The 120,133-nt window shown below is 40.4% G+C and overlaps 9 protein-coding genes across 12 annotated transcripts in view; 1 reads left to right on the top strand and 8 right to left on the bottom strand.

Annotated features, from left to right (window-relative positions):
- The window catches only part of sfpq (splicing factor proline/glutamine-rich), an 18,607-nt gene extending 8,989 nt beyond the window's left edge, over positions 1–9,618 (bottom strand). The window contains exons 1-10 of one of the 2 annotated variants that reach the window (XM_006794430.3): positions 8,717–9,618; positions 7,940–8,131; positions 7,547–7,848; positions 7,312–7,407; positions 6,578–6,774; positions 6,383–6,467; positions 6,167–6,278; positions 6,031–6,079; positions 4,910–5,013; positions 795–1,739 (exon numbers count right to left, since the gene is read on the bottom strand). In XM_006794430.3, coding sequence (XP_006794493.2) covers positions 1,629–1,739; positions 4,910–5,013; positions 6,031–6,079; positions 6,167–6,278; positions 6,383–6,467; positions 6,578–6,774; positions 7,312–7,407; positions 7,547–7,848; positions 7,940–8,131; positions 8,717–9,490 — 2,022 coding nt within the window. In that variant the 5' untranslated portion in view covers positions 9,491–9,618 and the 3' untranslated portion in view covers positions 795–1,628. Of the gene's footprint in view, positions 1–794; positions 1,740–4,909; positions 5,014–6,030; positions 6,080–6,166; positions 6,279–6,382; positions 6,468–6,577; positions 6,775–7,311; positions 7,408–7,546; positions 7,849–7,939; positions 8,132–8,716 lie in introns of those variants that run through there. The other variant, XR_015717114.1, reaches the window with a different exon arrangement.
- Positions 9,619–12,119: 2,501 nt separating this feature from the next.
- lypla2 (lysophospholipase 2) lies at positions 12,120–31,799 on the bottom strand. Its single transcript, XM_006794429.2, has 10 exons — positions 31,717–31,799; positions 22,762–22,854; positions 21,172–21,203; positions 17,522–17,587; positions 17,221–17,268; positions 17,000–17,070; positions 15,581–15,654; positions 15,361–15,462; positions 15,022–15,192; positions 12,120–14,009 (listed from the first exon to the last, which is right to left on the bottom strand). Exons 2-10 carry the CDS (start codon positions 22,837–22,839, stop codon positions 13,959–13,961), a joined length of 693 nt encoding a protein of 230 aa, XP_006794492.1. The 5' UTR covers positions 22,840–22,854; positions 31,717–31,799; the 3' UTR covers positions 12,120–13,958.
- Positions 31,800–33,298: 1,499 nt separating this feature from the next.
- Positions 33,299–42,357, bottom strand: pithd1 (PITH (C-terminal proteasome-interacting domain of thioredoxin-like) domain containing 1). Its single transcript, XM_006794428.3, has 6 exons — positions 42,041–42,357; positions 40,240–40,283; positions 38,045–38,122; positions 37,727–37,831; positions 35,786–35,894; positions 33,299–33,660 (listed from the first exon to the last, which is right to left on the bottom strand). The coding sequence occupies exons 1-6, from the start codon at positions 42,230–42,232 to the stop codon at positions 33,559–33,561; spliced, it is 630 nt and encodes a 209-aa protein (XP_006794491.2). The 5' UTR covers positions 42,233–42,357; the 3' UTR covers positions 33,299–33,558.
- Positions 42,358–44,723: 2,366 nt separating this feature from the next.
- On the bottom strand, positions 44,724–61,765 carry eloa (elongin A). The gene is made up of 12 exons (XM_087835221.1): positions 61,659–61,765; positions 55,738–55,794; positions 55,443–55,555; positions 54,714–55,249; positions 51,657–51,991; positions 49,177–49,288; positions 48,517–48,669; positions 47,681–47,778; positions 46,727–46,907; positions 46,456–46,585; positions 46,128–46,270; positions 44,724–46,026 (listed from the first exon to the last, which is right to left on the bottom strand). Exons 1-12 carry the CDS (start codon positions 61,728–61,730, stop codon positions 45,965–45,967), a joined length of 1,992 nt encoding a protein of 663 aa, XP_087691347.1. The 5' UTR covers positions 61,731–61,765; the 3' UTR covers positions 44,724–45,964.
- A 1,424-nt stretch (positions 61,766–63,189) lies between these two features.
- Positions 63,190–78,596, top strand: klhl43 (kelch-like family member 43). 2 transcript variants are annotated; one of them, XM_087834769.1, is made up of 8 exons: positions 63,190–63,377; positions 71,106–71,232; positions 71,307–71,627; positions 72,948–73,096; positions 73,550–73,896; positions 74,630–74,929; positions 75,148–75,323; positions 75,632–78,596. In XM_087834769.1, the coding sequence occupies exons 3-8, from the start codon at positions 71,314–71,316 to the stop codon at positions 76,425–76,427; spliced, it is 2,082 nt and encodes a 693-aa protein (XP_087690895.1). In that variant the 5' UTR covers positions 63,190–63,377; positions 71,106–71,232; positions 71,307–71,313; the 3' UTR covers positions 76,428–78,596. The 2 variants fall into 2 exon arrangements, with proteins under 2 accessions (XP_087690895.1, XP_087690896.1); XM_087834770.1 differs by lacking the exon at positions 63,190–63,377 and adding an exon at positions 63,734–63,785.
- Positions 78,597–80,199: 1,603 nt separating this feature from the next.
- rpl11 (ribosomal protein L11) lies at positions 80,200–84,676 on the bottom strand. Its single transcript, XM_087835160.1, has 6 exons — positions 84,580–84,676; positions 83,817–83,967; positions 82,833–82,939; positions 82,403–82,534; positions 80,951–81,061; positions 80,200–80,281 (listed from the first exon to the last, which is right to left on the bottom strand). Exons 1-6 carry the CDS (start codon positions 84,583–84,585, stop codon positions 80,252–80,254), a joined length of 537 nt encoding a protein of 178 aa, XP_087691286.1. The 5' UTR covers positions 84,586–84,676; the 3' UTR covers positions 80,200–80,251.
- A 1,266-nt stretch (positions 84,677–85,942) lies between these two features.
- On the bottom strand, positions 85,943–96,058 carry LOC102796075 (cyclic GMP-AMP synthase). 2 transcript variants are annotated; one of them, XM_087835047.1, is made up of 9 exons: positions 95,955–96,058; positions 93,379–93,501; positions 93,066–93,286; positions 92,515–92,743; positions 91,401–91,531; positions 90,296–90,440; positions 88,916–89,015; positions 88,388–88,510; positions 85,943–86,613 (listed from the first exon to the last, which is right to left on the bottom strand). In XM_087835047.1, the coding sequence occupies exons 2-9, from the start codon at positions 93,482–93,484 to the stop codon at positions 86,223–86,225; spliced, it is 1,446 nt and encodes a 481-aa protein (XP_087691173.1). In that variant the 5' UTR covers positions 93,485–93,501; positions 95,955–96,058; the 3' UTR covers positions 85,943–86,222. The 2 variants fall into 2 exon arrangements, with proteins under 2 accessions (XP_087691173.1, XP_087691175.1); XM_087835049.1 differs by lacking the exon at positions 95,955–96,058 and having other exon boundaries at positions 93,379–93,503.
- A 1,961-nt stretch (positions 96,059–98,019) lies between these two features.
- LOC102793843 (elongation factor 1-alpha) lies at positions 98,020–108,537 on the bottom strand. Its single transcript, XM_087835393.1, has 8 exons — positions 108,393–108,537; positions 107,203–107,355; positions 105,516–105,695; positions 105,123–105,419; positions 104,890–105,040; positions 103,143–103,399; positions 101,471–101,705; positions 98,020–98,396 (listed from the first exon to the last, which is right to left on the bottom strand). The coding sequence occupies exons 2-8, from the start codon at positions 107,344–107,346 to the stop codon at positions 98,272–98,274; spliced, it is 1,389 nt and encodes a 462-aa protein (XP_087691519.1). The 5' UTR covers positions 107,347–107,355; positions 108,393–108,537; the 3' UTR covers positions 98,020–98,271.
- A 155-nt stretch (positions 108,538–108,692) lies between these two features.
- Positions 108,693–112,320, bottom strand: LOC102795774 (elongation factor 1-alpha). Its single transcript, XM_087835392.1, has 8 exons — positions 112,179–112,320; positions 111,183–111,337; positions 110,523–110,702; positions 110,130–110,426; positions 109,895–110,045; positions 109,555–109,811; positions 109,239–109,473; positions 108,693–109,149 (listed from the first exon to the last, which is right to left on the bottom strand). Exons 2-8 carry the CDS (start codon positions 111,324–111,326, stop codon positions 109,025–109,027), a joined length of 1,389 nt encoding a protein of 462 aa, XP_087691518.1. The 5' UTR covers positions 111,327–111,337; positions 112,179–112,320; the 3' UTR covers positions 108,693–109,024.
- Positions 112,321–120,133: the final 7,813 nt, after the last annotated feature.

The following is a 120,133-nucleotide window of genomic DNA, read 5'->3' on the forward strand; positions in this document are numbered from 1 at the left end:
TAGACCTATAATATGCCTCAAGTCCGTCCATAACCATTATTGACTACATTTACATACAATTGTATTACTTCAACTGATGCAGAAACGTGGTGCTGTTTGAACTACTACCACTTAAGGTTAACCTAAACACCTTAAAGAACCTATAGGAGTCCAGAATCACATCAGTGCACACTTATCGAAACCTTCATTGTTATCAAAATTAATCCTTTACATAACGATACTGAAACCGCTACAATTTCATCCCAATTTAACAACATCATCCATTTTTATAGATGGTGGCATTTGCTTTGTGCATTTTTTATGACAGTTATCCTTCTGAAAGAAGGCCTCACAAATGCTAGTAATAACAGAATGAACTGCATGTAAATGTAGTCAATAACTCCAGCTTCCAAACATGCACACAAGGACACACACTTGAGTGGATTTTGCCTGTCTAAGACAGACTGTGCGGTTTCAGCACTATGTTTCTGTAAGACCACTGTTAGTCACACAGTATTACACAGGTTTTCTCAAAGGTTCCATGTGTGATATTTCTTCTGTCCTGAGCCAAGACTGTAAAAGCAGAGTTACTCATTGAACGCAACATAACTCAGAAAAGGCCTCTCCTAAAAACCAAGAAAAAGCCTAAAAGTTCCCCTTTTTCAAAAAATAAAAGGAAACATACTTGTTTGAAAACAGGGTTATAATATCAGAGCCACCCTGCATTATTAAAAATAAATGAAGTTCTTTAAAACGAGACTGTGACCATTTTAATAACAGATTTCTAAAAATGAATCTTAACAACTTTTTCTTAAAAAAAAAACAAAAAACAAAAAAACGCAAATGCTATCGCTAATTTACAGGAAACGTAAAAATATTAAAATGTGTTAAATCTTGTTTTAATTAACTTTGCAATGATCTGGAGAACCCTGTTCAACACTGCTTCCCAGTCTAGAGTCTTTTTAAGCAGGTGTTAAATATATGATTATTCCTTTGAAATATATTGTAAAAATATTTATTCATCAATGTGGGAATTTGCTGATTAAAGCTATGTTGTACTTGCAGCTAATTTCTGTCATACCACGAGTTAATTATTTTCAGACTGTGTACGCATCACTGAACTAAAGCGGACAGGACTTGAGAAAATAACACATAGAATCTTTAAGAGCTAATGTGGCAGAGTAACCACATTATTCAACTTCTGCAAACAGCCCATTGCTACTTTCTGAACGTACTACACGTTTCATTTTTAAGAATAAAAGGTTAAAGGTTTTTCCTGATTGAACCAATGTCTCTTTATTATAGTACATGCGTTGACTCCAAATGCATGGCACAAAACACAGCCATAGGAAGTTCAGAAAAAATGTTACAGTTATCACTTCACGACGACTCACAGAGCATAACACATCTTTAAAAAAAAAAAAAAATTATACATGGTCAAAAAAGAACAACTGGATCACCTAAGAGTAACTTCTCTTTTCAGACTAGAGACAAAGTAAAAAATGAAAATATTGACTTTCAATAACTGAGTAAATTGGCTAAAATGTTGTAACAATTTAAACTTAAATACAAGAAATTCGAATCAACATTTTTGTTTTTAGAGAAAAACTGTACAAATGGTGCTGCCGGAAGCATCAAAAGAGCAGCGTTTAAAAACGGGGTTTCTTAGCAGGACCATCAAACTCCTCGCGGACCCTGCCATACCCAGGGTTACCAGGACCCATTCCCCTCGCACCACCCGGAGTGAAGCGCTCATTGCGCTGTTGGGTGTCAATGTGCCAAGGAGGCAGACAGGAGGGTGGTAATAAGGTATGGGAAGGGTCAGTGCATAAGCACACAGTTCATGTCCATATGGAGATGTGTAAAAAAGGTATGGCACAGGTGTGATTTGTTTTATATTGTGAGTGGTTTACAAAAGAACCAGCAGGAGACACATCCGGAGAAACCGTTCGTTCCAATATGAAGGTCCACAGGTGCCACAGGTAACATACGGAAAAGGAAGAGAGGGTAATGCTTTCGTTAGTCAGTGCCTACCTAGTGTGGTCTCTTCTCCAGTGCATGCCAAGATTAGGCCGGGCATTAACGACAGCTGGCCGTATCTACTAGTTAATGGCAACAGATACATGCCTAAACTTCTGAGAGGCGGCATGAAAATAGGACGCTAAAAATATATTTCTGACATGAGGTTTAACCTCATAATTCTAGTCATTTGTTACAGCCAGAATCCAGATTTCCTTAGAAAATGTTGCATATACACACAATTTGGTGGCATCATGACTAATATTGTAAACTGTATGACTTGTGTGATCTTAAACATATCTATAAATCTGCTGCCCAGGTATCACAAAAGGGTATGGTAACTTTTAGACGGTCCCAAATGTGACTACAAAGTATAGGAACTACCAGAAATGTGTGGTCTCTCAGACAGAATGAGTATATTCGTAGTGTAAGACATTTTTCCAATAAGTAAGCAGTTCATTAATATTTACATCAATGCTAATTCAGACAACTTCTGTGAAACTAAAAGTGTCATTCTAGAAATCCAGCAGAATAGCTGAAATTTTCATTTGCAAAATGAGGCTAACAAAGAACAACTAAGGTAAGGAGAATAAAGTGAGGTAGTCAGATTGCAGAATATAAATATTATCTTGAAGTAAATGAACCTTCTGCTCATTTTACTAAACTGAAATTCAGACTGTCAGGATCACTTCCAACAGGCTTAAAACTCAAACTAATGGTCTTTAAAAGACCATTCATTTGAACTATTCAAAAGCAAATTGTGCTCTAAATTTTAAAGAAGTAAATGCTTTTCTAGATGAGTAATAAATGAAATACAGGTTCATGTTTTCAAGTCAAAATTAAGATGTCTTTAAGGACAAAGAATTTATTTTAGAACTAATTTCACAACTATGAGCAAAAAAGTATCAAGGTTATGAAGGTTTATCAAAGAATAAAGTCTGATAGAGTTTTGATTTTTGTGCTTTTTGTCGTTAATAACACAAATTAAGGAAATTCACAGGAACAGTATCTTTCCCACCCCACAAAAAAGAAACTGGTTTTTTTTTGTTTTGTTTTTTTGCTGTTAACCAGAATCAGACAGCAATAAAGCAAAAATAAAATAAAATGGAAAATTTGGCTCTCTGAGCACAAGCCAAGTGTTTAGTTCTATTGCAGAAGAGAAGCCAGTTGTTCATCTCCAAAACTAGGCAACTCACAAATGCAAGAAAGTTGAGATGGCCAGAGCACACTACGGGCCAGGGAAAAAATGCATGTGTTGGACTTTGGGGCGAACTGTCCCCCCTTTAATTCCTACTACTGTGAGCTTCAGATGTTTTTTTGGGGGGGAAATAAACCAAACACATTCTAATATTACAGCTTAAGCAGAGCCCACTCTCCAGGTGTGCTGACTTGTTCTTAAAAAGTGGCTAACCAATTTCTGTTTAGGTAAAAGCCATTAGATTCCCAACTTCACATGCTCTAGCACTGACAGTCTTCCTTTGATATGACCATTTCAACTATTTAGTGCAGGATGGGTCATGTCATTTTTAAATGGCAGCTTTACACATTTCTAATTTCCCATCAGACCAATACCCAACCCTCTGACCGTGTACCTACCCAAGTTAGGTGGGTTTGCTGCAAACAAAGGTGCATAACTTTATAAAAGTAAAATGAACTCCATGAAGCAAGCAATTCCTAAAGTGTATTTAAAATGCCTTAAGGCAGGTATGTCAAACTCATTTTATACCGTGGGCCACATAACCCACTTTGAAGTGGGCCTAACCAAGAGACTCTTATTTCCGTCAGTCTAAGTTAGCTTAATTACACATGAGCTACCCATTATAAAAAACAAATGTCAATAGGCCTCATGTTTGACACCCCTGCATTAAGATCTAAATTAATGGACTGTTATTCAGACTTTTTTTGGTAACAAGTCTTAATAATACAGAAACCCTATTTTTAAGTTCAAGCATTACTTTTTATTCAGGACTATAGAACCTTTTTATCCGTCAACTGTGATACAGAAACGAATGACTTCAGGTCTAAATTCTGCCAGAAACAAAAATCCCAGGCTCGGTCCAGTTTTCAGCGACATCATCTGAACAAAGTCACAAGGCTACGCCAGCCCCCATCAGTTATGCTGTAATCTTTGTCAAACTCAAAGCTTTACACCGTCATCAGGCACTAAAAGTGTTACAAGGTTTCAAAGCTCAATTACAAAAAGAGATACTGATGAGAAGGTAAAGGTTGCTGGTCCAGAAGTTTTCCACCACACTTCAACACCCCCCCCCCTCAAAAAATATAATTAAATACATTTAAGGGTGGAAAAAAGGAAGCCTGTTCACACACAACTTCAGTTCTCCTGATAGACAAATGAGGCATGAAATTGGTAGTAGAAAAATGGGAAAATTTAAAAAAAAATAAAAATAAAAAAAATAATACTGGATACCAATGCTCTCCTCAGTCAAGAAAACGTGCCTGTCCAGCTCACATAAGACAGGGCTTGCAATAGCAGTCCACTACACAAACAGCATGATAGGAGTGAGCAGAGTCAGCAAAGTTTTTCTACAGCTGTTTGAAACACACTGAGATGATCATTTAGTGCAAGCTGACGGTTTTATAGCTTAAAAGCAGTAATGGCTTGTGGGACTATTAACTGAGGGGGCTCGGCTTGCTACTGAAAAAGGAAAACAAACAAACCCAATAAAAGCAGTGAGCATGTGTCACATTCAACAACCAGAAAGCCATCCAGTGATAGCTGAGAACACAAATCACTCATTCTGCCATCCTGCTTAGACAACTGGACATCGTGTTAACACGAAGAAAGGAAGAAAAAAAACAAAACAAAAACACGGCTGGGAGTCTCCAACCAAAGGGAAAGCCAAACAAAACTATATTAACTACTGAAATTCCCACAAGTGGGATACATTACCATTTCGTTGCCCATCAGGCCTCCTGGTCCTCCCATTCCCTGCTGACTCTCAAAACCAAGCCCGCTCATTGAGAATTTCTGTGAGGATCCACCAAAGGACATATCTAAAGAGCAAACAGGAAAACATGTTAGGTAGTCATACAGCACATGAATTAAAAATACCAACGCTACCCCTCAGCCTCCTACTACACACCCCTATTTATCCATTTCAAAAATTGTACGTCTCCAACTTAGGATTTGACTCCATGCCGCCTGCCCATCTGTGTGACTACAATACCCCACCAGTCTTTACGCCTGAGGAGTAAAACCTCAGGTACATCCTGCTGATGGTAAAGCTGCCTCAACAGAATTTCAAGAGCTATAACACTCGCATAGATACTGGTCTGAATACTGATACTGATCTAATATTTGACTCAGCTATCAGCAGCTTTACAAGCTACAAGCCTTACAAGCTAACATAGCCAGCTGTCATTTAGTTGCTAGGGGGAAATGTAATGTAACACGAATGAAGTTGACACCAAAGCAAGTACCAGTTTAGAAACGTTTAACACCTGCTACCCCCAACAGCTTCTATTTGCATGCTTGCAGAAGTTGTTTTTTTGTTTGTTTGTTTTTAAATACACTACTGACAAGCCTACACATAGAGCACTGACGTTGTTTGTACATTTCCTACCAAATCTGGTCTAACAAAATCAAGTCTTCCCTTCCCTTCCTGCATTTATTTATTTATTTATTTATTTATTTTTTTTACACAGACCTACTTTATGAGCTTCCTTCATACTTTACATTTAGATTTTATTGTTTTAGCTCTTTTTTTAATTTTACTTTTTCTTCTTATGGAATTATTCTACCTTTGTGTCATTTTTAAAATCATACTGGTCTATTTTGTCCATTTTATTTCACTAAACTCTACTTCTACTTAAAAAAATAAGCTAATTTATTACAGAATGTTTAATACTTCAGTTGCTGTAAAGAAGGAATAGGCTGGAATTGTCTTTTTGCAACTTATGCAACACTGTGCATTTCTTCATCTAATGCCTAAAATGTTTGGGTCAACTTTATAGCCACTGTGGTGTCTGGATTTCTGTCATGATTTCTTAATTTAAACAAAAGACACTTACCACCCATGCCCAAAGCTCCACCAGCATGCATTCTCATTTCTCTGTCCCTCTGTAAAACAAAGAAATTAAGATTAATGTAGGCAGTAACTGGTTGTTGAACTGACTGTTTTTGACTCCCAAGTTAAGTTTAACTTACATCCATAAAGCTGCCCATCCTGTAGTTCTCCTCACGCTGACGGCGCATCTGTTCTTCCAACTCTCTCTTCCGAAGCATCTCCTCCTCCTGCCTGCGTCGCTCTTCCTCTTGTCTGTTTAAAAATGCCAGATAATTAGTCAAATGTAGTCCATGTTTTAAAAGAACTCAACACCTGTTCCAAACAACAACCAGCTGCAATTTAATGACATAAAATACCTGAGCTGCATTTCCTTTCTCTTTTGCATCTCCTGATTGTGCATCTCCTCCATACGTCTCAGTTCTTCCTGTCGCCTCAACAGATCTAAATGAAAACACAATGCATTACATTTACAACAGTAGGATAACCCACATCTAATGAGTGACATATATAACAAATTATGAGAATTGCAGGTCTTCCATATCTAAACTTGCCTTGACGGAGCAGATTGGCCTGGTGCTCGTGGTAAGCATCCTCCATCTCGCTCTCGAGTTTCTCACGGGCCTCACGCATGTTCTTCTCCACCTGTTGTCTTTGCTGCTTTTCCATTTCATCAAGGGATTTCCAGCGCTTTGCATACTCAAACTCAAAAGTGCCTGGACGGGCAAAGCGAGGAGGCTCCTCACGCTCTCTAAAGACACAAAGACCATAACGTAGAGTACATTAGATTAACAGGAACATGTCAGCATTCACCTGAGTTACTAAAAAATGGCATTGAAAAATCTTCTAAAATAAAACAAATGCAAAGTGAAACTTTAGTTTTACTACACCATACTTCCTCGTTTCAATGATTCAATAGTCGTCAATTTTATACTATATGCAATGGTTTAGTTTTCTGTTGTTTGCCAATGTGGGATTTTACTCAGATTAACATCTGCAGAGCCTCAGAGAAGGTTGACCTTTAATAGTTGAATCCACCACCCCCACCTTCCCCATCCCACCATCTGCTACTCGCAAATAAATGACCTAATGACCCGAAGAAAGTAATTTGCATGATAAAGATGATTGCGTCAAGAGACCAAAATGCACCTGCTTCAAGACCTACTCATAGTTCATTCCACTGGCTATTTTATGGTGGTGTTAATATGATTAGTACAACTTAAGGAAAAAATAAGATTTCCCTGCCATCTCCACAATGTTGCACCAAGAAGAACAAACCAGTACTCACGTTTTATATTTGGGGTTCTTCTGTGCCAACTTCTCTGGAAGACCATCTTCACTATCGTACTGCTCCAGAGGCTCGACAACAACAGGCCGAGGAGAACTGCAGAAGGTGAAATACATTTTTTTTTTTTTAAAAAAAAGAAAGAAAAAGAGCAAGGGCTTCAAGAATCTTTTACAAATCTCTTCCACCTCAAATACCCCCCCTCCCCCCTCTACTCAACTAATATAATTTGACTTACGTAGTGAGCAGAAAGACCCCCTCGTTGCACCTCTCTAAAGCCTTTCTGGCAGCAGGTCTGGAGGCAAATTCAACGATTCCTCTGCCCGTGGAGCGTCCACGGTCATCTACAACCACGATGGCCCTCTCTACCATTCCGAACTGTGAGAAAGCTTCCTCTAGGAGTTCATTGGAAACAAATGGTGACAGATTCTTTACAGACAGCGCTGCAGAGTGTGTAGCAAATCGGACACGCAAGGGTCTGCCCTTCATCGGTGTGTCATCCAGCTCAGCTTTTGCTATCTCTGCAAGTGCCCGAGATTCCTAGATAAAAGAAAAATGTTATTTAAAAGAGTCCCTTTACTTATTACAGTATTACAGAAACCTGTTTCAATTCAAGTGTGTGACCCCTTACCAGTCGGATGAAACCAAAGCCTTTCCCCTTGTTGATAAAGACCTCAGTGGGCTCCCCATATTTTGCAAACATCTTCCTGAAATCGTCCTCTGTGATGTCGTTGGGCAGGTTACCGACAAACAAGCGGCACCGCTGTGTGTAGGACTTTTCACCTGGCTTCAGCAACATGGACAGCGTCGCCTTGAACTCAGCCTAAGAAAAACAAGACCGAAATTTTTAATTCGTATACATATATAGAAAACAGAAAAATATACAAATTATTTGACGCCCAATAGATCATCATTTTCAGATGACTTTTATGTTATGACTTGTGCTCGCGTCCGTATTTGGATGTCCGTTCGCCCATCCCCCTCACTCCCTTTGTGAAGTAAAAGAAAAAAATCCAACTCGGAAAATAATATGAAATACCACTGTCGACAATTTTGGGTGAACTAGCCAAAATTGTTCAGGTTAACAGATGAAACCCATCACTGAAAATATATTTTTCCTTTTAAAAGCGTTAAAATAGAACTAATTTCTATACTTGAACAAGATGGCCGCTAGCTAAAAGCAATAACGTTGCGGGATGTATTCTTTAAGCACCGCGACTGCCCGCCGGAGCGAGCGCCCGACTGCTTCCCTAATAACTAAGGATAACACAAACAACTCCGCCCGACAGGGCTGTTTAAAGTGTCATATCGAGCACCACGCGGCTGCTTTGGCTAGTGTTAGCAGATAGCGACTGCCGACGCCACTTGGGCGTTTATAAAAATTAAGATAAAACTAAATAAAGCAAACCTTAGATTGGCTCTCTTCTGACTGACTTGCGTCAGTGTGCATGGTCTCTCGTGACTGTTGACTGACTTTCATGGCCGGTGGCCCTGTATTTTGGCCTTGTTGAAGTCCTGGTCTCTGGCCTTGTTGAGGTCCTGGCTTCTGGCCTTGCTGGGGTCCCGGTTTCTGGCCCTGCTGGGGTCCCGGTTTCTGGCCCTGCTGGGGTCCTGGCTTTTGGCCCTGCTGGGGTCCTGGCTTCTGGCTTTGCTGAGGGCTTGGTTTCTGACCTTGCTGCGGCCCAGCTGCTTTCGGGCTTGGGTGTGGAGTCGGCTTCTGCTGCTGACCGTTAGCATTTGCCACGGGTGACTTCAGCTGCTGGTTCAGGTTCTTGTTTGCCTGGTTTGGCTGAGGGGAGGTCACGTTAGGTGTGGGTGGTGGTGACTGAACTTTCGGCTGGGGCGCAGGGGTAGTGGATTTCTGCTGCTCTTGTGCCGGTTTCTGCTGCTGTTGCTGCTTAATCGGGCCTTCCATCGTGAGAGCCGGGCCTGGAGTCGGCGGAGGGATGATGGGTAGCGACTGGTTCTGTTGCGGCTTCTGGGGAGTGTTCTGCGATCCTTGTTGTGTTGGTCTGTTGAAGTTGTGCCCCCTCCGGTTTTGATTTTGATTCTGGAAAGGATTATGCCTAAAATTTGGGTTTCCCATAAGCCCACCTCGCATGGGGCCGCCGGGCCCACCTCCTCTGCGCGGCTGGAAATGATTCATTCCAAAGCCGCCACGATTATTGTTGAATCGAGACATTGGTCCTAATATATAGGCAAAAATTATTTTTAAAATACCAAAAGAATTAAAGGTCTACTGCTCAACAACCACCTCCAAAGGCTGTTCGCAGATTCTCAAAATGGCGACCAATAGTTAACGAATTTTCTTTCTTTCTCCAGTACGCAGACGTCTGGCTCCGCCCAGTCCCATTGATTGGTCCGTTGCCCAGGAGGCGGAGTAAGAGTTTTTCGAAGGAGCCAGTCCTGAAATCACCAATTCTGCTCTCATATGTATGTAAAGAGGCGGCCATTGCTCGAATGAAAGAGCTGTTAAACAACACTCCATCATTGCTCAAAGAAATCTGAAACAATTCGTTGTCACATAGCTATCTGGTTGGTGTTGTAGCCTGCACAGTGGAACAGCCCCACAGTGACTATTGCTGACTTTATGACCCAGATTATGCATAAGAAGGGTATCCTTTTTATATGCATTTCACTTTAAGTTAAAGCACATGAATACACTTTATATATCTGGCCCTTGATGTGATTTTCACTTCAATGTGTGGCTGCTAGTGGAACTGACACACTCCTGCTCCAAATAAAGTCACGGAAACAATCAAACATGGATTAAACGGGTTAACAGTGAGCACTGTCCAATGAAAGTAAGAAAAGGTTTTTCCTCTACAGAGAAGAAGCTCATAAAAGTCATCAGGCTTATAAATTTACAGTTACCAGCACCTCAGACTAAGCTTTCAGACCCATTTGAACAACAGCTGTTTGTAGAGGTTTGTGTTAATCAGTCCTTGCTTAAAAAACATTAGTGAGAAAACTATTGAGAAAGAAAATCCTTAAGGACTTGTTTAGAATTTAGTAGGTTGATTTTTTAGATTTATTAGTAAATATGTGGCTTAACGATTTAAAAAGAATTCAAGGTAACTCTTAACTGGGCGTTCATATCACACTGCAGTGACACTGGGGTTTGCCTTAGTGGGAAATGATTTTGCTTTTAGCATTTCTCTAGCCCACGTAACAAAAACTATCACAAGAGAGAGACATGGCAGTCAACAAATCCTGGACTGAATTTTATGGGAGAGTTGTGCAACAGCAAACATGGTGGTAGAAGTAGAATGTCCAGGAAGAAAAAACACATGTTAAAACCTTACTAAAAAACTAAAAAGACCTCTGCTCAGTTATTCGATCACCTGAATGTTGAAATGTCTGTGGGCAAGACACTAAACCTCATGTTTCCCCTGATGTATCCAATGTGCCTGTTGATTAAAAGTGCTCAGGCATGAAAAAAGCACTTGAATAATGTGGGTGAGTGAGGCTTGTAGTTAGAGAGTGCTCAAATTAAAAAGAAAAGTGCCATAGAAGTACTGCACCACTTCAGTCCCTTGGCTATTAGATCACACATCTCTGGCAGATGTCATTTAGACAATTTATGTTATTGCCATTTGTCTATTCACCTCAATGTTTGTTGATTTGTAACTTGACATGTAACAGTGTTTGTAATGAATGTTTCAGGTTTGTAGGTTATGCAGGTTAGCTGCAAATGATTTTTTTCCTGGGATCAATAAAGTGATCTGAATCTATACAAACTCACATGTGAATCCAGTGTTTACTATGAGCTACAGTCACCCAGTCTGAGTCCTAAAGCACTTAATTTAGTGTCTTTAAGCTTCTTTCCATCACGCATGGCTACCTCCTGAGTCACAGCCACCCTTAACCTAACTGGCAAGGCATGTGAAGGAAAAGCCGACACATGCTCCAAGTATGTGGGAACTCCTTCAAAACTGGCTTCAGTGGGCAAAGCTTTTCTTCAGAGCAAAAGGAGACACCTTTGACGGACTGACAAGACTTAAAACATCCTCAAAGACCAACTTTTACCAAGGATCAAGGTGTAATTTCTCTCCATTTTTCACCATGATGGAGTAAAAAAAAAAAAAACTTTGTAACTAAGTGGCTGCAGAATCATCAAATTCAGATTTTGAATCCAAGGCTACATTCCTCAGATGTTAATCGGATTGCAAATCCATGGTTAATCCTTAAAAAGCAAGTGGACGAAGAAGCCCACAAACTATGATCAAGTTCAAGCTCCGATAGGGCAGGAATGGATCACCATCAATCAATATTCGACCCAGAAGCTGATGTGCTGCATGTCAGCAAAGGTTAATGCTGACTCTGCGTAGATGTGACTTATTTATCAATGAAAGTCTTTGATCTGTCTACGTCATATCATAGAAACATTCAAAATAATCAAGTGTTTGAAACGCTGCCCATGACCGTTAAAGTATTATTTTAGAAGGTAGAAGAGAGTAAAAATATGGAAACCCCATGAGTGTGTATGAATCTGCAGATACACATTTAAAAAATGAGTGACGCTCAACTCAGATGGACTTTTTTCTTTTTTTTTTATTACGCATACAGGTGTTTTGGAAACAAACAAAAAAAAAGGAGAGACCACCTCAGCCTCACCTGAACACGTTTCCTTAATGCTCATCATTATAAACCAACACAAAAAAGGATGAGATGACAACAGTGACAAAACACAACGTTAAAAAAAAAACAAACCACAACAATACAACCCAGGAGAAAAGACACGAGACGAGAGGAACAAGTGGAATGATGAAAGAAAAAATGGCAAACACATCAAAGAGAAGATAACGGACCGCATTAGAGCAAAAAAATAAGAAAAATACACAAGGAGTCGAGGAGATGAGAGACACATTCATCGAGTTGTGAACAACAATCAAAACAGATGCCTTTCGTCCTTCTCTACTGGTTTTTTGTTTTAAAATCAGGTTGGGAACAGCGATACAGCAGAACAGGAAATTAAGAAGAGAGCAAAATCAATATTCACAAAGGAAAAACTGTAAAACACCTGATATATATATATGTTTAAGCACACACACGACTCCTCAGAGTTACACTCCTATGTCCAAAGATCACAAGTTGTTCAAAGATTAACCTTAATTTTTTTTTCACCCTTCAATTATGTTGGACCATTTTCTTGCCAAAGTGCTCCCTTTGTATAGCCATTATTTTCTAAAGTGGAATATAATAGTGTTGCTGACCTTTCCATGTTTTATTAGTGGGGACCCAAAGGAGGGAGCGAGACTGTGTTGGTGTTATGGAAGAAAATGTAGAGGAAGTGTGTTTTACCAGAGGTTTAAAGCAAATAAATAGTGGAAATCAACAGGAATTCATGAGGAGGAGGAGGCGGCGGCTGTTAGTGGGGTGAACTGCTGCTGAAACCAGTCATGGTGTGCAGTCTGTGCAGGTTTGCAGCCATCATCAGTCATTCGCCTTTAGGCCTAAAGGAACAAACTGAGGTACTTTCACATACAGATACATAGAAAGCAGATCAACCTGCAGGTGTGCACGCTTTGAAAGAAACAGCACAGGGTAGCACAAGTATCCACTGATTAGCTTTATTTCTGTTGGACTCTGATCATATACTTCCATGATGTTTGATCACATTTATTTAAAAAAAAGAAGAAGAAAGAAGCAGCATGGCAGCCTTGTGTGCAAGATTCAGTAAAAAGAGCCATTGCTGTTAACGATGCAAGACCTGGACAGGCCGCAGTCATGATTGGAAAGGATGGGTTGGCGCTCACTATCCCCGAGTCAAACTCTGTTGGGTACCCAACACTGGAGTGAAGCTGCAGTCAGACCAGATAACAGAAGGGTTCAGGAGACAGGGCGGGTAGGATTGCAAGCATAAACAAATGGGCAATTACATGGCAGGCCTCTACAAGCTTGTAGATTATGCTGCATTTTATTTGTGTTTCTACTGCTTATGTTCATGCACCCAACCTTTAGGCTGTAGTCATAAAGCAAGAATGAATAAGAAGCCAAATCCACCTTTTTCCCCCTCAAACTCATGCACCTTGAGAGCGATCACATATTAAAGTTTCACGCGACTCCACCTGTGAAGCTAAGAAGGCACGTCAAACTGCAGGAAAAAGAATTAGGATGGATAATCTGGTCTGACTGCACCTTTAAACAGCAGTGTGTTTGCAGGCGAGTGCTAACCTGCTTATTTGCTCTGTGTTAATCTTGATTTACAAAGTCACACAGCAATGCCAGAAGGATAAGTGTAGCAATGAGTGAGAAGCTAAATGATGTAAAAATGAGGGGAAATGAGAATGAGGCAACAGACAGAAGTTGAAAAACGGAAGCCAAACAGGAATTTAATGTTTGAGTTTTCAGTGTTTCTCCCTCTGAAGGATAAGACGTGTGAATGCAAGCACTTCAAATCAGTGTGTTTGACAAATCTGTTAACAGTATGAGTGTTGCTGGACCGCAGGAGAAGCATTTGGTTGGTTTAGCAGTGTGGGTCAAATCATCGTTATCATCGTTACTAAATATGTGCGTGTTCGTGTATGTTTGCCGTCTCGTGGATGTGTGTGGGAGGGGGTGCTCATGGCTGTTTCCTGTGGGAGAATGGCAGAAAAGGGGTGAAAGGTCAGTGTCTCAAAGGGGGTCACAGTGGGGATGAGGTGAGGTCAGATCCGGGGCAAAAGCTTCTCGATAAATTCCTTTACAGCTGCCATCTCCTGCAAGAGAGCAGACCAAATATTGGTACAGTGGAGAAGCTGAACAGATGATTCAGGACTCATCTCAGCTGAAAAACAGGCTGGACTGGAAATGTAACGCTGAAGCTGTTCACACGAATGGAGAGAGCAGACTCTACTTCATCAAGAAGCTTAGGGTTTTCCAAGAAAAATGTGTGCAGCAAAATGTTGCACTTTTTCTGTTGCTAGTACAGTTTTCTTTCTAGCCATCTGCTGGGCTGACAACATCAAAGCCCGTGACACTAGGAAGCTTAACTAGCTGTGCTGGAGACTCGTATATAGCCCACAGACTTCATTATTGAGAGAAGGACGTTCTGTAAACTCCTACAACCCTGTTTTTCTACATATATATGTGTATAAACGTTTCATTTGCAAACCTTCTTTAAGACTTTTCCTTTGATTCAAGTGTCAAACTGTTAAAATCACAGCGTTTTAGAGACATCTACATTTGAAAGAACAGCTTTAGAAGCAAATCTGAAACATTAAAAATCACGGGTAGTAAAAATTGTACCAGAGACCCAAGCGGTTCTGTTTTGTTCTACCTACAAAGTTTGAGCTGGAAGAATGCATCATGGATAAAAAACAACAACCCTTGTTTAGAGTTTATCCTCTAAATCAGGGGTGGGGGAACTCGAGGTCTCAAGGGCTGGTGTCCTGCAGGTTTTAGATGCATCCTTGATCTAATACAGCTGATTTAAATGGCTAAATTACATCCTCAAACTATCTTGAAGTTCTCCAGAGGCCTGGTAATTGTCTTCAAGATTTTTCTCTTGAAATAAAAATTTCCTTATCTTTATTTCAAGAGAAAAACCTTGATTTAAAGGTTTAATTAACATTGCCTAATTCACCCAGGTGGATGATGCAATGCTTTTGTTTTGGTGAAAGTAATCAGGATGTCAGAAAAATGTAAATTAGCTAAATATTTGATTCAACCTTGAAAGAAGTAACAAGCTTTTTAGAAGAAGTTATCAGTGTGATTTGTGAACAACAGTACCTGAGGACAGGAGCTGTGAGGGAGCCCTGGGAAGGTTTTAAAGGTAATCATTTGAGGGTTGACTATGGATTTGAGTTTTTCTGCCGTCATGGCACCAAACTGCACAGGGATCATGGCGTCCATCTCACCGTGGCACTGCAGGATTGGGAGGTTCTTATTGCCGCTTGACGCCTGTGGGACAGACATAGAAGTAGAATTTAGCTTTGAGCGTAGCTTTCTCACTAAAACCGTCTGGCAGTGTGACATGTTAAAAATCATATGAAGGTATCAGCATTGTGTTGAAAAGAGGAGCAGGCAGGAGAAGGAGGTTTCTCCTCTGTAGTGAAACTGTGACTGTACCGATGGGAAACTCCTGTGAAGTGGAAGCCAGCAGCTGAGGGCCACAACACCAGCCAACTGGTGCTGGCAGGTCAAGGCGGTATACAAGGACAAGGCCCCACCCTGAGGAGCAACACAGGAAGCAGACAACCTTTAATAGATGCATTTACAATATTGATCTTGTATATATAATAATGTAAATGCAATTCACAACATGTAGCACCAAGACAAAAAAACCCACCTGAGAGAAACCGCCAAGTATTATACGGTTTGGAGGGATCCCATTTCTGGCCTCGTGCTCGATTATGGCCTTGACTGTGAGAAGCAAGAATAACCCGTTAGTGAAGCCAAACAAAGGGGTGGGTAGCGTAGAAGAAGGAATAAATAAGTCTGATGTGGCAAATTTCCAACAAAAATGTTCCACTTGACTTCCTGTCAACTTTGCAGCTGGCTTAAAAAAATGTAATCCATACTTGGCATGTGGATATTCAAAGAAAAAGGTTTTTATAGCTGCTCTGAAGAGGGTGAAGACAGTCTTCATACACAGCAGTGACATTTTATAACAGTCTAAATAAGAGGATAACAGCACACACTTTTAGAGATTTTCTCTTTTAAGTTTTTTTTTTGTTTCGTTTTTTACAGACAAGTACATACGCAAAGACTGTGAACATTTTTCACAAACTAACTAATCACAGTGTCAAGAACATCCCTTTTAAATCGCCTACATAACATTAATCTTACTATTAAGTATAATCAAGCCTCTCATAGTCTTACAGTTGAATTATATTTTTTAAATTTTATTTACACAGCACCAATTCACAACTACAGTTGACTCAAAGTGCTGTATTCTTAAATGTTCATTAAATAATTAGACAAATTGCGGGTGTGTGTTAAACCTTAAATTTTTAGCAGAGTTTTTGATCTATTTAACAGCAGGGGGATTTATGATGTAAGCATTTAAAGCATTTCTAAAGATTCTCAAGTCTCAAATCTGGAGGCTGGGAGGAGACCCAAATCTCTGGTGGGACAATTTGTGTCTATGAACAAGAACAATCATCCATTAAACATTTTGCCCTGAAGTTGCACTAAAAATTCTCAGATTCACAGACTTATTTTCGAAGCTTGGCTGTTAATAATATCATAAAGAGGGGATAATTTATAGGGTCATCTTAGGCATGCAGCTCTAGCTGTGCCTACAGAGCCGCTGCCTTCCTGATGCTCAAACATTCTGCTTGTGAGGGGCAGCCAATCAGAAGAAAGCTGTCTTAAAGGTGGAGGAGCTAAAACAGCTTGTTTCAGAGTGATCTAAAAGGCTGCACCAAGGCCCAGTATCACATAAAAAGGGATTATATTGAGCTATTAGTGACAGAAATGTATTGCAGTAGAGCTGGAAAGCAAAATAATAGGTGCACTTTAAGTATTTCACATTTATATATTTAATGGTGTAAGCACCCTCTTTAGCTTAAGCCATTATTCAAGGAGTTAAGGTGCATACAAGAGAAGATACTAACCACTAAATAGAGGGATGTAAAACCAGACTGAAGCTGCAGGAGTCTGGAAGCTTTCCAATCACCGTTTAATGACAGCGTATTAGTGCTTCCCTGCTATTATCAACCCACACACGTGGCCCTTGTTCGATATTTAAACACATTAAACTCACTGTTTTCTGCTGCCTTCTTGATTCCAGATTCGTCCTCTGGAGAGTCGGGGCTGAGACCCATGAGGTCAAACCTGCACACAAGTAAAGCCCAGCGTAAGGAAAATGAATGGATACAATTGCAGTATTGTCAATGGCAATATGGGAGGCTATTGTGGTTTCCAGGGAAACAATGGCATCCAGTGTTGAGCTAAAAGGCCGCCTCTTTCATCACGCCAACTCACCACGCGGGCATCATCGACTTCATGTTGAGTGTAACGGGAATGGGGGGCCTGCAGCGGAGGAGAGGCAATGAAAACATGACGAGAAAACAGCAGCCAGGAGCTACGTTACAGTAACACATTATTAACTCCAAATGACTTGAATGACTGGCAAAAATTTGGCTTAAAATGCACCAAATAAACATTACAGAGCATTTATTTGCCTACAAGTCTTTTTTTTTTTTTAAATCAATCCACATAAGTCCCAACAAACAAAATTCTTAGAGGCATAAATCAAATCGTGACATGAGAAAAAAAGACTTACGCGTGGGGGCAGATAAACTTGACGTGAGGCAGCCGGATCCCAGTCAAAGTATCCGCCCACCCATGCCTGACAGAAAACAGAGAGAGCAGCTCTTTGTTCCTAATCAAGCAACAGTAAAACCACTAATATGCAGCACATCCACCCCAAAAGCATTACAACCAAGTCCATGAAAGTCACTTCTTCGCTGAAGTAACGCGTGTAGAAAATGATTTCTCTTGATGTATAACGATCAGCATGCGTGAAATGATTTTTCATCTCCATTACAGAGGAGCACTAAAACTGTACTGAGGACAAGCTGTCATCATGTACTGATTTAAGTAGTTTTTTAAATTAGACATTCATAATGTCATAAATGCTGCTTTATGAAATTCAACCACATGAATGTTGGCACCAATTACACATGACTAAAGGCCACTAAATGCATGTTATTAAAGTCAAGTGCAAAAGCAGCAAGAGCCAAATGCAGGATTTTAAAATTAATTATTGTCATTAACTCTGCATCACCACCCTCTGCTACTGTGCTGTGTATGTAATGATTTGTACATGTAGGAATGTTTCTCCTGTAAATTTTCTGCTCACATTCAGCCCAATGAAACAAACATTTAAACAAAAAAAGGGAAAGACAACTCAAATTATGTGAACTATAATTACAAAGGAAAAAAAAATCAATTAGGTTTTGGGCAGCTTTTAAGAATCAGTTCATCTTCTCTTCTATCTCTGGCCTGCTTTCAGCCTGGCTCCCATTTTTAGATCACTCCCTGGAAATCCTGTTTTGACCACTTCATCACAGACCTCAGCTTCTCTTTCAAAGTGACATGGTTTGTGTGTGATGATGATGATAACCTATATTAACACACATATCTGCGTACAGTGTTGGGGAGTAACGGAATACATGTACCGCCGTTACGTATTTAAAATACAAAATATGAGTAACTGTATTCCGTTACAGTTACGTTTAAAAAGGTGGTATTTAGAATACAGTTACTTTGTTGAAATAAATCGATTACACGGCGGTACTTCCCTGTTTCATATTGTGGCGGGTCAGGACTGTTTGGGTTTTGTTTGACAGCTACGTTCTGTAGTTCCAGGTGGCAGTGTTACGGTTGCCATGGTTACAGGGTGACGCTCTCTCTCTGCGTGTTTCCTGGGTGAGAGAGCGCCTGTTGTTGTTGTTGTGCTAAGCTAATAGGCAGAATGCTACAGGTATAGCGCTAAAGAATGTAGCATCATGGGCAGTGTAGTCCGTGCTGCAGGGAGAATGGACCGCCATACACGTTATGTGTCTGTGAGCGCGAGGAGGGAGAAAAATGAGAGTGGAAAAGTACGAGTTATCGTTGAGCAGAAACGGGAGCTGGAAGCATGTAAATATAATAATAACCACTGCAGCCAAGAAGAGTGCCTGACGAGCCCAGTTGTAAGTAAGCTATTAAGACTCGACTGTACACCATGTTCGTGTTTTCCTCCGAAACAATAAGTTCCGCCTCTCTCTGTCTCTCGCAAGCAAAGTTGACCCAGACAACAAAGTAAAGCTAGTTTTCGGCTACGAGCCCGAAACAGAACCCACCATATTAGCCAGAGGTCCCTTTACTACGGTTCGGAGCCGCGGACCTTCAGTAACAGTAATAAATCACAGCAATAGTACATTCATGTAGTTGTAAACAGCATGATAATATATTAAGTAATCCAAAGTATTCAGAATACGTTACTCTCATTGAGTAACGTAACGGAATACGTTACAGAATACATTTTGGGGCATGTATTCTGTATTCTGTAATGGAATACATTTTAAAAGTAACCTTCCCAACACTGTCTGCGTATACATATACACAGATATATGTGTGCATACAAAATCAACAAAATCTATGTGACATGAAATACCAACTCAATCATAATGTCCGACTTGGAGTAGGAAGGAGCAGGTACATAAATATTAATCCCTACCCCATGCTCAACACTCTTAACATAAATATATATATATACTATCAGGCATCGTTTTCAAATTTCTCCAAAAGCAGGTTTTGGAAATTCTTTGAACTGAATAATGCTTGAACCTTGTTGCAGGTCCACTGGAAAACTGTTCCAGTTATACTCCATAAATGGAAATGCAAAACGTTTTAACTATTATCCACATATCAAGAGTCTTGGTGATGAGCTGAACCACAACACAGCAGGTTTCAGCTGAAGAGCCTGCAGTGCCCAGTCGCCCAGGAGGAATCCTGGTCAGATACCCAAACCACCTCAACTGGCTCTTACTGTGAGCCCTTCTTGAAAAGTGGAGCTCTTCATCCTACCTCTAAGAGAGAGTCCAGACAGCCTTTTGGAGAAAAGTACTTGTATCTGCAATTCGATTCTTTTTGCTTGACTCAGTTTGTGTCCACAGGTGAGAGCAGGAATGCAGGGTGACCAGTAAATCCTACAGAGCTCACAGTGTCCGTGCCTGAACAGGCGTCCACAGAGAAAGCAATTCACTTGCAAATTGGTTTGCAGCTGACAGGTGGTTGCTAGCAGATAGTTCAGGCTCTGGTTGCCTAGGCAACCCTCTAATATATTTACTACCCTATAATACGGTATGTCAATCAGTGGTAATCTTTGCTCTCAGTGGTAGTCACTTCAATCACTCGCCTTGAAGTTGAGAAACCGCAGACTCGCTTTGTGTTTGCCTGGCATCACATGAAATCGCTGAATATCGCAGACTTTCTACATTGTTGCCATGTTACTGCTAGCTGTTTCCTGTGTGGACGCCTCTTAACACTAGAACACTAATGTCGCGTGATTTTCATCAAGTGTTGAATAAAAATTACTTAGTGGTAATTTCCAAGGGAATTCATATGGTAAAACATTTATAGTCAGCTGGTCTTTTGTTTTTAAAACTTTTCCCACAGATGTCAGAGATTCAGTGAGAATGCACCTTTACTTGACAAGGCTAATGTGTCCCAGGAGTGAGTGGACAGAAAAACAACTTCCCAGTTTCGTTATTTCTTTGTTTTATTGGGTATATTATATTGGATAAAAATATACCCAGCATTAGTGATAGTGTTACAAAACTGGACGTTAGTGTTGTGGGGTTAAAGCAGGCATTATAATTGCAGCTTGCTTGATGTATGGCTGTAGGTTGTATTCACAATTGCTGCACTGTTGTGTAGTGTCTCCAGAGATGAATCCGCACTAGCCTAACACTCACCATTCGATAATGAAAACTGCATCTCTCTGACCCAAGCGCACCCTAGCATACTTTATGCCTTTATGTTGCTACATGAATGCTTTTGGGTTTTTCCTCCACCATACACTCTGAATTTGTCCCTGTAACATTTTGAGCTGTACGAGGGAAACCTTTAACCAGAAATGATGTGGTCTGTAGGTGATGGCATTTGAGGCTCATCACCTGTTCTATTCACCAAAAGCATCTCCCTCAGATTTGGCTCAAAATACAAATCTTGGTAAATGTCTGTTTTGACAAAAGAGGTAAAATACGAGTGGTCAGACAAAACTCCAACAGGGCGATCTACAAAAAAAAACCCCAGCTATGCTGAAAGCGGCCCAAAGGTGCACAAGAAGATATCCTTCAAGGTATGATCAGAAACGTTTTAACTGCAAACTGAAACTGAACTTTTTAACTGCACCTCACAGAAAACAGAAATAAAGTTACTCACCCTGAGTCTCCCAAACCATGAAGGAAGATCACCTGCAGCACAGATGGAGACAGCAGAATTATTTTCTCTTACACAAGCTTCACAAATATATGGAAAACACTTCCTTCTAAATGCAGACACAGAGGCCTTATCTGTTCCCAGTACTGATTGGTAACAGAAACTTTTCTTCCTGTGATCTGGACAGTATGTTCAAGTCCATCTTGCACTTCACAGATGAAAAACAAAAAAAAACTCTTTGATCTTCAATACAATTTACCAGCCTTCTGGACACAGAGTGCTACAGCCACAAGTTTGCAGAAGAAAACCAGGTGACAGTCTTACATTCCTGCCAAGATCTACTCTCACTGCGAGTTTCCACACATGATACTTCCTGCAGAGAAACCATGAAAGGGACTAATGACAGTTCAGAAGACTGGCAACTCGATGTTTGTTGGCTAGAAGTCAGAGAATTGGCTCTTTGCACAGATCAAAACACTTTTCTTCCATGTAGGGTTCAGAGCTGGAACAGTCAGCTTTGATTCTGATGTTTAACAAAACCCTGCACGGTATCCAGTAACAGCCTGATAAGAGACTTATTTAATTTTCACTCTGAGATCCAGCTGAGTGTTGACACAATAGGCCTGATTACTCCGCTGTAACACTCGTTACATGTGCTGCTGCAGGTGAAGCTACAGGTGAGCCATAAAACAGGACTGGCATGGCTACAGAAGTAAAGTACAAAAAGTCCAATTTCTTGATATTGATCACAGTGCTGGGTGGAAATTTGTATCTCTATCTGTGTCTCTATGTGTTAGCCCTGCGACAGACTGGCGACCCGTCCAGAGTGTACCTTGCCTCTCGCCCTATGGTAGCTGGGATAGGCGCCAGCACCCGCCAGTTCTATATTTGTTCTAACTACATTTCAAGAAATGTTTGATTATTGTTTTTATTAGCCCCTCAGATGGGTCAATAATTGGCAGCAACACAGATTTGCATGCATTTTAGTTTTTTTCGTGCTGTCAGATATAAGGCAAACTGACATTCGTGATCCCAAGGACATGTCCCCAGGACCCTCTGAGGGCTAGCATTGATTTGTGGGTCTTTGTGTAGGTGGCTTATCATGTAGTCAGGTGTGTGTAAAATAAATGAAAGTTTTAAAAATAACATTTTAATGTGATCCTAAAAACAAAAAAATAATTAAATGAGAAAACCACACTTAATCGGGAGCTTGTTCTGCTTTTAGGTAAGTATATAAACACCATTTTTTCCGCAACTGTTATGGGTTTTGTTTTTTATTTAAATTACACCTGTCTTATTAGCCTGAATGTTTCCACAGCACAGATGTGACACCAAGGTTCACCATACTTCACAGAAGTGTGAAGTGCCGCTCTGAAACAATTTCCATTCGGTCTTACGCCAAACTTCGTGTCACAAGTGACAGCTTTGAGTACCTCATAGTCTTTGTCTCACCTGTTTTTCTGTTTCTATTTGGGCGGAGTTGCCCGAGCAGCCAAAGTCAAAATTAAAAGCACTGTTTGATTAAGGCCACAAAAACACTCCAGCAGCGTTTGAGGTAAATAAAGTTATGTTAGGTTTTGTGCTTTCACTCACCGCCGCGGTCTCCTTCTCCACCCCAGACACCGTCACAGCCTCGGCGAGCAGCGGCACAGACATGTTGTTGCCACACATACACTGTAAGAGGTGCTGGAGACAAAAACGAGAACAGAAAGAAGAAAAAAAAAAGATTTCAGCTGCCTGCAGATTGCACAGTGAGAAGCGACTTCAAGCTAAACAAAATGCTTCATTTAACACTCACACATTTTGAGATAATTTAAGCATTTTCACAGTTAACTCTAAGACTTTTTACACAGCAGATCAAAACTGTAAAATCCGCTCAAAGTTCATGGCAGCTTCTTTTATTCCTGTAGCAGAGAAGGAAGTTGAGTCATGACACTAATCTTCCGGAGTTTTTTCTGGAGGATACACGTTTTTAATACTAGAAATCACTGGATATCACACAGCTCCTTTACTCCAACAGAATCCGCTCTAATCTCAAATCAAACTGGTTTAATAATATAACATTTTCATATTCGCCTAACAAGCAAAAGATCATCAGTTTGATGGTGTTACGGTGACCTCTCACGAATAAGGGAGCATCTGAAAGTAGCTTCTTCATTCATATTCTAGTTTTTCTCTTTCATTTATATTTGGAACAGTTCTTGCTTTTACTTTCTCTTTCTATCTTTGTCATTGTCATCCAACAGCCTCCTTGTGGATCTTGAATGTGCCCCAGGGGCTTGAAACTACTCATGATCTGGCATATTGGATGGCTTTGCAGAAGACAAAAATTACAAAGGAGGAGGGCTTAAACTTTGGACTCTGACATGTTCTCTGGAACCAAGTTGACAAAAATTAATCAAGATGAACCAGGTTAACTTAATAGTTAATTTAATCAGAGGCAGAGGTCTGAATCACTGTCAGCTTTAATACATGCAGCCTTCATACTGACATTACCCACGGTATACCACACTCCACCAAAGCAAGGTGTTTAAACCTTGCTGATTGGTTTCTTTGATTTACTGCAGCAGGATTTATTTTACCTGGCTGAATGTGGAAAAACTAAGAGGAACCAGATGAAGATTCAGTTATTTCTTACAATGTTTTCAGAAGAATTTAAATGTACTCACAATAAAAGAAAGTGACCAACTTGAAGGGTTTTTTTTTTACTAGGGTAGAAAACATTAGCTTTAGTGGTCCAGTCCACTCAGAGCTCAGTTTATACTTGTTGTGTGGCTCTCAGATTTTGTACCCTGGGAGGCTCGGCTGAGATGAAAGGTGCGAGCGTACGATACTGTCAGTCTTTGCTACGATTTCAATGATAACTCACTATTGCAGCTCAGATGTTGTCAGATTACAGAGAGGGAGAGACATCTTTCTGTTTGTTGATGTGTGTTTTTTTTTATGAGTGTTGCCATTCATACATGCATCCATTAATGGTTACTAGGCTGTGATATCGTCACAGGTGGAGAAGCCAACAACAAATGCAGTGATCACAAACTTATTTTAAGAGCAAACTGTGCTGCATGAGTCCTGTGAACTTAAAATAGTTCCGTTAATATAACGTGCAACTGTAAATTTATTTGGCAATTTATTTTGGCAATAAAATTAGAGATATGCAGAACAGTTCTGCTCGCTACTCGGCAACAGAAGTGTTTGCAGCTATGACCAACCTACAACACAGACACAGCGCAGAAGCATAAATCTCTTAGATCTCACATGGTTAAACTACTTTTTCATATTTTCTTAATCTACAACAGTTATAAATTAGTAATGATTTGCAAACCAAGTCAGACTGTGACTGTGACCACTGCACAAAGGTTGACTCCTATCAGGTGACCTGTGCACTCGCAAGTGGTCGTGAGTGTGCAATGCCCTCAAACCTGCGAGCAACCATTTAGTCACCGCAAGTTCCAGCCGGTTGCAGATTGTAAACAAAAGTCAATGAAATCATCTGGCAGCCGCCGACTGTTTCGATGTTTTTTAAGTAACATTGGTTTTGCTGTAAGTTTGCTTTACGTCAGCTGTGACAGAGTAAACAGATGTACAGACATGCTGCTAGTAGCACATGCTGCTACTAGCAGCATGTAAGGTAGCATTGCTAAGGTTAACCAGTTTAACGAATCTGACATCAAGCAATTTATGAGACTTTCAAATATGATCTGATAACTGAAAAACATATTTAATGATTTGAAAAGGCGCTTAAATAAACACATTATCTGTACAGACATATCTGAACTTGGCCTGCCACGCTGGGGTTAATTTAGCCTCCTTTTGGAATGCTTTCTTATTTTCAGACTCATCTATTACTTATTTTCTTCTCCTGTTTAACTGACCAGTAAATCAGTAGCCAGGAACATCACTAAAAACACAGAGTTGGGTGTACTGTATTATAAAGAACACGGGCCAATATATGGAAATCATGCTGGTAGAGCTATATTTACACTGGATTATGAAGTTCATTACATTTTGCCTTCTCTAAGCCTCACTGCTCATTCAATACCAAATGTTCACCTCCCCAGGATGTATTCAAATATTTAAATAGAGCACAGCCTATTCAAACCAGGGGCTGTGCAGATGCATGTCGAGAGTTATTTGCGTGTAGCTCAGAAGGACTGGATGTTATTTGGACATCAGCGGTGACATTCAACAGCTTTCTCTGTCAGTTATAAAAACCTCATTATCAGTGCAGCCATTCATTTGTCACACGGGAACAACAAAGGTCAACATATCGCTCACACATGCAAACACATAACGAAGCTGCTGGTGAAGGTAAAGCAGTCAGTAAAAAAAAGCATTTGTGCCATGCAGGTTTCTGTAGTCAGCAACTGAATAGACTCATCAAATAAACTAAATGCCCTCTCTTGACTGTAAAATGGACCGCTGACTGGCGCGATTCAGCCGTCAATAACAGGCAGGAGATCAGGTTGTTGTTTTACAGTAAAGTCCAGCAGTAAAAGCCTCTAACGTCCTGATGTTGTTGGACAGGATATGGGAGACGGGACGGGTGGGTCAGACAGCAAACTGTCCGATTGGTAAACGGGCAACAAGGAGACAGGGAAATGTGGAAGCACAAAGGTTAATGTATAAACCTTCAGCGCCTCGGCTGTTAAAATTTCACAGATGTTAAGATCAAGCAGCTAAATGCTGCACATGCTGTCCGTACCAGGTGACAAATCATTAGCTGAAGGTCATATCTGCAGCCGAAATATGTGAAATCCCAAGTGTGGACAATAGAAGTCTGTTTGTTTTTTTGCATCAACTGATAAATGAGTACTAAATTAATAATGAATGGGCAAGCTGCAGGAAATAGCCTTTTTTTTAAATGGTAAACCGGATTAGCAGAGCAAAGAGTGAAAATTTGTTGTAAAGTTAACATTTTGTGTTTTCCAACAAATTGTGCTGCTTTTTCTGCACAGAGTGAATATGCATGAAAAAAAGTACTTCTACATCCAAACGACTTGTTAAAAACTAAAAGAATATTGCTGCTCAGCTCTCAAAATCTGAATATACAAAATAATATGTTCACTGATCTATTTATGCTAAAAAAACACCAGATTAATAACTGATTCCTTACAACTTACAACGCATTTGATTTAACTTAAATAAATATTTGGAATTCTAAGGAATATAAGTATTTAATATTTCATTAAAAAAGGCACAAGTTAGATAACAGACAGGTTAAAACAGTCTTGATCTCGAGGTTGGAAGCCATTTGACTAAAATCCCAAATTTTATTTTTGAATTTTTCGGTGTAATTAAGCTCCTTTCTTCATGCTGCTTCATCAAATACTTCTTACCTAACTATCAGAAAAAAATCCAGGGTAAAAATAAACTTCTTGATGGGAATTTAAAAAAAAAAAATCAGGTATCTATCATCAGTTTTCTCAAGGGATAAAGGGAGAAAAATACCTTAAAATACCACTAACATTATTTTTGAGCGGCCATTTTATTCAATATTTTTATGAAATTCTATGTAAAACTAATTTAACTGCTTCACGAATATGGACTCTAAAATGTGCAGTGTAGTAATGAAGTATTCGTAAGCGGCCAACGCATGTGGTAGCGCATTACATGTCAGCGCATTACATGTCAGCGCTTTACGTGTCAGCTACCTTGTGGTCGTGTTTATATGCAGCGACAGTCAAAAGAAACAAAATGCTGGGACTTCATTCCCCTTCTATGTATCATATTTATCCCTCAAGTTTTTCAGATTCCTTGTACATTTCCCTCACATCCATTTCTGGTAGCTTCAGCAATCCCGCTCAAGGAATTGCCATCATTTTGGAGTCATTATTATTATTATTATTATTATTGGGGGAATTGACAGTACTGAACAGGCCACTTACAATAGTTTTGGTCTGCGTCAATGTGACATTTACTTTACATTTCTAGAGAGTTGCAGGTCAGGTTACGGCATAGGGGTTTCAGATGGGTTTGTAGTTATGACGTAGCTATGATGTAGACATTCATCTGAAGCATAAATCCCCACAAAGTCCCTACACTGAAGATAAATAAAAATGATTTTACCCCCCTCATATTCATGCCTTCATATGTGTGAAACCATTCACCTGACCATTTTAAATAATAGTATGTGTCTTGTATGTAAGAAACTGAATAAAATATTCTCTAAAAGCCAAAGTGAGGTTTCTACAGACCACAAAATCTGCTATCAGTGATCGGGTGTTCAAGCATCCATCATTCCATCTTAACATGAGCTCCACTCCTGTAGTCCAATTTCACAGACCAGATATTTACCCTAAAAATTTGAAGGACCTCTCTTCAGTAGTTAACTTTAAAATCATGATACTAGAAGAACATCTAAAAACACCTGAGCAAATTTTACATTTTGTTTCAATTCTATTATATACATCGTTCCTCTGGATATATATATATATATATATATATATATATATATATATATATATATTATTTATCATTATCTCTTCTGTACAATTTAAAATGAGCTTACTGTATTTAATTTTATTGTGCTATTTTACATAATATTTTGGCTGCTCACATGAAAATGTTGCAACCTATAAATACAAATACAAAATTGTTCACCTTGTCTTATAAACTTGTTCTCCTGGTTAAATAAAAATGGAAAACAGACCTCATTTCTGAGTTTTTTCTGCAAAAGATTTTAAACTGAGTAGGAATCGCTCTTTTTTTTTTTTAAAGAAAACACACAAGAATCCAATTAAAGAGCTTGCTTTAAATAAATACTAATCCAGCATTAACAAATTGAATTTAGCTGCACTCTAGACGCTGACAGGGAACAGGCAGAGACATAGAGTGAAAGCAGGCAGCATGAATGCAGAAGTGAAAGAAAGAAAGATGATAAGAAGATAAACGGAGTGCAGGTACAATCGAACAATCTGTTCAAACAAGTAGGACGAGCTCAGGAAACATGGTAGCATAAGCAAAGAAACAATTAATCTCTGTTATACAGTTTTTTCTACCTGTTATTGTTAGGCAGATTTACAATGACCCATAACCCAGAGACCCAGCACAAAGCACTGCGTGGGCTTTCAAAGTAGGCTCCAAGAAACAACGGCTCACTCACTCTCTATGTGCTTCTGGAGGAGGCTGCTGGTTAAAAATAGTGTACCACCATCAAGTCCAATTCAAGCTGCGTCTTAAAAAAATGAAACAAGCCTCATTTTATTTAACTCTGCAGTTTCCATCATCAAAAATCTCTCACTTTACTCAATAAGTATGTAAAACAAAGTGCCCAAAACCTGCATATTTATGCATCATGCCACAAATGGTAACCAGTTATGGAATGACGAGAAGAACGGCATCTAAAATATGCCAGAAATTTTACAAATCATGTTCTCCAGGGGCCAATCTATTGCCTTTACACTAAATGTTTAGCTTGATTATATGTTTAAAGCTCACAAACACTAAAACTGAAACGACTGATAACATTCCAATACTCAAAGATTTAGAGCCAGGACCAACACCTCAGCATCAGAAATGAAGATCTGTTTCCTGATGTTCAATTAAAAATTATCCCAAATTGCATTTCAGGTTTATATCAGTTCAAGTCTTTCTGGTTCTATCTCCAAAATAATGAGGATCTGCTGCTTTTTTCACAGTTTTGTTTGACTGCAAATTCTAGCATTCCTGGTTCTGAACAGTTTTTAAAAAGAAAATTCAAACAGGTTTTCATTGTATTTTCAAAAACTGGTGGCAGTGTTTCTAACCTGTTAGTTTAAGCTAAGCTAAACATCATAAACAACTGCTTCCCTCCATTCTACAGTGGACTGCATTCAGAGAAATAAAGGATACTTTATTTACTTACTTAGATACTTACTTTAACCGCGTAAGAACAATTCTTATTATTTGCCGTGCCCCATTACAATTTGAAATAATTCCCTCTAATGTTGTCTCTCGTTAAACGTTAACTCCCCACCAGGAAGTAGATGCTTTAATTCAAAGCACGTTTATTTTGTGTCACTGTTCAATCTGTTTAAATCAAACTGTTATTTCACACATGGTGTGGCGCGTGTGAGCAGATGTGAACACGGTAATCACACTCAGGTGCAGACTGAAGTAACCGCACTGAGAGGAGCTTGGAGGGGGTAGTCTGAGTCAGTTTCGAAAGAACTTCAGAGAAGTTTGTTATAGTGAAGAGGTCAATGCTGCAAGTTTGAGCTAAATACCTTCCTGTTGTCAAATCCCAGCATCCTGGGATGTGGGTGAGTACCATAGATATATAGAGTACACAAACTGAAACAACTAGCCATAAAATGAACCAAGTGAAGTAACTTCCCCACCTCGTACTGTAGTCCAGGAAAACTGCACTTTTCCTGCTCCCATCCCAAGTAAACAAATTAGAGGTTTGAAAATGCTATTAAGAACACTTCAAGTGACCAAGCGCGGTCATTTATGATCCCGCAGTAAATTTATATGTGCTATTGTGATGCGTTTAATTCCTACCATGAATGTTATCAGTCTACTTCTGCAATTTTTCACAATAACTTCGGAGTATTTTATAATAATTGATAAACGACATGGAGAGGATAGCATAAAGGTACTTTTTGTAACACAAACATATAATATATGCATGTTTTTCTATACTGAATGCTATGATTGTAATTTTCCACTTCTAATCACGACAGTGAACCATGAATAACAGACATACAATAACAACACGCGCTGCAGTGGAAGCCTTGAGGCAGATGTCCAAAGAGATGATGAATTAGTATTTTAAACACAACACATCTACAAACAACATGTTTGTTAAGATTTGGTGTGACGCAGACACCTGGTAGTAAATAATAAAACTTTTTTTTTTAACTCCCCTGCTAGTAATGTGTTATTGATCAAACTGTTCCTTTAATAACCACTCCATCTGTTCTTTTTTTTGGAATTAAAAATAACACGAGTACATTGCAATACATAAAACTCTCAAACATATTTTCCGTATTTTTCTTTACCACTTTTATTGAAACAAACACTAACCACAGGTTTGTAATAAGGAGCAGCAGAGACTGCATAAATAAAGTTGCTTCTGATAATTTTTACAACTCATCTTTCAATAAAAATGATTAAAAACCATAATCAGTTAAATTAGAAAAATTTTAGACATCTTTCGTAGCAAAAAAGTATTTCTATATAAAAGGTACATCTACATAAAATATAAAAAAATGTCTTTTTAGTCTCTAAAATAGCTTTGTCTCAAGAGCTAACAAGACTTGTTTGTTCTTCTTAAAGTATAATAAATACACATTTTCCATCTATCGCGTTGGATATCATATTAAAGAAATTTGACTTCACTATTGATCAAAATCATTGTAACTTCGTGCCATAATTTTGCTATTTTTGCCTATGCAGAACACTCAAAAGTTACTGAATCAGACAGGAAATGTAACCACTAATACTGTAACACCACACTGTATTATCACATCATAGTATCTCGATTTATAGTTCATCTTTCCCTGATTTTAAAGGGTGTAATGTGATGAAGCGATACTTAGAAAAAGCACTACTCCAGTGTTGACTGACCGAATGATTAACTATATTCAATGAAAAGCAGCAACTCCCACCACTACTTTTAGGTAAAACAGGCCAAAAAAGAAAGAAAATGTAGCCTGTTTGGACATCACGAGTCTCCATCCTGCGTGACTCCAATTACATTTAAATCAAACACAAAAACCAGAGGCGTGCTGCAGTGTGTGCGCGTGTGCACGTCAAAGACACACACACACACGAGAGCAGGCTGCTGCACTCAGCTCAGTGGCTACGGATGGCTGGCAAACAACAGGATAATATGCGGCAGTGAGTGACAGGCACCCCCCACCACCAAACACACCACCATCCTACTCCCCCTCCACCAGCAGCAGTAGCAGCAGCTAACCCCGCTCCCCGCCTGCTGATGGAGGGTTACAGCTCGGCTGGCTAGCTGATGTCAAAGAAGGCAAAGCGAAATTTGTAGAACGCCTCACGGCATCGGATAAAATGACTTGATATGGGTGTGTGAAGCAGAGGAAGCGGGTGGTGTCGAACAGGAAAGAGACAATGAATGGCTGAAGCTTAGCACCGATATGCGCCTCATCCTTATCCTCGGTAGTGATGGCATTCAGTAGCGCAAAGCCTCTGCTGCCCCAAAAACACACACTGCCTGACTCCCGACCATGCGCTCGGGTTTAATCCAGGTTTAGCCGACCACACACACACACACACACACACACACACACACACACACACAAACACACAAACACACACAATAACCGGGAACAGTGGGAGTACAGCTGCTACTAGCTAACGTCGCGCACGCGCCCGCGCACACACACATTAACTGTATTGTCTCCAACCGGTGTGTCTCTGTCTTTGGTTACTTCGGACAAACGTTACAAATCAAATTCAGACCCCAAACCCCGCCCGTTTTTTAACAGACCCTTTAAGCACTAAAAGGACCCCGTTAAGGTCCCATTCGAGTAAGGATAAATGATTTAAAATTACACCCACGGCCCGCTAGCTAACACAGATTCATACACTCACCGCTTTGCTGTCCCAGTTCACGACGGAGCGGAACTTCCGCTACTGGCCGCTCACAAGCAAGGGGCGGTACAGTGCGTGGAGACGTCATCATGTAACCACGCCCGCTGTGGTCCGCATACTCTTGCTTCAGTGTTTTTACTCAAAATTTTATTATTCTTATTTTAATTTAATTTTTTTCAGTTTTACATTTATATCCAAATTAGGGAGTAAATCTGAGCGATTCTATATTTTTACTTCCTCACAAATCCTCACAAATAATCCCATTAACTGCATTATTATTATTACCGTTATTGCACAAACGTCTTTTTGGAATGATTATGCTTATATTTAACACATATACTTTTTTCTGTATCCATAAAAGATATTCTAAAATGTTCCAATTTCATAAACTATGGTTTTCGATCATTTTTATAAAAAACAAAAATCACTAGTCACTAGAATAAAACATTAAAGCTCTAGATGTGTTTGAATAGCTAGTACCAGGCTGAATCTCCCTTTTATCTTCAGAGTTGCCTTAATTCTTCATGGAAAGCATTCCCAAGAGATTTATTGGCTGCATATCAATGATATGAATCTCTGTTCCACCACATCCCAAAGGTGCTTTATTTGATTGAGATCTGGTGACTATGTAGGCTGTTTGAGTACAGTGAACTCATTGTCATGCTTCAACAACGAGTTTGAGATGATTTGAGCTTTGCGACAACATGGAGCATTTTCCTTCTGGAAGAATTTCCTTCTGTATGTAAATTGCTTTTTAAAAAAATTATATATTTAATTTGCTTCTATTATAGTTTACACATGTAGAGGTTAGTTTATATTATATCGCAAGAACTGTTTATGTGCCACTTTTTTCCTTGTTGACATAAAATGAGCTCATCAGGGCATTTTGGTCATTCATACCGAGCTCACACATTCCTGTAAATGACTCCCACAGAGTGACTGAAGACTCAATTTATTTTTACTAGCACACTATTATTAAGAGTGCCATGGTGTATTTGCAGGAGGGGAAGAGTGTATAGACCATTCTTAATGGTATAAAATAGAAATTGCAAAATGGATGTGACACGTTTATTATAGAGTTGTGAAAGAAAAAGAAGAACTGGAATACTGACTGCAGCTTTATTTCCTTCCTGATTTCATAAACTTCCTTTCACTCAAACAAGCACTGTGATATTATTGTAGAGACAAACGGAAGAGAAAGAAATGTATTAGGTAAGAAAAGGCTCTGAAACACTGGTGAAACATGCCTGCGGTGACAAAAGGATCCAATAGATGGCACAAAATATCTTCCAGTTGATTAAGAACAATTTGCTGGCTTTACAAAAGTCTTTAAAATTGTTTAAGCAACTCCAATAACTTAAAATTGGTATATGTATGTTTATTATGCATGTTAGTTAATAGGTTTTAAACCTGAAAGCCTTTTTGTGTGAGGTGTAAACTTGGCAATCAGGACTTTAATAAAATACAAAAAACAACTTTGTTTGGTTTAATTTTCAGGTTTTAATGTTTTATTTCTGAGTTCCTGTAATGTTATTATAGAGGTGATTATCTTTCAATTGAACTGAGAAGAGCAGACTTTGAGTTTGAAATGTTTCATGCATTTATTATTCGGGTGCTTGTCAACATTAAGCCTTTATTGCCATAGAAATCAGACATAAATCTTAGCACTTCCAGACGCACATAAGCTCCACTGGTCCTTCAGACATCGGTGCTCAGTCCCGGTCGATCTCGACCACCCTGCCAGTACGCAGCGTTAAACTCATCTTTGACTTTGTGACGGTCAGAATGATGTCACTACAACCCTTAACAGCCTCCTCCTCTTCTCCCCGTCTCTCTGAGCTCTCAGGAAATGAAGTTGGTTTGCGGGATGATGCTCTCCACTTTGTGATCTGCAGGATTTGCTGTGGCCTCGTAGTTACAGATGGTCACTTCATGTCTGTGAGCCTTAAGAGGGGCAAACAGGAAGAAACAATTCACACAATGTATTAAAACTGCAGATTTAGTGTTTAAAAAAAAAAAAAAGATGTTAAGATAACAACTCCAAAGAAACAAAGCCCCAAACTAAACCAGAACTGTGAGATGATGTAATCTGGTCCCAGTGTCTGTGCAGCAGTGATGTGTAGTTGGAGACTTGTTAGGGAGACTGTTTGCATTTCACATAACAAAATAGCAGCCAGCACAAGTTTTTCAGTTTAGAGCTACGCAGGCCTGCAGAGCTCAAAATAAAGACAGAAGTCTTTATTTTGCTTTTAGCAGCGACTTGAACAAGACTCTGTCACAGATACAAATGCTGATGAACGTTAAGTTCTCTACGGGTGACGTACGCCTAACATGATACATGGAGGACATGCAAACACAGAACTTAAGACATTAATAATTAATGTATGTGAGAGGCCGTTTGTGCCGCTTCATTCAGACTGGTTTACCCTTTGAGCAGGAGCTAGAGTAAATAGAGACATACATACACTGCGATCTAACAAGCAGTGAGAGCTTGAGGACACTGAGATGATCAGGTAAAGTTATCCAACATTCATTTTGCATGATTACCCATGCATTTCTTTTAATACTTTCTTTTTATTGTATTTCTTTTAACATTATACGGGAGGGGGTGGGGTGTAACAACAAAACAGTACATAAAAAGAAAAATAATAACCATTACCCATGCATCTTAAGGAACAATGTGTTGTACCAACAACACAATAAAGCGGGCAAAAAGCAAAGAGCTTTAAATACTTCATGAAGTGCCTGCAAATGTTTCTCTGCCATCATCTCTCCAGTCATCTGTAAATGCTTTCAGCTGGAGTAACGTCTGCAAAAGGTGCTGATAAATTAATCATTAATTTTCAGTGATTTCCATTCGATAGTTAAATATTTAGATCTTCAGTGATGATCAGGAAGCTAAAGACACCTTTAATCTTAAAATCATCTAAAAAATAAATAGATAAATAAATAAAAAAATAAAAGAAGAAGAAAAAAAACCCGATGGTGCCACAGCTGATCAGTTCAGCTGTGGTAACTTTAAGCGTGCTTTGTAACTCCTTTGATGCACACATAATGCTGTCTACCAAATAATGCATGGAGGCAACAAATATTCAGGAATAATACCAATGAGAGAGAGTGTTTTGTTTTGATAATATGAAATGTGTTTAAAGTGCTATCACAGGATCATGCCAAGTGACAGACACACAGAGACTCTGTAACGTCAGAAAGATGGCAAAGTACTCGGGAATGAATCTGCTGCCCTGAGGATAAGTGACAAAAAAATAAAATAAATCTTGTTTGCGTGTACTAATGATGTGAAGCAAACAGCCAAATCAATCATGGAAATGCCAGAATAAAACTAATGTTATCAGAACTGATTCCTGGAAACATCCACGAGTATAGATTCTCGCACATAAGATGATAAATAAGCCAAACAGCCTCATCCATAGACACTTGTATCCTGTTTCCAAGATGCATAGGTTACAACCTAGCTGTACCCGTCTGTTTATTAGGTGCACCCACCTTAATTTGATGTAATCTAATGTAATTGTCCTGCAAAGGTTCCTGCTTAGGAAAGTGTAAACATGATTATCCTGCAGGTTGTGGTTGCTGTAGATTAGTCACACAGAGGTTACCAACATTTAGTCCTCATTAAAGCTGGAACTGCGAATCTCTCAGAGGACCTTTGGGGAAAGGGTGGAAATGCAGACAACACCCTGAAGGAAGATTCTGCCTCAGTGGATTTTAGAGAACCAGCCTCACTGAGAGAGTTCGAGAAATAAACATCATGTAGTGGAAGTTTGGGTTTTTTAACACAGGTGGGGAACCCCCCCAAAAACAAACAAAAAAACTAACAGAATGGTTCCCCTACATCCGAATCTTCTTATAGTCACTGATAACAGTGGTTCAAAATTATGACTGAACCAGTGAAACATGGGCAAAAAATTAAAAAAACTAAAGCCACAGTCGTGACAAATAAACATGCTGAAATGATCCCCTATAGCACATCAGTTGATCAGAAAAGTGAAACACAGGAAGCAGCTCATCAACACTGCTTTTCTTTATTGTTGCTGGAGTTGAGACTAACCTCTGAATACTCTCCTCTGAGGCCGATGTAGTACACCCGGGTGCTCTCTGCTCCAAAGTTCTTCGAGATGTGGATGGAGAGGTGCTGAACGTTGGAAAAACGAGCGATTCTAGACACGCAGAGAGAACGAGAGAGCCTTTAGTTAAAGACAAAGACAGCAGAAATGCAAATGTACTCCAGGAAAGCCATCATGTGGTCTCAGTGTGAGAACTATGTAATATTATACAAGTCTATGAAAAGAAACTGGCAGAGTGGTGGAAACTTTAAGGATGATGGGATGAAGTAAGCGTGTTCATGACATTTATAATGAGCGTGTTAATGCTACAAAAGAACACAGACAAGCGAAAGAAATGTATCCTCTCATCTTTTAAACACTTCTTTGACCAGATTAAGTTTCACAACAAGTATCAGTCATCTTGGCTCGAACATAACGAAAGCCGTTAGACTGTCAGAGCGATAACTTCGAGTTTCAGAGAGGAAGGAAAGACCAAACCAAAATAAAACCACCACAGTCAAAATTAATGCTCATAACGGCTTTCATAGTCTTTGAAAAATGTAACTAATTTTATTTAAATTTCAATTAAACACAGGCCACCTCCCAACTGGTGTTTTTAACTGAACTTCACCTTCTATTTCTACTCTTAATTAAGTAGTTTTAAGAGGCTGGGGTGAATGTTTTCGTGCCCACACCTAACCAGAGTGAAAATGAAAGAAATCTGTGAGTGGGGAAAAGAAAATAAATAGAAAGTGTATTAGCACGCAAGCTTGTTTCTTCCACTTAAACAAACATGTTCTGCCATCCGTTCATCAATATTTTGGATTATTATCTCAAATTCTCAAGTGATTTTCTCAGTTGTTTGAGTCAGTAAGTTGAAATTTTGAAATAGTATCTCAAAATTTTGACTTACTGAAGGCAGAAAAGGCTTTTTTCAACAGCTGAAACAAGTTTCCATACATGACCGGCAATGATTGTGTGTTGAACCCAAGCAGAGCCTTCAGAGAGCTTTCCAGACTTTTCCAGCATGTTGGAGCTGTTTACTGTCACTAGGGGGCAGTGTCATGAACAAATGAGTCTGTGGGTTACTCTCGCTTGTGCTGTTGTTGATCGTTCAGCCAACTTAAGTCAGAATATACAAATATATAAATAACAGCTGTGTCCAAATTCAGGGGCTGCATCCTTCGAAGGACCCGGCCTCCGTTGAAGGATGCAGCCCCTGAATTTGGACACAGCCACTGTCTTTGAAATAAAGTAAAACTGAGTGTTAAAAAGGAAACGTGTCCACTGCAGCCACCGTCTGTCTCTCTACTGCTGCTTTCTTAAAATCTTTACTGTTTTTTTCTCCTCACGCATTCTTGCCATAATAAAGAACCAGTCAGCATTCGACCTCAACACCCCAGCCGGGCGTGTGGGGATCATTAATTAAGGACGTTCTACACGCTAAACCGTCACTCTGCATAGCCACCTCAAACAGACCAACTCAGTACTGCGAATTCGGCCCAACAACGTAGGAGGTTCGTCTGCATGCTGTAGTTCCCTGAATCTCGGCTGAAAACACACCAACACACACAATTTCTACATTATGTAGAAACGCAGGCAGTCTGTTACGTGTGACGTGAGAACACGCTGGAAAACCTGCTTTTCATGAATCTACAAAAAAGTGAGAATAATGTGATGATGATTTCTCAACTTGGACGAAAATGTCTGTTTAACACGTGCACTGCAGTGAGCGATTTACACATCAAGCGTCTTCTGCGTGGGCGTTTTCTTCCTGCAGCTATTAAACTGGATGCTTAATGTAGCAGTGAGTGTGTGAGTTTTATAGCTCTTCCACAGAAAGATTAACATCCATCTTTCTGGAGTGCAGGAGCATTTTTATGTGTTTTTGTTTCTTTAGTTTTACCGGGTATTACTCTGTCATTTACTGGCGTTCGTGCTCTCACTTTGTTGGGTACTCCAGCTCAGCGGCAGGATCTCTGTTGAGTCTGAAAGCTTGTTCGGGTTCTCTGCCGGTGTCGTCAAAGGACATCTGAGGGATGTTCTTGTAGCTGAAAAGACCCAAAAAAACCCCCCCAAAAGTCCAACAATTTAGCCATAAGACATCACCATCAAGCCAACTTACAACAAAGCAACTAAAATGTTAATGTTTTCCTTTCTTAAATAGAAAAAGTATCATGTCTACGTTGGAAAACCATGTAGATGCACCGCCTCCAGTTTCCATCTACGTTTTCCTGCAATAACTCACAGAGACAGGCACTCACAGTCGTATCTCAGCTGGATGAGAGCTATCATTTTCTCCGGAGATGATGATGCCTTTTAGCTTCACACTGCCAGTAAAACTGAAAGAGATGACACATGGTTACTTTGGTGCAGACGCACACTGAGACGCTGAGGCAGGAGCTGTCATGACAAACAAATGCAGAGCTGGGAAAACAAAGAAATGGTTGGTTTAAAATTACAAGAGTCAGGGCTAAAACTTTACATATAACTGATGAAAGGGGAACTTTGCTGCTCCATATTTTTAATTCAGGGGATCCACTGGAGCTGGACCTGTATTCACAAAGTAGATCCTGGTGAAGTTAATAATGAGAAGTTTTCTAAGAATCCCTCTAATAGTTGGACATTAAATCTGGCAAAGATGAAAGATAATCACAAATTGTTTTATATCTTACATGAACTCCCAAGATAAATACTGAGAGAAGTGTTGAAGAGGACTCGAAGAGGCTGAAGAGGCTCTTAAGCAAAGAGAAAATGTGTAGTGCTGCTGAAAAGCCACTCCAAGTGAGAAGGCAGAATTTGTAGTTCACATAATTCCAATAATTCATTATTAGAGGATTCTGAATGGCTGACTGATTTCAATTGCTGATATTTTCAGCCCAAGTTAGGAGATTCTTATGTTTGTGAATACAGGCTCTGACTAAATGACTGATACAGCCTCTCTGTCCTGAAAAGCCCATCTTCATCTAACTGACCACTTTCAGGAAGCCTGCTGAGGGGCACCTGAGAACTGTGCTGCCTGTAGAAGATGAACACATTAATGAAACTCCGAGCTTCTGCTCGCCCCATGACTAAAAGAGAATCCCTTTAAGAACCAAGGATGTCAAAAACATTTAACTGTTTATCCATTACTTAATTACTTTGGTCCTTATCCAGTGGGGTAGTGGGGTCTTTAGAGGGCTGATTCTGGCCCACGGGCCTCTTGTCCTTTGAACCATTTGTCATGTCTCACATCTGCAACACATGCATTAGTATGCTACAGAATTCTGATGTGCAAACAGCAGCTCTGACAGGGCTGGGCGATATGACCCAAAATTCATATCTCGATATTTTTTAGCTGGATGGCAATATACGATATATATCTCAATATTTTCTTTAAAGCCATAAAGTAAGAACAAACAGAGTTCTTAGTCAAAGCTGTGTCCCAGATGTCACACAGGCACTTTTATGAACATACAGCATAGATGTACATGAAAAAATTACTCAAAAATAAATTATGAGCATTTATTATATAATAATGCTCCATAAATAAAAGAAAACAATGTTTTTGTGCATAACAAAAAGCTCACAATTGTGCAGTCAAAATGTAAACTAAAAGATGCTGAGCATAACAAAGACAGATTTCACAACTCTCTGTTCTCAAGTTCTACTGCGTGGCTGACAGCCTGGAGTTTGAAATCCACTTCATAACCACGTCGCTGAGCAGGTGCCATTTGTGGTCCTTATACACACACAATACGGTAATATAACGTGAAGGCACAGTACGTATTACTCCGTGAGGCTCCTGACTACGGTAGCCGTAATGCTCCTACAATCCATGAAGCGGTGCAGCTCCGTAGTCCAAAGTCGTACTAAAACATTTTTTGACAGGTTGCTGAGCACCGTGTACCACATAGAATCGGTTCGCGGTCAGTAAGCACAACCAGAATTCATACACAAGGCGCGCTGTCAACTTTTGAGAAAATGAAAATCATTGCATGGTGTTAGCGTGGTTAGCTCGTTAGCGCGGTTAGCTCGTTAGCACGGTTAGCTCGTTAACGCGTTGACGCCGTCCAGCCCCACGCACTGGGCGATCAGCGGTAACTCGTTAACAGAGATTTGCCCCGTTAATGCAGTTATGGCGTTAACGTCACGCTGACAGCACTATAATAGTAATTTCCAAATGTTTTCTTTTTACTTTTCTTTTTAGAAGTATAATACGGAGCCCAGCAAGGGACATGGGAGAAAAAAATTACGATGAACTTTTGCGAGATCTCGCAAAACTAACTCGGGATCTCGCAAAAGTCGGTCTTAATTTGTTTTTTCTCCCGTGTCCCTTGCGGGGCTCCGTAGTATAAAAAGTATCTGCCCGCAGTTTTAATACACTAAATCACATTGAGACGCATACAGTGTTTTTTGTGTCATACAGAAATAGAAGAACAGGCATGGTGATGATGATGATTATCATTTTGGGACTTACGGTATGTTGAACAGCAGCTCTTCATCTGCGTCACTGTCCACAAACTACAAGCAGAAAAACAAGGCGTCATAGTTACAGAACACAGAGGCAGCCGCAGATGTTTGCGTTTGATATGACATCACCAGTTCTGATTAAGAGCTTCACTAAAATTAAAGCGGACACAACAATGTCTCATACTGAAACTGTGCTCAGGTGAAAAAAAAAAAGCAGACAGCTCTGTGGGACGTGTAAAATCATAAACAACAATATTCACAAAGCAGGTCGGCTGATCCCTCCTCAGCTGTCCCGAGGCTTCTTGTGAAGCTCACAGAGTCAAATGTGGCTTATTTAAAAAAATATTTTATAAATGACATATGAAAATATTACATATCTGAAGTCAACAACAGTGTTTTTGGATCTGTAAGACTGTGTGGGAGGTTTCATTAAAGTCCCTGTTGAGAAATTCTCAGACTTCAAGGTGTTTTCCATTTAAATGTGACTCATTTTGTGATTGTTTCAGAAAACAATTTTTTTTTAAAATCACCTTTCATGATTTTTAAAATGTCCTTTTGAAAAAACCTCCAAATACGATCAGTTAACTGTGGTGAAAAATATACAGTTTTTTCCCCACATTTATTCTCGACTTCTTAAAAGACTGAAAACATTGAAACCCCTCAGCTGCAGATTTGGGTCCTTGACTGTTGACTTGACAGGTCAATTTGGGTCCAGTTTTGGTGATATTTTTTTCTGCTGCTCTCTGCAGTAATTTCATGCCTGACTTTGGTCATTTATGGTTATTTTGCACTTTTGTGATCCTGTCATGTTGGTCATGTTGTATCTTACTTTGATTGTTTGAGGCCATTTAAGTAAATTCGTGGTTATTTCGAGTGTCTTTTTGGTAATTTCTTGCGTCTCTGTGCAGGTGCTTTGAGTCTTGTTTCTGACTTTTGTGCTCACTTTACCGATCACTGATTGTTTTACGTCTCAGTTTGGTTGCTTTACCCATTACTTTGATTATTTGTGGACACTGTGGTCATTTTGTGGTAACCATTTTCTCTCTGTTTTTAAAGGTATTTCTCTGGTCAAGTTTCACTCTTTGGTCATTTTATAAATACCTGTGATTGCTTTGAACCTCTATTCACTTCTTTTGGTTTTACTTTGGATATTTTGAAGTCACTACGCATCCGATTTTGCTTATAATGGTCATAATGTTATTCTGTCCTACGTTAAGGCAACTTGGAGCTTCTTTTTGTGGTTGTTCTTTGCATTTCAATTTTTTTTGCTCGGGGGTCACATTATATGTCTCTGTGGTCATTTGACATTCTTCTGCGTTTTTTTTTTTTTTTTTTTAAATTTATGCGAGTCTTCTGTGATCATATAATGGTTTTATGTGCTAATTTGACGCTTTATTTGTGGATAATTTATGTACCTCTTTGGTCATTTTATGTCTTTTTGTTGTTTAATTCTAACCATTTTTGATGCTCTCTCTCTCTCTTTAAGGCAATTCTGTGGTCGTTTTCTCTTGTTGTGATCACTTTGTGATAATGTTTTTTTCTCTCTTTATAACCATTTTGTTTCTATCAGTGTCTTTTGCGCGTGTTTGCTGCCCTGCTCCTGGTGGACCCATTTACAAACCAATTACAAATCAATACTTTACCTTCATAGATCAATATCTAGTAAAGTTACAGGACTTGAAGTCAAGCTGCTGACTCCATGACCAGGCTGAACCTGCACCTCAAAGCTCGGTAAAGTTTAGTTTGGATATTGCGCAGCTCCGCAGCGTGCGCTCTACCTGGACACCTGCCCGGGGGAGAGGCGTTACCTTGTTCCGGTCGTTCCGCTGGTCCCACGGTTTGAACACCAGCTTGCCGTCTCCGTCCCGGCTCTCGTTGAGACACTGCAGCTTCTCCAGGTCGATCTTCTGATACAGTCCGTACTCCAGGCCCCTCTCCGCGGGCTCGTGCTCACCCTCACACCCGCATCCGTGCCCGTGACCATGACCGTGTCCGGACATCGTGGCCGGTTTCTGTTAATCACTCCGGGTAGAAATAAAACGTAGCGTTCACGCTGGAGTGTTTCTATAAAGTGAAATGAGCTCAGCAAGTTTCACTTGGAAGCGTGTAGTGACGTCTGCGTCAAGTTACGTGAAGTCATGAGGTAACTTCCGGTGCAAGAATTTCAAAATAAAACTTCAAAGGTTTGCGTCAATTCGAAACGTGGTTTAGTATTATTTATCACTCAGTGGAAAAAAAACCCTTAAAACCTGAAAAAATCTATTAAGTACTTTTTCTTTTTTTTTACACCTTTACTTCTCCTTTAATTTTTTTTCAAACTCACTGATTAGCTCATGTGCACCTTGGTCGTGTGATTGAAATCACCTGTCTCACATTGATTACCATTAAAAATTGTTTCTTATTCGTTTTTTGACTGATCCTTCTCATTCTAAGCAGTAACTTTGTCTTTCTGTAAATTTGAAATAAGGTCTAACCTTTCCAGAATGAGCAGTCTGTGCGTGTCTTTTCCACAGTTCATTATCATCACTGCAGTGAATTCAACATCCAAAAAAACCAAAACTTTTTGCACTGAATTATTTCAGATTCCTTTCGTGCATTCAGACCAAATTCCCCTTCCCAACCGTTAAATTACTAATAATCACATGGAAAAACATCAAATTAAGCAGCTGAGACTTAAAAGACTGAGAAGTTTTAAAAAATGGCTAATTTTAAAATTAAAATGCGGTGAACAGAATAAAAGCCTTTGGAATTTAATTCAAATGCTTCATTTGTGCTTCAGACTGTTCATTGTACATTTTGTAGGTGAGAAGATATCTAATGTGTTGCATGTCCATATATTGTGGCCCAGTAATAAAGATCCTTAAAAGTAAAATGATTATTTAATTGAACTTGTAGATTATTAGCATGGTGATGTGAATCTGGATCCTTTGATTTTGACTGTTATTAAAGAAAGGGTTAGTCTTAGTTTGAAGAAAAGAAATGGTTGGTATATTCAGTTAGTTCAGCTTTCCCTCGCAAACAGAGCTTTTTCAATGGAACTTATGAGTTTTCAAGACACTTTATTTTGAAAAGAAAAAGATCCCCACAGAAATTGTCATCTGCTACAATGTAGCCACTTTACGACGCGAAGAGGAAAACACAAGCGATGTGCTCTCAGATTGGCTCACGAGTTTTACCACCAAACGTCGGCAGTGTCGCAAACTGTTTACAAGTGCCACATAAAAATAAAAGCGACATCAGCATAAAGCAAAATGTACAAAAACCTGGATTTAATGATGTCCTCATATCAAAAACACGTTCATTACAAGGAATCTGGAAAAGTTATGTGTAAAAGAAAGTGACTATTATACAGGTTAAAAACAAAAATAAAGGAGGCTCCTGCTTCAGTTTTTTTAATAGCTGTTAAACAAAACGTTTCTGTCTCTCATTCATTTAGTCATGTTGAGCCGTGTAAAACGCTCAGCGATTGCTGAACTACTAAAAGTGATGCTGGCCGTTAAGAATAATAACAATAGAAAAAAATATACAGATTTATGTTATTATAAGGTAGTTTTGGTAAGATGGATCACTTCTATAAACCTCCTGCACTGCAGACTTTCTGAGTGACAAAGAGACACCCACACAAACAGCTTCAGGGAAAAAAGTCAATTTTAATAAAAATGACCATATAACATTTATTAAAATCTAATAAAATTACAATTTGTAATCTACTTCCATTCAGGCCCATGTTGTGGGGTGCCAGGTCCCAGTGTTGAAAATAAATACATTTCATCATCATCATCATCATCATGGACTGCAGCTGCAGACAACTTATGTTTCTTTTTCCAAATCTCTCCTCACTCAATCAGTTTGTCACAGTGAAGCAGATAAAAACAGGGAAGCACACATTCGACAGCAGGGAAACATGAATTGAAGCCACAGGAGGGTTAAAGTAAGTCTACGACGCCGCACGCTCTGCTGTGCTTTCATCTTAGCCAAACACATTTTTTTTTAAATGCACCAGGCAAAACATGATTAAAGTCCCCCACCATCCAGCTGATGTCTCGGGTGTCGGGACGTGCACGGTGCATGCGATCAAGAGACAAAACATGAGTAAAAGTGTAAAAGTTTCCCACTGTAGTGTATCATTTGGTCATGAGGAGAAACAACAGCTGACTGTTTTTAAAATAAGAGCCCTTTTTCTGTCCCTTACAAGGAAAAGATTCGCACTTTGGGAAATATGCTCATTACTAGTTTGATTAGAAGACAGATAAAACTATCATCTTTCACATGATAAATATGAACCGCTTGGCTTGGCACAAAGACAGGAAACAAGGGAGAAAAACAAACGTTTAAGCTCATTGTTTAACAAATGTAATCTCTTTAATTGTTATGAAAAGAGAAAATCAAGCATAAATATTAACATTTTGCATGTCAAGTCTACCGTTTCTGACCAGATGGGGAGCTTTTGCGGAAATGCTACTTTGTTCAAATGTCCCCCCCCCCCCACCCCACATTATTTATGAAAGGAAAACTCGATTCAGTTATTAACTGCATTAAGGTTGAGCCCTTGATGCTCAATGTCTGGTCACAGCAGTAAAAATACTGCACTTACGCTATAAATGTGAAAATCCTAGGTGAGTTCCTTTTTGAGTTATCACATTCATACACTTGACCTCTAGTCCTGACCTTGAGGTCGAGGTCACTGAGATTTAAAATCATCTGAGATTTTTAGTAGATGCACCGATGCTATCAATTTCAAAATCCTACACTGCCCTCCCTGCCACCCAAGTGATGACAGTACACTGTCAGCCTTTTACAGGTGAGGGGTTAAAAAAAAAAATGAAAATTTGAAACAAATTGATTAGTGCAATTAGTCACAGACTGTATATAAAAGCTGGATGTGGCCATCATGACATCACCCACTGGTTAGTGGAGCACTGAGTTGAGAGTTTTAAAACTCAGGTGGCTAACATAGTGACTTGTCCACCCACAAATAATTTAAATTATTTAGCAAAAATAATTTACAGCATTAACTTTATTTTTCATTGATTAAGACTTAAAATTAGCAGCTGAGTCCATAAACTCTTCAGGAAAATGTTAACTGAGTTTACGGATCACATTAGAAGAATTTACTCATGGACTTCTATACAATATAATTTCAGAGACGCCCTCTACTGGCCATTAGAAAGAATGCAGGTTTGAGGCAAACTTTTTAAAAAGTCACAAATTTTTTGTGCACGTTTTGGCTGTGTACAAATGTACATGTTAATTAATGACAATTAAAGGTTCTGTTGGGGCTGATTTTGTTACAGCTGAAAACGAGCTGCTCCCCTCTTTCCAGTCTTTGTGCTGCCGGAGAAAGCGATAGAAAAATCCTCTAATCTAACCTCGCAGCAAGAATTCCCCCAAAAACTCTTTCTTTAAAAACCGTCTGCTGGAAAACATGATTCAGTAACAGACTGACTGTGTTTGTGTGTGTCCTTCTACCATGTGTACCATCGTTTAGGATTTAAATACTTAATTTAAGACCCGCAAAACAGACGTCACCACAGAAAAAAAAAACATCAACCCACCCCCACAAAAAAAAAACAAAGAAAAAAAAGGAAGTTAACCATTTTTCCACAAATACTGCAAAGTTCATGTGATGTGTTTGCGGGGCTGAAAGTGTGCGCGCAGGGATGGAGGGTTTCCAGTCCAGTTCCGCTACACTGTAATTAAAATCACATAAAATACATTCAGTCTCTTTCACACTACCGGCGGGAGAATCTGTTCTTGAATGCTTTGATAGTTTTGGCCATCATGGGGGCGATTTCTGTGGGGAAGAAGGAAACAGGAAGAAGTGATTTGTTAGATTAAAAGACACACACACACAGAAAAAAAGAAATCCTCAATGGTGCTTTCAGCAAGACTTACTTTTGACTTGAGGTTTTTCCCGGGCGGCGTGTCCTGCTCCGCTCGGTGCAGAGAAGCGGGATGTTCCAGCGGGAGGAGGGTTGTTTTGGGAGGAAGACGACTGGCTTGATTCTCCGGAGTAGTCAGTGGTAGCCGGTCTTATTCTGAAGGACACAGGAAGAAAGCCACTGAAGTGAATATTAAAAAAAACCCTACACAGCTCTGTCTGCAGCCGTGTGCATCGATAGAGAAGATCTTCCTCCTCGTGATTTAAAACTCAGTCTGTGATATTTATCAGGAAATCTCTAAACATCCTCTCAGTTTCTCCCTGATCTTATTCTGTACTCACTTGATAGGAGCTGCAGCTGCTGTGGAGCTGGCTGTCGAACCACTGGTGGTTCCAAACTTCTCCTGTCGGCGGCGAACATCACGGGGCGGCTTGGCGACAGAGTTAACGTACGCCATCTTAACCTGTCGTCCTGTTAGAGGAAACAACACTCTCAGTCAAACACTCAACAGCCTTAAAAATATAAAAAATGATGATAAGTCATAACTGCTGAAACAAAAAAAATCCCAAAAAGCTTTTTTTTTTGCGCTTTAACTGCAAAAGCTCGTCCCACCTTTGGGTTTGTTGGCATGCGCAGACGTGATATTCTGTGTGAGCATCCTTAATCGCTCCTCGCGCTCGTCGTGCAGCCTCAGGTACAACTCCCTCCATGACTCGTACTCCTGCGGAGACTCCCGCTTGAAGTCGCGCCGACAGTGACGCATCCACAGCTCGTCCGATTCCTCCGTGAACCACTAAAAGGAGGCGAGAAGAATCTTCAAAAAGGGACGTATACCCATGACAAAAAGTGACATTAATACAACTTTCTCAACATCCAAACTTTATATTTTATAATGTTTTCTGGAAAGCTGCAAACTTGCGCAAGACAGAAAAGATGGAGACAAAGAGGAAGGCGACCGACTTTAATGACGAATAACTGCTCTGCTTGTAAAAGTGTTACATGTGTAGCAGCCATTCAGAGTTCATCCTCCTAAGTTTCATAAAATACAGCTTGATAGTTTTTAATAAAGTTTGGAAAAAGAAAGCAAATGATGTTAAAAGATTCATCCACCTTATATTTCTATTGTGAAAACAAAACTTTTGCAGCTTGTGCTTTTAATTCTATTTCAGTGGAATAAAATAAGAAGTGAAAATCCTCTAGATTTTTCACTTCTTATAAAAATACCGGTGGCCACCAATGCTAGCACTCAGCCTCCCAGTAGATACACCTGTGATATCAATCTGAAACTCTTACATCGCCTCGTTCTCGAGTTATCGCATTCACAAACCTGGGTGTCCACGCCGCTCACCTACCGGTACAACGGGGTGACAAAAATATCCCATCAGTCTTTTATGGCTGAAGGATAAAAATCAAAGAGGTCAATGTGGACGTTTTAGCTATTTTTGTGGCTATGTTTTAATTTATAAACCATGACACTGGATTTAAGAACATTTTTCGATTCCTCGCTCCTTCCTTCCTCAGATTAAGCTTTAAGATTAAAAGGTTCACTGAAGTCTGACATGTTACCTGGTTGCTCTGCTCGATGCGGTACAGCTGCTCTGGGGTACATCTCTCCAGAACCGGCTCCAGGATATCGAACGGCACTCCTCCCACCTCGGCGATCGCTGAAAGAGCAGAGAGGTATCGTCAGGGTGGGATTACACTTTTTGTTCATGTGCATGCACAGTTGCAGACCGCAGACACGTTCCTATTCGACAACACAAAAAGCAGTTGGGTGGAGTTCAGGCAAGGACCACAGATGAGTAGATACTGACTTTGAAAGACTTTCTGCTGTACTTTTATCCTTTGTTGTGAACTCTGATCACCTGGTACCTACACAGACCATCACAGTGAGTGAAGAGCAAAACAATAGCACCTTCAAGGCTATGAAATTGCCCCCACGCTATTCATGAACTTAGTCTCTGGCAAGGTTATTAGAGTTATCGTAAAGAGAAAGAGAAACTAAACTTCTCAATACACAAAAGCTAACCCTGATCTGAAACTGTACCGACTCCAAAATCTATTCTGTTCCAAGGTGGGCCAGACGTACATTGCTAAAATTATCCTGCAAATCAGTCCATCACTATCTGAGTAATCCTGCTAACAAACAGGGAAACAGATCAAACCAATCACATACCTCTGTGATGAAACTAAAAACTCTAAAACGTAAAATCCTGCAGTTGTTTAAAAGCAGCAGGCAGAGAAATAAAAGTAAAACACAGAAATTAAACTACACTTTAGATAAAGTTAAACTCCTCTCATCAGCTTTAATATTCATGGTCAAACTCCGTGGCATCATCAGGCCCTTGTTGCCCCCTGCAGGGAGGCTCAAAGACTGAGAAAAATACTGCGTATCCACTCACAGTCGATGTTGTTCTGCAGGACACGGATGCATTGCTCGTACAGCGTCATCATCTTGGGCAGGTAGGCGGTCTTCGATCCTGAGTAGACCACCATCTTGGAGTTAAACCGCTTCCCCGTGAAGCCTGCATCCTCCTCTTCATTGCACACAGGAACTGAAAGTGAAGCGAGCGAACGTCAGAGCGAGCCTGAATGTAGAGGATGAGGAAGAATGTTTGCAGATATGCTGATGCTGGCAAGAAAATCCAGATCAGAACACAATGTGCACGAATGCGAGAAATCGCTCGCAGGTACATGTGTGACCTGATTCAGAAGTGCAAAGATACAGAATGAGGAAAGAAAAGTCTAGAAAGCATCTGTCATTCAGTCAGAAGCGGTTCCTCTCTTCACCTGCTCCTCAGCCACAACTGCACTCAAGTTTCTGCATGAAGTGAGACGTTATGTCACAAAGTTAACTAAAAGTATTTGTTTCTAAGTTAGAACAACAACCACTTAAAAAAAGAAAGAAAACATTTTAAAGTGCTTAATTTATGCACAAATACAGGCACAGAAAGACTCATGGAAGGGTTCACCTTTTTGATGCCAGAGTTTGGTGTTCTCATAGCAGTTAAAGGAGAAATAACATAATGAAGAAGTTTTGATATTGGGGGCGAGGGCCTTACCTTTGCGTCTCTGAGGGGACAGCGGTGTGATGTCAATGGAGGGCAAAGGTCTGTAATTGGGCTGAATCGCTGGCAGCTGGATTTCAGGAACAGTCGGCACAGCTTCGTAAACCTACAACAAGATAAGAAACACTTTATTTATCCCAAAAGATGGGAAATGATCAAATAATCAGAAACAACTCATTATTTGGCTGAAACTATCAGAAAGGTAACAACAGCTCAGAAAGGTAAGGTAGGGTATCAATTAAACAAAAGTCAAGACCTCAATATAAGAAAATCTAAATATGACAGAAGAAGAAGCACAGCTCTAAAATGAATGCTGGTCCTAAACCTGCACAGTAACTGGATGTAGTGATGTGGAAACAGCTCATCAAAGTGAGGGATTTACTCAGAAAGAGGAGAGTTCAACAAGTTCAAGATTTAGCCAATCCCCCGTTTAAGGTCGTCTTCTTGTTCACATTCAGATGGTTTCATGAGCTGCTCTTTATCCTTTTGCTTTTGTAAAACATCCACTTTGTTTTTATTTTGGGGAAATAGATGATCTCACAGGGAGGTAGGAGGTAAAGATTGTGTTTGTGTGGCCAAGAGTTTCCACAGTTAAGGTCATTTCTGCTAAGCCTTCTCTCTCAAACAATCAAGAACATTGCAGTCTGACAAACTCATGTTGCAGAACCTTGTGAATGTCAGTAAAACACAACAGCATTCCCCTGGTTGTGCTGCTGACCTGATGCTCTGACATCAAGCTTTTAAACTGAACTCTTTCATTGGAAACTGCTTTATTCCAGCTGCAGACCCAGCTTTCAACTGTTGCAGCCGATACCTTCCTCTCACTGTCCCTGCTGCAGGTTCCTTCCTTTAATTAAAAACGGAGTTCTTCCTCCCCACTTTCACCAAGTGTCTGTTTTTCCAGGATTGGCTTATTTATCGAGTTTTCATTCTAATAACATAGGGTCGTTATAACATAAAAGCACCCTGAGGTGACTTAATTGAGAATTGATGCTAAATAAATAAGTTTGAAATGAATCGTATTAATACTGTCCAACATTTGACACTTGCACAAGATGCTTTTGACACTCTTATTTGTTTATGTTGAATATGAAGCTCTTCCAGTACACGGTTAGTTTAGCATAGCATAAACATGGACTGACCTTTGTTTGCATTTCTCTGCTTTATCATCTGTATTTCTCACAGTTGCATCATAATTTACAAAATGAGGAACATTTTTTATTAAATAAGACCTTAAACTAGCGATTTAGGCCATAAATGAATCATTAAAGTGTTTACTGAAGTCATAAACCATGTGGGCTTATAGGTAATTTTCCCACAGATTTTACAAGGAGTCGCCCCCTGCTGGCTGTTATAATGAACAATGCAGGTTTAACCTCCTAAGACCCAAACTCTTCCACGGCATGCATTTTTAATTTCTCATTGATAGTTGGGCTGATTGGGTCCTCTTGAATGTAAAAACAAAGTTGTTTTTTTTTACTTAATTTTTGTTTCTAAGAAAAATGAGAGCCACATATGAGGATATTTGTTTAAAATTTCGATAGAACAGTAGCAGCATAATGTCCTCGTAAGTGGATATCAGGCCCCTGTACAGCAAAATTGAGTACTTTGGTCTAAATAACCCAAAATGTGATGTCGCAGGGTCCTAGGAGGTTAAAGCACTCCTGTGCAGGCCTCACTTTTCACACCCGGAGGCTACACCTATGTTGTATCTGCAATCTGTGGTTGGTGTTTCTACTTTCTGCTTCTCTCTGCATCACCTTGACACTGGAGTTATCAACTGTTGCTAGGAAACGAAGTCCCACAAGATAAAAGCTAAGCTAAGCTTTCTGCAAAAAAAACGCAGCCCAGGCTAAAGGCATCTCATGATGAAAATGATGTTGGTGAAAAACATGTTGGTGATGTTTTCACCAACATGACACCATCAGAGTTCTAAATGCAAAACCGACGGCAGCAAGCAGCAAGTTCTACAATCACTGCAGAGCCTTTAATGTCACAATGAGTGGATGAACCCTCTGAGCTGTCAGTCTGAAGTGAAGGAACCCTACACAAATGTCAGCTGCAGTTTTCCTCACTGAAAAAACTCTGACAGCTGCAGAAGACGCTCACAGAAGGAGCTTGAGTTACGGCTCACTCCAAGGTTAGAAAAGTACGTTTACACCCTGAAAACTAAAGCTGAGTCATCGGTTTAAACACTGACTCATGCTTGAAATTTAAAAAAAATGCTCATCGATGCTATCAGAGATCTGCTCTGGGTTTTGGCAGTCGTTTTCTTCTACTCCAAGTCATCCTTAAGGACGATTTAGCACCTGTTAGAGGTCTAGTTTTACCTTTTCACACTGTTAAGCAGGAGTTTCTTTACAATAGCTGAACAGATCATGGCATCGCACAGACCTGACAAATTTCCCCATTTTGCTGATTTTCTATGTTGATTAAATAAAAAGACAAATAACATGTTTTAAAAAGGTTGGTACCTCCTTGCTTCTCGATGGTGTCGTCACCGCTGTCCCCGAATGCGTCCTCTTGGTACTCTGAGCGCCGTTCGCTTTGCGCGCTTTGGAAGAAGAAGAGGACGAAGAGGAGGATGCAGGTGGAGGTGGAGGTGTTCGTGTGCGATGGGAAGACGACGTTGACGAGGAGGAGTGAGACGGCCGACTGTGCGATGAAGCTGAAGCTGACGGTGTCTTCTTTTTCTTCTTCACAGACGTCGGGGCGTCGTATGTGAGGAAGGACTCGAAGGACATGGTGGGCACCTCGAAGTCCTCTTCTTCCTCCTTAGGTGGAGAGTCCTTCGGCACTCGTGGTCGCCCTAAAAGATGAAGATCATAATTTATTATACTGCATTAATTTCTCTTAAAATATTCAACAAATGACAAATATAAAACAAAGACTTTAATCCAGGATTTTATTTTGGATTTATGGACATCAGCACTTTTGTAAGAGTAGAATTTAAGGCAGGAAGCAAAGAAATCAGAGGAATTCTTGTCTGGAGGAATGATCGGAATGATGTAGTAGGCTATCTGGCTAACGGTGCAGCACAATTCACATGTTATTGCTCACAAAACAACACATATGACCTGGACCTTTGAGCGCAATGTCTGTGAAGACCCATTAGGTGACCACTCTGTGTAAACTAGATTCAAACCTGAGGAGGAGGAGTGATTCTCGTGAACGGACAGACAGACGGGTGCCACGCCACAGCTTAAGCGTTTCTATTTTATTGACCAGATGAGCTAAAAACCGAGAGGTGCATGACAAACTCACATAACCTCATGACCATAATTTTTTGTACGCAAGAGCACCAACAGCGACATCATCGACACGCCTGAATACCTCACCTAAGAGGCGTCCAGGAAGCGTCCCAGTCAGACGCCTAAACCACCTCATCTTGCTCCTGTCGATGTGGAGGAACAGCGTTTCCTTGTCTGATCTCTAACGCAGAGCCCAGGCATCCTTTAGATGAAACTCATTTCTGCTGATTGCATCAACGATCATCACTATAGGTGAGGGTGAGGACGCAGACTGACCGGTAAATCGACACGCTCCGCTCCCTCCAGCACAACGGACCGTTACAGCCTCCTCATAAGTGAAGTTTTAATTACTATTACAATATAAAAATTGTTAACTCCTAATTACTAGTGACTAACTAATTACTCAGTCACCTAACAACACACACTCCTCTTCTGCTTCACACATGCATGCTGTGGTTAATGAACCAAACAAGAAAACAGTTTGAAAATCTCACTTTGTCACTTCCTGTCAGAGGAGTTTCTCGTGCTGTTTCTACGATTGCTCAGTTCCTCAGAACAGGAAGTCACTCTGTGTTGTGGCCATATTTCTTGATCCAAGCTGATAAAACACACACAACCTTCCTGTTGCACAGAGCTGCACAAATGACCACACAATGATTGCCTTTAACCTTCTATAGTAATTGTTTTGACTGTGGTATAAGCACCAGAAATCAAGAGTTAAATGACAGAAAGAAGATTATTTAAGTGCCCCTAAATCTCACGGCTTATTTCCTTCATAGCAAAGTAAAACATTACAACAAGAAGATGGTTATCTTTCAGTAAGACATTTATGGGCTTTTAGTGAGGAGAAGATGGTGTAGTTATAGTTTAAATTGTTATTCAGGCTACATGTAACAAATTAATTCTCACATATTTGGTATCTTTAGATAAACTGGGATCTTGAGTGGAACATGAAAAATGATTTCTGTGAACCTGATATTTGACTGCAGTCTTTTAAAGATTAAAAAGACTGGTCAACTGCTTTTAAAAGGTTAATTTGTTATTCAAATGAGACTCGAGTGATAGAGGCTGTATCCCAATTCAGGGTCTGCAGCCTTAAAGTACGCAGCCTCAACGATCCTCAAGGGCCGCGTACTTAAAGACCGCTAAGGCCGGAAGTGCGAGGCTTGTGAAATGGGACGGTCTAGCCTCCGTCGCGCTGCCCAGGTTGCCTAGCAACCATGATACTAACAGCTGGAAACGTTTCATACAGCTTTGTTTGACAGACATGAAGGAGAAAATCTTTTGTTCATTTGTTTGTTTGTTTCTACATGAGCTTTGATCATTCTCTGTAAGATTAAGGTCAGCTATTGAACCGCGTATATTTTAAAATAAAGGCTTTAAAACCAAGTTAGTACAAACGTCACTAATGTCACATAACTTTGCCGACCGTAATGTTTTAATGTTTTTCATTATTAAACATTTGCACAGAAATAAGTGACATAATATTCAGTACTTACTTAAAGTTTACTCTTCGGGGGCCCCTCATCCGCCGTTTTTTTTTGGCAAAATTATCCACACCCACCGCTGCGCTATGCATTCTGGGATGTGTTGGGCCACGAAGTCTACACCGCCACGTCCTTAAAATTCAGGGAAATGAAGGACGCATTTGAGGGCCGCATTTCGAGCAGCCCTCGAATTGGGACAGCCTTCGTCACGTTGCTGTGACGTAATCGGCCTTAAAATGCGGCCTTTAAGGCTGCAGACCCTGAATTGGGATACAGCCATAGTCACCTGTACGCGCCCACAAGCAGGGCAACAGGAAGGTGTCTCAGCGAGCTGCAGATGTTTTGATTTTAAACTGTTTTAAAGTGCTCATAATTCTCCAGATGTTTTTTTCTTCTGTTATCTTTAGATTAACCACTGCTATCAGTTACTCGAGCAGCTGGTTATTGTTTCCTGTCGTGGTTGGGGGCAGCTGCCTACATAGGCAGGTGCTGTAGCTCTTGTGAATTTTATTAATAAAGCGCCAAATAGCAACAACAGTCGCCTCAAGGCGCTTTATATTGTAAGGTAGACCCTACAACAACACATACAGAGAAAAAGCCAACAATCATATGACCCCCTATGAGCAAACACTTTAATGACAGGGGGAAGGAAAAACTCCCTTTTAACAGAAGAGAACCCTCCAGGAGAACCAAGCTCAGGGAGGGGCGGCCATCTGCTGCGACCGGTAGGAAGACAGGACAAAAGACATGCTGTGGAAGAGAGATAGAGATTAATAACAAGTATCGAACTCACCTTCATCTCCTCCTTTCTTCTTCTCCTCCTTCCTGCTGTCATGCGTGGTTGACTTCTTGCTGTGTTTAGCAGCCTTCTGTACCGGACTCTGATGTCTCTCTCGGTCTCCGCTTCGCTTCTTCCCCTGACTCCCTCCGCCTTCTCTATCGCTATTCGTCTGTGCGTGGCGTTGCCGCCGCTCCTCGTCTCGGTTTCGGTCGCTGTGGTGGTTCTTGCTCGGCTCCTTGTTTGGTTTGGTGTGGCGGACGTCTTTGCGGGAAACAGGGGGAGGAGGTGGCAGCGGGCTGGGTTCAGGTTCGGGCTCGGGGCTTTCGTATTCGTCTGAGTGATACCCTCCTCGCTGTGGGGGACTGTACTGGTCGTGCTGAGGAGGTGAGGGCGAATAGTTGGTGTGGTAACCTCTTTCCTCCTCTTCCTCCTCTGCGTAGGAGCGGTCTTCCTCAGGCGAGGGCTCTCGGGGACGTTTATGGTCTCCTCTGCCGCTCGCGTCGTGGCCTCGAGCCTGCGCGTGAGATCTGGAGCCGTGGCTGTTGGGTCTGAGGAAGAAAGATGGAGACAGAACTCAGTTTTTGCAGATGACGCCATTTAATTTTGGGGTTTTATTTTGAAGGTTTGGATCTTCTGTCCTGAAAAGTCATCGTTACACACGACCATTGCAGAAACAGAGCACACAGCGTACAGACATATGAGAGCTAAAGTCATGTCAAGGCAGAGGTGTGCAGCCGATACCTGTCTCCAGACTGAGGAACCAGTTTCTTCCATTTGGCTACGAGATTTTTTGCCACTTCTCCAGCTAATTCATGTTTCCTGAAGGAGTTCACAGCCTTTCCCACTCCAGTTTCCTACGAGAGAAATTCCCAGATTTAACAGTCATGCTTTGGCAGCTCCAGGCAAGCGATTTATTTGGCCAGAAACAAGTTCAGGAGGGAAGCTGTCAACCTGCTGTCCCACTCATTTATCTGGAATATTTTCCCTCTGATTTTTGCATCAACAGTTTGGAGGTGATGAAACAACACATCCTTACCACCAATATGTCCACAGTCATAGGAAGCTCCCCGAGTCTTTTCAGAGTCTTCAGCAGCTGAAATAAAAAGAAAGGAAAAACTAATTTATCATTTGGAGAAAGAGTCCCGATTCCACCACAGAGCCTTTCCTTATTTTATGTCACAGTGATGGTTGTTCATATTAGACGAAGCCAAAGACTCAAATATTGCAGACGTAACCACCTGTTCTTCAAACCTTTTGTTTGTGAGATACAGTCAATCACAAGAAAGTTGGACTTAAGGGAAACAGAGTGTAAGATAAATTATTTTGAATCAAGAACCGTGTAAAAGCTACTCTGGTAGAGTCCAGCAATAACAATATAGAGCTGAAATTAAGCAGAATGAGTTTGTTTAAATTTATTTTCCTACAACAGTTACTGAAGCTGCTGTTTTGGTAAATATTACTGTTGAGCCCCTGAAAGGTGACAGAGGAGATTATTCCTGCCTTTGTTTTAATCCACATGAAGAGTTGGCGTGTTGGTGTTTTACAGTTAAAGGAATAACCTGATGCTACATTTAGTGCTCGTTACATGAGGGTTGGGCTCTGCTGGTCGTGAGCTCAGCCTGATACTGAACACGTGAAGATATGATGATTATCGCTGTGACTTTGGCTGCTGCTGTGCTTAATGCTTTGCAGTGGAAAAGTCCAGCAGATCCATTTGAACCTGAGCTGCTTCTATGACACACAGCAGGAGCCCAGGCTGGATTTCCACCAGCTCACGCTGCGCCTGTTTATCAGCTACAACTGTTAACTTTACTAAAGCTTCTAATTAGCCCACTGTTACTGTTTTCACACATAAAACCTGCTTTAAAATTTTCAAAAACTTTGAGAGCTCATCCTCAACTAACCTGGTCCAAACTAGCCCAGTGAATGGCTTTGGACAGTGAGGTGTGAGGACTAAAAACGGAAAGACCACAAACTTTATTATTTGGTACTAAAATACACATAAGACAGCTAATTAAATGTATTTAGAACTTCTTCACATTAAAATAAAGGCGGATTTTTATACAGCTGTTTAAGTGGTCTGACCCACGTGATATTAAATTGAGCTGTACTGTGTGGCCCGCCTGACACCTGTGGTTTAAACAGATACACAAGTGTGTCATAAAAACAATCCTTATAAGGAATTGTGACAATAGCAGTAAATTTGCTGGGACTGTTGTGGCCCGTTAACAGGTGACTGCTAGGCAACATAATGTAATCGTAGTATAATAAGAGATAAGAGGCCTAAATTTGCATCCACACTGGAAGAGATTTGCTCGTCTTGTGTCACTTTGAGGCAGATGTTAATGTATAATATATTTACTAGCAGTCCAAAATTCTTTGGCAGTGGTTTGGCATTGACCATGTGAGGAATTTCTTATAAGCATATACAAGAGCTAAAGTTTGTGGGGTTTTTTTTTGTCTTTGTACACTTTTGTATTTTCATTTTATTTCCCAGTAAAAACAGAGGATTCAGATGCTAATCATCTTTAGGTTTCAGCAGGGATCCATCCACACAACACCTCCTTTTGAGACTCAGCAGAGCCAATTAAAATGTGGGACACTGTCTGAATAGACGGGTGGGGAGTTGATATGCTGTACAGGCCCAGGTAAAAAGTAGGACATGCGGTCACCCTTAATATAACATACACTGGGATGAGTGCATCTGGATAATGAGTAAAGAATCATGGGTGATGAAGTTTTATTCATACATTTGTGCTGTTTCCTGTTATTTTGTCATAATGAATAAGACATAAACGTAAAATGAAGAAGCAGGGTATATTTCCTGTGCCAATTTGAAATATTTATTCTTAACTTTTCTCTTTAACGTCTGCAGAGTCTTCACAAGTAACACAAGATGATTTACCCTTTTGTGCTTGCCTTAAAAATGTCCCGCACTAATTCTAGTTTAAATAAAGGTCGACACATTTACAGATGGATCCCTACTGAAACCCAAAGATGTTATCCCATAGAACGGCAGCTGTAATAACAGTCTGAACACTGAACCCAACCATTCAACGACTGCAAAACCAACTAAAACATCTCGAAAACATTTCATTTAAATCAAACACATTAAAAAACAATAAACCGGGGAAGCTAGGGTAAACTCAAGGAAATTTTGAGCATTCAACAATTAATTTCCTACATTTCATGCCTCAATTTGCACTTTTTCCAAGATCAGTTTAGAAGGAAAAATAAAAAGGAAAAATCTTTTTTTTTAATTTTACATAAAGGATTTTTCCTTTATGTAAAGGAAAACACAGGAATCAGTTCAAAAGAATCTAAAATGAAATGCAATGACACTCTAAGCTATTTTCAAATAATTATTCTCAATTTTTCTAATGTATCAATTTTTAAAACATTTTGTCGCCCATCAATATTTATTCTTGTCATCTTTAGTTTGCCTGGTTCCTGACCAGTCAGACTGTAATGACCTGACTGCTTTTGAGTCTTTGTATTTGGATCGGTAACCTCTTAAAATATTACTTTTCCATGTCTGAAATAAACTAACTCTCCATTTTCAACCTTTCAACCATGTTCAGTAACAGATTCTGAGGTTTCAGCCAAGCCTCTGGAGAAGACATAAGTCCTCTGCCCGAGGATTTCAAGGTACTGCTGCAAACGGTTCAAATAAACGTCTGAGATGTAGCTGAAGGTGACTAAAGAAGGTCTTAAAGGCAATCAGTCTGTTACAGTCAGGCATGATGAGATGAAGGCAGGGATAAGATTCAGTGCGTTTTGATTACATGATTGCATTATTAGGTTTGTATTATTTGGGACCCAGTGGCAAGGCTTTGTGTTTTTGTATGTTTCTCCTGCAAAGTCCGAGTCACTTAAACAACTGGTACATCACAATTCATTATATATTAAAACTGGAAAAGTGAACAGGGCGTTAAAGCAGATTTTCGTGCATTTCCTCCCTGAGATTTTCTCGGTAGAGAGGCTCCATCTGCTCCGTGGACCTGCTTTATATGAAACTTGCAGCTGCTGTCTGACTCACACTATCTGCGCTCAGCTCTGCGCCATCACTGCTAAAGGATGAGGTGGCCTAACGTGGCAGAGCTGTTAGAAAACCTTTGCCCTCCTGATTTTTGCGTCTTCTTTTGCAGTTAAAGCTTCACTTGTGCAGCTTGTTTGTGCTCAGCAAACGCATCACACGCATCCACGCTGCTTTGTTACACACCAGCAGTAAACAAAGGCGAAGCCAAGAGGCCGTGTGTCACCATTTACACGCTTTTATCTCCAATTTTCTTTAACAATAGACTCCGGGTTTGGACATGAGTAGGAGCCCAGCTCCAGTTAACCAGAATCGGGTAAATCTCAGAGGCCTGTCGCCGCTGAGCTGTCACTACTTTCTAACGTTAGCTAGCTGAACGGCTAACGACTGCTCTAGCTTCGAGTTTGGTTTTCGGCTAAAATATATCGTGTTTGGTGCAGCTGCTCCGATAGAAGGCAGATAATCAATCCATATGTACTAACAACGAGCTGACAACCGTTACACTGAGCTGAAAATGTAGGGTTAAACAACTACGTTATAACAAGTTAAAACCCCTTAATTACTGTGACGTCCCACACGGTGCCTTCACAGGCTGTCGGAACACACTGAGATACTAAGAAACGATTGTGTTTGTGGTGACGCCCTTCTGAAATACTATTGTTAAGAGAAATTAAAAAAAGAAGATTACTTTAGACACAATAAGAAATCACATAAATACGGTAAATGCCTCTCTACAATTTGAATTGATGCAATAACAGATAATGGTCATTTAGCAAGAAATACCCAGATATTGTCTTGTCCAAACTGGCCAAATGATTCAGCTAAACAGCCAAATAACACGCATTTACATTTTATTCAATCATTTGCATTTCAATTAAAGTCCCTAAAGGTCCCTGAAATATAAATTTAAACACTGCTACATAATTATGGTTTACTAAATGATCAGCTTTTTATTTTTAATCTATTTTAACTAGAGCCTGGCCGGTCCCTTAGCCAATATCAGCTATTTGCAGTGTTTGAATCGGTGTCTAAATTTACAATGGTCAATAAATGAAAGTTAAGAAAGTAAAGAGATGGGAGAAACACCATTCAACCATATTATGAGTTGTGATGTTCCACAGTTTGTCCACCAGAGGGCGCTCTGCAGCTTCCCTGCTGGCAACAGGAGACATATACAACAAACGTGGCTGATGTCAGGGAAATTTGTTTATGTTTTGTGTGTTTTAAAGATTATAAATATCTATATATATAAAATAATATTGTATTTTTATCTAATCAGATATTGGTATTACTCACACTTTAAATTGAATGTATCCTATCTCTGAAATAAATCCCACAATTCTGTGGGCTACAGAGGGTCATGACATTTTCAGTTTATATAATCAATGTGTATGACTAATTTAAATAAGTTTAATTATATTACAATATATATTACAATATACAAATATATTACAATTACTTGCTATAACTGAAAATAAATGGTTGAAAAAAATATATAGATTCAGATTTTAAAACATCCAGGGAGACGACAGGCTGTGTGAATTGTTCTTACTGTGATGAGGTAAAATTTAAAAATGCAGAGCTGTTTAGGGAATTTGGTGTTTTCTGCATGACACAGTAAAAAAAACCCCAATAAACAAAATCACAAATATGAACAACACCATGCCAAAATTTTTTGTTAATCTATTACTCAGTAAGTTGCATTTTAGAAATGTAAAAATGTGTACGACTAGCACAGATGCAGCTTCTGTTAACAAGTAAATGACCTGATGCGTGCTCAATCTTCCAGGTAAGAAAATCCCTGGAAGTTGACTCTGTTAATCTGGATGTGACGTTTTCAGTGGGAGAAATGTTTTGTCATTCATCCAAGTGACTTTTTCAGTCTCTGCTTCACTGAGTGACTGAAGAACTCACTTGAATGAGTGACGAACTGTTTTGGGAAATACACGACCTGTTATTATTGTGCAAGAAGGAAAAAGGAACTTTAACTCTTACACTAAAGGGAAAAATAACCAGAACTGTGTTTAAAATATTAGTAACAACCTGTTTGAGTGGAGTTTAATTACTATGTAAAAAAAAGTGCAGGAAAGTGACAGGAAAGTGCAGAATTTGGACCAATCATGCCTGCATTTACATTCTCCCCTGAAGGCCCATGTTGAGACTGCCATAAGCATTGTAGTGTTAAAACATGTTGAATTTCCTGACTGACAGACCTACCCCCATATCTACAGAGGACTGTCATAGAGGACCTATAGAGTGAGTCTTCCTCACTGGCCTAGTTAACAGCTGAAGCTGCAGCCTCACACATGAGTGATAAATGGAAATCCTATTAGCTATATTGGTTTAAGGAGGCAAGAGTAACTGTTTATATACCAAACACATCAATGCCCAGAATCAGTGTCAGATTAGTGGCAGGTATGATTTCCTTGGTGTATACTTTCATTATCCCTATAATAAATTACACCCAAATCATAATCCCAAACATCTGTTGTACACAGCAACAGACAGTGGCGATATTTACACTACAACTATGGTTTATATTATGATTTCAACATGTAGAAATGATGAGAAGTATTGAAAATGTGAATTGTTGATCTTATTCTCCTAATTTTAAATACTTTCGTTATCATACAGTTATCCCAATGCTAATCTAATACTCTGCAAATGAATTAGATTAGTATTGTATTGCAAATAAAGCTGCCACTTCAGGAAACTGCTGATGCTTCATCATCACAGTCTGAATCGAGAAATGTGAGAAGACAGAGTCGGAGAGCGAGCCGTGAACGCAGCATTTAAAAAACGTTACGACTTTCTGGGAGCCGTCGCCGTGACCGCGGCTTCCTCACGTCTGTCGGTCACGTTTTGCGGAACGATCGGTGCTGACCACCAAACGTGTCCGTGTCGACCTGCTGGGCCGTTACCTTTCGGGGCTCCTGGTTCTCCTGGAGCCGGGACTGAAGTCTCTCCACTGTTTCCAGCAGTTCCTCCGCCATGTTTACTGCTGGTACCCTGTCGCCCGGAAACGGTTTGATCCAGACCGAGCAGAGAAAGGGAAGAAACGAGGCGACTTCCGGTACCTGGGACGACGGAGTTTAGAAAATAAAAGCCCAGGGCCAGGAAGAAAAAAACAAAACAAAAACAGAACGTAATTCAAACGTAATTCAACATGTACATTCATTTAAGATGTAGCATTTTTTTTTTTTAACTCTTAATGATTTAAAACAATCTGAAAGCAAAATAAACACAATAAAGTGAACTAACTATAAAAGTATTAGTTTGTTTTCCACAAAAAAATTGAACATATCTACTAAAAAAAAAAACTAAGCTTATGGCGTAAACTCACAGCATCTTATTCAGTTTGGCTACCATACCCCCAAACAGATTTAGCTTCACTAAAGTAACATTAAAAAAAAAATGTTCATAAGCACAGACAAAGCAGAGATGCTGTCAACCACAGACTGACTGGAAGGGTCACTTTAAAACAAGAACACCCATTCATTGAATTCCTCTATCAACAATTGTTTCCAGGGGACCAGCTTCAACATTTCTGAATGCACTTGCATATACTGTAGCGTCTCCTAGAGCTTGTACAAAAAGTCACAAATGTCTTCCACGTTAAATGTATTGGTATCACTGATTATGCGTTATTATAAGTTGGAGCTGGATGTTTTCCTCAGAGTTATGCCATAAGATTCATTCTTAAAACTACAGTGTTGGTTGACTTACTGTTAATTTTTTCTTTTATACAAAGGAAAGCTACTTTCAGCTACCTCCTTATTCACAAAGGGTCAGGACAGCAGTTAGCTTCACATGTTTGATTTAGCAGATTTTTTTTTTTACACCAGTTACCCTCCTGACATAACGCCAAGAGGATATGTGTCTTTTCTTGGGATCAAACCAGGAGTCATTTGCTTGCTATGTGATATGTGAACCACTGCATTATCCAAGCATCTCATCAGGAATCACAAACCTGTAGCTGTCTGGTTTGTTTGGATTTGAATTTCTGATATTTATTGAATGCATGTTTACGTGAGACAACACAGGTGACATTTTTATATTATGTCAATTCTGTGCATGACTCCAGTTGTCAGTTTTTGTTGCATTTAAATTCCAGGCACATTTATTACTACCCACTAAACACTAGACAACTTAATGTTTGCAGTAATCATAAAATAACTATTGAGCCATGCTAACCCTGTTTGCTGGTGAAAAGCTGAGCAACAAACTAACAAAGAAAACAGACACACAAGAGAGAAGCCAAGTTTAACACCTGACACCCTGAGGTCCCAAAGGAGGGAGGGTGGTGAGAAGAGAGCAGGCCTGTTATGGATTCTATTCTAGGAGGGGAGGGGTGATGAGGGGGTGCCTGTATTTGGAAATGGAGGTGGATGCTGGAGAAGGGAAACGAAAGAGGAGGGTCTGATGGGGGTTGAATCATACGTTACAGCTTTGTTGGGGACCCTGATACTGACACACAAACAGTCACATACACACACACACAGCACTGCTGCAGATGGACAGAGGACAGAGGGACGGAGCTAAGAGGAACCTGTGAGTGAACAACCAACCAGAACAAAGAAAGACGGTGAAAGAAGAAGAAAAGGAAGGGAAGAAGAGCAGGAGCGAGGCCAGAGAAAGAGGTAAAATACATTTAATTTCAATGCTTAACAGCATCTTGAGGGTAAATACTTTTTTGTGTGGAGATTTTATTAAAGTGAAATAAAAACCAAACACATATGAAATGCTATCATCATAAAAACTAGAATTTATTCTAATCTTTATATTTAACTGTTGAGTGGAAACAATGTAAAGAAGCTGCTGCTGGAATATTACTGTACCGCAGGGGGTGTTAGAGCACACACACACACACACACACACACACACACACACACACACACACACACACACACACACACACACACACACGCCTGTAGTTCTGGTCAGCTTCTATAAATACCCGTATGAGATAAGCAGAGGAATGCAGCCACATGTGAAAGGTGATAGAAGTCGGGAGCTGCTGTTGTGTCATGTGGATTTATGCTGCACAGGTACAGGTGACATAAACGCAGTATAGCACAAAGTATAGCACACAGTTATTATGGGTTATTATTACTGTTACAGTATGTGAGCCTGTAGTTGGTTGTGGAGCCCAAGCATGAAAACCACATGAGCCCACCTGTCTCTGTAGCTCAGGTAAGGCCTCAGCAGCTTTGAATCTTTTCTCTATTGACTAATTTCTTTATTTAACGATGAACTTTATAAATGCAACCATTTCTACATCGAGCTAACCGCCTTTTCTTGAGACTCTTGGTTTAAAAAGTTTGATTGGATTTTCCAGCACGGGCAAATTTGTGATCAAGATTTCAAACAAAGTGAAACAAACAGACGATTCTAGCTTGTAAGAAGAAGAACAAACGTGTGAAATTCTCACATTAATATTTATAATTTGCACATTAGAGCTGAAGGCTGTGAGAAACCAGATAAATAAGTTTACCCGGCAACAAATGAGGCAGAATTTACACACAGACACTGTAGATGTCTGTATAAAGGTGTTGTTTATGTGTAATCCAGATTAGGGATATCCTCTCCACGCACACTATGGAGAAGACCGTGTGTGACGGTTGTTCCCAAACAATTCAGGTATGAATCAGATGGTTTTCTGTTTCTGTCCGTGGAAACAATATCAACGACCAGTTGTAAATAAATAACGCCGATGTTTCAGACTATAGCAAGCAGCTGATCGGTGAAATTGCTCTAAAATCAGTCACTTCCTGCTGAGCATCAAACAGCAAATAATCGAAGCATTTATATATAAATTATATAAGTTATTAATTCAAAATTATACTTTAATAAATGAAAGTTTGATGACTTAAGCAACTCTTTATGCCAGAGAGAATAATTGTATGTGTTCACTGTGGATGTGAGGAGTCCTGCTGCTCCTCATCGACAGGTGCTCTCCGTCTCCTAAACCTCCCCAAAAACATGTAGCTGTGCTTGACTGGAGAAACGCTTCTTTCCGATGTCTCCTCCCTGAAATGTGTTGTGTAGCTGCTGACTATGTTTTGGTTTTACATTATAAGATTGTAATTTGAATGTTTTCCAGAGGCAGGAAAGTCGCTCCGGAAGCCCCTGAGTTACATAAACTGGCCTAGACTCAAGAAATGTAATGCAACGCTGCCAGAAAGATCTCAACAGAGACCACACTGTGATCCAGTCACAAAGGGCAGCAGATAAATTCACACTTAATACACAGTTTTATTTAAAATTGGCACATTAGAGTTTTTTTCCTCTCATAAGTAGTTTTTCACTCCTGAATCACTGTTGATTGAAAACACATCTCTAATCAAGTTTAAAAACAACAAAAAGGAACAAAAAGCACACTCGGTGAATCAGAATCTGTAGACTGCGCTTGTGTTGTGCAGCTCTTACACGTTTAACTGAAAAGACGCTGCTCGTTTTCTCCAGAGTGACAATTATTGGACAAAATTTGTGCTTCTTTGAGAAGTGCGACACACTCAGAGCAGCTTCACAGAAGCACAGAGGTCAAGGTTTAAAAATAAAATTTCAGAGCTGAAGCTGCTTAGATTACCAGCCTCCTCCTTGTATTTCACAGTAAAAAAGTTCCTATTTCTTCAGGTGAAAAAGCACGAGTGACAACAGCAAACTAATACAGTTAAAAAGTGTTTTCAACATCATTTAAGATGTATTTTTCTTTTCCACCAGACACAAACAAACATCTATTAGACTGCAGAGAAGAAGCTGTGATGCTCATTACAGCTCCACAGCTTTAATAATCAAATTCAACAATGTTAAAAATGTTTATGTAAATAAGAAAATAATCAGCCCACAGATGGATCATGTGATCACTGGCAGCGATTCAAACTGAACTCTATTTGTGTTCGGCTGCATGTTTACATTAATAGCTTTCAGAGTAATCTATTACACATATGGGCTGATCCGCTTTAGTCCAGAGCTTTTATTTAACCACAGGAGGCAGGATCTTCTCAAAGTTTTTGTGAGAACACCTGAACTCTTCGACTCAAACTGATTAATGCTCAATCGTGTTGTTTTGAAAGAGGTATATTTGTTGTTGGTGGTGGTTGGAGCTGGGGGTGGAGGTCTGGTTCCCAGTATGGTGGATGACGGAGCAGCTGCTCGCACCTCTAACCTTGGTCCCAGATATTTGTGACAGCTGACCCACACAGAGCAAAGATTATTTTCACAGCACTGAATCACTTCGTTAGCAAGTTTGTCTGAAATCTTGATTTTAAAGATGTTACATGTTAAAGGAAATGATAGATGGATTTATTTATGTTTAAACTACGAGAGCACAGCGTCAGCCAGTGGCTTGTTTTTATTCCAGATGTATTTATATGAAAGAGAGTGGGCTTATTAATATTTGTGACAGGCCACATTTAGTAAATTACACTTGTGAAACATGCATTTAAGTAATGCTTCAACATTTAAGCTAAGCTACTTTCAGCTGCTTCCTCTTTCAAAGGAGTCACCACAGAGGATTTAGCTGATTTTCCCTTCCTGATTCAACCTCAAAGGGATTTGTGTATCCTCCATGGACTGAAGTGAGGCTCTTTCATATGGTAGACAAATGTATAAATCACTACACTGTGTTTAACTTTTGAAAGGGAATGAAATTCAGTAGCCTGCAGAGACTGAAGCTACTCTTCTAAACTAGTTAGGTTAAAATACCAGTGGACGTTTTTTCCCTTTAGGATTTAGGATGTAGGCATTGTCTTATGAGGAAGAACAAAAACTGTGCGGTGTTCAACCATGAGCATAAAATTATGTAAACAGGAAAAAGGTGCTTAATCAGATTTAGCTAAATAGCAGCCTGATTAGCCTGAATGTGATAAAAACTGCAGTTCCTCTTATGGCCACTTGAGGCTTGCTCCTAAACTGAGTCCCCATAAACCTGCACGTTAAAACATCCAGCTTCACAGCAGGAATAAACCTGCTTACAGTTTTCTGTGGATAGTTTCTCTCTGAGGGGCGTGGCCACCTTCACTGACAGGCGTCCCTGTTGGGACACAGTAACCAGCTGTTGCATCGTCGGCTTCACCTTTGCTAATTAGAATTAATGAACCATGGCATGCTATAAACACAGACAGACTTTCCTTGTGTTAACTGACAAAACCTGAAATCCCAGCTGGAGTTAACAGGTATGACGGTGCTTATCAGCTCTCCCTGTTAGGCTTCCATTATCACATGATCATCATAATAAAATGGTGATAAAAATCATTAAAATGCATAGTCGTTGCAAAAAGAGATTAAGTCACAGAAAATGGTTAAATCTGGTGATTTATCGCACTGAGCAGTAAAATAAACATTGTATTGTTTATTTATGTTATCGCAGAGTGCGCCCTCAGTGCTGCTGTTTATATCTGAGACTTAGAGCACTGATAAGGAGACATGGAAATCGCTTTAGTTTGCCAGCAGATACAGAAGCAGGTATTCCTGGTGTGTGTTCTGTGCTCGGGCAGCTGCAGCTCCAGCTGTGTGAAAGAGACTCACACACAGTTTGGGTTTAATCAATATTCCGATTACCAGCTTGAAGAATCTGTATTGCACTTACATCACGCTTTAAATAAAAGAATTAGTGAATACCTGGGTCTGTCAGACGATTTTAAACTGTGAACATAACCTGCTCTTGACCAGGTTCTGTGTTCAGCATATGTTACTACTGTGATTTAGCCAGGCACAAAGGCACTGAAAACTCTGACTTTAAGCTTGAAATAGCCTGCTGAGGCACTAATCTCACTTTATTGTGCACCCCTTGGGGCCTCTGTGCCATGTTTATGCGATTTTTATGGGACTGAATAAGAAATTCTTACTTTATTTTAAATTTTTATAAGTAAAAGTTTGCATATTTTTTAAGATCAGGCTGTAAATTTTCAATTTTCTACTTTTACGTTTGGTTTTGTCTTCATATCTCTGCTGGTCCTTCATGTTTTAATGGCTCTGCGTTGCTGTTACCATCAGACTGAAGGGGAGGGGCCAAGGTCACAGTCACAGAAACCCTGTATAGACTCACCGATCCGAACGTCTGTGGAGCGATTTCACTCTTCTTCTTCTGATGTATGAGGTTATAGAGCAGCTTAGCTTAGTTTCAGGAGGGATTGCAACACTCCAAGTGACCATTTGTAACTCCGAGCTCCTCCTCTTCATATGACACCAACAACAGCTGCTGCTCCGTCCTGTACTATCCCATCTCCCACCCGCGGCCAGTCCTTATGTGGAGCCCAAAGGCGCTATTTAAGGGAGGAGGGTGGAAAAAGCGGTGAATCATGTATACGTCTGTGGTCTCTGTGGTTTCACTGCAGTTATGTTTGAGTTGTTGGTGTAGGAATACTTTTTCCATGAGGCTAGAAGTTAACCGAGTCGTCTTTTTGATGAGGTGAGAGGTTTGACAGCATCAGATTACAGATACAGTAACACTGGTGGTCGCATCAGAGGATGTTGTTAAAGATTTAGATCAGCCACATTCTGCAGCAAAGGAAGCAAGAGAAACATAACGGAGGCAGAGAGACACCACATCATTAATTTACACCATCTGAAAAAGCTTAAATCACATTAATAACATGTTAGAAATAAATGCATATATTTTAACCTATTAAACCTTACTACGTCCAGTCGTTGTGCAAGCACACATTCATAAGTTTCGCAGAATATTTTGCTAAGAGAGCAACAGTTACACTAAAAATGACAAATTCTGCTTCTTAATGCTTTAATGGTTTATCCCTCCTGAAATCTACACTTGTGCCCAGTTCTTCACTAAACAGAGGAAATGCGGACTTACTGAACATGTTCTGGAATGACAACAAGGGCAAAGCTGATATTCCCAAGGCTGTGTGGTTTTATAACTGGCAGAGCTCAGAGTTTAGGCTAAGGTCATGTTTGAATCTGGCAGAGCTCGTTATCAACAAACTGTGAGCCAGGAACAAAGATCACCGTGTTTATCGCTGCATGTCCACAACACTTTAAAACTCTGCAAGCAGAGCAGGGAGGCCTCCGCGTTTGTGTCACTAACATTTATAACCGTGTCATTGTGACCTTCGCTCATTCACTGCATCACGCACGAGTGCAGCAGCTGATGTAGAAAATAGCTGCATATAAAGCACAAAGCAGACACGCCGAGTTTCAGATGAGGAGTTTTTATCAAAAGATTTGAAATTTGTTGTTTGTCCTGCATCGTCAGAGAAGGAAGTGTTTGTAAGTGTGAACCAAACAGTGCCAGACAAAGACAAAAGATCAGATTCTTTGCAATAAAGATTGCTAATATTTTATTTTATTTATTTAGGTGGCATTGTAAAGTTTTATAGCTTTTTCTCCCAATGGATGTTCATACTACACCAACGTTATTAAGTAATAGATAAATGATTAAATTATGTAAAAATTCCTGGGTTTTGGGGTTGTTTTTTTTTACAATCTACTGTAGAAATAATCAGTTTTCATTTCACATTTATTTCTTACAATTTTGGCCCAAAACTCTGTGCAGATACATTTTTTTTGTTTTACCAGAGCAGCTTTTCTTTATCGTGCAGAAAAACTGAGATGTGCTGTTGATATTGCACTTCTAACTCTTATATTATTCTCAGAGATTAAATGTGCAGTCAAACTTCTTTACACTAACAGAAAGGGGAGAGTCCGGCCCACGATGTAAAATGAGTTTGTCATCCCTGATTTAAGATATAAACAAACCAAACCAGAATAAGTAGAATCCGAAAGCTTTCAGTGAAAATTGTTTGTAAACAATAATCCAGACCAGTTGCACAAATACATTTATGCATATAATATACAAGATATTACTGTTTTCAGCAGAAAAGAGAAGACAACACCCTCCATCCTTCATGCACAACTGAACCTATATGCTTTCAGCATATGCAGGACGTCCCCTATGCAACATTTCTACTCTTTGTTTATTTCAGATACCCTCTAACATCTCACCTCACTGCTCTGGCAGTTTGCAGAGCTCGACTCATTGCGAGCGTGACTTAGATTCCCCGGTTGCTTTGTGAGTGAAATACGGAGTGTGTGATGTGCAACAGTGGGCCACTATAAACCGCAAACACCGCCCCGAGCCGAGCCTCAGGACACATGCAGCTGTCATTCACAGCTACAGACGTGGAGTTTGTCCTCGGGTGAGCCTCTGCAGGTGTTAGAGTACTGGTCATCTGTCAGTAGGCGGGGAGTGATTCTGAAGTCACCATGATACAGAGACTTTTGAAAAACTCGTGGATTTTGTGATACTGTAAACAGAAAATGTAAGAAGTGGATCCAAAGTGCTTCGTCAATATGTACAAAATATAAAAACTGCGATGTTAAACAAAATTTCAGCAATAATGCAAAAAATGTATGAGAATAAAATACTGGAAATACCAGATAACAATAACTATAAAGGAAACTGGGATGATTCACAGGAAAATGGCCCAGAGCACAGGTGTCGAACTCCAGGCCTCAAGGGCCGGTGTCCTGCAGGTTTTAGACGTGTCCTTGATCCAACACAGCTGATTTAAATGGCTAAATTACCTCCTCAACATGTCTTGAAGCTTTCCAGAGGCCTGGTAATGAACTAGTCATTGGATTCAGGTGTGTTGACCCAGGGTGAGATCTAAAACCTGCAGGACACAGGCCCTCGAGGCCTGGAGTTCGACAACCCTGGCCCAGAGGATGCACACAGGAGACGAGGGTAAAGTAAAAAATCTCCTGTCAGCAAAGCAAACTCACCTTCAAACCAGTCCAACATGTCATATAAGTATATTAACCATGTACACAGGGAATGCTATAGCACCAAGACTACTAGAAAAACTGAAAATAAAAATAAGATCAACCATGAAACTGGCTTAAAGGTTAACTGTGAACATAACAAGACATTCTAGTAACCGACAAGCGGTAACGGGACTGTTTACACCAGAGAGGGAAATCACATCATGAAGCTTCAAGCTGAGTCACCATTTTAAAACTAGATGTGAAGACTGAGGGGTGGATTTGATTGGTTGTTAGTGAATGAGTGTATCCCAGGTGATTATCCATTCTGACTCTGATAATGACCATAATCCAAAAACTGATCGGTGAAGTGTTTGCCGAGGTAGTGAGGGAGGGACCTGAGGGCTGTTTTCCTGCAGATTCTGCAACCGTATGCTAAGCAAATTGAGGCCTGGTCAGCACTTGAATTTGAGAGCACCTGGGAAGAGCAGCTGCTGTAAACTTGTGGTCAGCTGTGGCCCAGGAGGTAAAGTCGGTCATTGACCAACTGGACGGTTGTTGGGTCGGTCATCAGCTCCTCCAGGCTGAACATCAAAGTGCTTGGACAAGTTGGTAAACTCCAAATTTCTGTTTCTGTTTTCTTCCAGGTGCTGTGTGCTGTGTTAGAGTGAAACCACCAACTTACCCAGCTATCTACACTGATCCAAGGCTGCTGAACACTTATTTTCCCCTAAAGAAGATCAAACCAACTCATTTGTGCATTTTATTGTAAAAGTAAGTTACTCAGTGGGTGAATTTAATAAACTCAGTCATTAAAGTAAAGATTGACTAAAACACATCGTCCACAGTCCAGCGATGCCTCCCAAGAAGAAGGCCTCCCGTCCGAAGAAGGCTGCCGTGGAAACCATCTCTCAGGTCGCCATGGAGGCTGTTTCAGCCACCTTGAAAGTGGAGAACCGTGGCGACGGCGTTGTGGTGATGGAGAGCGGGGTGAAGAAGATTGAGCAGATGGCAGCTCTGGACATCGCTCAGCTGAACAGCCTCAACTTACCCCTGCCACCGCCCGTCATCAAGCCCGGAGAGAGAGGCCTCGGCCTGGGCAGCGAGCTCACGCGACCCCTGCACGGCAACGCCCTGCTGGAGGAGCTCAGCAAGATGCGCCAGGAGAAGTTAGTTTGATGCTGACTGCTGCATCACACTGTAAAACACTTTCAGTTAGTGATAGAGTAATATATGTTTTTGTGCAATAATTTAAGTTTACAGGCTGCTGAGGCACACAAGGGTCATTTCAAGATTCAGGCAGAATTTCATCAATAAAATTTCAAGGAACTGAAAAACTTTTATTGGCACTTTACAGCATGATACAATATAACTTTCTTAGGCTACAGCTATGATCAGTGTTGGGAAGGTTACTTTTAAAATGTATTCCACTACAGATTACAGAATACATGCCCCAAAATGTATTTTGTAATGTATTCTGTTACGTTACTCAATGACAGTAATGTATTCTGAATACTTTGGATTACTTAATATATCATCATGCTGTTTACAACTACATGAATGTGATTTATTGCTATTACCGAAGGTCCGCGGCTCCGAACCGTAGTAAAGGGACCTCTGGCTAATACGTCGTTCTGTGTTGGGCTCATAGCCGAAAAATAGCTTTACTTTCTTGTCTGGGTCAACTTTGCTAGCGAGAGACAGAGAGAGGCTCTCTCCTTGGAGAGGCTGCTCCAACTGAACTTATTGTTTCGGAGGAAAACACGAACACGGTGGAGTCTTAATAGCTTACTTACAACTGGGCTCGTCAGGCTCTCTTCTTGGCTGCAGTGGTTATTATTATATTTACATGCTTCCAGCTCCCGTTTCTGCTCGATGACAACTCATAGTTTTCCACTCTCCTTTTTCTCCCTCCTCTTGCTCACAGACACATAACGGGTATGGCGGTCCATTCTCCCTGCAGCACGGACTACACTGCCCATGATGCTACATTCTTTAGAGCTATGCCTGTAGCATTCTGCCTATTAGCTTAGCACAACAACAACAAAAAGGCCTCTCTCACCCAGGAAACACGCAGAGAGAGAGCGTCACCCTGTAACCATGGTAACCGTAACGCTGCCGCCTGGAACAACAGAACGTAGCTGTCAAACAAAACCCAAACAGTCCTGACCCGCCACAATATGAAACAGGAAAATACCGCCGTGTAATCCATTTATTTCAACAAAGTAACTGTATTCTAAATACCACCTTTTTAAACGGTAACTGTAACGGAATACAGTTACTCATATTTTGTATTTTAAATACGTAACAGCGGTACATGTATTCCGTTACTCCCCAACACTGACTATGATTCAGTGCATTGCAAAACCCACACATTTAATGAATCTTTCAATTAAACACATCAGTAATTCAGTTATGGAACGATACAACCTGGAAAAATGACCAGTTTAGAGTTTTATTAGAGTTTTCTTCTTCTTTGTTCCTCCCAGGTTCCTGACTGATCTGGAGTTGGCTTGTAAGACAAAAGCCTTTGATGTCCACAAACTGGTGATCTCCTCAGTCAGTCAATACTTCAGGGAGATTCTGGCCAAAGACCCCAGCATGAAGCGCCTCGAACTCCCCTCCCTTTCACCTCTTGGTAGGTTCAATTGGTGTTAAGACAAAGCTTAGATTCTTACATGTAACCTTTAAATAAAGCTTACAACATAAGTCAAACTCCTTTGGCCACAGACTTCATGCACCTCATGACGGTTACCAGGCCAAATGTACAGCTTCTTCCTCCAAGTTTGTTACAATGGCCAATCACAGCATCTCTTATACCGATGCTACAGCAATAACATCTTAAAAAAAGAGAGTGCGTATTAATAGTTTACTTTTCTGTCTTTTATATGTTTTTGTTGAATCATGTCGTGCTGCAAACTATTTACATCCTATGAAGTTAAAAGCAGAAAAAAATCTTTTTTTTCAAGTATAAATTGCAATAAAATGTTAAAATAAAACAGTTATCCATTGCTCCTACCGATGCATGACACTCCTTATCTAAACAACTTTCTTAAGTTCTTCAGTTTATGCGGTGACTCCCCGTCTGCAGGTCTGGCCAATGTCATCACCTTCGCCTACCTGGGTCGCGTCCACATGTCCCTGTACACCATCAGCTGCACCGTGTCCGCCGCCGCCACCCTGCAGATCCCGCAGCTCCTCAAGATGTGCGTGGACTTCCTGCTGGCCGAGCTCAACGTGCAGACCTGTGTCTACATCTGGAACATCGCCGCCGCCTACGCCCTCCTGCCTGTGTGCGACGCCGCCCGCCGCTTTGTGCTGGAGAACTTTGTGCAGTTTGCAGAGACGCCGCTCTTCAACCAGCTGACCCTGGAGCAGATCTCGGCCTTCCTGCAGGACGACTCACTGCTGCTGCCTTCAGAGGTCACCGCCTTCAAGGTCAGAGGTCAAACATCGTGTTTATTTGTTAATAAAACATCGTTCCAGCCGAATTAATCACAGCTGCGGTTTAATCTTAAGTTTATTTTAATCCAAATTCTACTAAAATGCTTCTTACTGTAAATTTTGGGGAACATAATATCACCTTCTCAAGTCCTCACTAAGAAGTAGTGTCGGGTCTTCTAGGAGGCGACTCCTGACACTTGCAGTGTTAACTCGCTGACCCTCTGGGACTTCCTTCTATTTTCATCCAGGACTAAAAACAGGCCCCAGACCAGCTGTTGAGAACCCAGCACAGACCAGTCAGCTGCAAGTCGGCTGTGTGCATAAGGCCCCAAGTATAACTCCTTGCCTGTTTATTAATATACAGTCGCATTACAAACTTAAATAGACAAACAGCTGAGAAGAAGTGATTTTATTTATAAACTGGACCATATGTGAGTCTGTGAATATCTCAGTAGATACATTAAACTGGTACCATCTCCGGACTGGTTTAGTACCACAACAAATTACACATACTGAATCCAAACGGTGAGTTATTATCACAAATCATATTAATTAAACCTGAATCATAAGTGCCAAAACAAGACATTTTAAAACGTTTTCATGACAAACAGAAATTAGGAGATGTGGGTGTCCTGAACAACTATGGCCGCTGCAGGACTGGAAAATGAGAGAGTTTATGCTAAATCTTTAAATCTCTCATATCCAGTGATGTCATCTCCTCCTCCAGCTCGCCATGAAGTGGCTCGACTTTGACGCCTCCCGTCAGGTTCACGCCGCAGAGCTTCTGTCGCACGTTCGCTTTGAGACCATCCCGGCCAGCGAGCTGGTGAGCCAGATCCAGCCTGTGCCGCGCATGATGCAGGACCCCCAGTGTCACCGCCTGCTGGTGGACGCCATGAACTACCACCTGCTGCCCTACCAGCAAAACACCCTGCAGTCCCGACGCACGCGGGTCCGCGCCGGGCATCAGACTCTGCTCATCGTCGGAGGGCGTCCGTCTCTCACCGAGAGAGCTCTGAGCCGAGAGGTCGGTGCTAAAAATGTGTGACTATACTGAATAGAAATAGAATAGAAATATCCTTTATTGTCCCTCAATGGGGAAATATGAGTGAGAGGACATGTAGTTTGATCCTGGGGCTGGGATGGACTTCTTTCTTAGGAATCACACTGTTTGCTAGTTTTGTACTCTTTATATTCAGTTAAAACTAATAAAATGCCAAACTGACCTTTGACCTTGGCATTTAGGTGCTGTGGAGGGACCCTCGTGACGGAGGAGCCACCTGGCGTCACCTCACCCAGCTGCCAGCAAAGAGCTTCAACCAGTGCGTGGCTGTGATGGATGGTTTTCTGTATGTGGCGGGAGGAGAGGACCAGAACGACGCCCGAAACCAGGCGAAACACGCCGTCAGCACCCTCAGCAGGTGGGAACAACCAGCAGGACGCTCTCAGATATCTGACTGTAGTGACGCTCACAGGGGGGTTAATGCTGCTCTTTGATCATATCATGGTGACTTTGATAGAAGATCACGTCTCAGAAAATATTAAAGGAATAAAAAGAATATTACTGCAGAACATCTGGAAAAACATTTATAACCATACATCAACAGGACCTTGAGATCAGTAACCCGTCCCTGCTACTTTGGTTTTACCTAATCAGATACATTAGAGCCCCACTTTTCCCTGAACGAGCCTTTAACTGACTCTCTCCTCATCCATTTCCCTACATCAGATATGACCCTCGCTTCAACACCTGGCTCCACCTGGCCAGCATGCGTCAGCGCCGCACACACTTCTCCCTGGCTGCCAGCGGCGGTCGACTGTTCGCCATTGGCGGGCGCAACGTGGAAGGTCTCCTGGCCACCAGCGAGAGCTACCTGCCCTCCTCCAACACCTGGCAGATGCGTGCCCCCATGGAGATGCCCCGCTGCTGCCACGCCAGCGCCACTCTGCCCTCCGGAGACATCCTGGTGACCGGTGGCTACATCAACTGCGCCTACTCCCGCTCTGTGGCGTGCTACAACGTGGAGACCGACACCTGGTCCGAGAAGCCTCCCATGGAGACGCCCCGCGGCTGGCACTGCTCTGCCACCGTCGGAGGGAAGGTGTACGTGGTGGGAGGAAGCCAGCTGGGGCCCGGTGGAGAGCGGGTGGATGTGCTGTCAGTGGAGGTCTACTCTCCTGAGAGTGGATCATGGAGCCGGGCCGCCCCGCTGCCTCTTGGTGTGAGCACTGCAGGTCTGTCCTCGCTGGCAGAAAAGCTCTACCTGCTGGGCGGCTGGAATGAAGCGGAGAAACGCTACAAGGCGGCCGTGCAGAAATACGACCCGGCCACAGACAGCTGGTCTATGGCCGAGGATCTTCCCGAGCCCACGGTTGGAGTCTCCTGTTGCACCCTGACGCTCCCGCATCGCCAAACACCACGCCGGCAGCACCGCAACACCCCGGGCAACGAAGACCAGCAACAGGTCGCCAAGAACCGAAGCAGAGAGAGCAGCATGTCTTCATCACAGAGCACCACCGCATAGGAACACGGAGGAGGAGAGAGACCAGAGGAGAGCAGGGGCGGGTCAACCTCAGGACAACATCTGGATCATGTCATGTCTTTTCTGAAAAGTTTAGTAAACGTCACAATTTAAGAACAAAGCAGATAAACTTAAAGGTTCATGTTGCAAATTGCTACATTTTAAAAAAAGTTCCAAACCTTTTTGAAAAACGATCTAAAGTTCTGAAAAGCTGCTATGACTTTATGTCCAAAGCATCTGTGTTCTGTGTGTAAGAGGCAAACTAGGGCCGGGCCAGATTTTTGTGTAATAACACGATGTGCTGCAGCGTAAGCGTAACTTAACCAGCCACTAATTTAATAAATTTAAAGGTATTTACTGTGGCTGTCAGGAAAAAGGCAAAGCCTGTCGAGGAAACAGGGGTAGTTCAAAAGAAAGATCAAAAGTAAAACATCTAAATTAAAATCTCAACAAACATCAGTAGAGTGCTGCCCCCTGCTGGTGACAGGTTTAATTAAAGGGTAATTACAAAAAGTACCTTTAAACTGCCGCAAGTGCTGAGTAAATGACAAAATAAATGTAAACATCTGAGAAAACATTTACTCAAACACTCAAATGTGAATGTAGACACGGTAAAGTCACACTTATCATGCATATTAAGTTCATATTAACAGAAGTGAGCATACTCAGCAAACATTAAAACAGCCATGGTGACATTGCTTTCAGGTACGACAGAGGCCACAGACCGTCGAGGAGTTAAATACACGTGTCTTTGTTTTTTTTGTTTTTTATATAATGACGTCTGATCGACAGTCGCACATCTTCCCCATGTTCACACACTGGTGCTCCCACAGTTTGAGCCATCACCATTCATCTGCATGTCAACTTATATCTGATCTGATTAAGGTGAACTAAAAGCGCCTCTCTGCACCGACGTCAGCGTTTCCTGTGATGGACATTCAGTAAGAAATGGGCTCCAGAGTGTTTCACTTCGTTCAAATCGACAATCTGACCAAAGATTTAAACATTTAAACTTGCAATTATAGGCAGCTAACATGAAAACATGCAATATCCAGTAAGTGACAGGGCGTGTATGTAAGAATGAGAAGATGAAATACTTTATTTATCCAAAAAGTAGCAAAATACAAACAAAACACAAAAAAAGATCACGGGCTCAGACGCTATAATCTATTTTATTGTTTTAAAAATTGTAAGCTGATTGATTTGAAACTCAGGTTCAAAGTTCCAGTCTTGTATTTGTCCAATTTAACGTCTTCAAAGACACATTTCTGTCCACGTGCGAGTGTCCTCCATTTTTATGACTCAAAGTTAGAATCTGAGCCTTACTGATGATGCAAACAACCACAGCACCCGAGCTGTTTTAAAAGAAAAAAATAGGAGACTGCATGGTCCAAAGGAGGTTTAAGGTGGATTGGAAACAGAAAAGGTAACGGATGGATGGGAAGGTGGAGCCGGTGGAGGAAGAGAGGCGACAGGTGGATGATGAAGGACGGATAGATGGAAAAAAGGTTATCTGTGTCTGGGGTGGTTTGATCAAACGTTGCTGTGAATCTGCAGGTTGTGTACAAAGATGTTTCTAAGCCAGCGCGTGGCTGTCAAAACAAGCGTGAATGTGTGTGTGTGTGTGTGAGTGTGAGAGAGTGATGGCAGGAGTGTGTGTGTCTGCTACAGCGAGAAAAAAAAACTGACAAAAACTGCAAAAAATATGACGATTTATCATCAGGGAACTTGAAATACTCAAGATCAACACAAGAAAACCAGCAACAAACGATCATGTAATCAAAGATTTATTTATTTAATATTTAATTTTAAGTAGTGTAGCTTAAACGTAACAAAAAAGACAAAAAATATGCAGATGCAGTGCCTGGAAAAATATATAAAAAAAAAAGCAACTTGGCTTCAACACTAAACAATTAAGTTTCCCCAAAACATAAAAAAGCATAAAAATCTGAATAAAAGGATAAAAATATACAAATAAAGAATTAAGTGGTGTCACGGCTCACCTGTTTTAACTGAAACTAAGATAAACCGCAGAACCAGTGAGACTCCAGCAGCTGTGGAGCACTTTCACAGATAAATACTCTGAATCCTGCACTTCATCTGATTGGCTGAACATGTGTTTGGGTGGTTTCTGTGGAGTTTCACTGAATAAAGACAATCTGATCAAAACAAGTCGACTCTGCCTCGTTTATTGTGGACACTCTCTTTTCTAGACGTCACGTTAGAAGTGGAGACACGAACGACTTACTGCTTTTCAGGGCAGAAAATCAGTGCAGGAAACATGACTGTTAAAGATGTATGCGCTTGGTATAAAACAAGCACATTAAAACTTTATTTGACCAGATTCCTTTTTAATTTACATTTTACATCACACTTGTGTAACAGAGTTACATGAAGAATTTACACATAATCAAATAAGTCAGCATAAATATATAGAGAGATTATTTATCACATGCAACATGGCACTGTGCAGGAGTCTGGAAATCGTACTGAGTATTTTGCAGGCATTTAAAGCCTTAAGGATAAGTCACAATCCTACTCAAGTGTCTTTGATCACTATCAGTTATGAAGCATAAACCTTCGTGGATCCACCCACTAATCCAGCAGGAGTTGTACCTGCTCCTCTGTGCTTGGAGAAACAGGAAGAGCGCTGCCTGCCTGAAAGTGAAGGGTTGTCTTTTGTTGCCATGGTTTCTGCTTCTCAACCATCTCAACACTTCCTGTTACAGTGAGGATTGTTTTCTTTAGCATGTGATTTATCTGAAGGACTCATTTTGCAGAACACGCATTAAAATTTTTATTTTTCATTAATGTGTCTGTTGCATGACGTAAATTATTGCTGGTGTCACAGCAGGAGTACTGTCCTCTAGTATTTTAAAGAAGTTGCATTTAAGCAGTTTCATGTTCTTCTTCTACTGCTGTGAGAATGTTAAGCAGAACTCATTTTATTGTTTAATTTTCATGTTTGTGTCTTGTAAATGAGACACTGAGTCTCAATGGGACTACCTGCATAAATAAAGCTTAAATAATAAAAACTATTAGCAAAATAAGGAAACTGCAACTCGGAATCAGAATAACTCGAATGTTGATAAACTGAAGGATGTTAGTACTTTTATCAGAATTTTATTCCAGTTTTAAACATGTTTGCATTTAAAATGAGCACATTAAAGTAGCCTAGATCTTGGCTGAATTCTAGAAGTGACCGGGCGTTTGCCCTGGCTGCACCAGAGTTGTGGAATAACCTTCCGATTGTGATCCGGGCGTCTGATTCCATCCAATCTTTTAAATCACGGTTAAAAACCTATTTGTTTAATCTTGCCTTTCCTGCTTGTTAATGCTCGCACCTGACTTTTAGACATATTCTATTTTTTCTTATACATATTTTTATGGCTTGTGCTTTTATTTTGATATGCATTTTATATTACCCCTGTGTATTAGTGGCATTGACCTGTGAGGATATTTGGTACTTTGCTAAGGCATTATAATACTCGTGTTACTTCTCTGTCTCTTATGTTAAGCACTTTGGTATACCGCTGGTTTTTAAATGTGCTCTATAAATAAAGATTGTTGTTGTGTACTGTACGCAAGTAAAAGTGCGTTCAAGTAAAATTAATGCTGCTGCATTTCAGAAATGAACACTTCAATTTTTCCCTCATAAGTTTGATAGTTGGCACAACATTTCTGTATGTCAGATTTTTCTCCCTCCAACAATTAACAGCTTTGTATTAATGTTGCTTTTTAAAGATCTGAGAAATAAAAAACACGAGACAAAAACTTATTTTTTCCATTTTATTACTTTGTTACAAACAAGATCAAAAGGTGGTCCTTTACTTGCCGGGGAGGATGATGCCATCGTACTGAAAGAGAGGAGACGAGAATGGGAGGTTACACATGAAGAACCGTTTCACTCAAAAAGGACGTGAATTTTTAAAAAGCTGCAAAACTTTTAAAAAAATAGTTCAATTACCCTTTTCAATAATTCAAAAATAATAATAAAACCAGCCTCCTCTGATTCAAAGGTGCTACTTTTCAGCAAATTAGCCACCAAATCTTATGATACATGTTCAGCATTTAACTTGAATTAGAAGTTCAAAAAGACATCAGGGTTTCCCCTTCAAAATAAAGGTTTAACATTTGGTCAGACTGGGAGCTTTTAAAGGTCGATGACACTCAAACTGAGTCAAACATCCTGTTCGTCCTCTTTGTCACTTTTAAAGGAGCGTTTTCTAAATTTCTTTCTTTCGAAACAGTTTAAAAACTTCCAAAATTAACGTCAGCTATTAAAAAAAAAAGTGTAAAGAAGCCTCTGCTTTGACCAAATCAACCCAACCTTCACTCATGCAGGTCACTAACAGCACATTCTTGTTCTTATCAGTGGTCTTATAAAAAGGCCAAGCCTCTACAGGAAATGAGCAGCACACCCAGTGGGAAACTCTGCCCCCTGGTGGTGAAAGTGTTGCCCTACAGAGGGTAATTCTTCCATAAAGGACACGTAATCTGGCAGCAATCAGGATCTGTGTACTCACTTTCTGCTGGAACCAGCGCATGGACTCCTCTTTGCGGATGCGGTGCTTGAAACCGATGCGGCCCCTTTTCCGCTTCTTATCGGCGATGCTGAAGCCGGGTCTGCCCAGAACCTGAACGCAACAAACAGGAGAGAGCGCTTCAGAAAAAGCTCCGAGCAGCATGAATGAGCGTCTGTGAAGCCAAAGCTTTGACCTCAGTACAGCCCCCAAAACAGTTTTCAAAACTTCATTCGCTTATGAAATAAAAACAATCATTCAATACTTATGAATGTTACAAAAACATTAGCAAATATTGGCTGCACAGTGCATGACTTCAATAGGAGAAAGTAAACTCCATTAAAGCAGAGCTTAACTTTTTATGTACTGCTTCAGTTAAAGACGATCAGCTTTGTGTGTGATTTTTAAATCAGACGTCACATCCGAGTTAACAGCATGCAGCTGTGAGTGGGCTTGGTAATGACAGTCTATGCAGCTGCACCGCACTTCACATTCAGCTGTCACCACTTAAAAATCAAACTAGGCTGAAAAGACGTCTCGTTTTGTTAAAAATCAACTTTCTCTTCGTGTCTTTGCTTACCTCCTCTGGTGGGAGGTCTAAAGCTCAATTTAAATTAACGTGTTCTGTGTAGAGAGTACGATGAAGTCTACACCATTTCCAGCACTGATATTTGTGTGACTGCGCTGTTTGTTACACCGTGTATAAATTCATACTGAAGTCCTGTCAACTTCCTGATTTGGGATTTCAAAACAATCGCCTTCCTCAGTCAGTTTCCTGGTATTTTTGGAAAATTGGATTTACATTAAAAGTACTAAGAAAAAAAAAGAAAAAGGCTGAAAACCTGCGTATCACAGCCCTGAAGACTTAATTCTCATTTATTTTATTATACAGCAAAACCTGTCAAGCTGTATGCTATTTTTTCACGCTAATTTTTCTTTAGGTTTCGGTTTTAAAAGGTAAAGAACTTTTGTTCCCCCTCACTGATTTAATTTAGTCAAGCTTAAAATATTTTTTGTGATTATAAAATGAGCAAAAAAATAAATTAAATTAAAGGACAACATCAGAACAAAGTCTTTGCTGAAACACAGGCAGCTCTGTGCCTCACTGCAAAGGCCACACTACAATGATGGCATCAAATAAACTGACATGAATATAAAACACTGCTTAGGTTTAGTAAACATAAGCACTTGAGACAAACCTACTGCAGGAAGCTGCTCCGAGGATTAAACGAGTCAAATAAATCCCCGTTAAATCGTATTTATTATGATTTGTTGTCTTAATGTCATCTAAAACCATAAAACCCTCAAAAACCTTCAATGACAGGTCCAAACAGCACCAACCACCCACACACAGACAATCAAAGCAAAAGGAGACAAGTAGCCGTTACTGACCCACCAAGTCCAACCATAAGCGCTACAATTATCTACTTTTAAAGGCATTTGAGTTTTCCTCACCACATAGAAGTCCAGACCGTAGATGCCGATGCTGGGGTCGTACTTGATGCCCAGATCGATGTGCTCCTGGATGCCGAAGCCAAAGTTTCCGGTGTCGGAGAAGTTGTTCTTTCTCAACTCGTACTCACGCACCTGGAAGCAGCAGAGGAGAACTGATTTACAGCAACAGCACAAGAAAATTCCCCAAAACACGACAGCAAATCTGAATATTCACGTCAATTTGAATAACTCTACATTAATACAAATTTTTTTTCGTGAAGAACGATGAATATTTTATTCAAATGTTTTCTATGATTTTAAGTTTTACTCAAATTTTAAACACTACAATATAAAACCTTAACATTTATCAGTCTGGGTAAGCGACACAAAGGGTTGAAAAGTGGAAAAAGATCACATGGATGCAGGTAAAACATGACATGGAGACACCAACCTTGAGTCCCTTCTCCAGGATCTCCTCTGCTTTGGCTCCACGGACGGTGCAGTGGACAGCAATCTTTTCATTTCTGCGAATACCGAAGGATCTCACAGTGTAGCGGGCTGCAGGAGGAGGAAACAAAAACAACCTTTAAGTTCCCATAACGGCACAAAGCGGAGTGAAATATTTCCAAAATGCAGTCCATTCCTCCTCAAGGAGGTACACATTTAAGATTAGACACATAGCAAGAGGGCTACAGGAAGTAGTTTAAAAGTTGAGCTGCTACTGGCCCATCAAACACAAGGTGGGATGTGTGCCACGGTTACTCATAACCTCTGTTCACCTGCTTACATTTGACTTTAGGATTTGAAAAAGTCTGGTGATCATTTTTGTTTTTTAACAGTAAAATAGACTTTTCAAAGAAGTTTTCTTGACTTTAAGAAACAGGCTTAAACCCAACCGAGAACAGAAACATAACCTGGAGCCGTTACCACAGATTTGCTGGCTTGTTGCCCTCACTCATCAGCACCAGTTGCATTAGTCAGCATATTTTATTACAGTACAACTAATAACTAAGACTAAACCAAAGCTAGAAAGTGAAAACTTTGTTTTTCTATGCAGGAGGACCCGACTAGAACCTGCAACAGGCGACAATATCACTAATGTACCGGTGTGCCAAACGAGGACTACAGTCACCATCTCCTGTCAGGAGGTACACAAGTCCAAGAGAGGCCATTGGCAATGAGTGAGTTTTCAAAGTAAAATACAAATAATGACAACACTACAGTCTTTAATACTCACAACTCAGGCCTCAGAGACAGTTTCATCCCAATAGCTTAGATTCTGTTTGGTCTTACCCTCACCTGTCCATATGGCACTCTTGTGTTGTACATTTGTACTGTCCTTTATCATATACACAGGGACTTTACCTTTGAACCTGGTTGTACTGTGTAACAGTGACAAAGTTGTGTTTTTTGCTAAAGTGAGACAGACACCTACCCTTGGAGAAGACGGGGGTCTGCCCCGTGAGCTGCTCCAGCACCTTGGCAGCTCTGGTCAGTCTGTCTCCGCTCTCTCCCACGCAGATGTTCAAGCAGAGCTTGCGAATGCGGACCTCTCGCATGGGGTTCTCCTTCTTCTCACCCTGGTCCTGAAAGGGAACAACACATAGGATCAGCAACTCAAAAATATAAAACATGACAAAACCACCATCATCCAAAGTCCTCACACCATCTTAGCTGCTCCTGTTCCGCTAACAAATCAGCCTAACTCTTCAGTTTATTCCTTCAGTCTAAAGTCCTGTCAATGATCTGATCTACTTCAGCCTTGATCAACACATGCCGGCCGGAGAACATGTCTGTACATATCCCCGCTGCTAATGCTACTGTTAGCACTGACACAAGAATCATACACGTCCTGACTTTTGGCAACCCTGTTAAACTACCTAAAAACACCTCGATTAAATAACGACACGCTCAAAAAGCGGCCTGAACGTCTCTGCAATCTGAGCTTTAATAGCGGAAGCGCACAGGTTCACAGAGTCTGTTAGCGGCTAGCTGGTTAGCATTACTCGCTTTCCTACTTTTAATCACTTTTCTCCAACTTTTATGTACAAATACGACCCCAGTGTGATCAACCACAGTGAGGTCTATGGCTCTGTTCACGGATCAGCCATCAGGACGAGCCTGCTGCTCCGATGACTGCAGATTTTAACCGTTACTTCACATTTCATCGCCACAGTATGATGTCAGACGATACTCACCGCCATGTTGGATCACTAAAAGAGGGCGTTTCGTTTCCGGCGACGTGTATTTATAGTCGTGGGTTCACCGAAACGCGGCTTGAGGAAACATCGATGGGGAGAGCCAAGGTTCCGTGTAACGTAAAATAATAATAACAGCTAAAAACATAAACAACAACAAATATATATATATATATATATATATATATATATATATATATATATATATATATATATATATATATATATATATATATATATATATATATATATATATATATATATATATATAAAATTAAAAATATATCATAAAGTTAAAATGACAATAGAGCTAAAATATTAGACGTCATAAAAGAAAGTTTTTAACTTTTTTCTTTTGAAGGTAAAATCAGCAGTTTTGACTGATAAATTAACACACAGTGCTTTTTTGCCCTGTTTCCCACTATAATTTAAGCAATGCTTCAAAATTCAACATAACTGCACTAATAGGCAGGAGGAGGCATTTATGCTGGCTGCCAGGTGCTTCAAGTGTATTGAAAGATGCTCATGTGTATTTCTTCTGTATCACTGTTAACTACTATGTCTCTTCAATCTATTTCCTTTAGCGGTTACCAAAGCAGATCATCAGCCTCCATCTCACCCTGCCTCTAACATCCTCTTCTGTCACACTAACCCTCTCCACCACCTTCCTCGCTGCATCCACGAACCTCCCCTTCCTCTTTCCTTCCTGCCTGACAGCTCCATATTCAACATCTTCTGTCCAGTATATCCACTATCCTTCCTCTGCACATGTCCAGACCATCTCAGCCTCGCTTCTCTAACCGCTCAACCTGAGCTGTCTTGCTGATGCACTCAGTTCTTATGTTGTCCATTCAGGTCATTCCCAGCGAAATATTAACATCTTCTACTCTGTGCCTTCCTGCTTGGCCTCTTGTCTTTTTTTAGAGCCACCCTTTCCAAACAAACACTAGCAGGTCTCACTACCATCTTGTAAATATCTGTTTACGGGATTAATTAATTAAATATATGTTAATTAAATATATTTTTGTCTTCAGTTTTTACCAGACAAAACAATTTCAAGACGAAGCAAGCCTTCCTCATTTCTTTTATAATTATTTGTTAAAGTAAGACAATTAAAATATTACAATAATTATCGTCCAATGTATTATCTTTTCTATATATTGCTATTTAATTGAGCAATAATTACACCTAATGGAAAAGCTGTTGGATTAGTTTCCCTTTTTGATCTATTAATATTCTTGTTTATGAAGCTGAGTAATATTACACTTAATTTTTTCAAAAACATAACAATTAAAATGGTGAATTGAGCCACACGCACACAAAAAACTCAAACGAATGTTTTTGTATTTTATTATTATTCCTTTATTACACTTTAAATACCTTTCTATAAAATACATTTATTAATTTTGTTTTTTTTAGGTTGCAAGGAAGTCACATTAAATCTGATTTTCACAAAAACACAATATTCCAAAAAGATTTTAAAAAAAATGCAGTTAAAAACATATACAGGTGTATTTATTTATATCCTCAATAATTAAATGTTTATCTACAATGACGTTCATTTCATTTCACTTCAAATGTCTGAAATCAAGTTATCAGTCATCAGAGTTTCACTTAATCAGCATCATACTTCACATTTCTCATTATTTGAACAGGATATAGAAGGCATAACCCACCACGACAGCAAATGCTACACCCAGTTTATTCATCAGTTTTGCGTCCACAGAGTGAACCAGTACGAAGGACATTTCCTCAAACGTCTCATTGCAGGTTTCATCTAAATCTTCCCTGGGCATCAGAGGTGACACCAGAGCTGGAGGCTTCAGCAGGGGCAGGCCCTCCCTCCTCTGCTCCTTCAGGGCATTGACGAGGAAAGCCAGAGCTTTACGAGAGAAGGAGGGCGGCGAGAAGAGGTTGCATTCGGGAACAAAGAAGTGAGGGAGGTTGCCTCTGCTCGCGTAGTCCTCCATCGCCCGGACAAGATACAGGAAGCAGACAGGAAGGTCCTGAGGGTTCCATTTGGCATCGTCATACCTGAAAGACAGGATGCAGGGAGGAAAACATCAGAGAACTCATGTATATAAATTAAGAGTCATATCAGTTTGTGGGCAGATTACAGGTCACTCATTCTTATCATTATAATTAGTAATAAGCATAAATATACTTTGTTATATTTACTTGTAATAGTTTGCGGAGCTTTAAATAGGAAATGTTTTGCTTGTTATTCAACTAAAAGGAAACGATTGTGCTAATCTTTACATATTTTTATTCTTGGAGTCTAATAGGGTAGCTTTGGACCCTGAGCCATGATTAATTCCCCATGTGCAACAATTTTGTCTTTTATTTTGTTTTTCACAACAAAACCAGGGACCAAGCTGAACTTTAGTTAAATAAAGATCAATGCACTAGCATCAAATACTCTCCTTTACTTATGTTCCCTAAAACAAACAAACAAATAAAAATGTTATTATTGTATTCAACTTCTTTCCATTATTGCCATGTATGTCTGCAACCCATTGGCAGTGGCTTCGTGTGCCACTAGAGGGGCCACTGCACAGTTTGGGAACCACTGTATTAGACCTTCTTTTGATTGGCTGTCCCTTACTAACAGAAGGTTTGAACAGGAGGTGGGTGGAGCTTCTCACAGCTGGGAACACAATCTGTTGCAGATGCTGATTTTGTGCCTCAACAATGACTTGTGCAAGAAAATATGCATTAGCAAATTCATTTTGTAGTTCTTTAATTTATTTAGAGAGTAGTAAATTTGTTTGTTGAACAATTCAATTTCAAACAAGGTTGAGATATCCATATATATATCTATATCTATAGATATATATAAAATGTAATGTTGCTGAAACAACAAAGTAATAAAAAAATTAATCTACCTGATCGAGAAATCCCTATACTATACGCTTCTTCTGGGCTATATTCTCAGCAGCATATTAAACATATCAGGTCCCCATAAGGAGAATCATGTGCTAACGGCTGTCTAAATGACTCGGGTAAAGTTTGTAGCATGCGTGCTTGTTGTTTTTGTCTGCTTCCACTTGTCTTTGCACGAGGATGATGTCGGTGTAAATGTGCAGTCATATTCCCACTAGTGCTGTCAGCGTAAATCTCGTTGAAATGACGTTAACGCCACAACACGGCAAATCTCCGTTAACGAGCTACCGCGGACGGCCAACAGGTTAAGGAGCTAACTGCGCTAACACACTAGTTCCCACCCATGTAATTAAGCATTGCTGGCACATCCAACATACTGTTTTACTTTAGTCCATGACGCGCTTACCTTCAGGGTCATACGTCACATGAAAACCAAAATAGTTCCAAACGCCAGATCTGAATGAGGGTGGGGGAGGTTCAATTTGCCATGTTGCAAGGAGAGCTTAACTTCTGTCTCGCTAGCTTGCCCTGCGCTCAGTGAATCTGCGTTCGACTACTCCGCCTAGGCTGCACTGTCGAGCGCAGATCCACTGAGCGCTCAACACAGACAGCATCATCAGAAGGAAAGTTGATAAAATAAATTTAAAATTTTGTATTGTTCATACATATGCATACGGAACCGAAAGTACTGTATCGAACGGTTCAATATCGATACGAGTATTGTTGCACCCCTAATATATACATACATATATGTATACAAAGGGGAAAACATAACAGCAAGTGAGTTGGAAGCCACCAGTACATCACATTTCTTTTTTACATGAATTTATCACCCACACATACGTCAGGAGAAATCAGGACTTCAAGCCAACCATCTTTATCTGTACCTTAAGCCTACCCCTGTAACGAGAGTTTTGAGGAATACCTGGTGGACAGGGTGTGCAGGAAGGTGGTCTTCCCATGGTACGAACAGAGGCCACCCAGCTCTTCAGGAAAACGTTGTTTTAGACCCTCAATCAGAGATTTGAGGAGCATTAAGCACTGCTTTCTGCAAAAAAAACCCAAAAACAAAACATATGGCAGAAAGGCACAATCTAAAAGTTTAAAATCTGTGACATTTGTCATCCACTTCATTAACCAATTAGACAGTCTAGGCTCACAGGGAGGCTGGAGCTGATCCCAGCTCTACATTACTCAGTTATTTGTTCATTATCTTATTGAAAATGCTTTACAAACACAAGTGTAGCTCCAAAACAGAACTGCATAGGATGGCACAAGATCTGTAATTGCACTTATGTCATTTAACACAGCGACATCATCAACTCTGAATACTGTGGTCAAACCAATTAAATCTATCAATTAAGATTCTGTCTAAATGACAGTCGACACTTCAGTGCTTTACTCCGGCCTGTGATTCCAAGATGATCAGATCTTGTGTGAGAAGATGTCTCACCGGCAGCATTTGGTGGCATGACTCTCACAGCAGGTTCTCTTGTTGCCATGAGACGTGATGATTTTCTTCTCAATGTGAGAGAAAGAGATCCTCCAACTCTCTGATGAGGGAAGGCAAAACATAATATCACCACGTATTCGGACAGCACACAACAAAACTGAGCACTGTCTATTGTGCAATAAAGTTTCAGAGATTCAAAACCTATCTATGACCTGTCATAGTTTGTCTTATTTTATATTTTGTCTTTGCTCTTAGTCGTTATTATTTTGGATTTCATTCATGGTGTCATACCTGTACACTGAAGATGGATCAAAATGTATTGATTGTTTTTCCCCAGTACTCAAACTTTGATATCTCTGAAACCATTCACGCGATTTGGACTGTTTTAAATATTATTATATGTCTTGTCCATGAGAAGATGTAAATAAAACAGTCATCTACCTGCAAAACTGGGATTTCTACACATATACAAACCTGCTGTCACAAATTGGACATCCAAATATTTTAGTGACTTCAAGCATCCGTCATTTTGTTAACATGAGCTCTGAAGCATAGCACCAGATATTTGCCCTAAAACACTGAAGGACCTAGCTGAAGAAGCTTCCAACATAATGGGAATCTTTAAAGCTATGATGCTGGAAAAACACTGAGAAACACCCCGACCTTTATCCTAAACAAAACATTTGTGTCATCTTACAGAAAAATAATAATTTTTTAAACTTTCTGGCTGTTGTTGAAGTGAATCTATCAGGCTTTTCCTTATTTTCTGTCATATAGCTACCGTTAGCTGAACTGTCCAGTCAAGTCAGGGGTGTCGAACTCCAGGCCTCGAGGGCCGGTGTCCTGCAGGTTCTAGATATCACCCTGGGTAAACACACCTGAATCAAATGATTAGTTCATTACCAGGCCTCTGGAGAACTACAAGACATGTTGAGGAGGTAATTTAGCCATTTGAATCAGCTGTGATGGATCAAGAATCCATCTAAAACCTGCAGGACACCAGCCCTCGAGGCCTGGAATTTGACACCTGTGAGTTAAGCGGTTAAGAAAATGAAAGGATGAATGGTGGATAATACTTTTTTCAGTCACTGTTTCACCTTATCAAAAACTCAGACAAGGTTTCATAATGATAAGTATCACTATATCACCATGAGCCAAACGCTCAGGCTGTTATGCTGGAGTTTTTCTTTCCCACTGTCGTTGAAGATCTTGCTCATAGGGGGTCATGTGATCGTTCTGGTTTTCTCTGTTTTCTCTATATAACTAAAAATGAATTGAACTGAAATGAATGTGCTTTGCATTGCCAGTCTTTTTTAAAACAAACCACACAGAAACGCCTCTCTGTGTTTGGCGTCTGGAGAGGAGTCAGCTTTCTCTCACCTTTGGCGTCCTCGCTGAGGTTTCGTCCTTTCTGCCTCTTTGGTACAAAATAACACGGCAAACTTCGGATGTCTTGAAGAGCTTTCTTTCCCAGCCAGTTGGTTACATCCGGGCCATTACGAACCGCAGCCGGCCAACTTTGAACCTACAAACAGACACAAGGAGGAAGATTACCTCGCAGCAGGTGCAAAACACAGTTAACTCTTTTGCCACGTGTCATGTAACTGTCCCGGTTCACTGTTTAATATTTATTTTTTTGGTGTGTTTCAATGGCATCCTGATGTTATTATTCCTCTGTCAAGCTTTTTTTGGGATGCCTGTTTTGTTTTGCCCTTTGGGAGATGTCATTGCTAGATTTCCAAGTGATTCTATCCCCTCAAAATTAGTTTTGTGACCTTTGTGTAGTGGGAAAAAATGTAGGTGCATACTGGGGGCTATGTTTATTATTGTAATCCATTTTGAGGTGTGTTATGTGCTGTTGCTGTCTGGTAAGGAGTAAATATTCCTGTAGTTCCTTGTGGTGACTAAACTGATTTCTTTGAAGCTTATCTGCTCCCAGAATAAATATGTATGACATTTCTTCCCTTGCAAGTGAATAAACACCTTAAACTCACTGCTCTGTGTCTCACTTTATAAGCAAACTTTGAAACTGACACTAGTAAAAAAAAAAACAAGTCTCAAACTGTCAAACCAAAAAAAGTTACAAGTTGATGCACAAGATAGGTTTGACAAAAGACTTAAAAATTATACGTTACTGAGAGGGAAACATTAGAAACACAAGACTGGGAGAGCCCAGTGTTTCCAGAGCCCTTAAAGTACAGACAATACATGCAGATGTGTGGTTTTATTTTGCCAATAGTTTCCGGCGTCACTTTAAAGGGGTATGAGTAATTTTGAGGGGAGGAGAAAGAAGCCAGTGATGATTTCTCTTATGTCCAAGTTAAACAAACTGAGCATTGTTACAAAAGTGCTGAAGGTGAATCATGCACCATTCAGACAAAACTACAGGTCATCCAGGCTTCATACCTTTAATTATGATTTTGAGCAGCACACATAAAGCAGCCAGCAGCCTTATTTATGATTACCAAGCAGATTCAGTGATTACCTCGAGCGCAGGAACCACGTCCACGGAGATCAGCTCCTCGCTGTTCTTGTCAGTTTTGAAGAGAGACAAAGTGACAGCCGGAGAGTGCACGCGCTTCCTGTTCACCTCCCAGCGATAGCATTCATCGGGCACTGAAAACAGGCACAGGTTAAATGTTAAAAACTCTGTTTTTGTTTGTGTAATGATCCCACTCTGAAGACTGCACATTAAGAGGCCGGTACCACTGTGATTAAAATGCATCTGAACATGTTGAGCTTCATTTCTCAACACTTGTGGTTCAGTAACATCAGAGTTTACTGACTACTCGTTATAAAATTGTTATTCACTGCAGATATTTTGGGAATAAAGAATAAAAAAATCTCAATTATTTCTAATCTCACTTTATTAATCTAGTGATGGAGACTCGGGGTTGGTGTTGATGAACCTTTTTGTTAACGAACATCAAAATCAAAACGGCAAAACTAACTGAAACGATGGTGCATACTTACAAAATCAGCAAAAATAACAACTTTAGTCTCTTTTTGTTTATTTGGTTCAGTTTGACTGTAGAGAGTTTGATGGATATGCACATAAACTCTGGGATAGTTTTGTCTGTGCAGTGCTTGCACTGTTACATTCTTGTGCTGTTAATGATAAAACCACAGTTTTGCTGCTGTGCATCTAAACTGAACTAAAATGAAAATAATGGAAAACATGACACTATAATAACACTGGGGACTAAGATACAGCTGTGTTTCAAAAATATCAGGGTAGTGTTAATTATAAAATGTCTCTGTAATGCACAAATGAGTTAATTTTTCAGTCTAGGTATTGATTTTAAATGATCCTAACAAGCATCGAGCAACATCATTTCTTGTGCCTGTTTGAGTGGTCTTTATTTAGCCTCATAATCGTGAAAACTGGGCTCTGCTTAGTAAAAGTTGATCCAAATTTAGCCCAATATGGTTGTCTGTTTTACATCCCATGAAACCATGATCAGATCCCACCCAATTAAAACCTGTTGACAAGACAACTTTAGGAAATTCTCTAAACAGTTTTGAGCCATTAAAAGGTGGAAAAGCCAGAAGACCAGCAGGAGAAACAGAAGAATAAGATTAGAGGTGAGGCAGAAAACCTTTGTAGGTCTTGAGGAATTTGCGGACCAGGCGATGCATCTCATTCAGGACCTTGCTCGACGAGAGGGTGAGGTTGTTCTCCAGAAGAAAAGCCTTAATGGGTTGTCGAGTGGGCCGGGTGAGATCGAGCCGGTAGAAGAGACCGCCGTCGAGCTTCTGCGGGTTGAGCCGTAGGTTTGGGCTGCCTGGAAACGTCAGCATCATGTCAAACTCATCAGGCATGTGGATCTGGGAGCAGAGGATGAATTAAAAGTCAGATCAGATCAATCAGGAGGAGCAGAGACTGGGAAGGGATGTGCAGTAAGGCTTTCATTATATATTAATCACTAAGGTGCTAAGAGATGTTTTGGAAATTACTGAGGTGATACTCGTGCATCAAGAGTTACTTGATGACGTGATTTGATGTTTTTCAGGCAGTCAGAAGATCAGATGAACAGGTGAACTTAATAAGAACAAAGGCAGGACATACGAATACTTAAAACTGGATTAAAAAAACCTTAAACATTAAAAGAGTCACGTCTGAATTAAAATTCAGAAGCTGTGATCTCACCTTAACTTTCTCAAAGTAGCTGCCGGCGTTGAGGCACTCTGCTGACTTGAATAAAGGTTCATTGTTAAGGAATTTCAGCAGATTCTCACGAAAATCGTTGACCACCTCAGCAGCCCAGCGACGGTCTGTCTGCCGGATCTTCAACTCTTTGGCATTATTTCTAATCCAGTTGTCCAAATCTGTGGGGATGGAGGCGGACTCCTCAGCCACCTCCCCCTCCTCTGCAAAGTGACAAAGATAATATTTTTTAGGCAAAGCAGAGAGGTGAGCGTTAAAGATTCATGTAAAGCCCCCAAAATTATGGCAGTGTCACCTGATTGCTGCTGCTGAATCTTCTCTTTTGGTCTGGCGACAGGCTTTACTCTGTCTCCCACCCGTGCCTCACGTGGGGATCGTTGTTGTTTGTCCTTTAACTCCATAACTCGTTTATTTCAGCCTTTAACACAGATAAAATAACCTGCTGTTTAATTAAATCTATGAAACTTAAATATGGGAGATGTAAAAAATATATATATATTAGAAACACACCATTGACTTTGCCCATTCTAAAATCTGCAAATTTTCTGCAACCTATCCAACCTTTAACCTTTAACCACTGCTCTGTTCATTTATTTCTTCGTGTTATCATTGATTCATTTTGATCTTCTGACAATTTTCTTTTTTTTGGAGCTGACAGTAACACTTTAAGCGCTTTACCTGCAGCAGCTGCTAACCGCTGCTACACTTGTTTTTCCCAAGACAAGTTCAGGACCAAATATCTGTCAGAACAGAAAAAGTAACATGAAGCTTTTTATTAACTCACTCATTTCAAATTGTAAATCTTAATTACACAATAGTAAATTACATGGTTGTGTTTTGTTTTTTTTCTGCAGACCAACTGCACCATCTTAAATGCCCAGCAGGGGGCCACAGCCCACACTTTGGGCATTGCTGATCTAATTGTAGAGGTTTATTAACACGTGGTAAACATTTATACATTCTATATAAATTACAACAGATATCATACAGTTAGATTTTATGTCTTTAATTATTGAAGTTTAGGACTGTGTGTTTCTAAAATAAAATGTTTGCTTAGTCTTTGCTGGCTTTGATGTATTCCATATGATATTACAGTATGGTAAGGTTGTGTTGTTTTTGCAGCCCTGGCCAACATCCTACATACACTTCAGTCATCCGGCCACACCCTGCACTGCTGCTATCCTGCACATTCACAGCTCCCTTCCACGCTTTGGTTAAACAAACTGACAGGACAGTTGAGCACTTTATGTATGTCTTTTGGGCCCAGTTGGTATGAACATGTCAGACTCACTGGAGTCCAGAGTTTGTTCATTAACACCACCTGACTGTCAAACCTGCACCAAAGTGTTGTACTGTTGGTTGAAATCAAGTTACCAATGCTCTGTTCTTATACACTTCATTCATACACACGTCATTCTCTTTTTTTATATTACCCACTGCAAAAAAGCAGGAATTTCTCATTGTGACAGTGAAAAACTTAACAGATATCAGAAGACTTCCTCCAAACAAAGTACAGCAAAATTCAGACAGAAGCCAGCTGAAATGTAATGTCAGCAGCTCAGCTGTCAGCAGGCAGGAAAACATTTATAATGTACAGGGTGTAAAAAAAAACAAAGGGTCATGGCTGGTTTGTTTTAAAGTTTATGAGTAAAAGGAACTTCTAGACTTCTCTGCAGCAATAAATGGATGAGAAAATTGCAAAAGCAGGGAAATATTCAACTCCTGACTAAGATAAAGCCCATAGCCTTGCATAATAAAATAAACTAAGTAAAAGAAAGAAATATTAAACTATACAACTTAAGGTGTTTTTTGTTTTGTTCTGTTTTTTGTCAGGGTGACAATTAATTACAGAAAAGTTTATCTTTTTTTACTATTTCATGTACCTTATTTCACTATTTCATTACAGTTTTGCTTTGTTTTGTTTGCTGTGGGTCTGTGGCCATTTATTCAGATTAGTCAAATGAATCTGATTTTCTGTGAATGAACAGAAAATGTCATCTTTTCAGTTAGAGGACAAACTCAGTCCTTTTTGCTTTTTCTGTAATTTTACGGATTTACATCTCAGGCTGTTCATCAAATTTGATAAAGCATCGTTTGATTAAAGGATGTGTTATTTAATTTATCGTGTACCTTGATTTTCTTTACAGTAAAAAAGTCAGGTGAAATGTTTTATAGGTTATTGAGCAATACTTTTACTCGTCTGCCACGCTTTGGATCAAACTTGGCTGTATGTGTCTCATGAAATTAAATGAGCTCTATGATAATTTATACTAGTAGATGGTAAATACCCAACTTTCAAATAAACAAAATGTAGCAGCGGGCCGGTAAGCGTTATTTCTGTTTATGAACATCACTGCCCCTCCCTATCAGGGCTGTACAAGGTCCCTTTAATATCCCTGCAGGACAGCAGTGTTAAGGAGTTCGTGTAGTTAAGAAAACCTGCTTGCGTAAGTGGATCCAAAGATCCAAAGAAATATGGAGGTAAATTTGACTGAAAAGGGTTGCATATGCGTACAATGTGACCCACGAGCGTAAACTACACGCGTACAGCGATTTCTGTGTAATGTTTAAGGACTCCTATGCGCGTGCTCCAATCCACACAGAAATACGAAGCGAGCCGACCACAGGTATAACACTTTTATAAACGTGTACGTCCAAACCTGAATAAATACTGATCATTTACGCACATTTAAATAACTAATAATTAAGTTCGGCTTCACGGATCCCGGATCTGATCATTTTGGCTTTCAAAAACCACAGCTGAGGGTCGAAAGAGCCGCGGCTCTGTGACCTCTGCACTAAAACACCGAAGCGAGTGATTTGTGATGTGAAAAGAAGCAAATGAAACAACCCGACAGCGGTTTGACTCACCTGAGCAGCGTCCTCTGCAAATGGAGGTGAAGCCCTGACCGATGTGTTTTACTTCCTACTCCAGGATTACTTTCTCTTTCAGTTATCATGAAGCAGAATCTAGGGATGAAGCACTCTTCCTCCTCCTCCTACCTACGGGATCCGGTTTTCAGCTTCATCACCCCTGATGGGAAAATGTTGCGCCATGAGCTGGTGTATGTGCTCACACACCTTTTACGTCCAAGTGTGCCCAACAATGAATTCCCACAAATACACCACTACATCAGGAAGCATTTAGGCTCTATGAATCAAGTGTGAGGTTTAATGCTTTACTTGTGTTTTTGTGGCTTTTATCTTTTACCTGCTCGTGTTAGGTCAGGATCACTTAAGTGGAAAGAATGTGTCATACATTCAACCAAACACTGTTCCAAGTAATCTTGCACAATCTGGAAATATCCTCTAAATTTTTTGGTTTCATTTTCAAGAAAATGCGAAGGCTGTGTCACCTCTGATTCCACAGCAGAAAAAAATGAGGGCATAAATAATCCTTATTCTTGTTCTCTGCATACCAACCCACCCAAGACACTGCCATGGTTTGGCTCATCTCTGATGGAGATGAGAGAGCAGAGAACTTGTCCTGTTGGTGCTCAGAAAACAACCTGAAGCTTATCATGAACTTCAGAAGACACAGACAGATCCACTCCCCTCTCATTATAAATGAAGAATGGGTGGAATCTGTCTCCACTCGAGGTTTCTGGGCACCCACATTTTTGTCAATCTCACCTGGACCCACAACACCAACACCATGGCAAAGAAAGAAAGCCCAAAAGCGGCTAAACTGTGTGCAGTTGGTCTCACAATGTGTTGCTAGTTGAAGGTCCAGCTGCTGTATTTCACAGGGAGAGAAAAGAAAGAGAGTTAACTTCACTCAGAGATGAAGATAAGAAAGACAGGAGAGGAGAGGAAGACGAGAGGTTAGGCGAGGTATAGCTGTGTTATTTAAAGTTACATGGCAATTCTTTACATTTAGTACAGGTTGAACAGGTTAGTTTGCTGTACTTCGAAAAGTAAAGATGAGGGTGCGACTGGTGCACAGTCGGTGTGGTTCATCGGTCAGAGTTAGGTTACATCCAGTGTAGCAGAGATTCATGTGAATTTTACCTGATGATGCTGAGACTGATTCACTGAATTGCTGCATAAACAGCGTACTGTCAGTGCAGAGGATGGAAATCAGCCAGGACAACTCACGACACATCTGCTGACATCTGTTCGAATTCAGTTGTGTACATCCACAAAGAGTATCAGGTCAGCTGATCACAGCCTGTACATTAAGAATATTTCTCAATAGAAATTGTGAGTTCTGATTCTTTTGCCAACACAGAGCCATTACAACTCATTTTAGGCTTCACCCACCTGCTGAGACTGTACACATTTTCCTGTTTAGAGGCAAAAACAAAGCAGGGAACAGAAAATAGAGACATAGTTTTTAGATTCAAGCTGAGTATAATTAGACTGAAGTCTGTGTTCCCATCTGCTGATATTATTTTATCATTATGTAATTATAACACAAGGTTCAGTTAGTTTGCACAAAAATAGAAACGTCCTACAAAGAGCTACTTTTTATTTCTTACTTTGAGTACATTTCAGAGCCTGTGCTTCTTTACTTTTACTTGAGATGAATCAGTACTATAAGTTTTACTGGAGTATTTTTTATGCCATGTCCGTATTTTTGCTACCTCTGAGAGTAATTAAAACCACCCAAGAAATCTTTGAGAGGCCTATGTCACCCCTGGATGCCATCGCCAAATCCTCCTGTCTGGAAAACCAGGACCATCACAGGTGAGCCCTTGCACCCCGCCCACCACCTGTTTGACCCGATGCCCTCTGCTCGGCGCTGTATGCCAAATATCCTTTTGGCAAGATACTAAATGGTAAATAGAAAGCACTGAAGCACAGAGCAAAATGCTGGTATGAATGGGTGAATGAGGCATGTATGAGTGCTCAGGTAGAGCAGAAAAGTGCATAAAAGAACCGGTCCATTTACCAGTGCTGCCACTGTCTGCAGTCAATAAACACAAAAGAGGCGTTTTCATTTGGCAATGTTTGAGATTTTTATTGTTTTGGTTTAAATGTAATCATGATGGTAGTTTTCCCTTGAAGGCACGAACCTTCCTTTCCTACGGAAACTCTTCCGATGGGTTTTAATCAGCATAAGCCAGTCCTTGAGTAGAGAGCTCTGCCTCAGAGAAGACGGCGCTGGATGGAAGGGGGGAAGGGAGGATGGGGCGGCCCGCTGCTGCTGAGACGCGACTTGTTGGTGGACCTCCTGCACGAGGATTCATTTCTTTTTGTCGGCTTTCTGTGCGGACTTGGTGACCTTTCCACCGCTGGCAACCTTCTTCTCGACGGACTTGATGACGCCAACGGCAACGGTCTGCCTCATGTCACGCACGGCAAAGCGGCCTGAGAGGAAGAGGAGACAGGACTCAATGAGAGGCAAGTTTTTAAGTTTGAACTTCACAATTCAAAAGGCGGCTTGGTTAAGTCTCATAATAGGTTATAACAACAGTTATAACAGGTTATAATACATTAAAGAATATGTCTGTGACGGTTCGTATGGCACAACATAGAAGAGCCACCTCCACGGGACAAGACTCGGCTGTCCATCTGCATCTAAAGGTCAAAGGTCACTCTTTCAAGGACGCAAATGTTCACATTTTGGACAGAAAAGACAGATGGTTTGAAAGAGGAGTGAAAGAAGCGATCTATGTCCACTGTGAGCGACCATCTTTGAACAGAGGCGGTGGCTTACGACACCAACTGTCTGCCATCTATAATCCAGTTTTGAGTTCCCTTCCCAGACGCTTTAACGCCCACTCACATCTTAGGCCATTTGACCTCAGGAAATCACATGATAGGGTGGAGCTAGGTTTCACAATGAGCTCACCCGAAACCTTGGCTGATGGCGACCTACACCCGTTTTCACACCTGGCTCGATGATTAGGTAGAGGATCATTAGGGGGCCCATTAAGACGAGGTGAAACGTCTTCAAGCAACTTAAAAAAGTCCGGACGCTTTTCTTTCCAAGCTCCTTAGACTACATTAAAGAATATTGTGCAACATTTAATAGGTCACAATACAGGAACTCCAGCAACACTTGAAGGGAAGAGGAACAACTTTATTGCCTGACCAACACATTTCGGCTTGTGGACTAGGTCGGCTACTGGACTAAGTCATTAATGATGAAGACGGGGGTGAGGAGACATAATCCCCACCTGTCTTAAAATACATGCATGAAATACATAATAAGAATATTACAAATATACAAAAAAACGATTAAAAAGAAAAACATTTAATTCAAAAAGAAGTCAGTGCAGCAGTTAGATTAAAAAAAAAGAGGACCTCATTTATGTCTCTTAAATTCAGACTTAAAACGAGACATCTAGAATGCTACTCCTTCTTTTATTGAAAAAATAAATATAAATAGATAAATAGATAAACATTACCCATGCGAGAATGATTGACAGAGCAAAGTAACTGGTAAAAAAGAATTTAAAAAAAGGGTGCAGTTCACAAAAACTCATTGATAGAAAAATCCTCATGCATGCCTCTAGGGTGCAGACTCTTAAAACAGAATATCCAAAATGCTTCTCTGTTTTTTCGGGATAAAATTAATATTACCACCTCTTTGGTTTAGTTTAATGGCTTCAATGCCTAAAAAGAATAGAGGTGAATTTGGATGTTTATCATTGAAGTGTCTTGCAACAGGGCTGGTTAGATCATTCCTCTTTGTGACTTTTTCATCCTCTTCACGCCTTGGAAGTAGGTGAAGTTGTGCCAGAAATATTTGCTGTAACATTTAATAGGTGACAACAACAACCTACATCTGAACACAGCCAAGGCCAAGGAGTAATCGACTTCAGAAGAACAAAGCAATCTGAGCACTCCGCCCTCTACATCATAGGTGTCAAACTCTGGCCCGCAGCCTAATTACATTTGGCCTGCGAAGCCATACCAAATTACTATTAGAGCTGGCCAACTGGTATTATACAGCTAATATATATATTGTTTAGTATTAAGCTTTGCTTGTTCCATATTCAGTTTTTCAGCAAAACATGTTTGAGTCCATAAGAAAAGATTCATTCTTATATCTGGAGGAATAAATATATTTCAATAAATATTAACGTTAGCCCGCGACTTTGTTCCAGTTTTGAATTTTGGCCCACTGTGTATTTGAGTTTGACACCCCTGCTCTACATTGATGGGAAGGGATAGAAAGGGTAGAAAGCTTTAGGTTCCCTGGGGTCCATATCTCGGCCAACATTACCTGCTCCACAAACATTTTCCACCAGGTAGGAAAAGCACAACAAAGAATGTACTTTGTCAGGAAGTTGCATCAGGCCCAATTAGACCAAAAACTGACTGCTAATCAACTTCTACCGCTCCACCATCGAGAGCCTTCTGACCTACTGCTGTACACTCAGGTTTAACTGCTGTACCGTGGAGGACAAGAGAAAACTGCAGCGGGTGGGGAGGGCAGCAGTGCAGGCAATTGGCACTTCACTAACTTCAGAGACATTTATACAGGTCAAAGACAAACAGGCTCAATAGAAACATGCCCTACTTCCACCCTGATTGAAGGTTAACGGTTAACTGTGCTGTTAACACAACTGCATTTATTGTAGTATAATGCAACCAGCATTCCTACCTCTAGTCCTAGCTCTTACTCAGAGTTCACTAACATCACATTGCACCCTATATTGCACCTGCTCTTTTATATAGCATATATAACTTGTATATATACCTTGTACATATCTGTGTAGACACTTATGTTATTACATGCAGTCACTGTGTAGGCACGATAAATAAACAATTTTCCACAAACTGCAGACAATTTTTTTGTTTCCTTGCCAGCTTTAGTCAGGCATTGGAAAATCTCATTAAATACTTTTTTTTTTTTAATCTACCAAGATACAATTTTTTTTATACCCTTGATTTCTCCCTCTTAAACTTCAAGTCCATTTTTTTGTTTCTCTTTTTTTTCTTTCTGTTTTTTTTTCTCTTATTTTAAAGGAATTTTAATGTTAAATTTCTATATGCTGCTAACGGAGAGATGCCAAACTGTGTTTCACTGTTCTTGTAACAGTGACAATAAAGATCTATTCTATTCTATTAATCATGACAGATCACATGAGGTTAAATGATCTCAAGTCACAGATATATTGTTAAACCTGACCACACTTTCAAATATGGAGCTGGATGTGACCCCTTTAAAGGCCCAGGGTGCTGCAATATTTTTTTTTGGGCCACAATGAGCACCCCAAAAACCCAAACTTTGTCATGATGAAGCTTCAATTAATTTCACTCGATAATAAAATTACCATAAAACCCTAAATAATTCACGGAAAGACTCTCAAACCGACCTGATGTAACATTCCAAGCACACAGTAATTTTAACCACGACTGCACTGTTACTGCAGCTTTAAAGGAAAGGCTGACACATAATTATCTTCGAGACAAACAGCGTTTTTACTCACCAAGGGGAGGGTACTGGGAGAAGCTCTCGACACACATGGGTTTTCCAGGCACCATGGTGATGATGGCGGCATCTCCTGACTTCAGAGCCTTGGGGTTGTCCTCAAGCTTCTTGCCAGAACGACGGTCAATTTTCTCTTTGAGCTCACTGAATTTGCAGGCGATGTGAGCGGTGTGGCAGTCCAGCACGGGGGCGTAACCCTGGGCGATCTGGCCGGGGTGGTTCAGGATGATGACCTATGAAGGGAGAAATGAGGGAAGTGTTGTACTTAGAGATCAATATCCTTCCTCAGTTTATTACTGGACTTCTATTTGTGACAGAAATAACCGAAATGAGGAGGGGGGGAGGCCTATCCAGGATTGTATTCCTTTCTGGATTAAGCTCCAAAAACATTTCCTTCAACTTTAACATTTTTAGTTTTCTGTGCAGCTTTTCTTAGGGGGATGTCTGTCGATGAAGATGTGCTTTTAAACAAACTGGTTCAAATTCTCGTACTCATGCTTGGTTTAATCACAGCTAAGAGGCCTAAGTGGAAATACTTAGACTACATTAAATAAGGACTCCACTTGCTGATTTTTTTCTCTACTATTGGGATAGGAAGAAGACTTCGCCTCAGAAAAATAGGATAGACAGTCATGTAATTCTGTCATTTTTTACCTGAATAAATGTAGTAGACATAAACAGTGATGAGGCATACCATATTTTTCAGATTTAAAAAAATCAGATAAATGAGTAATTAAAAAATTACATTTTAATTAAAAAGTGTCAAAATAGGTAATAGACACTATATGATTTACTTGGTTTAAAACTTTTCAAACAAAAGCTATTTATTTATTTGTGAAGGACCTCTTGCCTGCAGTACCATCACAGTCCAGCAGGGGTCCACCTGTATAAGTGATACGTTTCCCTTTTGTTTTTGCTTTTATTTGTTTGTCAGCTATTATTTAGTGGTCAGTTTGTTTTTTCCATATGCAGATATGGGAAACAGGACAAATGAAGCCCAAGACAAACCTTAAAACAGCAAAACAAAAGATGTTTCTCAAACCTTTGACAGCTCTAAAGAAAACAAAGTGCTCTTTACACTGAACTGATAAAGATCCCCTTTAATGCTCAGTGGTTAAAATGTGCAACTAATAAATCATGATTGATTTACAAACTGCGTGACTAGAGTGTGCTGATTCCCGAAATCAGAGCTGTGGTACACTGGTGGGGCCTGCAGATGCTGCAGGTAAGCCACGAGAAGTCATTTATCATTAACCTGTTAACAGAAAAGCTTCATTTTGTGAATTAGTTCACAATTATCAACAAATATTGACATTAAAGAATGAAATTACTTCTAAAGAACTTAGACTGGAGTAGGGGCTGTCAGGAGGCAGAGGTAAAGTAATGATGTGCCTTCTTGGCCAGAGTCTTTCCTGATAAATAAATGAATAAATGGGGAATCACTCTTAACATGGAAACCATCGGAAGACTGAAATGAATCAGTGAATTAATAAGAAGAAACTATTTCATTTTAAATGTATTTATTTATGGGTGGCCCTGAGAAGAGTTTGGATTTAAGCAGCGTAAAGCATTATACTGAAGTGTTTCTGTGTACCTGCTTCATGTGTAATCTACAAAAATAACTGTGTGCATGTTTATTATCACATGTTTAATCTTTTCTGTTTGCTTACCTGGGCGGTGAAGTTGTCAGCAGCCTGGGGTGGGTCGTTCTTGCTGTCACCGGCCACGTTTCCACGGCGGATTTCCTTGACGGAGACGTTCTTGACGTTGAAGCCGACGTTGTCACCGGGCAGAGCTTCAGTCAGAGACTCGTGGTGCATCTCCACGGACTTCACCTCTGTGGTCAGGTTGGGGGGAGCGAAAGTGACGACCATGCCGGGCTTCAGGATACCGGTCTCAACACGGCCGACGGGAACGGTTCCGATACCTGACAGGAGGGAGAGAAGTCAGCGCTCCTCCATATCTGACTTGTCTTTTTTTTTAGTATTCAAGCTTTTCTGCTTTTGTAAATAAAGACTGATCTGATTGGTTAAACACTTAAAACAGTGAGGAAGAGGCAGCTGGGTTTTTATTGTGTACTGCTTTTAGTACTAATAATAAAATTACATTTGTAAGTCTTGTTAAACCAAAGGTAGAAGAAGCTTCATAGAATTTAAAATAATAGCAGCAGTAAAGAAATAAAATAGTCCAAAAACAAATAAACAAAGAAATACATTTTAATAGTTAAAGCTAAATAAAGCTTAAACAACTTAAAACAATAAAAGTAAGGTGTTTTGATTCTGGAATCTAACGTGGCTTTAATGTTATCAACTAAACTGAGGTGACAAGATTTTCATAATTAAACATCCTCTTTGCTTTTCCTGATATATTATTTCAAACTACCCAAGATGTTTATGAAGGAAGTTTTACAGTTTTCTTATTAATCACTCTTAAAAGCACTGGATGTAACACAATACAAAGCAACACTGCAAAGTATTTAGATTACTTTTTTTTGTCGTAAAAATGAACACAACGAGTGATTTGCCAGTGATTTAGTTACTTTTACAATCATCAAATCAGCAATCAGATCCTGTTATAAGGTATTTATTTGTTATTTCTGTTGTGACAAAACAAAAAACATAAAATAGAAACCCCCTGAAATATTTGTACTGCTTCTGTCCATCTTTGACTCGCGCGACAATCAGCTCTACATTACACTCACGCAATCCTGCAGCCGGGGTCGGCAAACGTAACGACAGCGAGGTCGACGTTTAGATTGTTTAAGTATTTTCATTATTTCCTGCTGGTGCTCAGATACTACTGAGGAGAACGATTCTGATGCTACAGCTCTGAAACGGCAATGAGGGAAATGAATAAGCTTGTTGCTGGTGATTTCAGAGTAGAGGAACACAGCGGTTGTCGGAGTCAGACTATTAGAGTTTTGTTTGCAGCTATATTAGTTTTGAGGGTCCAAAAACCACTAAAAGTTATCCATAAACTCTGCAGGTGCATTGCACAGATGCAAATCTGTATATAATAAAAGAATAATAAATTAATTAAAAGCATAAACTTGGATGGTTTTTACCACACAGCAAGTCGTATCATTATTCAAATTATTGCATTAAAAATGTCCCAGAAGGCACAAAAAGCACAAACAGGGTCTGAAGGTCCAGTCCAGTTAGTGGAAGTGAGGTCAGGAAGTCAACAATAAATCTGTGTCAATCTCAGCAATCACACCTCTTTACTTTAAACCTTGACAAAATCCAAATAAATTACTTTTAAAAAAGTACCTTTAGAGGTAGTTTTTTACTGTAGGCATTTAAAAATGGGAGTTTGTGGGCACTGACGCCACGAGTGGGAAGAGACACAGGTTTTACTTTTTCCTTGAGATGCGCGATGACTTACTGGTTTTACAGGGTGCTGTGTGGCTTTACTTACCGCCAATCTTGTAGACGTCCTGCAGGGGCAGACGCAGAGGTTTGTCGGTGGGGCGGGTGGGTGGCATGATGGAGTCCAGGGCCTCCAGCAGGGTGGTGCCTGTGGCTCCGCCTTCCTTGCGCTCGATCTTCCAGCCCTTGAACCAGGCCATCTAAAGCGTAGAAAATGAGAGGAAGTGAAGAGAAAGACTCTTCGAGCAGACGTCTACACTGGGGTGTGTTTGAATCCCTCACCTTGTCACTGGGCTCCAGCATGTTGTCTCCGTGCCATCCGGAGATGGGGACGAAGGCAACCGTGGCGGGGTTGTAGCCGATCTTCTTGATGTAGGCGCTCACTTCCTTGGTGATTTCCTCAAAACGCTTCTGGCTGTAGGGGGGCTCGGTGGAGTCCATCTTGTTGACTCCGACGATGAGCTGCTTTACACCCAGAGTGTAGGCCAGCAGGGCGTGCTCACGGGTCTGGCCGTTCTTGGAGATACCAGCCTCGAACTCACCAACACCAGCAGCAACGATCAGCACAGCGCAGTCAGCCTGAAAATCAACACCAGGATGCAGATTAGATCCAAGTCCGCTGCAAGGCGAAGTTTGCAGGAGTCAAATCCTCATGCTGGAGCTTATGGTTCTTACCTGGGAGGTACCAGTGATCATGTTCTTGATGAAGTCTCTGTGTCCAGGGGCATCAATGATGGTCACGTAGTACTTGCTGGTCTCGAACTTCCACAGAGCGATATCGATGGTGATACCACGCTCACGCTCGGCCTTCAGTTTGTCGAGCACCCAGGCGTACTTGAAGGAGCCCTTTCCCATCTAAACCACAAAAAGCAAAGTAGAGGGAAGAATCAGTCAGAAAGGTTTAACAGAAGAGATTTTATTTAATCGGTTTTCTTCATAGATCTGAGAAAACTGAAATCCAGCTTTAACAGAACTGAATTTAGAGAATTTTACTTTACTATTTTAATTTATTGTTAATCTTATAGAAATACAAGCATCCTTCACCACAGTGTTCATGACCTTGAACCTTTGAAAAAATACAAATACTAAACTCCAGTTAATCCCTTAATCTGAAAAGGTAAAATCACCTTTTAACTGGCTCATAATGAGCTTTTTAAGGGGTGATTATGCAACTACGCTAGGCAGACAATTTGAGTTAGCTTGTTTAACAGAGGTACATCCCGAAAGGTTGATTCTGTTAATCTGGTTGCAGCGTTTTCAGAGGTATATGCATTTTACTGGTTTTTTTTACCCATTTCATAAGCAAACAAAATATATATAATTGATTTATTCTTAAGTAAAGTAAACCCTACTAAAAAATGGTTAAAATCTTTTGTGATGTAAGGCCAAAACATGTTTTGCCGTGCAACAAAAACTTTAATAAACAGGAAAAACTCGGTTTGGTTAATTCAATACCTCATAAATAAGTCTTATTTTAAAATAATTTTTTTCTAGACCTAAAGCTGTTTTTCTTCAGCTTACATTCAGGAGAGCATACTTTTAAAAAATGAACCTCTGTTCAGCCTAATAGCACCAAAAAATTTACAGGCTAGATAAGAAAAATTATGTAAAACATAACATCTTTTTGTACCTTATTGTTTTGTGTTTTGTGAATTGATTAAAAACAAGTTTTCTTGTGAAAATGCTATTTTTCTGCCTTGTGTTTGTCTTTGTTAAATTCTTATGTTCAAGGTCTGCTAAGCATTCTTTGGCATCCTTCAATGTCTGTGCCTTACTGAGTCATAGGTTTCAGTGCTAATATCCTGTATTCATCCTAGTCCTATCGTAGAATACAGAATGTATCCAAAAACATTGGTTATTGGAACATTTCATGTTATAATATACAAGTAAAACATTATAACAGATATAATTTTCATGATATATATCATGTATAATGATTATATTATATTGTATGGTCTTTACCTTATATTATAAACCACCTTAAGGGGAAAGCAGTGATTTGTCGCTATATTAAAAAATTAATTGAATGTTTGATAAGTTTCACTTTCAATGTTTAATTAATTCAGTTTCCCCTAAAATGTTGCGTAATATTAAATATATAATTATATACAAGCAAGATTTTAACTCTTATTTTGCACGACATAAATTAACCTAACATTTAAATCTTTATGCGTTTTTTGCGCTTGAGGGCAGTGTGTATTTTTTAACAGTAGATGGCGGTTTTACCCAAATAATATCATTGAACAGTTATTCCACCACACCCACCGTCTACTGTTATGGCATTTTACCTCAGAGTCTCACTGTTATATCCCATACAGTGTTTATGCGGTAAGAAGCCTAAGATTAGGCCGCAGTCACCCACCTCAGCGGCTTCCTTCTCAAACTTCTCGATGGTTCTCTTGTCGATTCCTCCGCACTTGTAGATCAGGTGACCGGTGGTGGTGGACTTGCCGGAGTCGACATGTCCGATGACCACGATGTTAATGTGGGTCTTTTCCTTTGCCATTTCGATTTACTGTTTTTAAACAACATGAGGAGCAGTCATTTCCACTGTTCAAATACATAATGTGCCATATATAATAGTAGTTGTCCCCAAAATGGTGTGAGCCCAGTGAACGCCATTGTGGCTCATTGCCTTCACCGAACGTTAAGGATCCCCGTTTTTCTGTAGAGTTATTGAATTAATGGGGGATTCGTGTTTAATAAAATGAAATAATTCAGGCTCCAATTTTTCTCACAGGCCTTGTTCTTGGTCATTCCCCATGAGTTTTATGAAGCCAATTAAATTGAAAATTAAGTTGTCAAAATGTAGTAATAAACTGTTTCTTTCCACTTTGCTGCAACTACGGCATTAGAGGTTAAGTAATGTTAGCTAGGCGGTCCTTGCGCAACAAAAAATACGCAAAGTCGTATGAATTGTGAATGGCTGCAGTATGCTAATAATACGTTTTGAACATAAGAGACTATTGGGGAAGGGGTGCTGCTTTTTTTTTTTTTTTTTTTTTTTTTTAAATAAAGGACACCATCTATAATCATTAAGGACACCGAGGTGGGACGCTGATGAGTCACACGCCATGTGCGTGCTAGATGAAAACCGGCTCCTCGCCTCCATGTTGCACCCGTCGGGAGCGCGGAGCCGCCATGTTGTCAACTGATGCAAGCGCGCACCCGAACATACAGCATTGGGAGTCAATGCGCGCGTTCACGCAGGTGGAAAGAACAGGGCTACCATGACTGGCAGAAACAACCTGGCAACTCGTTTTTGACATCTGTCCCCAGCGCCTGCCTAAAAATCCTGACGTGGACCCTTACAAGTAAGCCAGACAGGCTAAAACGAGCCAGGAGAAGGAAATAAGGTGAGCTAGCACGTTTTAAACCTTTCAATGAGAATTCTAAATGCTACGTTGCACTGAATGGATTACTAAGGTTTCTGGCTCTAGCCATCAGTTGATGATTTGAAGGATTTTAGCTCTAATACCCCAGCTTTTGTGGAAATGCATCAATGTTAAAAATTTAGCTCCAACATCTGCATTTTCAATGAAATTCACCAACCTGTGTCCAGCAACTACCAAGACGTCCAGAGATTTCGAGCGGAGGCAAAAAAGGACAGAGCGTGATCTCTCCGGTGTTTATATACCGAACTAGAGGAGAGGGAGGGATGTGCATTGCTCTTGTTGTGTGTCAGACTAAAATAAGGGGTGCTATTGGCTGGGGTGGCATATCTCCTATGGAGGCGATTGGATGACAAGTGCATCACTGGACACAAATAGCATGGATAAAAAACAGCTGCAGCACATGACAGAGGCTCGCCTGTCATACCAACTGCAACTGTGAAGGATACAGACAAGCCAATTTCAATTTTTTCGGAGACAATATTTTATTAGTTACCAGCAGCTTCTTTCCAATCAAATGTGGCATTTTAACATTGAGATACAGTTCTAAACCATTTCCAACTTAAACTCAACTGAGAAGAGGCACTGTCATGTGATTCAGGTAAGTGACAATGCCATAGAGTTCTTTTTCCTGCGAAAACTCTTGCGATGGGTTTTAATCAGCATAAGCCAGTCCTTGAGTATAGAGCTGTGCCTCAGCGAGGATGATCCAGGGTGGGAGGAAGATGTAAGGGAAGAGGTTGCCCGCTGCTGCCGGCACACGTCTTGTTGATGCATTCCCTGAACGGCCATTCATTTCTTGCCCTTCTGAGCCTTCTCTGCAGCCTTTGTTGTCTTTCCGGACACTTCCTTGGGGATAACAGACTTGATGACACCGACAGCCACTGTCTGCCTCATGTCACGCACGGCGAAACGACCTGAAATAGGAGCAGGGGAAAGGTGGGGTTAGCTGCTGTACATTATATGCCTAATCAAATCAAGTAGGGCTTCTGGGAAGCAAACTTACCGAGGGGAGGGTAGTTGGAGAAGGACTCCACAACCATGGGCTTCTGTGGGATCAGTTTGACAATGGCGGCATCTCCGGACTTGACAAATTTGGGGCTGTCCTCAAGCTTCTTGCCAGAACGACGGTCGATCTTCTCAACCAGCTCGCTGAACTTGCAAGCGATGTGGGCAGTGTGGCAATCCAGCACAGGGGCATAGCCTGCAGCGATCTGACCGGGGTGGTTCAGGATGATGACCTGTGGACACGCTAAAAGTTAGCCAATTCCATAATACAACCCAACCCTGAAGACGCTCAGCACCATTGTCTCCACACCAACCTGAGCGTTGAAGCTCTCAGCACCCTTGGGTGGGTCGTTCTTGCTGTCGCCAGCAACGTATCCACGACGGATTTCCTTGACGGAGACGTTCTTGACGTTGAAGCCAACGTTGTCACCGGGCACGGCCTCGGGCAGAGACTCGTGGTGCATCTCCACGGACTTCACCTCAGTGGTCAGGTTGACAGGGGCGAAGGTGACGACTGTGCCGGGCTTGATGATACCAGTTTCAACACGGCCGACGGGTACAGTTCCAATACCTGAGAAATTAAAACATTGTTAAAGCACCAAAAACCATGGGCGTAGTGCAATACTAGCCTTGTAGTACTATGACAGTTCTCACCGCCAATCTTGTAGACGTCCTGCAGGGGCAGACGGAGGGGCTTGTCAGTGGGGCGGGAAGGTGGCAGGATGGCATCCAGAGCCTCCAGCAGGGTGGTTCCAGAGGCATTGCCGTCCTTGCGCTCGATCTTCCATCCCTTGAACCAGCCCATCTACAGACAAAAGTCATTGATGGTTTAGTCCATGTTCAGTCAGATTAGCAAATTGAGATGTGTGGAATGGCTAGCAGTCCTCACCTTGTCACTGGTCTCCAGCATGTTGTCTCCGTGCCACCCAGAGATGGGGACGAAGGCAACGGCGGCGGGGTTGTAGCCGATCTTCTTGATGTAGGCGCTCACTTCCTTGGTGATTTCCTCGAAACGAGCCTGGCTGTAGGGGGGCTCGGTGGAGTCCATCTTGTTGACTCCAACGATAAGCTGCTTTACACCCAGGGTGAAGGCCAGCAGGGCGTGCTCACGGGTCTGGCCGTTCTTGGAGATACCAGCCTCGAACTCACCAACACCAGCAGCAACGATCAGCACAGCGCAGTCAGCCTGAAAATCAACACCAGGATGCAAATTAGATCCAAGTCCGCTGCAAGGCGAAGTTTGCAGGAGTCAAATCCTCACGTTGGAGCTTATGGTTCTTACCTGGGAGGTACCAGTGATCATGTTCTTGATGAAGTCTCTGTGTCCAGGGGCATCAATGATGGTCACGTAGTACTTGCTGGTCTCGAACTTCCACAGAGCGATATCGATGGTGATACCACGCTCACGTTCGGCCTTCAGTTTGTCCAGCACCCAGGCGTACTTGAAGGAGCCCTTTCCCATCTGAGGGGGAAGGAATTAATAAAATTCAAGGTCACAATCCAAATATCTACATGGAAAAATTCCAATGTCGATCCTAAGATTGAAGTGCATCCAGTATTCAAATTACCAGGAGCCCCCCTCCTCAAAAAGGGACATTTAATCACTTATTCAGGTACAAACATTAAACCCACAATTTTCCAAAAGCATTTCTAAAACTTAGTGTATGCAAGTCATATTCAAACAGAGGTTATGCTTTGTTTTGTGTATAAACTTTAAGCTTTTATTCTCTGTTCACTGGAGGCCTCAGACTGTCAGACAAAGTGCACATTCACCACCAGCGCTCTGCGCGCGTTAAGCCCCACCCCGCATGCGCGCACACGGCTGTTACACCCTCGTGCCGGGCAGTTGAGCTCAGAGGAAGGCATGCCGACGCCGCCATCTTGGACTTTTTAACAGAAACTGTTTTCAAGATAAAATGTATGTAAATACACAAGCTCTTACCTCAGCGGCTTCCTTCTCAAACTTCTCGATGGTTCTCTTGTCAATTCCTCCGCACTTGTAGATCAAGTGACCGGTGGAGGTGGACTTGCCGGAGTCGACATGGCCAATGACCACGATGTTAATGTGGGTCTTTTCCTTTGCCATTGTTTTAGTTTCTGTGGGCAAGATTAAATAAAAATAAAATTGCGTTAGTCTTACTACTAAGTACCAGTTAGGCTTCGTTAACAGACATGTATGTACAACTAAGCTATCGCATCTTGAGCCCGGCTACATTAGGAAACCATCCCGGCATGTAGGCATAATGAAAGGCGGTGGGAAAAAAAGAAAGAAAGGCTACTGAAACGTATTGTCTTTTTAGTTTATACGGAGTTAAAAACTGAAATTCAACTCCATGGCTACTTAGTCGCTAGGCTTTAGCCGCTAGTAGGCGGCTGTTACTGCTAGGCCTCACTCGGCCACAAGCCAGCCGAGACACGTGTTACTCCACTGGGCCACGTCGGATAAAGTTACAAAGATCGCCAAATATTCAGAAGCTGTCTTGTCCGGACTTCAAGCAGCTGTTGCCGGATAAATACGGGCAGTTGTTTGAGTGAGGAGAGAGAAGAAATGCCATTCAAGCATCTTCGGATCTCCGGTCTTGCAGCCCTCCTTTGTTCCCGTTGCCCACTCTACATTTTCTCCTCCCTCGTAAAAAATCTTTCGTCAAAAGTTTAAAAACAGCATCCAGTAAACCCACTAACGCACAAACCTCGCAAAAAAACTATCATGTTAAATACAATCAGGCGAGAACGACCTTTACCATTTTTTAGGGTTAATTCCCTCGAAAATTAAATCCACAGGTTAGTGTCAAGTTACGTAACCGAAAAAGCAAAGTTTGGGATTAAACGAAAGAAGCACAAAGAAGATGCTAACGCCTGAACAAATCACGTTTAACTACAACCTTTAAAGGCCCGAGGCCGGGCCCCTCTCTATGTGAAGAATGGGAGCTAAACTCACCGGTGTTTCTGGGTTTTCACGGCCAAAGCTGCTGCCCCTAAGCCAGGTAACAGAAAGAGGAAGACTGGGGCCGGACTGGGAGGTTTTATACTCAATGGGAGGCGGCCTCGTTTCCCGTCACCCTCCCCGGCGCAAAACCCCGCAAATCACACACATTCCTGCAAAAAACGTCAGCACGCCGCCGAATGAAGCCCTGCAACATGCATCATGTCTCATCAGTGATGTGAATAAAATTCAGCAGCAAAAAACATAATAATAATAATTAATTAATTAAATAAAAAAAAAATATCCAGGGGAGAAACGAGGGTGACTTAAAAGATACAGAAAAACACATCTTTAAAGTTAGATTTCACACAAATTCCTCCACTTTTATTATGAAAAGGTGCACACTTTTACATTTTCCAGACATCAGAACACAAAATGCTAGGATGCTGAGGGAAAATAATAATAATCTACTTTAATGCTGAAATATGTGTAGTATTGTTGTACATTAAAGAGTACTTTTATTATATTTTAGGGTTTTTTTTGTTAGGTATAAATTATGTAATTTGGCAGCACCTATAGAGCTTTTAGAAAGAAAACATTAGCAGCACTCAAATCAAGGAAGAGTAGTAACTAGTAGAATGTACTTTACTAAAGCTCCGTATACAAGTTTATATATTAGGTGGCCAAGAAATGACTGGAAGATGCATAAACTTCTGTTAAGGCAAAAAAAACTCATGTCCATAACAGTCAAGCTTCCATACCCCCAAAAGGTCTGTTTATGCCAGGAAAAACCCTGATTCTTATTTATCATAATAATTCAGGCTTATAATTAGCACTGCAGTCAAACCCTTCAGAAAATAATGGGAAAAGGTGATTGCATCTGTGCTTTATTTAAAAAAAAATGTTTTAAATATTCATCATAATTCACTGATTTTATGTTTTTCAGGGACATCCGAGCAGAAACGTCACACACAGGTAACAGAATTTTGATTATTTTAATCACAATTCATGTTTTAGAAGTTTCAAACCTCAATCTAAAGTCCCTGAGGATACTCCCCACTTCCAACTACTGTTACCACTGGGTCGTCTCATCAGTCTGATAAGATTATTTAAATCCAATGAGATTCAAAGAGCACCCGGGGGGGGGGGGAAAGATGAAATCCCACTGTTTTCAAGACACCCTATCAGCCACACATCTACATTCCTGGCAGTTGTATGTGAACATGTTTGATTGAATTAAAAGTGGGGGCTTGTTTACAACTGCTAACCAAAGCATGGTGGGAAATCCAAAAATATATATCTAAATCTTAAGAATATTTACAGCTAATGTGGCCACATTTTCTCTGTGCGCCTCCCTGGTAAATCTGTACATTGTGAATAATTAAAACAAATAAAATAAAGGTGGAATAAGGCTGAGAACTCGGTCAGAGGATGCTGCTTGGAGGTCAGGAGGTCAGATTCTGCCTCTTCCTCGTCACTCTGGCATGTTGCCTAGCACAGAGGCAGCTGGCTTCCCCTGGTACTCTCTCACATACATATACACTAAATACTGGCTCGGCTTTCTCTTTGCAGTTCAGGTAGCAGGCACTTCGACTTGGCAGCTGCTGCCTTCACTCAGCACCAAGCACAGCGATGGCGAGGGGGGTGGGGGACAGAGTGAGCCTGAGAGGTGGGTAGGGAGATAAGAGCAGAAAGAGCGCGGTGTGGAGCAGCAGGAAATTTACAGTTGTTAAAGAGCTCATCTTGGCAGGCACCTTTTAAAGTGTAGGTCTTTTTTATACGCAAAACACCAGTAAATGCACTGCTTATGCATGCATGTGAATTGCTGTTAATGTTTGACTATAAACCAGTTCTGCTGTGTTTTACACCTTTAAATATAACCCATCAGACGAGCTACAGATGAGGAGCCACGCCAATAACACAATGAAAGATTTAAATGTATTCACAGGGTGGATAACTGCCATTGTCCAGGAAGGGTGTAAAAATGTGAGCCTCAACAAGCTCGCAGGTAACTGGTAACCAAACACACCACCTGTGGATCTGATTCTGTGAACCCCTTTCATCATAAATCTGTGTTTCCCCTGCACATAAAAGGGTTTGCATGAGCATGAAATACATTTTTGTTTATGAAATGGCCAAGAATTTCAGTTAATTAAGGTAACACAGGGTCATTGCCTTAACTATAGCCAGGAAACACCCTGTGAATTCATCAAATTTGATCTCACAATCATTATGGAGTTTTCCACATTGTTTCTGTGAATTAGTCAGGCTGCACTTCTCTTTTGTGCTGTCACAGTAGGTGGCAGTGTACCTGGAAAAATAAACAATGTACTTTCAGTCAACCATAAATGAATCAAAAATAAATAAATGCTCTAGCGCCGAAAGGTTGCACTAGCAGTATTAACAGAAAGAAATATGCCTCTGTGTAGGTACACTCATAAACCTTTTTGCATTGCAATAAAATACAAATTAACAAATTCAGATTATACACACAGAGATACTTGCAGTTTTTCTTTGAGAGTACAAAACTACTATGTGCAGCCTTTTAAACTCTTTCTTTTAAACTTTGAGAAATAAAATCACTTGAGGTCCAAACTAACATAGATCATCATTATTTATGTCTAAAGAAGGTAAATGCTACTGTTATGTTATCATTTCCCAATCTGCAAGCATCCAAGGATCCGCTCACATAAATTTCATATAAATTTTATAATCAAATGGGATCTTCAGGACCTGTGAGGACATCCACGTGTCTGCTAATTTTTAAATTTACTCCTTCAAAAGTATGACAACAGCGACTTCTTGTCAGCTGTGTTTGCAATTTATGCATGTTCATTGATTTAAATGGCCAAAAATAACAGGAATATGCTTTGACTTCAGGGAAGTAAGTTAATACAGATTCTTTCATGGGGACTAGTGGTGGTTATGTGCATAGTCGCACCTCAGAGACCCACCTTGAGGATAAAACCAAATCCACTTAAACCTCCTGACAATCAGCCATTATGAACCAGAAATGATGTAGTTTTTCTTGACTTTGATGATAAATGATCAATTGCTTGATCTCTAGGACTGGTTTATGTTTTGGGGAAATATACTTAAAAAAGAAGTAAATTAAAATATGACACATTAAGTAACACACAGCTTATTTGGATATTTAGTTTCCATCACAAGATAAAACAATGATTTTCCAAACACAGAACCCAAATCTGTAACTGTACCTATTAATTACAATTTGTCTGCGGTCTTCAAACGAGGTGACTGGTTTTGACTTGTGAGTGCACAAAAATGTGGACAGGCGTCTTTTGCCTGGCAGTTAGTTTGTACCGTTGAGGTGTTGCCTCTGACCCTGGAGCCTGATTGGCAGCTGTAAAAATGTCTTCATAGAAAAAGGATAAGTGTGATAAAATAGGGACTATTTAACCTTTCTCCCTAATTTATGAGGTTGTCACTAATGAGTCATTAAGGAGTCAGGAAGGACCTGAAATTTAGAAAGTCAGTTTTCCAGTCTTTGAAAGGTGGAGTGAAGAAACATGGCAGAGATCCAGGGGTGAATTCAGCGCTCAAGGTGATTTAGACACGTAGGCACCTGACCTGTCTCCCAGGAAAGTGGCTTTAGCTGCGTCTTTGGCAGGCAAACACACCACCCAGCTGCATTCACTTTCATGGTCGCCGGTCACCACTTGGCACATCAAGATCTCACGACCTTTGCACCCATATTTTAGATAACAGATCTTTCTGTGGTAATAATGCGCTCATGTAAAAAATCCACTGGGCTTCTGATCATCTGCATCATATTATATCACTCTATATTTCCTCCAATAATGACCTCCGTTGTAAACATAAAGCTGAGCAAAGTCCTTCTGAAAGCAAGTCCCACCTCGGTGCTCATTTCACTTTTTGGCTTTTCAGTAGTTATTTGGATGTTTTTGAAATGTTATAAATATTAATTACCATTTTATGAAGTGAATTATGAAAACTGTAGAGAGTCAGAAGTCAGTGAGTCAGTTCAGGTTTCTCTGAATGCTATAATATCTTTGACTTTTAATGCCTCTGAGCAAAATGACTTCCTAACTGACAATATCAGTAAAAACTAGAAAAATGTCTGAGTTTCACGAATACCAGCAAAACTGTTTAAATAAATTACACTACTTTCAAGCAGTGCTCACTGCTCAGTTATTTGATGCACATTAAAAAGACATTGACCATTATTGTTCTTTTATTTGCTTATTAATTAGAGAGATTTGATAGCAGCGGCACCTGATTAATAGGTTTGATATTCACTATATTCAACATAAATGTTGTAGTAAACACAAAGTGTTTACAGTTTTGCAGCTATACAGCCACAAAGGTACTGATCATGAAAACTAATTCTCAAAGCATCCTAGTTAGGGCATTAGTAAATGATCCAAATTATTTATTGAACCAATTCCTACCAAAGCAGAAATTTTAGTCTCACTGTGGTGCTAAAGGGAAAAACTGGGATCACCAATGTCAGCAGGATCTATTTTTGGGATAACATGAATCAACCTGTTCTCATCACAATGCGATGTATGCTTCCTGTTTGCCCCCGTTACATATCTTTATCCTTTAGCATTAGGGCTCGAGGCTGTGTCAGCCAGTTACAGATAACAGTTTAATTTTTACAAGGCACAACTTGGTTAGCTTTAGGCAATATTGAGGTTTTGCAGTCATGTAATCACTCACCATGTGAGTAATTGCTGAAGGTTGCTGGCAATTGCAGGAAAATTGATTACTAAAGCCCTAGTCACACAGGCAGAGACCCTCTGGTCACCAGGAAAAACATGTATTCCCCAACCAGTTGCCAAAAACCTCCTTGTGATTGCAGTGATTGGCGCTAACAGATTGCCGTAGTCAGCTGTAGTTTCCACGGAAAGTACCATCTCGTCTGTAAACACTTGCTAGCTACTCTCTGAGTGGCAGTGAAACCGTGAAACACAAACCGAAAACAGAGATCGCTCATCTTCAAGGTTAAAAGTTCACCTTTTGCGTTGGTTGCAGCGTTGAGACCCAAGTCAGCATCCTACAGACAAACAGGCAACTACTGCAATTTGCTTGTGACCAAAGCAATCACATGGAGGTTTTTGGTGCTAGCAACCAGTCGGTTACTAGTATTGGGTTATGTATTTTTATCCTTGCAACTGGTGTTCACATCATCCAAATATGCTAGCAGCTCTCAAGCAGTGTGTGCATGACATCACACAGGGAACCTCTTGACCACAACTATACTTTAGCATTGACGCCCCAGGGATGAGAGTGGGCTCTGTTGAAATGTGCCACATTTTATTCTGTTAGGCTACGTCCACACTAGACATTTGAAAATGGCGTTTTCGTCTGAAAACGCTCCGAGTCCACACTATCGTTTTCAGTCGTTTCCACAGAGTTGTGCATCCACATTGAAACGGACGAAAACGCTTACGTTCCAGTACTGGGCATGCGTGAAACGCAAGGCGATTCGGTCTGACTCATTTCTGTCTGCCGTTTATTTACTTTCCAGCTCTTTGCACCGAGTTTTTTTAAATGGACTAACAATGAGGTGGAAATGTTGTTGCGAGTAACACAAAAGTACAAAGTTGGAAAAGCGAGTGAGAATTAAAGAATTTGAAGAAAAGCTAACTGGAGCATGTACAAACTGATATTAATCTTTAATAGGGTTGTCAAAATTGAGAGCAAACAAAACAACTGCTGTTTAATGCCCTCCGCTATCTTAGCTTAATTTGTCACTTGACTGCATCACACGACTAAAATGCGTCATCGTTTTAGAAAGTTTCCGTTTTCGCTGTCCACAATGCGACGCGAAAGCACCGTTCTCAAATGTGTTTGAGAGCGTTTTCAAAACGCTGTATTTTCCTTCAGCAAAAGCACCGTCTCAGTGTGGATGGGAGGCCAAAACTTAGAGAAAACGATGCTTTTTCAAATGAAAACGTATTAGTGTGGACGTAGCCTTAGGAGCACATATATAGTGTGAGTAATGGTAGCTGATGAGCCTATCTGATGTTTATAGTGTTCAAATCTAAGTTCCTAACACTTGCTACCAAGTGAGATTAAACTCGCAGTAGTTACAGTGTTGCAGCCAAGTCAAACAGTATATACTCAAAACCATAAATTTTAGCTTCACTGTGGCGCTAAATCAAAAGTGAGGGGATCAGCTGTCTCACTGGACTCATTTTCTGGGTACCATTGATATTTGTGCCACATTAATTAGAAGTCCAACTTACTAGCAGTGCGTGGGTGCTCTTCTTCCAGCTCATAAAGATTTAGTCTGTTAATGATAGGATGAGTGAAGAGAGTGAAGTACAACGGCTGTGCTCTTATTTCAGGGACCAGCTAGAACAGGGCCGCAGAGAGGAGGAAGTATGACTCTTTCTGTGTGTGTGTTTGTGTGAGTGAAAGGGAGAATGTGATTCAACAGGCCGACCGACCGGCAGTCAGTCCCTGGCAACACGTCAGTGATGACTCATCAGGTATGAGCGGTGGTCATGACAACGGCAGATCTGAACATTTCACTACTGACGTGGGAAAACATGTTTGTTAGTGAGGAGGATAGATAGACACATACCAGAATTGCAATAAATATACATTTTAACTACTTATAACCATGTAGTCAAGCATTTAATTTCAAATATAATTTTCCATAGTGCCATTGTACATGTACAATGACAATAAAGGGCTATTCTATACTATAATACATTTTATTTATAAACCCTCTATTGATTAAGCTTTTTAAGCTCCCAATATGACCAAGTGGGTTATTTAAGACTACCTAGCTATAATATTTTACACAGGAAATGGCTCTGCTTGTGTACATCATATCGATACTATTTTTATTTATAAGAGATAATATAAAAAGTTCTGATTAATTATAAGTTTCAGTAATTTTTAATCCAAAGTATCTGTGTTTTCATTGTCACCTCAAGCATTAAATACAAACCTCAAGTATCTACTCTACACCTGTTAGCCACAGGTCACTGCAAAACATCACAAATTGATTAGAAGTGGGATGTTACAATAAAATAAAACCTGATAATGTTACGCCATACAACCTACAGTATTAGTGTCTCATTTCAAAAAAAGTAGGAGAAGTAGGTCAACAAATATGTTTACAAATAACCGGCACTAATAGATTTACAGCTGGGGCCGTCTATGACTTTAGGCAGTCACCTGAGGGTTAAAGAGCCAGAATTGACAGATATATGCTTGGATGCTTTTGTTATCACAGACTCAGTGACTTAACTAAATGTGTGGCCAATTGTGCTGACGTCTGTAGTCACCAACCCCCACCACCCCCAAACGTCAGAATTTGAGTGGAAAAACCCTGACTGCAATTAGATATGCATGCTTTTCTCTCCTTGTCTTGTGCTATATCCAAATTCAAATGCCTCAAGTAACAAAATCCTCAACATAGGTTTGAAAAGGCTCTGGTGTTCCAAAATTATTTGGACACTCAAATATTACATCTACACAGATTGATGTCCATAACTTTGGACATTTAACTGTTGATATGACACAGGGATCTTTTTTTAATTATTCAAAGAAATCAGTTTGATTTAATATTAGGATACGTCTCAATCAATGTTTTATAAAACACATTTTTATTTGAATAATTTACCTCACAGTAAACACAATGTCATTTGAAAAACATCCCGTTCTTATCTTACTTGAAATCACATTTTCATTCATTTTATTGTGAATTATGTTTGTTTATTTCACATTTACCCTCCAAAAACTGGTAATATTTACAAAGGAAGTATTTAGTTTCAAAGCTCTTGTGTATCTGGTGTAAGTGTTTACCATTATTGGGATGTTTTAGTTGCAGTCAAAGAAGAGACAAAGGCCACTTATGGTAAAGCTGTGGTGGACAAAAGGATCATCATGAGACTGGCTCCCATATTAAACTAAAAGTAACTATGGAATTTTTAGATTTACCGGATTTATGGCTGCTTTTCATCAAA

This window comes from Neolamprologus brichardi, chromosome 22, assembly GCF_056152115.1.
Source record: "Neolamprologus brichardi isolate AB-2024 chromosome 22, ASM5615211v1, whole genome shotgun sequence".
Lineage (NCBI taxonomy): Eukaryota > Metazoa > Chordata > Actinopteri > Cichliformes > Cichlidae > Neolamprologus > Neolamprologus brichardi.

Coding starts and splice junctions, on each gene's coding strand:
- lypla2 (XM_006794429.2), bottom strand. CDS start 22,839: ATGTGTGGCAACAACATGTCTGTGCCGCTGCTCGCCGAGGCTGTGACG. Junction 17,588..21,171: donor CATGGTTTGGGAGACTCAGG/GTGAGTAACTTT, acceptor GTTTTCTGTCAG/GCATGGGTGGGCGGATACTT. Junction 15,463..15,580: donor TACTTGGCGGTTTCTCTCAG/GTGGGTTTTTTT, acceptor GTTGCTCCTCAG/GGTGGGGCCTTGTCCTTGTA.
- pithd1 (XM_006794428.3), bottom strand. CDS start 42,232: ATGTCCGGACACGGTCATGGTCACGGGCACGGATGCGGGTGTGAGGGT. Junction 38,123..40,239: donor GAGCTGCTGTTCAACATACC/GTAAGTCCCAAA, acceptor CATCTCTTTCAG/TTTTACTGGCAGTGTGAAGC. Junction 33,661..35,785: donor TCAGAGGAGAGTATTCAGAG/GTTAGTCTCAAC, acceptor GCCCCTCTTAAG/GCTCACAGACATGAAGTGAC.
- eloa (XM_087835221.1), bottom strand. CDS start 61,730: ATGGCGGAGGAACTGCTGGAAACAGTGGAGAGACTTCAGTCCCGGCTC. Junction 49,289..51,656: donor CACCATCGAGAAGCAAGGAG/GTACCAACCTTT, acceptor ATCTTGTTGTAG/GTTTACGAAGCTGTGCCGAC. Junction 46,908..47,680: donor GCATCGAGCAGAGCAACCAG/GTAACATGTCAG, acceptor GCCTCCTTTTAG/TGGTTCACGGAGGAATCGGA.
- klhl43 (XM_087834769.1), top strand. CDS start 71,314: ATGCCTCCCAAGAAGAAGGCCTCCCGTCCGAAGAAGGCTGCCGTGGAA. Junction 73,097..73,549: donor CCCCTCCCTTTCACCTCTTG/GTAGGTTCAATT, acceptor CCCCGTCTGCAG/GTCTGGCCAATGTCATCACC. Junction 73,897..74,629: donor CAGAGGTCACCGCCTTCAAG/GTCAGAGGTCAA, acceptor CTCCTCCTCCAG/CTCGCCATGAAGTGGCTCGA.
- rpl11 (XM_087835160.1), bottom strand. Junction 82,535..82,832: donor TCCTGGAGAAGGGACTCAAG/GTTGGTGTCTCC, acceptor TGCTGCTTCCAG/GTGCGTGAGTACGAGTTGAG. Junction 80,282..80,950: donor TGCGCTGGTTCCAGCAGAAA/GTGAGTACACAG, acceptor CCTCTCTTTCAG/TACGATGGCATCATCCTCCC.
- LOC102796075 (XM_087835047.1), bottom strand. CDS start 93,484: ATGGAGTTAAAGGACAAACAACAACGATCCCCACGTGAGGCACGGGTG. Junction 93,287..93,378: donor GATTCAGCAGCAGCAATCAG/GTGACACTGCCA, acceptor GTCACTTTGCAG/AGGAGGGGGAGGTGGCTGAG. Junction 88,511..88,915: donor CATGCCACCAAATGCTGCCG/GTGAGACATCTT, acceptor TTTTTTTTGCAG/AAAGCAGTGCTTAATGCTCC.
- LOC102793843 (XM_087835393.1), bottom strand. CDS start 107,346: ATGGCAAAGGAAAAGACCCACATTAACATCGTGGTCATCGGACATGTC. Junction 105,696..107,202: donor TTGAGAAGGAAGCCGCTGAG/GTGGGTGACTGC, acceptor TTTGTGGTTTAG/ATGGGAAAGGGCTCCTTCAA. Junction 105,041..105,122: donor TGCTGGAGCCCAGTGACAAG/GTGAGGGATTCA, acceptor TCTACGCTTTAG/ATGGCCTGGTTCAAGGGCTG.
- LOC102795774 (XM_087835392.1), bottom strand. CDS start 111,326: ATGGCAAAGGAAAAGACCCACATTAACATCGTGGTCATTGGCCATGTC. Junction 110,427..110,522: donor TGATCACTGGTACCTCCCAG/GTAAGAACCATA, acceptor GTTGATTTTCAG/GCTGACTGCGCTGTGCTGAT. Junction 109,474..109,554: donor CTGAGAGCTTCAACGCTCAG/GTTGGTGTGGAG, acceptor GCGTGTCCACAG/GTCATCATCCTGAACCACCC.